Genomic DNA, 144,179 nt, shown 5'->3' on the forward strand with positions numbered 1-144,179 from the left:
TGAGGTCAGCCTGCTGATTGGAGCCTGGGTACCCGGAGCTTGATGTCAGATGTGCCGTCTTTCAGATGAGGCATTAAACCGATGCCCCGTCTGGCCTCTAAGTTGGAAGTAAAAGATCCCACAGCCACGATTCTGAGGAAGGACAGGTGGAGTTCTACCTGGTGTCCTGGGCATGGTGTATCCCTCAACTAACATCACTGAAAGAGGATTATCTTGTTATCATTACATCGCTGTTCGTAGGTTGTTGCATTCCCTACATGACAACTCCTCTCCAATCCCCTCACCCCAACCCCTCCTTCACCCCTACTCTACAACCCCTCATCCTACTCGCAACACCCCTCACCCCAACTCCACTTTCACCCCTGATCTCCAACCCCCTTTTCACCCATCCCCCTCACCCCTACTCTCCAACCCCTCTCATCTTCCATTCACTTCAATTGATTGTACCAGTCATGATTTGAAAGATATTTATTACAGTTTCTATATGTTCTTAGAGTTGGGATCATTCTCTATTCTGTCCACTCGAGGAGTTAGATAACAGATTTTCTCCTGTGAATATAGAGCTGGACTATTGGGCCGTGATGTGTTTATTGGTTCATCTTGTTGATTCTAAACCTTTGCCAATTATTTGATGTGATCTGTTTTCTCATGCATCTTAAAAAAATTACATTTCCTGAGTGGATTCAAATTTAAATTGAAGCCAGGTTTTCAGGCATGATGCTCGATTCACACATCGAAGGTGGGAGAGATGCTGTGGGGCACACACTAAGTCCAGCAGCTGAAAGTGATTAACAGACTGGGTTTTGTGTTTAGTGATCCCGGGCGTGTTACTGACACCTTCCCTCAGGAGAGGAACTCTGGAAGGTAAGAGGAGCTGGAACTTGTCCACGAGAGTAAAGGAAGCTTTGAGAACTGAAATAATAGCGAGTTAGCAAAGAGAAATGGCTCAAATATGGAGCAGTCAGTAACAGGACATCAACTGGTCTCCTCTTATCTTGGCGACATCAAATATCAACACCGTGTTATTTGAAATATCAAAAGATTAAACTTCAGCCCAGTTATAGGAGTTATTAACTTCAGCAGAAAAAAACTCCAACTGTCAGTCATTTTCCAACATTCTATAGACTCTGGATCAGTTCCTATGGATTGGAGGGTGGCTAATGTAACCCCACTTTTTAAAAAAGGAGGGAGAGAGAAAACACGGAATTATAGGCAGGTTAGCCTGACATCAGTAGTGGGGAAAATGTTGGAATCAATTATTAAAGATGAAATAGCAGCGCATTTGGAAAGCAGTGACAGGATCGGTCCAAGTCAGCATGGATTTATGAAAGGGAAATCATGCTTGACAAATCTTCTAGAATTTGTTGAGGACCTAACTAGCAGAGTGGACAAGGTAAAACCCGTGGATGTGGTGTATTTGGACTTTCAAAAGGCTTTTGACACAGTCCCACACAAGAGATTACTGTGCAAAATTAAAGCACATGGTATTGGGGGTAATGTATTGACATGGATAAAGAACTGGTTGGCAGATAGGAAGCAAAGAGTAGGAATAAATGTGTCATAGAAACATAGAAACATTGAAAATAGGTGCAGGAGTAGGCCATCCGGCCCTTCGAGCCTGCACCACCATTCAATAAGATCATGGCTGATCATTCCTTCAGTACCCAGTTCCTGCTTTTTCTCCATACCCCTTGGTCCCTTTAGCCGCAAGGGCCATATCGAACTCCGTCTTGAATATATCCAATGAACCGGCATCAACAACTCTCTGCGGTAGGGAATTCCACAGGTTAACAACTCTCTGAGTGAAGAAGTTCCTTCTCATCTCAGTCCTAAATGGCTTACCCCTTATCCGAAGACTATGTCCCCTGGTTCTGGACTTACCCAACATCGGGAACATTCTTCCTGCATCTAACCTGTCCAGTCCCGTCAGAATTTTAGATGTTTCTATGAGATCCCCTCTCATCCTTCTAAACTCCAGTGAATACAGGCCCAGTCGATCCAGTCTCTCCTCATATGTCAGTCCTGCCATCCCAGGAATCAGTCTGGTGAACCTCCGTTACATTCCCTCAATAGCAAAAACGTCCTTCCTCAGATAGGAGACCAAAACTGAACATAATATTGCAGGTACGGCCTCACCAAGGCCCTGTACAACTGCAGTAAGACTTCCCTGCTCCTATACTCAAATCCCCTTGCTATGAAGGCCAACATACCATTTGCCTTCTTCACCGCCTGCTGTACCTGCAAGCCAACCTTCAATGACTGATGAATCATGACACCCAGGTCTCGCTGCACCTCCCCTTTTCCTAATCTGCCACCATTCAGATAATATTCTGCCTTTGTGTTTTTGCCCCCAAAGTGGATAACCTCACATTTATCCACATTATACTGCATCTGCCATGTATTTGCCCACTCGCCTAACCTGTCCAAATCACCCTGCAGCCTCTTAGTGTCCTCCTCACAACTCACACCACCACACAGTTTAGTGTCATCTGCAAACTTGGAGATATTACACTCAATTAATCCAAATCATTAATATATATTGTAAAGAGCTGGGCTCCCAGCACTGAGCCCTGCGGCATTCCACGAGTCATTGCCTGCCATTCTGAAAAGGACCCGTTAAGCGCGACTCTCTGCTTCCTGTCTGCCAACCAGTTCTCTATCCATATCAGTACATTACCCCCAATATCATGTGCTTTGATTTTGCACACCAATCTCTTGTGTGGGACCTTGTCAAAAGCCTTTTGAAAGTCCAAATACACCACATCCATTGGTTCTCCCTTGTCTACACTACTAGTTACATCCTCAAAAAATTCCAGAAGATTTGTCAAGCATGATTTCCCCTTCATAAATCCATGCCGAGTTGGACCAATCCTGTCACTGCTTTCCAAATGTGCTGCTATTTCATCCTTAATGATTGATTCCAACATTCTCCCCACTACTGATGTCAGGCTAACTGGTCTATAATTACCCGTTTTCTCTCTCCCTCCTTTTTTTAAAAAGTGGTGTTACATTAGCAACCCTCCAGTCCATAGGAACTGATCCAGAGTCGATAAGACTGTTGGAAAATTATCACCAATGCATCCACTATTTCTAGGGCCACTTCCTTAAGTACTCTGTGATGTGGACGATCAGGCCCTGGGGATTTATCAGCCTTCAATCCCATCAATTTCCCTAACACAATTTCCAGCCTAATAAGGATATCCTTCAGTTCCTCCTTCTCACGAGACCTTCAGGCCCCTAGTACATCGGGAAGGTTATTTGTGTCTTCCTTTGTGAAGACAGAACCAAAGTACTTGTTCAATTGGTCTGCCATTTCTTTGTTCCCCATTATAAATTCACCCGAATCCGACTGCAAGAGACCAACATTTGTCTTCACTAATCTTTTTCTCCACATGGAAGCTTTTGCAGTCATTTTTTATGTTTCTGGCAACTTCCTTTCGTACTCCATTTTCCTATTCTTAATTAAACCCTTTGCTGTATTCTAAATTTCTCCCAGTCCTCCAGCTTGCTACTTTTTCTGGCTAATTTGTATGCCTCTTCCTTGGATTTAACACTATCCTTAATTTTGCTCGTTAGCCACGGTTGAGCTACCTTCCCCGTTTTATTTTTACTCCAGACAGGGATGTATAATTGCTGAAGTTCATCCATGTGATCTTTAAAGGTTTGCCATTGCCTATCATTTTCCAGTCTAATCTACACAATTCACGCCTCATACCATCAAAGTTACCTTTCCTGAAGTTCAGGACCCTAGTTTCTGAATTAACTTTGTCACTCTCCATCTTAATAAAGAATTCTACCATATTATGGTCACTCTTCCCCAAGGGGTCTCACACCACAAGATTGCTAATTAGTCCCTTCTCATTACACATCACCCAGTCTAGGATGGCCAGCTCTCTGGTTGGTTCCTCGACATATTGCTCGAGAAAACCATCTCTAATACACTCCAGGAAATCCTCCTCCACCGCATTGCTACCAGTTAAGTTAGCCCAATCAATATGTAGATTAAAGTCGCCCATGTACCTTTATTGCACATCTCCCTTATTTCTTGTTTGATGCTGTCCCCAACCATGGCTGGCTCTGTTGCACAGGAGGGCAGGAAAAAGAGTGGGAGAGCGATAGTGATAGGGGATTCAATTGTAAGGGGAATAGATAGGCGTTTCTGCAGCAGCAACCGAGACTCCAGGATGGTATGTTGCTTCCCTGGTGCAAGGGTCAAGGATGTCTCGGAGCGGATGCAGGACATTCTAAAAAGGGAGGGAGAACAGCCAGTTGTCGTGGTGCACATTGGTACCAACGACATAGGTTAAAAAAAGGACGAGGTCCTACGAGAAGAATTTAAGGAGCTAGGAGCTAAATTAAAATGTAGGACCTCAAAAGTAGTAATCTTGGGATTGCTACCAGTGCCACGTGCTAGTCAGAGTAGGAATCACAGGATAGCACAGATGAATACGTGGCTTGAGCAGTGGTGCAGCAGGGAGAGATTCAAATTCCTGGGGCATTGGAACAGGTTCTGGTGGAGGTGGGACCAGTACAAACCGGACGGTCTGCACCTGGGCAGGACCGGAACCAATGTCCTAGGGGGAGTGTTTGCAAGTGCTGTTGGGGAGGAGTTAAACTAATATGGCAGGGGGATGGGAACCAATGCAGGGAGACAGAGGGAAACAAAAAGGAGACAAAAGCAAAAGACAGAAAGGAGATGAGTAAAAGTGGAGGGCAGAGAAACACAAGGCAAAAAACAAAAAGGGCCACGGAATATAAAGGGGCTGCAGGAGGGGTCAAAACTAAAAATCATGGTTTAAAAACTAGGATTAAAACACTCTACCTAAATGCACGCAGCATTCGAAATAAAGTAAATGAGTTGACGGCACAAATCATTACAAATGGGTATGATTTGGTGGCCATTACAGAAACGTGGTTGCAGGGTGGCCAAGACTGGGAATTAAACATACAGGGGTATCTGACGAATCGGAAAGATAGACAAGAAGGGAAAGGAGGTGGGGTAGCTCTGTTAATAAAGGATGATATCAGGGCAGTTGTGAGAGACGATATTGGCTCTAATGAACAAAATGTTGAATCATTGTGGGTGGAGATTAGAGATAGTAAGGGGAAAAAAGTCACTGGTGGGCGTAGTTTATAGGCCCCCAAATAATAACTTCACGGTGGGGCGGGCAATAATCAAGGGAATAATGGAGGCATGTGAAAAAGGAATGGCAGTAATCATGGGGGATATTAACCTACATATCGATTGGTCAACTCAAATCGCACGAGGTAGCCTGGAGGAGGAATTCATAGAATGCATACGGGATTGTTTCTTAGAACAGTATGTAACAGAACCTACAAGGGAGCAAGCTATCTTAGATCTGGTCCTGTGTAATGAGTCAGGAAAAATAAACGATCTCCGAGTAAAAGATCCTCTCGGAATGAGTGATCACCGTATGGTTGAATTTGTAATACAGATTGAGGGTGAGGAAGTAGTGTCTCAAACGAGCGTACTATGGTTAAACAAAGGGGACTACAGTGGGATGAGGGCAGAGTTGGCTAAAGTAGACTGGAAGCACAGACCAAACGGTGGCACAATTGAGGAACAGTGGAGGACTTTTAAGGAGCTCTTTCATAATGCGCAACAAAAATATATTCCAGTGAAAAAGAAGGGCGGTAAGAGAAAGGATAACCAGCCGTGGATAACCAAGGAAATAAAGGAGGGTATCAAATCAAAGACCAATGCGTATAAGGTGGCCAAGGTTAGTGGGAAACTAGAGGATTGGGAACATTTTAAACAACAGCAAATAATGACTAAAAAAGCAATAAAGAAAGGAAAGATCGATTTCGAAGGTAAACTTGCACAAAACATAAAAACAGATAGTAAAAGCTTTTACGGATATATAAAACGGAAAAGAGTGACTAAAATAAATGTTGGTCCCTTAGAAGATGAGAAGGGGGATTTAATAATGGGAAATGTGGAAATGGCTGAGACCTTAAACAATTATTTTGCTTCGGTCTTCACAGTGGAAGACACAAAAACCATGCCAAAAATTGCTGGTCATGGGAATGTGGGAAGGGAGGACCTTGAGACAATCACTATCATTAGGGGGGTAGTGCTGGACAGGCTAATGGGACTCAAGGTAGATAAGTCCCCTGGTCCTGATGAAATGCATCCCAGGGTATTAAAAGAGATGGCGGAAGTTATAGCAGATGCATTCGTTATAATCTACCAAAATTCTCTGGACTCTGGGGAGGTACCATCGGATTGGAAAGCAGCTAATGTAATGCCTCTGTTTAAAAAAGGGGGCAGACAAAAGGCAGGTAACTATAGGCCGGTTAGTTTAACATCTGTAGTGGGGAAAGTGCTTGAAACTATAATTAAGGAAGAAATAGCGGGACATCTAGATAGGAATAGTGCAATCAAGCAGACACAGCATGGATTCATGAAGGGGAAATCATGTTTAACTAATTTACTAGAATTCTTTGAGGATATAACGAGCATGGTGGATAGAGGTGTACCGATGGATGTGGTGTATTTAGATTTCCAAAAGGCATTCGATAAGGTGCCACACAAAAGGTGACTGCAGAAGATAAAGGTACGCGGAGTCAGAGGAAATGTATTAACATGTATAGAGAATTGGCTGGCGAACAGAAAGCAGAGAGTCAGGATAAATGGGTCCTTTTCGGGTTGGAAATCGGTGGTTAGTGGTGTGCCACAGGGATCGATGCTGGGACCACAACTGTTTACAATATGCAAAGAGGCTGCAAAGAGATTTGGATAGGTTAAGTCAATGGGCTAAGGTTTGGCAGATGGAATACAATGTCAGAAAGTGTGAGGTCATCCACCTTGGGAAAAAAAAAAAACAGTAAAAGGGATTATTATTTGAATGGGGAGAAATTACATCATGCTGCGGTGCAGAGGGACCTGGGGGTCCTTGTGCATGAATCCCAAAAAGTGAGTTTGCAGGTGCAGCAGGTAATCAGGAAGGCGAATGGAATGTTGGCCTTCATTGCGAGAGGGATGGAGTACAAAAGCAGGGAGGTCCTGCTGCAACTGTATAGGATATTGGTAAGGCCGCACCTGGAGTACTACGTGCAGTTTTGGTCACCTTACTTAAGGAAGGATATACTGGCTTTGGAGGGGGTACAGAGACGATTCACTTGGCTGATTCCGGAGATGAGGGGGTTACCTTATGATGATAGGTTGAGTAGACTGGGTCTTTACTCGTTGGAGTTCAGAAGGACTCGAAACATTTAAAATCATGAAAGGGATAGACAAGATAGAGGCAGAGAGGTTGTTTCCACTGGTAGGGGAGACTGGAACTAGGGGGCACATCCTCAAAATACAGGGGAGCCAATTTAAAACCGAGTTGAGAAGGAATTTCTTCTCCCAGAGGGTTGTGAATCTGTGGAATTCTCTGCCCAAGGAAGCAGTTGAGGCTAGCTCATTGAATATATTCAAGTCACAGATAGATAGATTTTTAACCAATAAGGGAATTAAGGGTTACGCGGAGAAGGCGGGTAAGTGGAGCTGAGTCCACGGCCAGATCAGCCATGATCTTATTGAATGGCGGAGCAGGCTCGAGGGGCTAGATGGCCTACTCCTGTTCCTAATTCTTATGTTCTATTGTTCTTATGTTCACTTCTACTATTTGGTGGCCTGTACACAACTCCCACTAACGTTTTCTGCCCCCTTTGGTATTCCGTAGCTCCACCCATCCCGATTCCACATCATCCAAGCTAATGTCCTTGCTTACAATTGCATCAATTTCCTCTTTAACCAGTAACGCCACCCCACCTCCTTTTCCTTTCTGTCTATCCTTCCTAAATACCCCTAGATGTTGAGTTCTCAGCCTTGGTCACCCTGGAGCCATGTCTCCGTGATGCCAATCACATCATACCCGTTAACTGCTATCTGCGCAGTTAGTTTATCCACCTTATTCCGAATACTCCTCGCATTGAGGCACAGAGCCTTCAGGCTTGTCTTTTTAACACACTTTGACCCTTTAGAATTCTGCTGTAACGTGGCCCTTTTTGTTTTTTGCCTTGGGTTTCTCTGCCCTCCACTTTTACTATTCTCCTTTCTATCTTTTGTTTCTGTTTCCATTTTATTCCCCTCTGTCTCCCTGCATAGGTTTCCATCCCCCTGCTACATTAGTTTAACTCCTCCCCAACAGCACTAGCAAACACTCCCCCTTGGACATTGGTTCCGGTCCTGCCCATGTGCAGACCGTCCGATTTGTACTGGTCCCACCTCCCCCAAAACCTGTTCCAATGTCCCAGGAATTTTATTCCCTCCCTACTGCACCACTGCTCAAGCCACGTATTCATCTGAGCTCTCCTGTGATTTCTATTCTGACTAGCACGTGGCACTGGTAGCAAACCTGAGATTACTACTTTTGAGGTCGTACCTTTTAATATAACTCCTAGCTCCCGCAATACGTCTTGTAGGCCCTCATCCCATTTTTTACCTATATCGTTGGTACATATATGCACCATGACAACTGGCTGTTCACCCTCCCTTTTCAGAATGTCCTGCACCCGCTCCGAGACATCCTTGATCCTTTTCAGAATGGCAGGCAGTGACTAGTGGGGTATCGCAAGGTTCAGTGCTCGACCCCAGCTATTTACAATATACATTAATGATTTCGACGAAGGAATTAAATGTAATATCTCCAGGTTTGCAGATGACACTAAGCTGGGTGGCAGTGTGAGCTGTGAGGAGGATGCCGAGAGGCTGCAGGGTGACGTGGACAGATTAAGTGAGTGAGCAAATGCATGGCAGATGCAGTTTCATGTAGATAAATGTGAGGTTATCCACTTTGGTGGCAAAAACAGGAAGGCAGAATATTATCTGAATGGTGACAGATTAGGAAAAGTGGAGGTGCAACGAAACCTGGATGTATGGTACATCAGTCATTGAAAGTTGGCATGCAGGTACAGCAGGCGGTGAAGACGGCAAATAGCATGTTGGCCTTCAAAGCGAGAGGAATTGAGTATAGGAGCAGAGAGGTCTTCCTGCAGTTGTACAGGGCCTTGATGAGGCCACACCTTGAATATTGTGTACATTTTTGTTCTCCTAATCTGAGGAAGGACATTCTTGCTATTGAGGGAGTGCAGCGAAGGTTCACCAGACTGATTCCCGGGATGACAGGACTGACATATGAAGAAAGACTGGATGGACTGGGCTTATATTCACTGGAATTTAAAAGATTGATATGGGATCTCATAGAAACATATAAAATTCTGACGGGATTGAAACATAGAAACAAGGAGTAGGCCATTTGGCCCTTCGAGCCTGCACCGCTATTCAATAAGATCGAGGCTGATTGGACAGGTTAGATTCAAGACGAATGTTCCCGATGTTGGGGAAGTCCAGAACCAGGGGTCACAGTCTAAGGATAAGGGGTAAGCCATTTAGAACCAAGATGAGGAAAAACTTCTTCACTCAGAGAGCTGTGACCCTGTGGAATTCTCTACCACAGAAAGTTGTTGAGTCCAGTTCGTTAAATATATTCAAAAGGGAGTTAGATGTAGCCCTTACGGCTAAAAGGATGAAGGGGTTTGGAGAGAAAGCAGGAATGGGGTACTGAAGTTGCATGATCAGCCATGATCATATTGAATGGTGGTGCAGGCTCGAAGGGCCGAATGGCCTACTCCTGCATCTATTTTCTATGTTCCTATGTTTCTATGTCAGAATGAACACGATTCAATCCGGGATGTAATTAACAGCAGCAATAACAGCAGAATCCAAACCTTGCCATCAATTGTGAACTCGCTGGTGTCTCAGCAGGTTGGATGACCAAGTGATTCCTTTCCCACACTCAGAGCAGGTCGACAGCCTCTCCTCGGTGTGAACACGATGGTGAGTTCGAAGGTCAAATGACTAAGTGAATCCCTTCCACCACTCAGTGCAGGTGAACGACCTCTCTCCAATATGGACACGGTGGTGGTGTATCAGCAGGGTGAATGACTCTGTGAATCCCTTCCCACACATGGAGCAGGTGAAAGGCCTCTCCCCGGTGTGAATGCGCTTGTGTCTCTCTAGGTTGGACGATCGACTGAAGCCTTGTTCACACACACAACATGTGTACCGTTTATCTCCGCTGTGAACGGTGCTTTCTGCTTCCATATTCAAAGGACGATCACATTCCTGTCCCGATGAATCGAGTGACTCCGTCTGATCTTGACGTGATGTTTGGTTTTAGATTCCCGTCTGCAAATCCTCCCCTTGTATCTCGCTGTAAAATGAATTTAAAACAGGAAAAAGGGAGGGTGAGAGAGAACCCACAAAAACACAAAGACAGGTTGAGAAATTGAGCTGAATGAATCTGGTCATTTGTGGGGCCGCCACTAGAAAAAAGTGACCATAAAAGCTGTCAGATTGTCCTAAAAAACAGCTGACTCATTAATGTCCTTCAGGGAAGGGAACCCACCTCCCTTGACAGTCCCACATGGGAAATTGTTGGTTTGACTGGGCTCAAATACTGGGGGTTAAACCCAGCAGCTTCTCCTCATCTCCACTCCGGCTCAAACTGCTGCAACAAACAGACCCACACAGGAGGCGAGGGAGCGACTTCCGCATCCAGCGCCCACCCCAATACAGAGCGGCCCGGAATTGCTGGGCCTGCTGTATAAATGCAAGCAGTTGTTTTCCTTGTGTGGGGGAGGAGCTGCCCCCTGGGATTCCTGGTGCCGGGGCCCTGGCTGCGCATCCGCCGGGCTGGGCGGCTCTGACTCAGGGCCTGAGACCCGCACTTCGTATTGCTGAGGCCGCGCTAGCTCCGCTCAATTTTCGGGAGCCACACCGTGCATGCTCCGCACAGGGAGGCGCTCTCTGGGGACCACTCCTTCCCGCGCCTGCGCATTGCCCCACCTGCTGATGGAGATGGGGCGTATTCCCCCGCGCGGAGCACTCTGGGTAAGGACGTCTGCCACAATCAAAGAATGGGACAGCACAGAAGCCATCGTGAGTGCATTTCAGATTGCAACACCTTGCTGTGTAAAAAAATGTACCCTCATGTAGCCTCTGGTTCTTTTGCCAATCACCTTAAATCTGTGTCCTCTGGTTACCAATCATTCTGCCAATGCAAACAGTTGCTCCTTATTTACTCTCTCAAAACTAAAAGAACTGAATTTGGAGCGGAGAACCAGAGACAGGCTGTGCAACCGGTTCGCAACAAGAAGAGAGGCTCAGAGACCGGAGGACCAAGGGAGCAGCGTGTTCGACAGCCAATCGCGGGGCTTGAGGGGTGGAACCTGAGTCAGCCAGTCCGGTAAGTCAGTGTGAACTGCTGTTAAACAATTTATCTTTTAAAAGTTAACTCAGCATTTCTTTTGTCAACCAGTTTAACATTTGTCATTATTTTGTTTCCCTGGAGTTCCTATTACGAGTTCCAGACACTTCGGTGCCAAGTGGACCAGGTGTTTAAAGGTCATTCATTTCCCTCTTTCCATGTCGCTGTTAGTTAAAGGTACAGAGATTAATTTCTCCTCAGTATGCATCATCATCATCATAGGCAGTCCCCCAAAATCGACGAAGACTTGCTTCCACTCTAAAACTAAGTTCTCAAGTGACTGAACAGTCCAATACGGGAATTACAGTCTCTGTCACAGGTGAGACAGACAGTCGTTGAAGGAAAGGGTGGGTGGGGAGTCTGGTTTACCGCACGCTCCTTCTGCTGCCTGCGCTTGTTTTCTGCATGCTCTCAGCGACGAGACTCGAGGTGCTCTTCCTCCACTTAGGGTGATCTTTGGCCAGGGATTCCCAGGTGTCAGTGGGGATGGTGTAGTTTATCAAGGAGGCTTTGAGGGTGTTCTTGAAACATTTCCTCTGCCCACCTGAGGATCGCCTGCCAAGTAGGAGGTCCGAGTCGAGCACTTGCTATGGGAGTCTTGTGTCAGGCATGCGGACAATGTGGCCCGCCCAATGGAGCTCGTCGAGTGTGGTCATTGCTTCGATGCTGGGGATGTTGGCCTGATTGAGAACACTGACATTGGTGCATCTATCCTCCTAGGGGATTTGCAGGATCTTGCGGAGACATCGTTGGTGGTATTTCTCCAGCGATTTGAGGAGTTTACTGTATATGGTCCACATAAGAACAAAAGAAATAGGAACAGGAATAAGCCATACAGCCCCTCGAGCCTGCTCCGCCATTTAATACGATGGCTGATTCGATCATGAACTCAGGTCCACTTCCCTGCCTGCTCCCCATAACCCTTTATTCCCTAATTGCTCAAAAATCTATCTCCGTCTTAATTATATTCAATGACTCAGCTTCCACAGCTCTCTGTGGCAGAGAATTCCACAGATCCACAACCCTCAGAGAAGAAATTTCTCCTCATCTCAGTTTTAAATGGGCGGCCCCTTATTCTAAGATCTATTTCTAGTCTCCCCTATCAGTGGAAACATCCCCTCTGCATCCACCTTGTCACGCCCCCTAATAATCTTATATGTTTCGATAAGGTCACCTCTCATTCTTCTGAATTCCAATGAGTAGAGGCTCAACCCCCTCAACCTTTCCTCATAACTCAATCCCCTCATCTCCGGAATCAACCGAGTGAACCTTCTCTGAACTGCCTCCAAAGCAAGTATATCCTTTCGTAAATATGGAAACCAAACTGTACGCAGTATTCTAGGTGTGGCCTCACCAATACCCCTAAAACTGTAGCAAGACTTCCCTGCTTTTATACTCCATTCCCTTTGCAATAAAGGCCAAGATTCCATTGGCCTTCCTGATCACTCGCTGTATCTGCATACTAACCTTGTGTTTCATGCACAAGTACCCCCAGGTCCCGCTGTACTGCAGCACTTTGCAATTTTTCTCCATTTAAATAATAACTTGCACTTTGATTTTTTTTTTGCCAAAGTGCATGACCTCACACTTTCCAACATTATACTCCAACTGCCAAATTTTTGGCCACTCACTTACCCTGTCTATATCCTTTTGCAGATTTTTTGTGTCCTCCTCACGCATTGCTTTTCCTCCCATCGTTGTATCGTCAGCAAACTTGGCTATGTTACACTCAGTCCTTTCTTCCAAGTCATTAATATAGATTGTAAATAGTTGGGGTCCCATCACTGATCCCTGCAGCACCCCACTATTTACTGATTGCCAACCCGAGAATGAACCATTTATCCCGACTCTGTTTTCTGTTAGTTAGCCAATCCTCTATCCATGCTAATATATTACTCCCAACCCCGTGTACCTTTATCTTGTGCAGTAACCTTTTATGTGACACCTTGTCAAATGCCTTCTGGAAGTCCAAATACACCACATCCATTGGTTCCCCTTTATCCACCCTGTTCGTCGACAAACATGACTTCCCCTTAATAAATCCATGCTGACTCTGCCTGACCGAATTTTGCTTTTCCAAATGTCCTGCTACTGCTTCTTTAATAATGGACTCGAACATTTTCCCAACCACAGATGTTAGGCTAACTGGTCTATAGTTTCCTGCTTTTTGTCTGCCCCCTTTTTTCAAATAGGGGCATTACATTTGCAGTTTTCCAATCTGCTGGGACCACCCCAGAATCCAGGGAATTTTGGTAAATTACAACCAATGCATCCACTATCCCTGCCGTTACTTTTCTTAAGACCCTAGGATGCAAGCCATCAGGTCCAGGGGATTTATTTGCCTTTAGTCCCATTATCTTACTGAGTACCCCTCCTTAGTGATTGTGATTGTGTTAAGTTCCTTCCCCTCTATAGCCTCTTGACTATCCACTGTTGTGATAGTGTTTGTGTCCTCTACCATAAAGACTGATACAAAATATTTGTTCAGAGTTTCTGCCATCTCCATGTACCTCATTACTAATTCCCTGGTCTCGTCCTCTAAGGGGCCAACATTTACTTTAGCCACTCTTTTCCTTTTTATATACCTATAGAAACTCTTGCTATCTGTTTTTATATTTCATGCAAGCTTACTTTCATAGTCTATCTTCCCTTTCTTAATAATTTTTTTTAGTCATTCTTTGCTGACTTTTAAAAGCTTCCCAGTCTTCTGTCCTCCCACTAGTTTTGGTCACTTTATATGCCCTTCTTTTTAATTGGATACCGTCCTTTATTTCTTTAGTTAGCCACGGATGGCTATCTTTTTTTTTACACCCGTTTCTCCTCACTGGAATATATTTTTCTTGAGAGTTGTGAAATATCTCCTTAAATGTACACCATTGTTCATCAACCGTCCCACACTTTAATCTATTTTCCCAGTCCACTTTAGCCAACTCTGCCCTCATACCTTCATAGTCTCCTTTATTTAAGCTTCGTACGCTGGTTTGAGATCCAACTTTCTCACCCTCCATCTGAATTTGAAATTCAACCATGAACTCATTCCAAGAGGATCCTTTACTAGGAGATTGTAATCAGATATGATTAATAAACACAAGATAGCCTGCCCCCGTTGGTTCCATTACATACTGCTCAAGGAATACATCCCTTATGCATTCTATGAACTCTTCCTCAAGGTTACCCTGACCAATTTGATTTGTCCAATCAATATGCAAGTTAAAATCACCCATGATTACTGCTGTTCCCTTTTTACAAGCTCCCACTATTTTCTGGTTTATACTCCAACCGAGTTGCTACTGTTATGGGGCCTATAGACTACACCCACCAGTGACTTTTTCCCCTTATTATTCCTTATCCCCACCCAAACTGTTTCAACATCCTGATCATTTGAGCCAATATCATTTCTCACTATTGCAGTGATTCCATCCTTTATCAATAGAGCTACCCCACCTCCTTTTCCTTTCTGTCTGTCCTTCCGGATTGTCAAATACGCCTGAATATTTAATTCCCAGTCACCTTGCAACCACGTCTCTATGATGGCTAACAGATCATACCCATTTGTATCTATTTGTGCCATTAACTCATCAAATTTGTTACAAATGCTACGTGCATTTAGACAAAGTGCCTTTAAATTTGTTTTTTTACCCTTTTTTCCTGCTTGTTTCCACTCTCCTTCAAACTCACTTTCTTTATTTTTGCTTTCTAATTCCAGCTTTATTCCCCTCCCTACTGAATGTATTTTCAGGTTCACATCCCCCTGCCAAGCTAGTTTAAACCCTCCCCAACAGCACTAGCAACCCCCCCCTGTGAGGATATTGGTCCACATCTCTGAGCCATACAGGAGGGCAGGTATCACTACAGCCCTGTGCCATACAGGTATCACTACAGCCCTGTGCCATACAGGTATCACTACAGCCCTGTGCCATACAGGTATCATCACTACAGCCCTGTGCCAGATGTGAGGTCCTGGTCTTCACTCTTACAACACCACACCATGGATTTTGATGACATGCCTTTGACACGAGTGTTCTCGACTCCATCCCGCAGCATGCTACCCGCCACCATCTCAGCAAAACCCCAGCCCTGCACGAGGTGGAAAAGGCCATCCGTCAGCTCAAGAGCAGATGGAATCCCCACTAAGGCACTAAAGTATGGTGGAGAGGCACTATTGGTATGAATGCATGACTTCATCTCTCTCATCTGGAAGGAGGGGGTGCATGCCTGGAGAACTCGAGATACCGTAATCGTGCCCATCTTTTAAAAAGAGGATAATTCCGACTGCGGCAACTACAGAGGAATCTCCCTGTTGTCGGCCACTGGGAAAGTCATTTCTAGAATCCTCCTCAACCATCTTGTCCCTCTGGCTTAAGAGCTCCTCTCAGAGTGACAATGCGGATTCCGTTCACTATAGGGTACAACAGACATGATCTTCACATAGAAACATAGAAAAGAGGTGCAGGAGTAGTCCATTCGGCCCTTCAAGCCTGCACCGCCATTCAATGAGTTCATGGCTGAACATGCAAATTCAGTACTCCATTCCTGCTTTCTCACCATACCCCTTGATCCCCCTAGTAGTAAGGACTACATCGAACTCCTTTTTGAATATATTTAGTGAATTAGCCTCAACAACTTTCTGTGGTAGAGAATTCCACAGGTTCACCACTCTCTGGGTGAAGAAGTTTCTCCTCATCTCGGTCCTAAATGGCTTACCCCTTATCCTTAGACTGCGACCCCTGGTTCTGGACTTCCCCAACATTAATAAGAACATAAGAACATAAGAACATAAGAATTAGGAACAGGAGTAGGCCATCTAGCCCCTCGAGCCTGCTCCGCCACCCAACAAGATCACGGCTGATCTGGCCGTGGACTCAGCTCCACTTACCCGCCCGCTCCCCGTAACCCTTAATTCCCTCATTGGTTAAAAATCTGTCTATCTGTGATTTGAATACATTCAATGAGCTAGCCTCAGCTGCTTCCTTGGGAAGAGAATTCCACAGATTCACAACACTCTGGGAGAAGAAATTCCTTCTCAACTCGATTTTAAATTGTCTCCCCCGTGTTTTGAGGCTGTGCCCCCTAGTTCTAGTCTCCCCGACCAGTGGAAACAACCTCTCTGCCTCTATCCTGTCTATCCCATTCATTATTTTAAATGTTTCTATAAGATCACCCCTCATCCTTCTGAACTCCAATGAGTAAAGACCCAGTCTACTCAATCTATCATCATAAGGTAACCCCCTCATCTCCGGAATCAGCCGAGTGAATCATCTCTGTACCCCTTCCAAAACTAGTATATCCTTCCTTAAGGTGACCAAAATTGCACGCAGTACTCCAGGTGTGGCCCCACCAATACCCTGTACAGTTGCAGCAGGACCTCCCTGCTTTTGTACTCCATCCCCCTCGCAATGAAGGCCAACATTCCACTCGCCCTCCCGATTACCCGCTGCACCTGAAAACTAACCCCCTGGGATTCATGCACAAGGACCCTCAGGTCCTTCCGCACTGCAGCATGTTGTAATCTCTCCCCATTCAAACAATATTCCCTTTCACTGTTTTTTTTTCCCCAAGGTGGATGACCTCACATTTTCCGACATTGTATTCCATCTGCCAAACCTCAGCCCACTCGCTTAACCTATCTAAATCTCTTTGCAGCCTCTCTGTGTCCTCTACACAACGCGCTTTCCCACCAATCTTTGCGTCATCTGCAAATTTTGTTACACTACACTCTGTCCCCTCTTCCAGGTCATCTATGTATATTGTAAAGAGTTGTGGTTCCAGCACCGATCCCTGTGGCACACCACTAACCACCAATTTCCAACCCGAAAAAGGATCCATTTATCCCGACTCTCTGCTTTCTGTTAGCCAGCCAATTCTCTATCCATGTTAATACATTTCCTCTGACTCCACGTACCTTTATCTTCTGCAGTAATCTTTAGTGTGGCACCTTATCGAATGCCTTTTGGAAATCTAAATACACCACATCCATCGGTACACCTCTATCCACCATGCTCGTTATATCCCAAAAAAATTCCAGTAAATCAGTTAAACATGATTTCCCCTTCATGAATCCATGTTGCGTCTGCTTGATTGCACTATTCCCATCTAGATGTCCCGCTATTTCTTCCTTAATGATAGCTTCAAGCATTTTCCCCTCTACAGATGTTAAACTAACCGGCCTATAGTTACCTGCCTTTTGTCTGCCCCCTTTTTTAAACAGAGGCGTTACATTAGCTGCTTTCCAATCCGATGGCACTTCCCCAGAGTCCAGAGAATTTTGGTAGATTATAACGAATGCATCTGCTATAACTTCCGCCATCTCTTAATACCTTGGGATGCATTTCATCAGGACCAGGGGACTTGTCTACCTTGAGTCCCATTAGCCTGTCCAGTACTATCCCCTTAGTGATAGTGATTGTCTCAATTGTCTCTTCACGGCACGACAACTGCAAGAGAAATGCAGGGAACAGCATCAACCCTTGTACATGGCCTTCTTTGACCTCACAAAGGCCTTTGACACTGTTAAGCGAGAGGGACTATGGAGCGTCTTCCTCCGTTTCGGCTGCCCCATCATTATGCATCTGTTTGAGGGCACACAGTGACGGAGGCCGAACCCCAACATCACGTAGCAACTTCAGGAGTGAAATGGAGAAAAATCAGAGCACGCGATGAATCTGGATTTCAAACAGCGAGGAGGTGACGAGGAGAGAGTGCGTTGGACGGGGGATTTACAGTTAGGGGCAAGAGACGAAAGAATGCTTCAGAGAAACTAGGACAGTGTTCAGAATTTCTATCCTGTACTTATAGTGATGACTTTTGTAAATTAGGAGGGCAGGTTGCAGAGACTAGGCTTGCATTCCGTTAAATATTAATGCGTGATCTAATTAAAATGTTTAAAATGATTAAATGAGATGATAGGGTAGATAAAGATACTATTTCCTATGGTGAGGGAATCCAAAACAAGGTCATAATCATAAAATTCAGGCTAGGCCATTCAGTGATGATGACAGGAAGCACTTCGATACACAAGCTGGAACATATCCATGAGAAAGGGAAGATAAGACTATGAAAGTAAACTAGCACAAAATATAAAAACAGATAGCAAGAGTTTCCATAGGTATATAAAAAGGAAAAGAGTGGCTAAAGTAAATGTTAGTCCCTTAGAGGTCGAGACCGGGGAATTAGTAATGGGGAACGTGGAGATTGCAGAAACTCTGAACAAATATTTTGTATCAGTCTTTATGGTAGAGGACACTAACAATATCCCAACAGTGGATAGTCAAGGGGCTATGGGGGGGGGGAAAAGAGGAACCTAACACAATCACAATCACTAAGGAGGGGTACTCCGTAAGATAATGGGACTAAAGGCAGATAAATCTCCTGGACCTAATGGCTTGCATCCTAGGGTCTTAAGAGAAGTAGTGGCAGGGATAGTGGATGCATTGGTTGTAATTTACCAAAATTCCCTGGAGTCTGGGGAAGTCCCAGCAGATTGGAAAACTGCAAATGTAACGCCCCTATTTAAAAAAGGAAACAGACAAAAAGCAGGAAACAATAGACCAGGTAGTCTAACATCTGTGGTTGGGAAAATGTTGGAGTCCATTATTAAAGGAGCAGTAGCAGGACATTTGAAAAAGCAAAACTCGGTCAGGCAGAGTCAGCATGGATTTATGAAGAGGAAGTCATGTTTGACAAATTTGCTGGAATTCTTTGAGGATGTAACGAACAGGGTGGATAAAGGGGAACCAGTGAATGTGGTGTATTTGCACTTCCAGAAGGCATTTGACAAGGTGCCACATAAAAGGTTACTGCACAAGATAAAGGTTCACGGGGTTGGGGGTAATATATTAGCATGGCTGGAGGATTGGCTAACTAACAGAAAACAGAGTCGGAATAAATGGCTCATTCTCTGGTTGGCAACCAGTAACTAGTGGGGTGCCGCAGGGATCAGTGCTGGGACCTCAACTATTTACAATCTATATTAACGACTTGGAAGAAGGGACTGAGTGTAACGTAGCCAAGTTTGCTGAAGATCCAAAGTTGGGAGGAAAAGCAATGTGAGGAGGACAGAAATAATCTACAAAAGGACATAAGACAGGCTAAGTGAGTGGCCAAAAATTTGGCAGATGGAGTATAATGTTGGAAAGTGTGAGGTTATCCACTTTGGCAGAAAAAAAAAATCAAAGAGCAAGTTATTATTTAAATGGAGAAAAATTGCAAAGTGCTGCAGTATAGCATTCCTGGGGGTACTTGTGCATGAAAAAAAAAAAAGGATAGTATGCAGGTACAGCAAGTGATCAGGAAGGCCAATGGAATCTTGGCCTTTATTGCAAAAGGGAGTATAAAAGCAGTTCCAGCTGTACAGGGTATTGGTGAGGCCAGACCTGGAATACTGCATGCAGTTTTGGTTTCCAAATTTAAAAAAGGATATACTTGCTTTGGAGTTCAGAGAAGGTTCACTAGGTTGATTCCGGAGATGAGGGGGTTGACTTATGAGGAAAGGTTGGGCCTATACACATTGGAATTCAGAAGAATGAGAGGTGATCTTATCGAAACGTATAAGATTATGAGGGGGCTTGACAAGGTGGATGCAGAGAGGATGTTTCCACTGATGGGGGAGATTAGAACTAGAGGGCATGATCTTAGAATAAGGGGCCGCCCATTTAAAACAGAGATGAGGAGAAATTTCTTCTCTCAGAGAGTTGTAAATCTGTGGAATACACTGCCTCAGAGGGACGTGGAAGCTGGCACATTGAATAAATTTAAGACAGAAATAGACAGTTTCTTAAACAATAAGGGGTTATGGGGAGCGGGCGGGGAAGTGGAGCTGAGTCCATGATCAGATCAGCCATGATCTTATTGAATGGCGGAGCAGGCTCGAGGGGCCGTATGGCCTACTCCTGGTCCTATTTCTTATGTTCTTATGTTGTTGTTATTAACTGAAGGTATGTGAACTGAAATAATGCAGTTAGAAAGGAGAAAAGGCCTAAATATGGAAGAGGACATCAGGTAGTTTCCTCTCATCTTGGAGACACCAAATACTTGACACACTGTGTGCTTGAAAGAAAGCTAATTTATTCAACAGATATCAAAATATTAAACTTCTGCCCAGTTATAGTGGTTATTAACATCAGCAGAGACAAACCTCAACTGTCAGAGTGAACATGCTTCAGTCCTGGATGTGATTCACAGCAGAACCTAACCCCCGCTGTCATATGTGAATTTGCTGGTGTCTCAGAAGACTAGATGAACAGGTGAATCCCTTCCCACACACGGAACAAGTGAACGGTCTCTCCCCAGTGTGAGTGCGTTGATGTATCAGCAGACTGAATGACCGAGTGAATCCCTTCCCACACTCAGAGCAGGTGAACGGCCCATCCCCCGTGTGAACTCGCTGGTGTGTCAGCATGTCACCTGACTGAGCGAATCCCTTCCCACACTTGGAGCAAATGAATGGCCTCTCTCCGCTGTGAACTCGTTGATGTGTCAGCAGGTTGGATGACTGAGCGAATCCCTTCCCACACTCGGAGCAGATGAACGGCCTCTCCCCGGTGTGAACTCGCTGGTGTCTCAGCAGGTTGGATGACAGAGTGAATCCCTTCCCACACTCGGAGCAGATAAACAGTCTCTCCCCAGTGTGAATCCGCTGGTGTGTCAGCAGACCCATTGTGCTTTTAAAGCTCTTCTGACAGTCAGAACATTTAAAAGATCTATCATCAGTGTGAATAAGTTGGTGTGAAGTGAGGTTGGTTAACTGGGTGAATCCCTTCCCACACTCCGAGCAGGTGAATGGCCTCTCCCCAGTGTGAACTCGCTGATGTGTCAGCAGGTGGGATGACCGAGTGAATCCCTTCCCACACACGGAGCAGGTGAACGGTCTCTCCCCAGTGTGACTGCGTCGATGATTTCCCAGCTGGGTTGGGGCATTGAATCCCTTCCCACAGTCCCCACGTTTCCACGGTTTCTCCGTGGTGCGGGTGTCCTTGTGTCTCTCCAGATTGGACGATCGGTTGAAATGGCATCCACACACAGAACACGTGTACGGTTTCTCCCCGCTGTGAATGGTGCAATGTTTTTCAGGCTGTGTAACTGGTTAAAGCTCTTTCCACAGTCAGTGCACTGGAACACTCTCACTCACGCGTGTTTATAGGGTCTTGGTGCTTTCCCACAGACATAACAGACAAACAGTTCTCCTTCCAGATTCAAAGGCTGACGATATTCAGATCCTGGTGAAATGAGTGACAGAGATCTTGATATGATGTTAGGTTTGAGTTTTCCGTCTGTAAATCCTTACTTTCTAATACTCTGTAAAAGGAATTTATCACTGAGTACAGGATAGAAGTTCAGAACAGACAATTCTAGTTTTCATACAATGATAGAAATTTACAGCACAGGAGGCCGCCATTCGGCCCATTGTGTCCATGCCGGTCGACAAAGAGCTATCCAGCCCAATGACACATTGAAGCTGTTGGTCCGTAGCCTTGTAGGTTACGGCACTTCCAAGTGCACATCTAAGTACTTCTTAAATGCTACCTCCCTTTCAGGCAGTGAGTTCCAGACCCCCACCATCCTCTGGGTGGAAAAGATTCTCCTCAAATCCCCTCTAAACAATTACTTTAAAGCAATGCCCCCTGGATATTGACCCCTCTGCTAAGGGAAATAGGTTTCTCCTATCCAGTCCCCTCATAGTTTTATGCACCACAGCCTCCTCTCTTCCAAAGAAAACAACTCCAGCCTAGCCAATCTTTCATCATAGCTAAAATTCTCCAGTCCAGGCAACAACCATGGAAATCTCTTCTGTACCCTCTTTCCTGTAATGCGGTGACCAGAACTGCATGCAGTACTCTAGCTGTGACCTAACTAGTGTTTAACACCGTTCAAGCATAACCCCCCTGCTCTTGTATTCTATGCCTTGGCTAATAAAGGCAAGTATTCTGTATGCTTTCTTAACCACCTTATCTACCTGGCCTGCTACCTTCGGGGATTCATGGCCATGCACTCTAAGGTCCCACTGTTCCTCTACGCTTCTCAGTGTCCTACCATTTATTGTTTATTCCTTTGCCTTGTTAGCCCTCCCCAAATGCATTACCTCACACTTCTGCAGATTGAATTCCATTTGCCACTGTTCTGCCCACCTGACCAGTCCATTGATATCTTCCTGCAGTCTACACCTTTCTTCATGAACAACCCCATGGCCAATTTTTGTATCATCTGCAAACCTCTTAATCATATCCCCTACATTCAAGTCTAAATCATTGATATGTACCACAAAAAGCAAGGGATCTAGTACTGAGCCCTGCGTAACCCCACTGGAACACCCATCAACCATTCCCTTTTGCTTCCTGCCTCTGAGCCAATTCTGAATCCAACTTGCCACTTTGCCTTGGATCCTATAAGCTTTTACTTTCGTGACCAATCTGCCAAATGGGACCTTATCAAAAGCCTTACTAAAATCCATATACACATCAAACGCACCACCCTCATCGACTCTCCTTGTTACATCCTCAAAATTCAATCAAGTTAGTCAGACACCACCTTCTATTAACAAATCCATGCTGACTGTCCTTGATTAATCCGTGACTTTCGAAATGAAGATTTATCCTGTCCATCAGAATGTTTTCCAATAATTGAAAGTCCAATTTGCTGAACTGAATTTTATTTTGATGTAGAATTATACATCACAGAAGGAGGCCATCCGGCCCATCGTACCTATGCCGGCTCTATGAAAGAGCGATCCAATTAGTTCCACTCACCCGCTCTTTCTCCATAGCCTTACAATTTAAGTGACTGTTATGAGCAGGACATTCAAGGCCATTCCTGACATCTTGCCACATCTACGAGTATCCTCTGCAGCTAGTCATGAGACTTCTGTACCCTCTCTTTCCTGTAATGTGGTGACCAGAATTGCATGCAGCACTCTAGCTGTGGCCTAACTAGTGTTTTATACAGTAGAGCTCACAGGGTTGGGGGTAATAGATTAACAAACATAACAAACATAATAGGAGCAGGAGTAGGCCATACGGCTCCTCGAGCCTGCTCCGTCATTTAATACGATCATAGCTGATCCGATCATGGACTGAGGTCCACTTCCCTGCCCGTTTCCCATAACCCCTTATTCCCTTATCGGTTAAGAAACTGTCTATATTTGTCTTAAATTTATTCAATGTCCCAGCTTCCACAGCCCTCTGAGGCAGTGAATTTCACAGATTTACAACCCTTAGAGAAGAAATTCCTCCTCATCTCAGTTTTAAATGGGCGGCCCCTTATTCTAAGATTATGCCCCCTAGTTCTAGTCTCCCCTATCAGTGGAAACATTCTCTCTACATCCACCTTGTCAAGCCCCCTCATAATCTTATATGTTTCGATAAGATCACCTTTCATTCTTCTGAATTCCAATGAGTAGAAGCCCAACCTACTCAACCTTTCCTCATGTCAACCCCCTCATCTCCAGAATCAATCTAGTGAACCTTCTCTGAACTGCCTCCAAAGCAAGTATATCCTTTCCTAAATATGGAAACCAAAACTGCATGCAGTATTCCAGGTGTAACCTCACCAATACCCTGTATAACTGTAGCAAGACATCCTTCCTTTTATATTCCTTCCCCTTTGCAATAAAGGCCAAGATTCCATTGGCCTTCCTGATCATTTACTGTATCTGCATACTATCCTTTTGTGTTTCATACACCAGGACCCCCAGGTCCTGCTGTACTGCAGCACTTTGTAATTTTTCTCCATTTAAATAATAACTTGCTCTTTGATTTTTTTTCTGCCAAAGTGCATAACTTCACACTTTCCAACATTATATTCCATCTGCCAAATTTTTGCCCATTCACTTAGCCTGTCTATGTCCTTTTGCAGATTTGCTTTTCCTCCCATCTTTCTATCATCAGCAAACTTGGCTACATTACGCTCAGTCCCTTCTTCCAAGTCACTGATATAGATTGTAAATAGTTGAGGTCACAGCACTGATTCCTGCGGTACCCCACTAGTTACTGATTGCCAACCAGAGAATGAACTATTTATCCCGACTCTGCCTAACTAACAGAAAACAATCCACTATCCATGCTCATATATTTCCCCCAACCCCGTGAACTTTTATCTTGTGCAGTAACCTTTTATGTGGCACCTTGTCAAATGCCTTCTGGAAGTCCAAATACACCACATCCACTGGCTCCCCGTTATCCACCCTGTTCGTTGCATCCTCAAACAATTCCAGCAAATTTGTCAAACATGACTTCCCCTTCATAAATCCATGCTGACTCTGCTTGACTGAACTATGTTTTTCCAAATATCCTGCTACTGCTTTTTTAATAATGGACACCAACATTTTCTCAACCACAGATGTTAGGCTAACTGGTCTATAGTTTCCTGCTTTTTGTCTACCTCCTTTTTTAAATAGGGGCATTACATTTTCAGTTTTCCAATCTGCTGGGATCTCTTCAGAATTCAGGAAATTTTGGTAAATTACAATGAATTGTAATAGCAGCACTGTCCTGCTGCTACTTCTCTTAAGACCCTAAGATGCAAACCATCAGGTCCAGGGGATTTATCCACCTTTAGTCTCATTATCTTACGATTACCACCTCCTTAGTGATTGTGATTGTGGTACGTTCCTCCCCCCATAGCCCCTTGACTATCCACTGTCGTGATATTGTTTGTGTCCTCTACCATAAAGACTGATACAAAATATTTGTTCAGAGTTTCTGCCATCTCCATGTTCACCATTACTAATTCCCCGGTCTCATCCTCTAAGAGACCAACATTTACTTTAGCCACTCTTTTCCATTTTATAAACCTATAGAAACTCTTGCTATTTTTTTTATTTCATGCTAGTTTACTTTCATAGGCTGTCGTCCCTTAATTATTTTTTTAGTCATTCTTTGCTGGCTTTTAAAAGCTTCCCAATCTTCTGTCCTCCCACTAGTTTTGGCCACTTTGTATGCCCTTCTTTTTAATTGGATACCATCCTTTATTTCTTTAGTTAGCCATGGATGGCTATCTTTTCTTTTACACCCTTTCCTCCTCACTGGAATATATTTTCTTGAGAGTTGTGAACTATCTCCTTAAATGTACACCACTGTTCATCAACCCTCCTACATTTTAATCTATTTTCCCAGCTCACTTTACCCAACTCTGACCTTATTGAGATGTATAAAGTTATTAAGGGCCAATATAAAGTGGATAGGAAGGACCTATTTCCCTTAGTAAAGGGGCCAACAACCAGGGGGCATAGATTTAAAGTAATTGGTAGGAGGTTTAGAGGAGATTTGAGGAGACATTTCTTGATGGTTGGTATGGAACTCACTGCCTGAAAGGGTGGTAGAGGCAGAAATCCTCACCAAATTTAAAAAGTACTTGGATGTGAACTTGAAGTGCCGTGACCTACAGGACTACAGATCAAGAGTTGGAAAGTGGGATTAGGCTGGATAGCTCTATCGGTCAGTGCGGACACAATGGGCCGAATGGCCTCCTTCCATGCTGTAAATTTCTATGATTCTATGAACAAGTCCCAATGCCTGGGAGACTAAATTATTGCATCAGTTATTTGATTCTCACTCACCACACGTCGTATTTCACACCATCTCTCCTAAAGGCGCTGGTCAGTATTGAGCTTATGGTTTACATCCCACACATTGCAACAGAAAAGCCCCAGAGCTGGGCTCCCTTTGTACACTCCCAGGGCTGGAATCCCCAGGGGCGAGAGTGCTGCCCATTCAAGCACACTGGCACTTAAAATCTGAGCCAGTGGATTGTGAGACAAAGAGCCTTATCCCAATAAGGGGAACAAAGGGCCACAGCCTCCCCTGAGCCCAGACCCTGAACAAGGGACTGCAGAAAGTCGCTGCCCTGCGGATCACACAATCACCAGCGCAAGTCCCGCCCCCTCGGGCTCCCTGATTGGCTGGAGGACCCGCCGCCGGCTCGCTCCTCCAGCTCGGCCCTACTCCCTTCCTATTGGTCAGCAGCTCCCGTCAATCAGGCGGTGGGCCTGGGTCACGTATCCCTCGAGCGCGCGCGCCGCCAAACTGATGAAACTCCGCGCGGGGCACGGATGGGCGGACTCTCAGATTTGGATTTCCCGTCATTCTCTACCTATGCATCCTCCCCCCGCGCGTTTCTCTACCCAATCAGAGCGGAGAAAACTCACTTTGCGTCACCGATCGCGACTCTGCAACGGACAAAAACGCCTTTCCCTGGAACGCCCCGCGCCGACTCCGCAACACAGGATCCGGGAGCGCACGCGCAGCTCCGCCTGTGGCAGGGGGAGGGAGCGGTTGGTGACCACTGCCCATGCGGGGTTATTACCAATGGCGACCGCGAGGTGTCGCTGTGCTGGACGTGGTGTCGCGTGCGCATGCGCAGACTCACAGCTGTCAATCAACTATCTGGCAGACAAGGCTGCAGGTGAGACCTGGAAAATCATAGAAATTTGCCCATCGTGTGCCTGCCGGCCGACAAACAGCTATCCAGCCTAATCTCGCTTTGCAGCTCTTGGTCCGTAGCCCTCCCTGTAGGATACAGCACTTCAAGTCCACATCCAAGAACTTTTTTAATGTGAGGGTTTCTGCCTCTTATCACCCTTTCAGACAGTGAGTTCCCCACCACCCTCTGGGTGAAAATATTTCTCCTCAAATCCCCTCTAAACCTGCTGCCAAGTACTTTAAATCTATGCCCCTTGTATATTGACACCTCTGCTGAGGGGAACAGATCCTTCTATCCATTCTATCTAGTCCCCTCATAATTGTATACACCTCAAAAAGGTCTTCCTTCAGCCTCCTCTGTTCCAAAGAAAACAACTACAACCTATCCAATCTTTCCTGATAGCTAAAATTCTCCAGTCCAGGCAACATCCTTGCAAATCTCCTCTACCCACTCTAGTGTAATCACATTTTTCTTGTAACGTGGTGACCAGAATTGCACGCAGTACTCTAGCTGTGGCCTAACTCGTGTTTTATACAGTTCAAGCCTTACTTCCCTGCTCTTATATTTTAAGTCTATAAAGGCAAGTATCCTGAATGCCTTCTTAGTCACCTTATCTGCCTGTCTGACTACCTTCAGGGATCTTTGTACATGCATTCCAAGGTCTCTCTGTTCCTCTACAGTTCTCCGTGTCCTGCCATTTATTGTTTATTCCCGTGTCTTGTTAGCCCTCCCCAAATGCATTGCCTCACACTTCTCTGGATTGAATTCCATTTGTCGCTGTTCCGTCCATCTGACCAGTCCATTGATATCTTCCTGCAGTCTACAGCTTTCTTCTTCATTATCAACCACATAGCCAATTTTTGTATCATCAGCAAACTTCTTCGTCATACCCCATATGTTCAAGCCCAAATCATTGATATATACCACACAAAGCAAAGGACCTAGTACTGAACCCTGCGGAACCCCGCTGGAAATAACCTTCTAGTCACAAAAACACCCGTTGAACCATCACCCTTTGCTTCCTGCGTCTGAGCCAATTTTGGATCCAACTTGCCACTTTTCCCTGGATCCCATGGACTTTTACTTTCATGATCAGTCTGCCATGTGGGACCTTATCAAAAGCCTTGCTAAAATCCATGTAGAATGCATCAAATGCACTACTCTCTTCGACCCTCCTTGTTACCGCCTCAGACACGACCTTCTCTTAACAAATCCATGCTGACAGTTCATGATTAATCCGTGTCTTTCTAAATGATGATCAATACTGTCCCTCAAAAATGTTTCTGTTAATTTGCCCACCCCCTACATTCGACTGAATGTCCTGTAATTACTAGGTCTATCCCTTTCTCCCTTTTTAAACGATGGTACAACATTAGCAGTCCTCTAGTACCACACCTGTAGCCAGAGAAGATTGAAAAATGATGGTGCGAGCCTCCGCTATTTCCTCCTTTGCTTTTCTTCATGGTCTGGGTAGCATTTCGTCCCGGGGCGTGGCAATTTAAATATAGGTTGAGTGTCCAAAATCTGGAGATCTGGACTCAAGAGCGATTGGTGGCAGGTCATCCAGAATCCGTAAAATATTCCAGAATTCGGACCCTGCCAAACTCGGAGCCCTGGGGCTGCCTGACCTTGGGCCTCACCTTGCCGTCGCTGACCTTACCCCAGCGCAGCTCGCCTCGCTCACCGCCGTTGCCCTTACCTCAAGGCCTCCTCACCGGCCCGCCCCAACACCTCCTCTGCGACAGGGCCTGCCTGAACAGCTCCACCTTGGCGGGGCCTGCCCGAACACCTTCTCCTTGGCGGGGCCCGCATGAACAACTCCTCGGCGGCTGGGCCCCTCCCGGCGACCTCCTGGATAGGGCCGGCGACCTGAACAGCACCTCGGAGAGCAACCCTCCCCCGCTTTCTGACCTTCCGAAATCCGGAAATACCCGAACCTGGGCTCGGGCATTTCCAGATTTCAGACATCAGAAACATGATCCAAAGTCCGGAAAACACGAAAACCGGCTCGGCCTCGGTCCCGAGGTTGCCGGATTCAGGACGCTCAACTTGTATAGTGGTGAGTTGTCGAGGAAGCGCGGCGGGAGTCGGAGGAGGCGGCCTAGAAAAGGATCATCAGCCAGGGAGCGGCGGCAGCGTCAAGGAGGAGGCTAGCTGGTGCAGGGAGAGAAGGCAAAAAAGAAGTAGAAAGAAATCAAAGGGTGACGTCACAGCCAGGGAGGTAAGTGATTGGTGAGTAGTTTTTCTTTTTTCCTTTATCAGTAGGTAACGTTTATCATTGTTGTTGCCAAATTAAGTTAATCTAGGGGTTATGTCATGGCAGGAGAGCCCAGACATGGGTCATGCTCCTCCTGTGCTATGTGGGAACTCGGACGCTTCCAGTGTCCCTGATGACTACATGTGTGGGAAGTGCATCCTGCTACAGCTCCTGACAGACCGCATTGCGGCACTGAAGCTACAGGTAGATTCACTCTGGAGCATCCGCGATGCTGAGGATGCCGTGAATAGCACGTTTAGTGAGTTGGTCATACCGCAAGTAAAGGTTACACAGACAGATAGGGGATGGGTGACCAGCAGGAACAGCAGTGGAAGGAAGGTAGTGCAGGGGTCCTCTGCGGTCATCCCCCTCCAAAACAGATACACCGTTTTGGGTACTGTTGGGGGGGATGACTCATCAGAGGAGGGCAGCAGCAGCCAAGTTCATGGCACCGTGGGTGGCTCTGCTGCACAGGAGGGCAGGAAAAAGAGTGGGAGAGCTATAGTGGTAGAGGATTCTATTGTAAGGGGGATATATAGACGTTTCTGCGGCCGCAATCGGGACTCCAGGATGGTATATTGCCTCCCTGGTGCAAGGGTCAAGGATGTCTCGGAGTGGCTACAGGACATTTTGGAGGGGGAGGGTGAACAGCCAGTTGTCGTGGTGCATACAGATATCAATGATATAGGTGAAAAATGGGATGAGGTCCGACAAACTGAATTTAGGGAGCTAGGAGTTAAATTAAAAAGTAGGACCTCAAAGGTAGTAATCTCAGGATTGCTACCAGTGCCATGTGTTAGTCAGAGTAGGAATTGCAGATAGCTCAGATGAATACGTGGCTTGAGGAGTGGTGCAGAAGGGAGGGATTCAGATTCCTGGGACATTGGAACTGGTTCTGGGGGAGGTGGGACCAGTACAAACCGGACGGTCTGCACCTGGGCAGAACTGGAACCAATGTCCTAGGGGGAGTGTTTGCTAGTGCTGTTGGGGAGGGGTTAAACTAATATGGCAAGAGGATGGGAACCTATGCAGGGAGATGGAGGGAAGTAGATTGGGGGCAGAAGCAAAAATAGAAAGGAGAAAAGTAAAACTGGAGGGCAGAGAAACCCAAGGCAAAAATCAAAAAGAGCCACATTACAGCAAAATCCTAAAGGGGCAAAGTGTGTTAAAAAGACAAGCCTGAAGGCTCTGTGCCTCAATGCGAGGAGTATTCGTAATAAGATGGACGAATTAACAGCGCAGGCAGCATTTAACGAATATGATATAATTGGCATCACGGAGACATAGCTCCAGGGTGACCAAGGCTGGGAACTCAACATCCAGGGGTACTCGACATTCAGGAAGGATAGATAGAAAGGAAAAGGAGGTGGGGTAGCGTTGCTGGATAAAGAAGAAATTAACGCAATAGTAAGGAGAAGGACATTAGCTTGAATGATCTGGAATCTGTATGGGTGGAGCTGCGGAATACCAAAGGGCAGAAAACACTAGTGGGAGTTGTGTACAGACCATCAAACAGTAATAGTGAGATTGGGGACATCATCAAACAAGAAATTAGGGATGCGTGCAATAAAGGTATAGCAGTTATCATAGGCAACTTTAATCTACATATAGATTGGGCTAACCAAACTGGTAGTAATACGGTGGAGGAGGATTTCCTGGAGTGTATTAGGGATGGTTTTCTAGACCAATATGTCAAGGAATCAACTGGAGAGCTGGCCATCCTAGACTGGGTGATGTGTAATGAGAAAGGACTAATTAGCAATCTTGTTGTGCGAGGCCCCTTGGGAAAGAGTGACCATAATATGGTAGAATTCTTTATTAAGATAGAGAGTGACACAGTTAATTCAGAGACTAGGGTCCTGAACTAAAAGGTAACTTCGATGGTATGAGACGTGATTTGGCTAGAATAGACTGGCAAATGATACTTAAAGGGTTGACAGTGGAGTGGCAAATGGCAAACATTTAAAGATCACATGGATGAACTTCAACAATTGTACATCCCAGTCTGGAGTAAAAATAAAACGGGGAAGGTGGATCAACCGTGGCTAACAAGGGAAATTAAGGATAGTGTTAAATCCAAGGAAGAGGCATATAAATTGGCCAGAAAAAGCAGCAAACCTGAGGACTGGGAGAAATTTAGAATTCAGCAGAGGAGGACAAAGGTTTTAATTAGGAGGGGTAAAATAGAGTATGAGAGGAAGCTTGCTGGGAACATAAAAACTGACTGCAAAAGCTTCTATAGAAATGTGAAGAGAAAAAGATTAGTGAAGACAAACCTTGCAGTCAGATTCAGGTGAATTTATAATGGGGAACAAAGAAATGGCAGACCAGTTGAATAAATACTTTGGTTCTGTCTTCACGAAGGAAGACATAAATAACCTTCCGGAAATACTAGGGGACCGAGGGTCTAGCGAGAAGAAGGAACTGAAAGAAATCCTTATTAGGTGGGAAATTGTGTTAGGGAAATTGATAGGATTGAAGGCCGATAAATCCCTGGGGCCTGATAGTCTGCATCCCAGAGTACTTAAGGAAGTGGCCCTAGAAATAGTGGATGCATTGGTGATTATTTTCCAACGGTCTATCGACTCTGGATCAGTTTCTATGACTGGAGGGTAGCTAATGTAACACCACTTTTTAAAAAAGGAGGGAGAAAGAAAATGGGTTGGGCCGTGATGTGTTTATTGGTTCATCTTGTTGATTCTAAACCTTTGCCAATTATTTGATGTGATCTGTTTTCTTGTGCATCTTTAAAAAAATTACATTTCCTGAGTGGATTCAAATTTAAATTGAAGCCAGGTTTTCAGGCATGATGCTCGATTCACACATCGAAGGTGGGAGAGATGCTGTGGGGCACACGCTAAGTCCAGCAGCTGAAAGTGATTAACAGACTGGGTTTTGTGTTTAGTGATTCCGGGCGTGTTACTGACACCTTCCCTCAGGAGAGGAACTCTGGAAGGTAAGAGGAGCTGGAACTTGTCCACGAGAGTAAAGGAAGCTTTGAGAACTGAAATAATAGCGAGTTAGCAAGGAGAAATGGCTCAAATATGGAGCAGTCGGTAACAGGACATCAACTGGTCTCCTCTTATCTTGGAGACATCAAATATCAACACTGTGTTATTTGAAATATCAAAATATTAAACTTCAGCCCAGTTATAGGGGTTATTAACTTCAGCAGAAACAAACTCCAACTGTCAGTCATTTTCCAACATTCTATAGACTCTGGATCAGTTCCTATGGATTGGAGGGTAACTAATGTAACCCCACTTTTTAAAAAAGGAGGGAGAGAGAAAACAGGGAATTATAGGCAGGTTAGCCTGACATCAGTAGTGGGGAAAATGTTGGAATCAATTAGTAAAGATGAAATAGCAGTGCATTGAAAAGCAGTGACAGGATCGGTTTATGAAAGAGAAATCATGCTTGACAAATCTTCTAGAATTCTTTGATGATTTAATTAGCAGAGCGGATAAGGGAGAAAGAACCAGTGGATGTGGTGTATTTGGACTTTCAAAAGGCATTTGACAAGGTCCCACTCAAGAGATTGGTGTGCAAAATTAAAGCACATGGTATTGGGAGTAATGTACTGACATGGATAGAGAACTGGTTGGCAGACAGGAAGCAGAGAGTCATGATAAACGGGTCCTTTTCAGAATGGCAGGCAGTGATTAGTGGGGTGCCGCAGGGCTCTATGCTGGGACCCCAGCTATTTACAATATACGTTAATGATTTAGATGAAGGAATTGAGTGTAATATCTCCAAGTTTACAGATGACACTAAGCTGGGTGGCAGTGTGAGCTGTGAAGAGGACACTAAGAGGCTGCACAATGACGGACAGATTAGGTGAGTGGGCAAATGCATGGCAGATGCAGTATAATATGGATAAATGTGAGGTTATCCACTTTGGTGGCAAAAACAGGAAGGCAGAATATTAACTGAATGGCGGCAGATTAGGAAAAGGGGAGGTGCAACGAGACCTGCGTGTCATGATACATCAGTCATTGAAAGTTGGCATGCAGGTACTGCAGGCAGTGAAGAAGGCAAATGGTATGTTGGCCTTCATAGCTAGGGGATTTGAGTATAGGAGCAGGGAGGTCTTACTGCAGTTGTACAGGGCCTTGGTGAGGCCTCACTTGGAATATTGTGTTCAGTTTTCGTCTCCTAATCTGAGGAAGGACATTCTTGCTACTGAGGGAGTGCAGCGAAGGTTCACCAGACTGATTCCTGGGATGGCAGGACTGACATATGAGGAGAGACTGGATCGACTGGGCATGAATTCACTGGAGTTTAGAAAGATGAGAGGGGATTTCATAGAAACATATAAAATTCTGACGGGACTGGACAGGTTAGATGCAGGAAGAATGTTCCCAATGTTGGGGAAGTCCAGAACTAGGGGACACAGTCTAAGGATAAGGGGTAAGCCATTTAGGACTGAGATGAGGAGAAATTTCTTCACTCAGAAAGTTGTTAACCTGTGGAATTCTCTACCGCAGAGAGTTGTTGATGCCAGTTCATTGGATATATTCAGGAGGGAGTTAGATATGCCTCTAACGGCTAAAGGGATCAAGAGGTATGGAGAGAAAACAGGAAAGGGGTACTGAGGTGAATGGTCAGCCATGATCTTATTGAATGGTGGTGCAGGCTCGAAGGGCCCAATGTCCTACTTTTGCACCTATTTTCTATGTTTCTATGTACTTTCAAAGTTGCTAAACCCCTTAATATTTCCTCTCTCACTATGTTTATCTCTTCTAATATTTCACACTTCTCTTTAACTATAATGTCTGCATCGACCATCTCTTTTGTGACGAGAGATGTGCAAAGTATTAATTAAGAACCATTCCCACGTCTTCCGCCTCACACACAGGTTACCTTTTTGGTCTCTAATAGGCCCTACTCTTTCTTTACCATATCCTCTTGCTGTTTATGTATTTATAAAACATCTTGCCAATATTTTTTCATGCCCTCGCTTTGCTTTCCTAATTTCCCTTTTAATTTAACCGCTGCACTTTCTGTATTCCTCTACACTTTCTGCAGTATTGAGCTCTCGGTATCTAACGAAAGCTTCACATTTTTTCCTTATCCTACTCTGTATGCTCTTTAACATCCAGGGGGCTCTGGATTTGGGAGTTCCATCCTCTTATGTGGGAACATATTTGTTCTGAACCTTCATTATCTCTTCCTTGAATGCCTCCCACTGTTCTGACACAGATTTACCTTCAAGTAGCTGTTTCCAGTCCACGTTTGCTGAATCACCTCTCAGCTCATTAAAACTGACCTTTCTCCAATCGAGAAATTTTACTCCTTGTCTGTTTGTCATTTTCCTTAACTGCCCTAAATCTAACTGAACTATGATCACGACCACCAAAATGCTCTCCCACTGGTACCCTTTCCACCTGCCCAGCATTATTACCCCCTCTTTTGTTGGGCTTGCTACATACAGGATACTGGGTAAAAAAAGTTCTCCTGAATCCATTTTAAGAATTCTGCGCCCTCTATACCTTTTACACTGATTCCATTCCAGTTAATGTTCAGGTAGTTGAAATCCCTTACTATTACTGCACTTCTCAGAAATGTACCTAAATATTTGCTCTTCTATTTCCCAGAAGAGCAAGGGTCCCAGCACTGTCACTACCCCTTTATATGATGTTTGGTTTGTGTTCCTGTCTGTAAATGCTTCACTTCTAAAACCCTGTAAAACGAGTTGAGAAAGGGGTAAGAGGGAGAATGTTGTCTCGTGTTCCCCTTTCCCAGCCCAGGGGCAGTGAAGCTGATTTTCAGGCCCCAGCTACTGCACAGCTTGGTTAAAAGCATCAAAAGTAATGGCAGCTGCAGTACCCACAAGTCCTCGCGCTCCAACCGTCATATTAAGTTGACGCTGACATCATGCATGCGCCACGATCGATGGAACTTTCTCAGCTCCGCGCATGTTCACATTCACATTGTCCATCTCCGACTCTTCCCTTCCTCGGCTTCTCTGACTCCATTTCTGGAGATAGACTATCGAGAAACATCCACTATAAGCCCACTTCGTCCCACCGCGCTTTCTGTAAGGACTCTATTTCAGTCTCCCAGTTTCTCTGTCTCCGTCGCATCTGTTCTGACGACGCCACCTTCCAGACTAGTGCTTCCGATATGTCTTCCTTTTTCCTCAACAAAGGATTTCCTTCGTGGTTGACATGGCCCTCGACCGTGTTTGTACCAATTCCCGCATTTCTGCTCTCACCTCTTCCCCTCCCTCCCAGACCCACGATAGGGTTCCCCTTGTCCGCACCTTTCACCCCACCAGCCCCCACATGCAACGGATCATCCACCGCCATTTCCACCTCCAGTGTGATTCAAACACATCCTCCCCCTCTCCCCTTTCAGCACTCCGAAGGGACTGCTCCCTCCACGACACCCTGGTCCACTCCTCAATCATCCCCAACACTCCTTCCCTTTCCCGCGCAAGCACAGGAGATGCAACACCTGCCCTTTTACCTCCTCCCTTCCCACTGTCCAAACAGCCTTCCAGGTGAAACAGCGATTTACTTGGACTTGCAATATAGTATACTGTATTCGCTGCTCACGATGCAGCCTCCTCTACATTGTGGAGACCAAATGCAGATTGGGTGACCGCTTTGCGGAATACCTCCATTCAGTCCGTAAGGGTGACCCCGAGCTTCTGGTTGCCTGTCACTTTAATTCTCTGCTGCACTCCCACTCTGATCTTGGCCTCTTAGACGGTCCCTCGTATCGAGGATGACTTGCTTCCACACCAAAAGGTTCAGAGGTATTTCAATGAAGGACATGATGCACCAGGTCGCGAAGGGTGAAAAATGCCTGTGTATGGATTTTTTTAACGTGTGGTGGCCGTTGCACACCAGCCACCACACGGGATTGACAGAGCTAAGTCTTGGTCCAGTGGCAAGGATTAACCAAGATAACTGGAGACCTAGTGCGCACACATATTGCAGTGTGAGCTGGCCCTGCTGCCCCTGGGCCCCGAACTCACACCTCTCCTGGGCCCCGATCACGTCGCTCTACAATCTCTCGCCGCTCCTTTGCTCCTGCTGTATCTGCCCACGCTCCAATCAGCGCCCTGGATTTAGGTGATGTCCAATTCAGTCGCCCATCTCCAAGTCCAAATCGTCACCCACCTGAACCAGCTCGTGCTGTACCTTGCAGCAGCCGCCACGCTGCCGCTCCTTTTACGGCCCCGACCTGCCGCTGATGTTCCCACACAGGTCGGGGCCGCCACGCTTCCATGGCCGCTGTTCTTACACCGTTCCAATGAAGCTCAATATAAGCTCGAGGAAAAGTACCTCAGCTTTCGATGAAGTGAGCCTTCTGGACTTCACATCGAGCCTGCTCCGCCATTTAATATCATGGCTGATCTGATCATGGACTCAGCTCCACTTCCCTGCCCACTCCCCATAATCCTTTATTCCCTTATCACTCAAAAATCTGTCTATCTCCTCCTTTAAATATATTCAATGAACCAGCCTCCACAGCTCTCTGGGGCAGAGAATTCCATAGATTTACAACCCTTTGAGAGAAGAAATTCCTCCTCATCTCAGTTTTAAATGGGCAGCCTCTTATTCTGAGACTATGTCCCCAAATTTTAGTTTCCCTGATGAGTGGAAATATCCTCTCTGCATCCACCTTGTCGAGCCCCCTCATTATCTTACATGTTTCGATAAGATCATCTCTCATTCTTCTGAACTCCAATGAGTATAGGCCCAATCTACTCAACCTATCTTCATAAGTCAACCCCTCATCTCCAGAATCAACCGAGTGAACCTTCTCTGAACAGCCTCCAATGCGAATATATCCTTCCTTAAATACAGAGACCAAAACTCCACGCAGTATTCTCGTTGTGGCCTCACCACTACTCTGTACAGTTGTAGCAGGACTTCTCTGCTTTTATACTCTATCCCCCTTGCAATAAAGGCCAACATTCCATTTGCCTTCCTGATTACTTGCAGTACCTGCATACTAACTTTTTGTGTTTCATGCACAAGGACCCCCAGATCACTCTGTACTGCAGCACTTTGCAATTTTTCTCCATTTAAATTATAATTAGCTTTTCTATTTTTTTCTGCCAAAGTGGATACCTCACATTTTGCCATATTATACTCATCTGCCAAATTTTTGCCCCCTCCCTTAGTCTGTCTATATACATTTGCAGATTTTTTGTGTCCTCCTCACAATTTGCTTTGTATCATCAGCAAACTTGGCTACATTACACTCAGTCCCTTCATCCAAGTCATTAATATAGTTTGTAAATAGTTGAGGACCCACCACCAATCCCTGCGGCACCCCACTAGTTACTGTTTGCCAGCTGGAAAATGACCCATTTATCCTAACTCTCTGTTTGCTGTTAGTTAGCTAATCCTCTATCCATGCTAATATTTGAACAAATTGAACAAATAATTTGGTTCTGTCTTCACTAAGGAAGACACGAATAACCTCCCAAAAATACTAGGGGACCGAGGGTCTAGCGAGAAGGAGAAACTGAGGGAAATCATTATTAGTCAGGAAATGGTGTTAGGGAAATTGATGGGATTGAAGGCCGATAAATCCCCAGGGCCTGATAGCCTGCATCTCAGAGTACTTAAGGAAGTGGCCCTAGAAATAGTAGATGCATTGGTAGTCATTTTCCAACATTCCATGGACTCTGGATCAGTTCCTATGGATTGGAGGGTAGCTAATGTAACCCCATTTTTTAAAAAAGGAGGGAGAGAGAAAACAGGGAATTATAGACCGGTTAGCCTGACATCAGTAATGGGGAAAATGCTGGAATCAATTATTAAGGATGTAATAGCAGCGCATTGAAAAGCAGTGACAGGATCGGTCCAAGTCAGCATGGATTTATGAAAGGGAAATCATGCTTGAGAAATCTTCTAGAATTTTTTGAGGATGTAATTAGTCGAGTGGATAAGGGAGAACCAGTGGATGTGGTAAATTTGGACTTTCAAAAGGCTTTTGACAAGGTCCCACACAAGAGATTAGTGCGCAAAATCAAGGCACATGGTATTGGGGGTAATGTATTGACGTGGATAGAGAACTGGTTGGCAGACAGGAAGCAAAGAATGGGAATAAACGGGTCTTTTTCAGAATGGCAGGCAGTGACTAGTGGGGTACTGCAAGGTTCAGTGCTGGGACCCCAGCTATTTACAATATATATTAATGATTTAGACGAAGGAATTGAATGTAATATCTCCACGTTTGCAGATGACACTAAGCTGGGTGGCAGTGTGAGCTGCGAGGAGGACACTAAGTGGCTGCAGGGTGACTTGGACAGGTTAGGCGAGTGGGCAAACGCATGGCAGATGCAGTATAATGTGGATAAATGTGAGGTTATGCACTTTGGTGGCAAAAACAGGAAGGCAGATTATTATCTGAATGGTGACAGATTTGTAAAAGGGGAGGTGGGACAAGACCTGGGTGTCATGGTACATCAGTCATTGAAAGAAGGCATGCAGGTACAGCAGGCAGTAAAGAAAGCAAATGGCATGTTGGCCTTCATAGCGAGAGGATTTGAGTATCAGAGCAGGGAGGTCTTACTGCAGTTGTACAGGACCTTGGTGAGACCACACCTGGAATATTGTGTGCAGTTTTTGTTTCCTAATCTGAGGAAGGACATTCTTGCTATTGAGGGAGTGCAGCGAAGGTTCACCAGATTGATTCCGGAATGGCATGGCTGGCATATTAAGAAAGACTGGATCAACTAGGCTTATATTCACTGGAATTTAGAAGAATGAGCGGGAATCTCATAGAAGCATATAAAATTGTGACGGGATTGGACAGGATAGATGCAGGAAGCATGTTCCAGATGTTGGGGAAGTCCAGAACCAGGGGTCACAGTCTAAGGATAAGGGGTAAGCCATCTAGGATCGAGATGAGGAAAAACTTTTTCACCCAGAGAATTGTGAACCTGTGGAATTCTCTACCACAGAAAGTTGTTGAGTCCAGTTCGTTGGATATATTCAAAAGGGAGTTAGATGTGGCCCTTACGGCTAAAGGGATCAGGCAGGAGTGGGGTACTGAAGTTGCATGATCAGCCATGATCATATTGAATGGTGGTGCAGGCTCGAAGGGCCGAGTGGCCTGCTCCTGCACCTATTTTCTATGTTTCTAGTATATTACCCCCAATCCTGTGAACTTTTATCTGATGCAGTAACGTTTTATGTGGCACCTTATCGAATGCCTTCTGAAAATCCAAATAGACCACATCCACTGATTCCCCCTTGTCCACCCTGCTCATTACATCCTCAAAGATCTCCAGCAAATTTGTCAAACATGATTTCCCTTTCATAAAACCAGGCTGACTCTGCTTGATGGAATTATGCTTTTCCAAATGTCTGGCTACTGCTTTTTATCTGCCTCCTTTTTTAAAATAGGGTCGTTACATTTGCAGTTTTCCAATCTGCTGAGACCGCCCCAGATTTCAGGGAATTTTGGTAGATTACAACCAATGTATCCACTATCTCTGCCGCCACTTCTTTTAAGACCCGAGGATTTAAGCCATCAGGTCCAGGGGATTTGTCTGCCTTTGGTCCCATTATTTTACCGAGTACGACTTCATTAGTGATAGTGATTGTATAAACGTTTCTCCCTCCCTATAGCCCCTTGATTATCCACTATTGGGATGTTTTTAGTATCTTCTACCGTGAAGACCGATATAAAATATTTGTTCAACGTCTCTCCCATTTCCCTGTTCTTCATTATTAATATCCCAGATTCAAATTCCAGGGGACCAACATTTACTTTAGCCGCTTTTTTTCTTTTTATGTACCTGTAGAAACGCTTACTATCTTTTTATATTTCGTGCTAGTTTATATCTTTATCATTTTTTTAGTCGTTCTTTGCTGGCTTTTAAAAGTTTCCCAATCCTCTGGTGTCCCACTAGTCCTGGCCACATTGAATGCCCTTGTTTTCAATTTGAACAGGTTGGATACAGAGTAATGCTGTCTCCACATTGTCCCAAACACACCCAGGGCAGGTACAGCATGTGTTAGATACAGAGTAAAGCTTCCTCTACACTGTCCCATCAAACACTCTCAGGGCAGGTATAGCACAGGTTAGATACAGAATAATTGATTAGGCAAAGCAAATTGACCAGGGCAGCCTTGAGGAAAAGTTCATAGGGTGTATCCGGGATAGTTTCCTTAAACATTACGTTGCACAACCAACCTGGGAGCAGGCTATCTTAGATCTGATACTGTGTAATGAGACAGGATTAATAAACGATCTCCTCATAAAGGATCCTCTAGGAATAAGTGACCATAACATGGTTGAATTTCAAATTCAGTTGGAGGATGACAAAGTTGGATCTCTAACCAGTGTCCTAAGCTTAAGTAACGGAGACTAAAAAGGTATGAAGGCAGAGTTGGCTAAAGTGGACTGGGAAAGTAGATTACAGAATGGGATGGTTGATGAGCAATGGCAGATGTTTAAGGAGATATTTCATAACTCTCAACAAAAATATAGCCCAATGAGACGGAAAGGCTGTAAGAGAAGGGATAACCATCCGTGGCTAACTAAGGAAATAAGAAATGGTATCAAATTGAAAACAATGGCATAGAATGTGGGCAAGATTAGTGGGAGGCCAGAAGATTGGGAAACTTTTAAAAGCCAGCAAAGAATGACAAAAAAAAAATAAAGAGAGGGAAGATGGATTATGAAAGTAAACTAGCACAAAATATAAAAACAGATAGTAAGGGTTTTTACACGTACATAAAAAGGAAAAGCATGGCTAAAGTAAATGTTGGTTCCCTAGAGGAAGAGAATGGGGAATTAATAATGGGGAACAGGGAAATGGTAGAGACTTTGAACAAATATTTTGTATCGGTCTTCACAGTAGAGGACACTAAAAACATCCAAATAGGGGATAATTAATGGGCTATAAGGAGAGAGGAACTTAATACAATCACTATCACTAAAGAAGTAGTACTCGGTAAAATAATGGGATTAAAAGCGGACAAGTTCCCTGGACCTGATGGCTTGCATCCTAGGGTCCTTAAAGAAGTGGCTGCAGAGACAGTGGATGCATTGGTTGTAATCTACCAAAATTCTGGGGAGGTCCCAGCGGATTGGAAAACCGCAAATGTAACGCCCCTGGTTAAAAAAAGAGGCAGACAAAAAGCAGGAAACTATAGACCAGTTAGCTTAATATATGTCATTGGGAAAATGCTGGAGTCCATTATTAAGGAAGCACTAGCAGGTAATTTGGAAAAGTCTAATTCAATCAAGCACAGTTAGCATGGTTTTATGAAAGGGATATCATGTTTGACAAATTTGCTGGTGTTCTTCGAGGATGTAACGGACAGGGTTGGATATGGGGGAAGCAGTGGATGTGTGTATTTCATTTTCCAGAAGGCATTCTATAAGGTGCCACATAAAAAGTTACTGTACAAGATAAAATTCACGGGGTTGGGGGTAATATATTAGCATGGATTGAGGATTGGCTAACTAACAGAAAAACAGACAGTCAGGATAAACGGGTAATTTTCCAGTTGACAAACACTAACTAGTGGGGTGCCACAGGGATCGGTGCTGGGGCCTCAACTATTTACAATCTATATTAATGGGTTTGGATGAAGGGACCAAGTGTAACGTAACGAATTTTGCTGATGATACAAAGATGGCTGGGAAAGCAAATTGTGAGGAGGACACAAAAAATCTGCAAAAGAATATAGACAGGCTAAGTGAGTGGGCAAAAATTTGGCAGATGGAATATAATATTGGAAAATGTAAGGTTATCCATTTTAGCAGAAAAAATAGTAAAGCAGATTATAATTTAAATGGAGAAAAATTGCAAAGTGTGTCAGTACAGGGGCCCATGTGCATGAAACACAAAAAGTTAGTATGCAGGTAAAGCAAGCAATGAGGAAGATTCACACATGGAGATTGAGAACATGGGTCACATATTGTACAGAAACTGATGAGTGTGGCACTGAACCCAGCCAGAGTCAGCACCTTCAGGGAAGGAGAGCGAAGGGGACCGGTGAATATAAAACTGAACCCAGCCAGAATCAGTACCTTCAGGGGAGGAGAGAGAGAGCAGGCCTTGGGAGTGTTTTATGGGACAGTTCAGAGGGGACTTTACTCTATATCTAACCTGTGCTGTACCTGACTGGAGAGAGTTTCAGGCAGACACTTGGTGCTCAGAATACCCGATTCCCTGGCACTGACATCCACCACCTCGATGAGAACGTCATTTAATCCAAAGCTAAGAGAAACCCATCAGTTTCTCCTCGGACACAGATCCGGAGGGACAGTGAGTGTCCTAAACATTTTTGCACAGTGTGCTCAATATTTCAACCCTGGGTCTGAGCCTTTTGGTGATGATTTGAATTTGATGCCCTCGAGTTACTGACTCACTGGTGGAAATAAATTTTCCTCATTTACCTGTTCAAATTTTTACCACCTCCCTCAGATCTCCAATTACCTTTTTGTTCTAATGAAAAGAGCCCCAGTTTCTCCAATCTCTCCTGATAACCAAAGGCTTTCTTCCCTGGCATCATCTCAGTGAATCTCTCTGCACCCTCTCCTTGGTCTTGACAGCCTTCCTAGTGTAAGATGCCCCAAAAGTTGACACAATATTCTAACTGCAGCCTAACCAATGATTTGTACAGGTTTACATGACCACTGCCCTTTTGTACTCTACACCCCTATTTATCAAACCTAGGATTCCATGTGCTTTTTAACCACTTTATCAAGTTGTTCTCTCACTTTTAAAGATTTGTGTGTCTGAATGCCTTGGCTAAAACACATTGGGGCAGAAATTCCGGACTCCCGGGTCCGTATTGAATATTGAGTATTGTGTATGGACCTGGGAAGGCATCGCAAAAGCCGATTTTCAGTGCACAATGCGCATGCACTGAAAACCGGCTTCCATATCTCGGCAGCCAGAATATTTGCAAGGGCAAGATTGCGGGATTTACCCATATCTTGCCCAGCAAATGTCCTGAAAACTCTTGCGCCTGATAAAAGCAGGCGCATAGCCTACTTTTAGAGGCATAAGAGTTTTAAAATACACAAAAACATTTTAAAATAAAATTATAAAAACACAGTTTATTGTTAAAAACCCTCCCCACTGTGGTAAGTTTATTTTAAATCATAATTTAAAAAACTTTTAAAAATCGATAAAAATATATTTTTTATAATATATAAATAACTTTAATTTAAATTAATAAAAATATGTGGTTTATTTTTTTCTATTTTCTTTAGTGTTTTGGGTGTTGGGGGGTTCTCATTCATAATAATGGGAACTCCAATTTACGGAGTTCCCATTATAATGAATGAGAACATACTTTACCTAGAGCCATGTGACTGCAGCTCCAGCCCTGCGCATGTCCTGATGTGCACGCGCAGTGACGCGCAGCTAGTGGAGGCTTCAGGACTGAGAACTCGCGTGGGTGCAGCAGCTGCAGGTAAGAGCGCATCTTTTAAAAGTTTTTTAGCCGATCGCCTGGGGGAAGCAGCCGACCGGGATCTCTGAGCTATTGACATCAAATGTCTGATATAATGTGCATTATGGCAAAGTGAATTTTAGTCTTGAGTTAGAAACTTAAACAGGCGCTGCACTGCAGACTGGTCACCATGGCATCACTGATCAGACATTCCATTCACTGAGTCCCTGTGTTGGAATCTAATCAGATCAGGGGAAAGAACAAGGTTTTCTGTTATCGACTGCAATATAAGCTTAAACCACTGAGTAATAGAGTAGATTACATTATAATGTATGATGTTTATACCTATAATTCTGAAACTATAAATAATAACAACTAACAGTACACAGGATAGTTTAGGGATAATGAGAATTATTACTGAGGAAAAGTAACTGCTAGGAACCAGGGAAAGTGTCCTTGTAAATCACAGATTAGAGAAGTCCCAGCTGTCTTTTAGGCAGTCCTTCGGAATCGAGGAAGACTTGCTTCCACTCCTGAAGTGAGTCCTTAGGTGGCTGAACAGTCCAATACGAGAGCCACAGCCTCTGTCACAGGTGGGACAGATAGTCGTTGAGGGAAGGGGTGGGTGGGACTGGTTTGCCGCACACTCTTTCCGCTGTCTGCGTTTGATTTCTGCATGCTCTCGGCGTTGAGACTCGAGGTGCTTAGCGCCCTCCCGGATGCACTTCCTCTACTTAGGGCGGTCTTGGGCCAGGGACTCCCAGGTGTCAGTGGGGATGTTGCACTTTATCAGGGAGGCTTTGAGGGTGTCCTTGTAGTGTTTCCGCTGCCCACCTTTGGCTCGTTTGCCATGAAGGAGCTCAGAGTAGAGCACATGCTTTGGGAGTCTCGTGTCTGGCATGCGGACTATGTGGCCTGCCTAGCAGAGCTGATCGAGTGTGGTCAGTGCTTCAATGCTGGGGATGTTAGCTTGAATGAGGACGCTGATGTTGGTGCGCTTGTCCTCCCAGGGGATTTGTAGGATCTTGCGGAGACATCATTGGTGATATTTCTCCAGCAAATTGAGATGTCTACTGTACATGGTCCATGTCTCTGAGCCATACAGGAGGGCAGGTATTACTACAGCCCTGTAGACCATGAGCTTGGTGGCAGTTTTGAGGGCCTGGTCTTCAAACACTCTTTTCCTCAGGCGACCGAAGGCTGCACTGGCACACTCGAGGCGGTGTTGGATCTCGTCGTCGATGCCTGCTCTTGTTGATAGGAAGCACCCGGGATATGGGAAATGGTCCACAATGTCCACAGCCGCGCCGTGGATCTTGATGACTGGGGGCAGTGCTGTTTGTTGAGGACAGGCTGGTGTCTTACGGATGTTTAGTGTAAGGCCCAGGCTTTCGTACACCTTAGTAAAACCCAGCAGAGAAGACAAAGAAGAGTCCAGTGCCAGAGATGGATCACTACAGGGTATAAAAGTGAGGGGATACTGATGTAAGGAGGCAGTCTGGACTGGAGACACCGGAGATCAAGCTCAGGGCGCCCGAGGTTCCATCCAGCGGGCTAACCTTCTGTCAGTTACTGTGGACACATGGGACTTGCACGTTTACTCTGATTGATGGATAAGGTATGGTACATGACAGAGAATCTACTTGTCTTATATTTCTGAATAAGGTATTGAAGTTGCTGACACTAGACTCTCGATCCTAAATAAGACAAGATATTAGCTAGAATCTTACAACCCTAAATCTCTCTGCTACTCTACTCCATTTAAACTTTAACATTTAATGTACATTTCCTCCCTTTTTTCCTCCCCAAATCTATCATATCACGTTTCTCTGGGTTAAATTTCGTCTGACATCTACCTGCCACATTTACTAACCTGTGAAGTCACTTACAGTTCCCCACACTCCCTATTCTGGCCTCATCTAGAGATTTTGCTCTTGTGCCCCACATACCAGAGCAATGGTCCCAACACTGACACTGGGGGACACAACTGTTTACATCCCTCCAGTCTGAGGAACATCCAATAACCACTACTCTCTGTTTTCTGCCCTTTACCCAATTTCCTATCCACGCTGTTCCACTCCCTTTAATACATTGAGCCTTAATTTGATCAACAAGCCTCCTATCCAGCACCTTATCAAACATAAGGACAACATAACAAATAGGAATGGCATAGCCCCTCGAGTCTGCTCCACCATTCAATAAGATCATGGCTGATCTGATCATGGACTCAGCTCCTCTTCCCCGCCCGCTCCCCATAACCCCCTTATCCCCTTATCGTTTAAGGAACTGTCTATTTCGGTTTTAAATTTATTCAATGTCCCAGCTTCCACAGTCTCTGAGGCAGCGAATTCCACAGATTTACAACCCTCTGAGCGAAGAAATTTCTCCTCATCTCGGTTTTAAATGGGCGGCCCCTTATTCTAAGATCATGCCCTCTAGTTCTAGTCTCCCCCATCAGTGGAAACATCCTCTCTGCATCCACCTTGTCAAGCCTGCTCATAATCTTATACATTTCGATAAAATCACCTCTCATTCTTCTGAATTTCAATGAGTAGAGGCCCAACCTACTCAACCTTTCCTCATAAGTCAATCCCCTCATCCCCGGAATCAACCTAGTGAACCTTCTCTGAACTGCCTCCAAAGCAAGTATATCCTTTCGTAAATATGGAAACCAAAATTGCATGTAGTATTCCAGGTGTGGTCTCACCAATACCTTATATAGCTGTGGCAAGACTTTCCTGCTTTTATACTCCATCCCCTTTGCAATAAAGGCCAAGATACCATTGGCCTTCCTGATCATTTGCTGTACCTGCATACGATCCTTTTCTGTTTCATGCACAAGTACCCCCAGGTCCCGCTGTACTGCAGCACTTTGCAATCTTTCTCCATTTAAATAATAACTTGCTCTTTGATTTTTTTTTCTGCCAAAGTGCATGCCCTCACACTTTCCGACATTATACTCCACCTGCCAAATTTTTGCCCACTCACTTAGCCTGTCTATGTCCTTTTGCAGATTTTTTGTGTCCTCCTCACACATTGCTTTTCCGCCCATCTTTGTATCATCAGCAAACTTGGTTACGTTACACTCAGTCCCTTCTTCCAAGTTGTTAATATAGATTGTAAATAGTTGGGGTCCCAGCACTGATCCCTGTGGCACCCCAATAGTTACTGGTTGCCAATCAGAGAATGAACCATTTATCCCGACTCTTTGTTCCCTGTTAGTTAGCCAATCCTCTATCCATGCTAATATATTACCCCCAACCCCGTGAGCTTTTATCTTGTGCAGTAACCTTTTATGTGGCACCTTGTCAAATGCCTTCTGGAAGTGCAAATACACCACATCCACTGGTTCCCCTATATCCACCCTGTTCGTAACATCTTCAAGAAACTCCAGCAAATTTGTCAAACATGACTTCCCCTTCATAAATCCATGCTGACTTTGCCTGACTGAATTATGCTTTTCCAAATGTCCTGCTACTGCTTCTTTAATGGACTCCAACATTTTCCCAACCACAGATGTTAGGTCTATAGTTTCCTGCTTTTTGTCTGCCTCCTTTTTTAAATAGGGGCATTACATGTGCAGTTTTCCAATCTGCTGGGATCTCCCCAAAATCCAGGGAATTTTGGTAAATTACAACCAATGAAACATAGAAAACATAGAAAATAGGTGCAGGAGTAGGCCATTCGGCCCTTCTAGCCTGCACCGCAATGCATCCACTATCCCTGCCGCTACTTCTCATAAGACACTAGGATGCAAGCCATCAGGTCCAGGGGATTTATCTGCCTTTAGTCCCATTATCTTACTGAATTCCACCTCCTTATTGATTGTGATTCTGTTAAGTTCCTCCCCCCGCCCATAGCCCCTTGACTATCCACTGTCAGAATATTGTTAGTGTCCTCTACCATAAAGACTGATACAAAATATTTGTTCAGAGTTTCTGCCATCTCCATGTTCCCCATTACTAATTCCCCAGTCTCGTCTTCTAAGGGACCAACATTTACTTTAGCCACTCTTTTTCTTTTTATATACCTATAGAAACTCTTGCTATCTGCTTTTATATTTTGTGCTCATTTACTTTCATAGTCCATCTTTCCTTTTTTAATCATTTTTTTAGTCATTCATTGTTGGCTTTTAAAAGCTTCCCAGTCTTCTGTCCTCCCACTAGTTTTGGCTACTTTGTATGCCCTTGTTTTTTTATTGGATACTGTCCTTTATTTCTTTAGTTAGCCATGGTTGGCTATCTTTTCTCTTTTGATAAGGTCCCACATAGTAGACTGGTCACGAAAGTAAAAACCCATGGGATCCAGGGCAAAGTGGCAAGTTGGATCCAAAATTGGCTGAGAGGCAGGAAGGAAAGGGTAATGGTTGCTGGGTGTTTTTGTGACTGGCAGGATGTTTCAAGTGGGATTCCGCAGGGCTCAGTGCTAGGTCCCTTGCTTTTTGTGGTATACATCAGTGATCTAGACTTGAATATAAGGGGGATGATTATGAAGTTTGCAGATGATACAAAAATCGGCTGTGTGGTTGATAATGAAGAAAGCTGTGGACTGCAGGAAGCTATCAATGAACTGGTCAGGTGGGCAGAACAGTGGCAAATGGAATTTAATCCAGAGAAGTGCGAGATAATGCATTTGGGGAGGGCTAACAATGAAAGAGAATACAGATTAAATGGTAGGACATTGAGAAGTGTAGAGAAACAAAGGGACCTGGGAGTGCATGTCCCCAGATCCCTGAAGGTAGCAGGCCAGGTGATTAAGAAGACATACGGAATGCTTGCCTTTATTGGCCGAGGCATAGAATATAAGAGCAGGTGGGTTATGCTTGAACTGTATAAAACACTGGTTAGGCCACAGCTGGAGTACTGCGTGCAGTTCTGGTCACCACAATACAAGAAGGACGTGATTACACTGGAAAGGGTACAGAGGAGATTTACGAGGATGTTGCCAGGAGTGGAGAATCTTAGCTATGAGGACAGATTGGATAGGCTGGGCTTGTTTTTCTTGGAACAGAGGAGGCTAAGGGGAGACCTCATTGAGGTGTATAAAATTATGAGGTGCCTAGACATAGTGGATAGAAAGGGCATATTTCACTTAGCAGAGGGGTCAACAACCAAGGGGCATCAATTTAAAATAATTGGTAGCAGGTTTAGAGGGGATTGGAGGGGAAACTTCATCACGCAGTGGGTGTCTGAAACTCACTGTCTGAAAGAGTGGTAACCCACACCACATTTATAAAGTACTTGGATGTGCACTTGAAGTGCCGTAACCTGCAGGGTTACGGACCTAGAGCTGGAAAGTGGGATTAGGCTGGATAGCCTCTTGTTGCTCGGCACGGACATGATGGGCCGAAATGGCCTCCTTCCGTGCTATAAACTTCTATGATTCTAAATGTATCCCAAGCTGTTAAGCGAATCAAAAGAGACAATAGCAGAGGCTTTGACGATCATTTTCCAATCCTCTCTGGCTTCAGGTGTGGTCCAGAGGACTGCTGATGAGATACCTTTGTTAAGAAGGGAGAAAGGGATAGACCGAGTAATTACAGGCCTGTCAGCCTAACCTCAGTGGTGGGAAAATTATTGGAAAAAATCCAAGACAGGATAAATCTTCACTTAGAAAGACAAAGAATGGTCTGGACTCCGGACTGATCCGCAGGGTCGACCCAAATCCGTGAAGTGTTTCGGAATCTGGACCCGCCGACCTCAGGGCCCCGCCGCTGCCCGACCTCGGGCTTCGCCTCGCTGCCACTCGCCTCGCCTCACTGGTTGCCGCTGTCCTTACCTCGGGGCTTCCTCGCCAGCTCGCCCGAATATCTCGGTGGCGGGGCCCACCCGAACAGCTCCACTGTGGCGGGGCCCTGCCCAAACAACTCCTCGGCGGGGACCCCACCCACCCCACCTTTCTGATGTTCCGAAATCCGGAAATACCCAACCCCGGGCTCGGTTGTTTCCGGATTCGTGACGTCAGAAAGACGATCAAAAGTCTGGAAAAGCCCGGAATCCCGAACGGCCTCGGTCCCAAGGGTTCCAGATTCTCGACGCTGCACCTATACTATGGGAATCAAAGGATTATGGGGATAGTGCAGGCAAGTGGAGTTGAGGTAGAAAATCAGCCATGATCTTATTGAATGGCGGAGCAGGCTCAAGCGACCAAATGTCTACTCCTGCTCTTATTTCTTATGTTCTTAACTGTCTGTTTTGAATTTCTATCTTGTACATAGTGATGACTTTTGTAAACTCCTTTTACAAGGAATTAGGAGAGGATTTACAGACGGGAAATTCAAACCAAACATCACGTCAAGATCTGACAGAGTCACTCTATTCACCAGGACCTGAATATCAATGGATTTTGAATATGGAAGGAAAAAGCACCAATCTCAGCAGGCAGAAACCATACACGTGCTCGGTGTGTGGATGAGGTTTCAACCAATCAATCATCTGGCCTGGCAACACACAAATGCAGTCAATTGGGAGAAACAGTGTAAAATGTTGGGACTGTGGGAAGGGATTCGGTTCCCCGTCCCAGCTGCAAAATGATCGGTGCTGTCACACTGGGGAGAGGCCGTTCAGCTGCTCCGTGCGTGGGAAGGGTTTCACTCAGTCATCCACCCTGCTGAAACACCAACAAGTTCACATGTGACTGCAGGGGTTGGACTCTGCTGTTAATCACATCCAGGACTAAACCATGTTTATTCTGACAGTTGGAGTTTGTTTCTGCTGATGTTACTAACCCCTATAACTGGGCTGGAGTTTAATATTCTGGATAGCTACCAAATAAATCAGCTTTGTTTTCAACACATTGTTGTAGATTTCTCATCTCTCTTCACTGACAGCAAAGTCCCCATGTGGGTTAATCTTGAGGCAAGTAAGAAATGTGTCCAGCCGCTCTCTTCCAAGGTTCAGAGCTCCTAGGCATGGAACAGAAGTTTCCTTTACAACTGTGTTTAGAGTCAGGAAGAACAACAGTGAATGCTGGAAACATGCTGTCAAATCACAGATTGGTGTAAAACTGTGATCTGTTTCTGACTGAAATTGAAACAGCAGGTTTACAATTCCAGTCTAAAAATGACTGGTAATTATTCCACAAAGATTTAAAATCAGATTTTTGTCAAACACACAATGTGTCGAGTATTTGTTTTCTCCAAGATAAGAGACTGATTGGTGTCCTGTTACCGACTGTTCCACTTTTGGGCTTGTTCTCCTTTCTCACTCTAAATTATTGTGGTTCTCAAACTTTCGATTACTCTCATGGACAAGTCCCAGCTCCCCATACCTTCCAGAGTGCCTCTCTTAGCCTTGGTATCCAGGGAAGGTATCCGTAACACGCCCAGAATCACTAAACACAAAACCCAGTCTGTGAATCACATTCTTAGCGTGTGCCCCACAGTATCTCTCTCACCTTCGATGTGTGAATAGAGCATCACGCCTGAAAACTGGTTTTAAATTAAATTTGAATCCAATCAGCAAATGTATTTAGAAAAAGAACAAGGAAACAGATCACATCAAACAATTAGCAAAGGTTTAGAGTCAACAAGGTGAACAAGTAATCACATCACAGCCCAATAATCCAGCTCTATACTTACAGGAGAAAGTCTGTTATCTAACTCCTCGAGTGGACAGAATACAGAAATATCCCAACTCTAAGAACATGATGAAACCGTTGTGAATATCTTTCAAATCCTGACTATTACAATCTGTCAGTTTCCTTTCAATTGAATTCAATGGAAGATGAGAGAGGGCTGGAGAGTATGGGTGAAGAGGAGTTGGGTGTGAGGGGTTTGGAGAGTAGGAGGAAAAGAGGAGTTGGAGAGTAGGGGTGAAAGCAATTGGAGTGAGATGGGTTGAAGAGTAGGGGTGAAAGAAGGGTTGGAGAGTAGAGATGAAAGAGGAGTTGGGGTAAGTGTTGTGGGAAAAAACACCACTCAAAGTCACTTTTAGTCCACGATACGAGAATTATTTAATACAAGCATGCAGAAGAGAGCGTTTGGTATCCCGAATTCAAGTCCCCAAGTCCCAATTTTACAGCAGTCGTGGCAATGTATTTATACATAATCCAGCAGAAGCGAAACTCGATAGTTGACAAACTGAGAGCTTATGCGATCAGCAACCGAGCAACTGTCAATTGTTAATCACGTAAACTCTCAGCAGATGTATTTTGTTATCTCAACTGTCTTCTGTTTTGCCCATTGTCTCTGTAACAAGGTTTCATCATTACCCATTGTCTCTGTAACAAGGTTTCATCATTACCCATTGTCTCTGTAACAAGGCATCATGAAACCTCTTTATACCAACTGTTACGTATTAACTGCTGACACGATGCTTCTGTCTGTTTTGGCAAAGCTTCCCATCATGCCTTGTAACATAGCTACAGTGTTTTGAAACAGCATTCACATTAACCCCATGCTTCCCACATCAGTGAGGGATTGGCGATGTGAGGAGCAACATTCGGGGCGCTCAATTCTCCATCAATTCCCATTTTCCTTCTTTCTGGTGAATAATGGAGGGGCTTTTGTGTGTTAATGTTTAAGTCAGTAAGAATTGTCAGCATGGATTAAACAGCACTTTCCAACTGGAGATGTTAATCAGTGGAACCTTTCAGACAGTGAATTGTAGATTTTGTCCCAAAGATTAATTTAGGATTGAAGTAATAATTCATAATTTTATTGTAAACTAATTTTTGATGAGAGTCTCTGAATTAAGGGGAAAGATCACAGACAATGGTTCACAACGGACACTCCAGCCCGAATACAAAATCAGCTATATATCCAGAATATTAAACATCAGGCCAGTTATGCATGTTAGTAACATCAGCAGAAACAAATCCCAACTGTCAGAATGAACATGGTTCAGTACTCAATTTTATTAATAGCTGCAATAACAGCAGTATCTAACCCCTGCAGTCAATTGTGAATTTGCTGGTGTTTCAGCAGTTTGGATGACTGAGTGAATCATTTCCCACACTCGGAGCAGGTGAAGGACCTCTCCGCAGTGTGAACTTGCTGGTGTCTCAGCAAACCAGATAACTGACTGAATCCCTTCCCACACATGGAGCAGGTGAATGGTCTCGCCGATGAATTTCCAGCTCAGATGGGTAATTGAATCCCTTCGGACAGTCCCCACATTTCCACGGTTTCTCCATGGTATGGGTGTCCTTGTGTCTTTCCAGGTTGGACGATCAGTTGAAACCTCGTTAACACACAGAACACGTGTACGGGTTCTCCCCACTGTGAAAGAAAGACTTGCATTTATATAGCGCCTTTCACAACCAGCGACCATCTCAAAGCGCTTTACAGCCAAAAGTACATTTTGAAGTGTAGTCACTGTTGTGATGTAGGAAACGTGGCAGCCAATTGTGCACAGCAAGCTCTCACAAACAGCAATGTGATAATGAGCAGGTAATCTTTTTTTGTTATGTTGAATAAGGGATAAATATTGGCCAGGACACCAGGGATACCTCCCCTGCTCTTCTTTGAAATAGTGCCATACAATCTTTGACGTCCACCTGAGAGAGCAGACTGGGATTCGGTTTAAAGTCACATCTGAAAGACAACACCTCCGACAGTGCAGCACTCTCTCAGCACTGCACTGGATTGTCAGCCTAGATTTTTGTGCTCAAGTCCCCGGAGTGGGACTTGAACCCACAACCTTCTGACTCAGAGGGCAAGTGTGCTACCAATTGAGCCACGGTGCGATGTTTTTTCAGGCTGAGTAACTGGCTAAATCTGTTTCCACAGTCAGTGCATCATCATAGGCAGTCCCTCAGAATCGAGGAAGACTTGCTTCCACTCTAAAAATGAGTCCTTAGGTGGCTGAACAGTCCAATACGAGAACCACAGTCCCTGTCACAGGTGGGACAGATAGTTGTTGAGGAAAACGTGGGTGGGACAGGTTTGCCGCACGCTCTTTCCGCAGCCTGCGCTTGATTTCTGCATGCTCTTGGCGTTGAGACTCGAGGTGCTCAGCACCCTCCCGGATGCACTTCCTCCACTTAGGGCGGTCTTTGGCCAGCGACTTCCAGGTATCAGTGGGGATGTTGCACTTTATCTGGGAGGCTTTGAGGGTGTCCTTGTAACGTTTCCTCTACTCACCTTTGGCTCGTTTGCCGTGAAAGAGTTCCGCACTGGAACATTTTCACTCGGGTGTATGTGTCCAGTCACACTGATGTTTGTGATGTCCCACAGATAGAACAGACAAACATTTCTCCTTCCACATTGAAAGGCCGATTGATAGTCAGGTCCTGATAAATCGAGTCACTGTGTAAGATTATGACAAGATGTTTGGTTTGAGTTTCTCGTTTGCAGATCCTCCCGTTCTTATTCTCTGTAAAAGGAGTTTACAAAAGTCATCACTAAGTACAGGTTGGAAATTGAGGATAGACAATTCTAGTTTCTCTGGAACATTCTTTCCTCTCTTGTTCCCCCAAAGCTGTAAATCCCCGTCCCACACACTCTCCCTCCTCCCTGTGCTGAAATCCAAACCCATTGCACCATCTCCATCATTTTCTCCCCCGCTACCAGTTATCTTGCTCCCTCTGCTTTGGTTGGGTTCAGTTCTGCACCCTCTGTATGCAGAATGAGAATAAAATCAATGAGCTGCTGATTTTCTCTGCTGGTCACTGGGCCTTTTGTGCTGGCCCAATAGGGTGAGCCTGGGCCGGCCCAGGGTCACCAGATAAGAATCAGCACAACACGGCTCCCTTTCCGAGGCCACTGACCTGGGCACAAACATTTGGCCCAATCAAACTGAGAGACACCTTGAAGCCCCGCCCACCCTTTGTCCCTGCCCAAAGGTCTGCGCATGCGCTGCGAGACCCGCCCTGCCCAAGATGGCGGCCAGTGAGCTCCCTTGGGCATTCACAGACTGGGCTTGGAACTGAGGAGCAAACTAGAGCCTGCGGGCACTGATTCGAAGCCTGGGGCCAACACCGAGTGTGTGTAAAGCGGATAATGTGAAGTGTTTTCTCTCGGGCCTGGGTCCGCATTCGGTGTGTGTGAAGCCCGTGTCCCCCCCCGGGGTTTATTAACACGCTCCCTCTGCCCATCTCTCAACCGCTGCCTCCGACACAGCGCATGCTCTGCTCACACTGCCCGGGTGATTGAGAGCACCTGTGGACCAATACGAAGAGTGGGGGCAGGGCTGCAGGACTGAGCGGGTGGTTGGTCCTCCAACCAATCTGAGAGGGTGAGTAGCGGGGTTTGAGGCCCCCAGTTTGTGGGGCTGAGCCTGGATATTGCCGCCATTGAACAGACTGACAGAAACACAAAAGCAAAATACCGCGGATGCTGGAATCTGAAATAAAAACAGAAAATGCTGGAAATCTCAGCGGGTCAGGCAGCATCTGTGGAGAGAGAAACAGAGTTAACGTTTCAGGTTGATCACCCTTCGTCAGAACTGGTGAGTGTTCAAAAAGAACACATTCTTAAGAAACACTGGAAGGGAGATGGGAAGAAAGAAGAAAAGGTAAGGTCTGTGATAGGGTGGAAGGCAGACGAGATTAGAGAGATAAAAGGGATGATGGGCCAAATTGGAATGGTAATGCCAGGAATTAAAAAACATTAGTCAAGATAGGGTGTGAATGGCAGAATAATAACCAGCTGCCATTGAAGATAAGGAAAAAAACCATAGGCTGGGGGGAGGGGGGGTGGGGAGGAAAAGGAGCCAAAGATAGGTAGCGGTTACCCTCTGAAATTGTTGAACTTGATGTTGAGTCCAGAAGGCTGTAAAGTGCCTAAATGAAAAATGCCTAAACAGACTGACCAATCTGGGCAGGGCCGCAAGATGTTCCCCCAGGACTGCAGCAGCTTCTCACCCCTGAGGCGCGGGCCCTCAATAACCTGCTAACCGGCCCTCTGTTTAAGGCCTGAAAAGTAGAGGCTGCGGGATTTGTGTTCAAGCTGTCAATCAAATCATCCTGCTGAAGAAAAGTTGCAGAACAAACCGCCTCAAATTGAACCGAATGGAGTGGATTCAGCCCACATGGGCCCGGCCTGACTGACGGGAGCACAGACCAATAGGAAGAGCCCGGCAGAGGTGGAAGCAGCGAGCTGGCGGCGGGTCCTCCAACCATTGGCAGTGCAGCAAGGGGGTGGGGCCTGGTGTCCAGCTCAGGTGCGCTGGGGCCAATTGTAACGCGCTGTCCCCAGGTGAGAGCAGCTGAGTGAGCACAGAGCTGGGGCTGGAATCTGGGAGAGGGGCCACAGTGAGCACAGAGCTGGGGCTGGAATCTGGGAGAGGGGCCACAGTGAGCACAGAGCTGGGGCTGGAATCTGGGAGAGGGGCCACAGTGAGCGGCCTTTCAGAGGGACAGCAGCTGTCCTGCAGTTTTAGAGACAGCCTCAGTCACTCTGCAAAAACTGTTCAATAATGGCCCGGAATTTTCAGTCAGCGGGCAAAGCAAATACTTTTGCCCCTGGCCCTGAAGTGAGCTTCGCACAAGGACATGACGATCTCTGTGTCGAGACGGTTGGGGTTTCGAACTTGTAATTCAAATCAATAGTGTATAGTTGGAATCCCCGAACACGAGCTGCTGTGACGTCAACAGCCAATCAAAACGCAGAATTCTCATTGAAGGTGGATAAGGTCTATAATAATTTACTTTTGTAGAAAAATGTTAGAACAAAACAAAGATTGGGGCTCCCACATAGGGAAACAGCGAACCTGAAATAAAGATGAACAAACTTTAAAAAAAGTCCTTAAATTTAATGCTTATTAAAATGGATAAATTTAACACTGCACAATTTTTTTCTTCAACACTGACTGATTTCATGTTATCGCACTCACCAGGTGCCATGTCAAACGATTGAACAAACTCTCAAAGACACTTCAGTTGGGTGTATAAAATAGTTTTTCAGGCCCATCACCCTTGTTTAGCAGTTAATATGCTGTTAAAATCCCAGTTACTCCTAATCCCTTTGGGTCAAGCTTTTAGTGGGGAATTTAACAGTGGTATTTCTACGGAAGTTCTGGAGTTTTTGTCAGTTTCCCTGAATTGAGAGATTTCACTGATTGCCGGCTCTGTGGCAGGAGGGATTTTCAGAATACACAATTTTCAGTCTTATATGTTCTTTATGTTCTGCCCAAAATTGCTCTCCCTCTTCTCTGCACTGAAATCAAGATTGATCACAATGTCACTGTCTCTTTAACAACAATAACTTGTATTTATATAGCACCTTTAACGTAGTAAAACATCCCAAGCCACTTCACAGGAGTATTATAAGACAATAAATTTAACAATGGATTAACCTTCATATTGATTGGACAAAGCAAGTTGGCCAGGGTAGCCTTGAGGAAGAGTTCGTAGAATGTATCCGGTACAGTTTCCTTGAAGAGTACGTTGTGGAATCAACCAGGGAGCAGGCTATCTTAGATCTGGCACTGTGTCATGAGGCAGGATTAATAAATGGTCTCGTAGTACAGGATCCTCCAGGAATGAGTGACCATAACATGGTTGAATTTAAAATTCAGTTGGAGGGTGAGAAAGTTGGCTCTCAAACCAGGGTCCTAAGCTTAAATAAAGGAGGCTACAAAGGTATGAGGGCGGAGTTGGCTAAAGTGGACTGGGAAAATAGATTAAAATAGGGGACAGTTGATGGGCAGTGGCAGACATTTAAGGAGATATTTCATAACTCGCAACAAAAATATATCCCAATGAAAAGGAAAGACTGTAAGAGAAGATAACATAATAGAAACATAGAAACATAGAAAATAGGTGCAGGAGTAGGCCATTCGGCCCTTCGAGCCTGCACCGCCATTCAATGAGTTCATGGCTGAACATGCAACTTCAGTACCCCATTCCTGCTTTCTCACCATACCCCTTGATTCCCCTAGTAGTAAGGACTTCATCTAACTCCTTTTTGAATATATTTAGTGAATTGGCCTCAACAACTTTCTGTGGTAGAGAATTCCACAGGTTCACCACTCTCTGGGTGAAGAAATTCCTCCTCATCTCGGTCCTAAATGGCTTCCCCCTTATCCTTAGACTGTGTCCCCTGGTTCTGGACTTCCCCAACATTGGGAACATTCTTCCTGCATCTAACCTGTCTAACCCCGTCAGAATTTTAAACATTTCTATGAGGTCCCCTCTCATTCTTCTGAACTCCAGTGAATACAAACCCAGTTGATCCAGTCTTTCTTGATAGGTCAGTCCCGCCATCCCGGGAATCAGTCTGGTGAACCTTCGCTGCACTCCCTCAATAGCAAGAATGTCCTTCCTCAGGTTAGGAGACCAAAACTGTACACAATACTCCAGGTGTGGCCTCACCAAGGCCCTGTACAATTGTAGCAACACCTCCCTGCCCTTGTACTCAAATCCCCTCGCTATGAAGGCCAACATGCCATTTGCTTTCTTAACCGCCTGCTGTACCTGCATGCCAACCTTCAATGACTGATGTACCATGACACCCAGGTCTCTTTGCACCTGCCCTTTTCCTAATCTGTCACCATTCAGATAATAGTCTGTCTCTCTGTTTTTACCACCAAAGTGGATAACCTCACATTTATCCACATTATACTTCATCTGCCATGCATTTGCCCACTCACCTAACCTATCCAAGTCACTCTGCAGCCTCATAGAATCCTCCTTGCAGCTCACACTGCCACCCAACTTAGTGTCATCCGCAAATTTGGAGATACTACATTTAATCCCCTCGTCTAAATCATTAATGTACAGTGTAAACAGCTGGGGCCCCAGCACAGAACCTTGCGGTACCCCACTAGTCACTGCCTGCCATTCTGAAAAGTCCCCATTTACTCCTACTCTTTGCTTCCTGTCTGACAACCAGTTCTCAATCCATGTCAGCACACTACCCCCAATCCCATGTGCTTTAACTTTGCACATTAATCTCTTGTGTGGGACCTTGTCGAAAGCCTTCTGAAAGTCCAAATATACCACATCAACTGGTTCTCCCTTGTCCACTCTACTGGAAACATCCTCAAAAAATTCCAGAAGATTTGTCAAGCATGATTTCCCTTTCACAAATCCATGCTGACTTGGACCTATCATATTACCTCTTTCCAAATGCACTGCGATCACATCCTTAATAATTGATTCCATCATTTTACCCACTACCGATGTCAGGCTGACCGGTCTATAATTCCCTGTTTTCTCTCTCCCTCCTTTTTTAAAAAGTGGGGTTACATTGGCTACCCTCCACTCCATAGGAACTGATCCAGAGTCAATGGAATGTTGGAAAATGACTGTCAATGCATCCACTATTTCCAAGGCCACCTCCTTAAGTACTCTGGGATGCAGTCCATCAGACCCTGGGGATTTATCGGCCTTCAATCCCATCAATTTCCCCAACACAATTTCCCGACTAATAAGGATTTCCCTCAGTTCCTCCTCCTTACTAGACCCTCCGACCCCTTTTATATCCGGAAGGTTGTTTGTGTCCTCCTCAGTGAATACCGAACCAAAGTAATTGTTCAATTGGTCCGCCATTTCTTTGTTCCCCGTTATGACTTCCCCTGATTCTGACTGCAGGGGACCTACGTTTGTCTTTACTAACCTTTTTCTCTTTACATATCTATAGAAACTTTTGCAATCCGTCTTAATGTTCCCTGCAAGCTTCTTCTCGTACTCCATTTTCCCTGCCCTTATCAAAAGAATTAGGAACAGGAGCAGGCCATCGAGCCCCTCGAGCCCGCTCCGCCATTCAATAAGATCATGGCTGATCTGGCCCTGGACTCAGCTCCACTTACCCGCCCGCTCCCCGTAACCCTTAATTCCCTTATTGGTTAAAAATCTATCTATCTGTGACTTGAATACATTCAATGAGCTAGCCTCAACTGCTTCCTTGGGCAGAGAATTCCACAGATTCACAACCCTCTGGGAGAAGAAATTCCTTCTCAACTCGGTTTTAAATTGGCTCCCCCGTATTTTGAGGCTGTGCCCCCTAGTTCTAGTCTCCTCTACCAGTGGAAACAACTTCTCTGCCTCAATCTTGTCTATCCCTTTAATGATTTAAAATGTTTCTATAAGATCACCCCTCATCCTTCTGAACTCCAACGAGTAAAGACCCAGTCTACTCAATCTATCATCATAAGGTAACCCCCTCATTTCCGGAATCAGCCTAGTGAATCGTCTCTGTATCCCCTCCAAAGCTACTATATCCTTCCTTAAGTAAGGTGACCAAAACTGCACGCAGTACTCCAGGTGCGGTCTTACCAATACCCTATAGAGTTGCAGCAGGACCTCCCTGCTTTTGTACTGCATCCCTCTCGCAATGAAGGCCAACATTCCATTCGCCTTCCTGATTACCTGCTGCACCTGCAAACTAACCTTTTGGGATTCATGCACAAGGACCCCCAGGTCCATCTGCACCTCAGCATGTTGTAATTTCTCCCCATTCAAATAATATTCCCTTTTATTGTTTTTTTTCCCAAAGTGGATGACCTCACACTTTCCAACATTGTATTCCATCTGCCAAACCTTAGCCCATTCGCTTAACCTATCCAAATCTCCTTGCAGCCTCTCTGAGTCCTCTACACAACCCGCTTTCCCACTAATCTTAGTGTCATCTGCAAATTTTATTGCACTACACTCTGTTCCCTCTTCCAGGTCATCTATGTATATTGTAAACAGTTGTGGTCCCAGCACCGATCCCTGTGGCACACCACTAACCACTGATTTCCAACCCGAAAAGGACCCATTTATCCTGACTCTCTGCTTTCTGTTCGCCAGCCAATTTTCTATCCATGCTAATACATATCCTCTGACGCCGCGTATCTCTATCTTCTGCAGTAACCTTTTGTGTGGCACCTTATCGAATGCCTTTTGGAAATCTAAATACACCACATCCATCGGTACACCTCTATCCACCATGCTCGTTATATCCTCAAAGAATTCCAGTAAATTAGTTAAACATGATTTCCCCTTCATGAATCCATGCTGCGTCTGCTTGATTGCACTATTCCTATCTAGATGTCCCGCTATTTCTTCCTTAATGATAGTTTCAAGCATTTTCCCCACTACAGATGTTAAACTTACCGGCCTATAGTTACCTGCCTTTTGCCTGCCCCCTTTTTTAAACAGAGGCATTACATTAGCTGTTTTCCAATCCGATGGTACCTCCCCAGAGTCCAGAGAATTTTGGTAGATTATAACGAATGCATCTGCTATAACTTCTGCCATCTCTTTTAATACCCTGGGATGCATTTCATCAGGACCAGGGGACTTGTCTACCTTGAGTCCCATTAGCCTGTCAAGCACTACCCCCCTAGTGATAGTGATTGTCTCAAGGTCCTCCCTTCCCACATTCCTGTGGCCTGCAATTTTTGGCATGGTTTTTGTGTCTTCCACTGTGAACACCGAAGCAAAATAATTGTTTAAGGTCTCAGCCATTTCCACATTTCCCATTATTAAATCCCCCTTCTCATCTTCTAAGGGACCAACATTTACTTTAGTCACTCTTTTCCATTTTATATATCTGTAAAAGCTTTTACTATCTGTTTTTATGTTTTGCGCAAGTTTACTTTCGTAATCTATCTTCCCTTTCTTTATTGCTTTTTTAGTCATTCTTTGCTTAAAATTTTCCCAATCCTCTAGTTTCCCACTAACCTTGGCCACCTTATACGCATTGGTCTTTGATTTGATACTCTCTTTTATTTCCTTGGTTATCCACGGCTGGTTATCCCTTCTCTTGCCGCCCTTCTTTTTCACTGGAATATATTTTTGTTGAGCACTATGAAAGAGCTCCTTAAAAGTCCTCCACTGTTCCTCAATTGTGCCACCGTTTAGTCTTTGTTTCCAGTCTACTTTTGCCAACTCTGCCCTCATCCCACTGTAGTCCCCTTTGTTTAAGTATAGTACGCTCGTTTCTGACACAACTTCCTCACCCTCAATCTGTATTACAAATTCAACCATACTGTGATCACTCATTCCGAGAGGATCTTTTACTAGGAGATCCTTTATTTTTCCTGTCTCATTACACAGGACCAGATCTAAGATGGCTTGCTCCCTTGTAGGTTCTGTTACATACTGTTCTAAGAAACAATCCCGTATGCATTCTATGAATTCCTCCTCCAGGCTACCCCGTGCGATTTGATTTGACCAATCGATATGTAGGTTAAAGTCCCCCATGACGACTGCCGTTCCTTTTTCACATGCCTCCATTATTCCCTTGATTATTGCCCGCCCCACCGTGAAGTTATTATTTGGGGGCCTATAAACTACGCCCACCAGTGACTTTTTCCCCTTACTATCTCTAATCTCCACCCACAATGATTCAACATTTTGTTCATTGGAGCCAATATCATCCCTCACAACTGCCCTGATATCATCCTTTATTAACAGAGCTACCCCACCTCCTTTCCCTTCTTGTCTATCTTTCTGAATCGTCAGATACCCCTGTATGTTTAATTCCCAGTCTTGGCCACCCTGCAACCATGTTTCTGTAATGGCCACCAAATCATACCCATTTGTAATGATTTGTGCCATCAACTCATTTACTTTATTTCGAATGCTGCGTGCATTTAGGTAGAGTGTTTTCATCCTAGTTTTTAAACCATGATTTTTAGTTTTGACCCCTCCTGCAGCCCCTTTATATTCAGTGGCCCTTTTTGTTTTTTGCCTTGGGTTTCTCTGCCCTCCACTTTTACTCATCTCCTTTTTGTCTTTTGCTTTTTGTTTCCCTCTGTCTCCCTGCATTGGTCCCCAACCCCCTGCCATATTAGTTTAACTCCTCCCCAACAGCACTAGCAAACACTCCCCCTAGGACATTGGTTCTGGTCCTGCCCAGGTGCAGACCGTCCGGTTTGTACTGGTCCCACCTCCCCCAGAACCTGTTCCAGTACCCCAGGAATTTGAATCCCTCCCTGCTGCACCACTGCTCAAGCCACGTATTCATCTGTGCTATCCTGCGATTCCTACTCTGACTAGCACGTGGCACTGGTAGCAATCCCGAGATTACTACTTTTGAGGTCCTATAATTATAACCATCCATGGCTAACCAAGGAAATAAGGGATCGTATCAAATTGAAAAAAAGGGCATACCAAGTGGACAAGACCAGTGGGAGGCTAGAAAATTGGGAAACTTTTAAAAGCCAGCAAAGAACGACTAAAAAAATGATAACGAGAGGGAAGATAGATTATGAAAGTAAACTAGCATGAAATATAAAAACAAATAGTAAGAGTTTCTACAGGTACATAAAAAGGAAAAGAGTGGTTAAAGTAAATCTTGGTCCCCTAAAGGATGAGATTTGGGAATTAATAATGGAGAACCAGGAAATGGCAGAGACATTGAACAAATATTTTGTATCGGTCTTCACGGTAGAAGACACTAAAAACATCCCAATAGTGGATAATCAAGGGGCTATAGGTCGGGAGGAATTTAATACAATCACTAATGAAGGAGTACTCGGTAAAATAATGGGACTAAAGGTGGACAAGTCCCCTGGACCTGATGGCTTACATCCTAGGGTCTTGAGAGAGGTGGCTGTAGAGATAGTGAATGCATTGGTTGTAATCTACCAAAATTCCCTGGATACTGGGGCGATCCCACCGGATTGGAAAGTCGCAAATGTAATGCCCCGGTTTATAAAAGGAGGCTGACAAAAAGAAGGCACTGTAGACCTAACATCTGTCATTGGGAAAATGCTGGAATCCATTATTAAGGAAGCAGTAGCGGGACATTTGGAAAAGCATAATTCAATCAAGCAGAATCAACATGGTTTTATGAAAGGAAAATCATGTTTGACAAATTTGCTGGAGTTCTTTGTGGATGTAACGAGCAGGGTGGATAAGGGGGAACCAATGGATGTGGTGTATTTCATTTTCCAGAAGGCATTTGATAAGGTGCCACATAAAGGTTACTGCACAAGATAAAAGTTCATGGGGTTGGGGGTAATATATTAGCATGGATAAAGGATTGGCTAACTAACAGAAAAGAGAGTCGGGATAAATGAGTCATTTTCCGGTTGGCAAACAGTGACTAGTGGGGTGCTGCAGGGATTGGTGCTGGGTCCCCAACTATTTACAATCCATATGAATGACTTGGATGAAGGGACCGAGTGTAATGTAGCCAAGTTTACTGATGATACAAAGATGGGTGGGAAAGCAAATTGTGAGGAGGACATATAAAATCTGCAAAGGGATATAGACAGGCTAAGTTAGTGGGCAAAAATTTGGCAGATGGTGTATAATGTGAGGTTATCCACTATGGCAGAAGTAATAGAAAAGCAATTTATAATTTAAAGGGAGAAAAATTGCAAAGTGCTGCAGTACAGATGGACCTTGGATCCTTGTGCATGAAACACAAAAAGTTACTATGCAGGAACAGCAAGTAATCAGGAAGGCAAATGGAATGTTGGCCTTTATTGCAAGGGGGATGGAGTATAAAAGCAGAGAAGTCCTGCTGCAACTGTACAGGTATTGGTAAGGCCACACGTAGCGTACTGCCTACAGTTTTGGTCTCTGTATTTAAGGAAGGATATACTTGCATTGGAGGCTGTTCAAAGAAGGTTCACTAGGTTGACTTAAGAAGATAGGTTGGGCCTATACACATTGGAGTTCAGAAGAATGAGAGGTGATCTTATCGAAACATATAAAATGATGAGGGAACTCGACAAGGTGGATGCAGAGAGGATATTTCCACATAGGGGAAACTAAAACTAAGGGACATAGTCTCAGAATAAGGGGCTGCCCATTTAAAACTGAGATGAGGAGAAATTTCTTCTCTAAGTGGGTTGTAAATCTGTGGAATTATCTGCCCCAGAGAGCTGTGGAGGCTCGGTCATTGAATATATTTAAGGCAAAGATAGACAGATTTTTGAGCAATAAGGGAATAAAGCGTATGGGGAGCGGGTAGGGAAGTGGAGGTGAGTCCATGATCAGATCAGCCATGATCTTATTAAATAGCAGAGCAGGCTCAAGGGGCCTACTCCTGCTCCTATTTCTTATGTTGTTACACTGTTCCATCAAACATTCCCAAGGCAGCTACAGCACAGGTTAGATACAGAGTAAATCTCTATACTGGCCCAAAACTCCCAGGGCAGGTACAGCATGGGTCAGATACAGATTAAAGCTTCCTCTACACTGCCCCTTCAAATACTCCCAGGGCAGGTACAGCACGTGGTAGGTACAGAGTAAAGCTCCCTCTATACTGTTCCTTCAAATGCACCTGGGGCAGATATAGCACCGATTAGATACGGCAAAAACTCCCTCTACGTTATCCTGTTGAACACCACGAGGGCACGTACAGCACTGATTAGATACAGAGTAAAGCTTCCTCTATACAATCCTAGGGCAGTTACACCATGGGTCAGATACAGTAAAGCTTCTTCTACACTGTCCCATCAAACACTGCCAGGGCAGGTACCTGGGCATGTTACCAATAACTTCCCTGATCTGAAGGCTAGGAGTGGTACTGTGGAAGGTAAGGGAAGCTCTGACTTGTCCATGAGAGTGACCGATAGTAAGAGAACTGAAATAATCTAGAGCCATGAGGTGTTAGTCATGGTTCAGTGGTAGCATTCTTGTCTGAGTCAATAGGTTGTGGGTTCAATTCCACCTCCAGAACCTTCAGCATAAAATCTAGGCTGACATTCCAATGCAGTACAGAGGGAGAGCTGCACTGTCAAAGGTGCCGTCTTTCACATGAGACGTTCAACTGAGGTCCCTTCTGACTTCTCAAATGGGTGTAAAAGATCCCATGATATTATTTTGAAGAAAAGGTGAGTTCACCCTGGTGTCCGGTCTAACATTTATCCCTCAACCTACATCACTGAAACAGATTATCTAGTCATTATCATATTGCTGTCTGTGGGAGCCTGCTGTGTGCAAGTTGGTTGCTGCATTTCCTACATTACAACAGCGACTGCACTTAAAAGCTACTTAATTGCTTGTAAAGGGCTTTCGGACATCTTGAGGCCGTGAATGGCAAGTCTTCCTTTAACAAAAGAGAAAAGGCTCAAAAATAGAAGAGTTAGTAACAGGACATCAATTAGTCTCCTTTTGGAGAAATCAAGGAATCGACTCACTGTATGCAGGAAACAAAGCTGATTTATTTGACAGTTGTTTGACAGAGGGTGCAGAAAAGATTTACAAAATGATTCCGGGATGAGGGACTTCAGTGACATGGATAGACTGGAGAAGAGCAGAGAAGGTTGAGAGGAGATTTGATAGATGCGTTCAAAATTGTTGTGTAGGCATGCCTGTTCACTGTGTGATGTCTGTAACACTGTTATGTCACATTGAATGTACCCTTGTAATGTACACACCTTACCGGTACACCAGAGGGTGCTGTTGCTGGAGACCCAGGGGTTGCCTGCACACGGCAGGTAACCCAGTATAAAAGGGAACTCACAGCTTGTTGTTGGCACTCAGAAGCTGCTAATAAAGGACTGCAGGTCTGCACAATTGAAGTACCATACCCTGCCTCGTGGAGTCATTACTAAAGGTGCCTACATATACTACAACTGGCGACGGGAATACGAGATCATGAACTACATGCTCAACATGTCTAACCTGAGCATGTCTAACCTCAGCAACTTTCAGCAATTTACAGAGGGGGAAGATTGGGATGCTTTTGTGGAAAGATTGGAACACTTCTTTATAGCCAACGACCTGGACGGGGACACACCGGCCACACTGGCAGGGGGGCCAAGACTGGGAATTAAACATACAGGGGTATCTGACGATTCGGAAAGATAGGCAAGAAGGGAAAGGAGGTGGGGTATCTCTGTTAATAAAGGATGATATCAGGGCAGTTGTGAGAGACGATATTGGCTCCAATGAACAAAATGTTGAATCATTTTGGGTGGAGATTAGAGATAGTAAGGGGAAAAAGTCACTGATGGTCATAGTTTATAGGCCCCCAAATAATAACTTCACGGTGGGGCGGGCAATAATCAAGGGAATAATGGAGGCATGTGAAAAAGGAACGGCAGTAATCATGGGGGATTTTAACCTGCATATCGATTGGTCAAATCAAATCGCACGGGGTAGCCTGGAGGAGGAATTCATAGAATGCATACGGGATTGTTTCTTAGAACAGTATGTTACAGAACCTACAAGGGATCTGGCCCTGTGTAATGAAACAGGAATAATAAACGATCTCCTAGTAAAAGATCCTCTCGGAATGAGTGATCACAGTATGGTTGAATTTGTAATACAGATTGAGGGTGAGGAAGTAGTGTCTCAAACAAGCGTACTATGCTTAATCAAAGGGGACTACAGTGGGATGAGGGCAGAGTTGGCTAAGTAGATTGGAAACACAGACTAAACGGTGGCACAATTGAGAAACAGTGGAGGACTTTTAAGGAGCTCTTTCAGAGTGCTCAACAAAAATATATTCCAGTGAAAAAGAAGGGCGGTAAGAGAAGGGATAACCAGCCATGGATAACCAAGGAAATAAAGGGGAATATCAAATTAAAAACCAATGCGTATAAGGTGGCCAAGGTTAATGGGAAAATAGAAGATCGGGAAAATTTTAAACGACAGCAAAGAATGACTAAGAAAGCAATAAAGAAAGGAAAGATAGATTACGAAGGTAAACTTGCGCAAAACATAAAAACGGATAGTAAAAGCATTTACAGATATATAAAACGGAGAAGAGTGACTAAAGTAAATGTTGGTCCCTTAGAAGATGAGAAGGGGGATTTAATAATGGGAAATGTGGAAATGGCTGAGACCTTAAAACAATTATTTTGCTTCGGTCTTCACAGTGGAAGACACAGAAACCATGCCAGAAATTGCTGGTCACAGGAATGTGGGAAGGAAGGACCTGGAGACAATCACTATCACTAGTGGGGTAGTGGTGGACAGGCTAATGGGACTCAAGGTAGACAAGTCCCCTGGTCCTGATGAAATGCATTTCAGGGTATTAAAAGAGATGGCGGAAGTTATAGCAGATGCATTCGTTATAATCTACCAAAATTCTCTGGACTCTGGGGAGGTACCAGCGGATTGGAAAGCAGCTAATGTAACGCCTGTTTAAAAAAGGGGGCAGACAAAAGGCAGGTAACTATAGGCCGGTTAGTTTAACATCTGTAGTGGGGAAAATGCTTGAAACTATCATTAAGGAAGAAATAGCGGGACATCTAGATAGGAATAGTGCAATCAAGCAGACGCAGCATGGATTCATGAAGGGAAAATCATGTTTAACTCTTTTCCTGTACCAAAATGACCATCCAGGCGCTGTAATCGGCCCATCACTGGGCAGAATGCCTCCACCAAGATGGCCGCACAGGTGCCCTGATCGCACCCAGTCCAAGATGGCAGCTAATTAACCCGGGCGGCCAAGCCTATCACCGCGGTGCAAACACGGGACCTGCGGGTTCTTATTCAGGGCGACCGGGCTCTTATTCGGTGCCTGAGGCCTTCGCGACCTGTTTATGAAGCTTCCCAGCACATCCAGCTGTCCAATTCCTCCTCTGAGCTCACAATCTCCTGGCACCTCACAGGACCATCTCTTCCACCACAGACCATCTCTACCACTGCCACAGACCATCTCCACCACTGGCATTGGCACTGTCCAGAACACAGACAGGTCCCATGTCTGCGCACTGGGCTCCTGTAGTCATTCATAGGGCACGTTCAGCCGTGCGGGGGTTTCTGGGTACACAACCCCCAAGTAGTGAAGATAACATTTATTTCATGTTATCCATTTGAGATTGGGTTTTTTTTCACTACCTGTAGGGGGTTACATTAAATTGCTCCAGTGTCACCAGATGGCAAGTGCCTTTGTACACCACAAATATGAAATAAACAGAAGTAAGTATGTACACACAAATCATAAAGTGATTATGAAGATCAATCATCATTTCTTTAACCTGCGGTGCCCACTGGGTCACGGAAGGTATCAAGCCTTCCAGATGGACACCACATGCTCCCTCTCCAGTGCCACCCGGGCAAGACCGCAGAAGCGAGGCAGGCAGCCAGTGCGACCCCCCCAATGGGCCCTGCCCATCCTGGACTTGCACATTTCTGTTTTTGCCAGACCCAAGAGAAGGTCCAGGAAAAAATACTCCAACTTACACACCCTGCCACCCCCACCCTCCGCACCGGGTGGTCTAAGATTAGGAGGGCAGGGCTCAAGTGTAACCAAAACTTGAGGAGCAGCTCCTTCAGGTAACTATGCAGGGGCTGAAAACACTCTCTCTGAATATATACATGCCCCAGGGCCACAAAAATCCACATCTGGCCTTGGAGCCTGGAAAGGGGCTAAAGTCGACTGCACACGACTGCTCTGTGTAACAGTCTCTACCCCAGGTCCCGAGTGGTGCAGTGGAGGAGGACTTCCGCATAGAAAGCCCTCCATTGGGGACCCCAGCCTCTGTCAGAAGATGACCCACCAGCCCAATTGAGATTGGGCAATAAACAAATTTAATAAATAAATTACACAGAAACCTGAGTGCCCGGGTCCTCGGCCATGGTGTGAAGTATGCTGGCTGACACATTTCCTTTACTAACTCACATCTCAGGACACACCCAATCTGATTTAATTGCTAAATATATTCTAACTGTTTTTGTAACGTGAGTTCTGGCCTGTCATTCTGAGGGAAACTTACGAGGCCTCATTTTGTTTGTGTGTCCCACCCAAGAGGCTGTTAATGGCTTTAATAAACTGGCAACAAGTTTTATTTTAATGTGGAAAGAGGTGAAGACCACCATTAGCGATGCCTCAAAACACGAGACAGAGAAATCCAGTTCACAGCACCCCTGCCACAGCACTCAATATCCACCCTCTCCACCACTGGTGCACTGTGTCTGCAGCAAGTACGGTCTATAAGATGACCACAGTCAGGCTGTGTGGAGTCAAGGGCCAGGTCGCAGAATGGATGAAAAGATGGCTACAAACCAGAAATCAGAGGGAAAGAGCCAAGCAAAGTTTTTCAGACTGCCGGGACCACTGCTGTTCACCATTATATGGACTCAGAAATTGGAGTCATGTTGTCTAAATTTGCAGATGATACCAAGTTGGCCTTTGTGGAGACCAAGTTCTATCTTGGTCCGAGCGGGAGTTCGAGCAGCAGTAGTCGGGAGCGGGAGTTTGGGGAGTTGGAGAGGCCTCTAAAAGGCCCGAGAGGGAGTTCAAGCAGCGACAGTTGGGAGCCAGCCGATGCAGGGACAGAAGGTAAACAAAGAAGTAGAAAGAAATTGAAAGGTAATGTCACAGCCAAGCGGGTAAGTGATTGGCTGGTGGATTGGTGAGTATTTAATCTTTTTTTCTTCTTTTTATTTCATTATCAGTAGGTAACCTTTATCATTGTTGCCAAATTAGGTTAATCTAAGGGTTAAGACACTGCTTCCAGTGTCCCTGACAACTACATGTGCGGGAAGTGTGTCCTGCTGCAGCTTCTGATAGACCACATTGCGGCGCAGGAGCTGTGGGTGGATTCACTCTGAAGCATCCGCGATACTGAGGATGTCATGAATAGCATATTTTGTGAGTTGGTCACACTGCAGGTAAAGGATACACAGGCAGATAGGGAATAAGTGATCAACAGTAAGAGCAGTGGAAGGAAGGTAGTGCAGAGATCCCCTGCGGCCATCCCCCTCCAAAACAGATACACCGTTTTGGGTTCTGTTGCGGGGGATGACTCATCAGGGGAGGGCAGCAGCAACCTAGTTCGTGGCACCGTTGGTGGCTCTGCTGCACAGGAGGGCAGGAAAAAGAGTGGGAGAGCTATAGTGGTAGGGGATGTTATTGTAAGGGGAATAGATAGGTGTTTCTGCGGCCACAATTGAGACTCCAGGATGGTATGTTGCCTCCCTGGTGCAAGGGTCAAGGATGTCTCGGAGCGGTTGCAGGACATTTTGGAGGGGGAGGGTGAACAGCCAGTTGTCGTGGTGCATATAGGTACCAACGATATAGGTTAAAAGCGGGATGAGGTCCTACAAACTGAATTTAGGGATCTAGGAGTTAAATTAAAAAGTAGGACCTCAAAGGTAGTAATCTCAGGATTGCTGCCAGTGCCACATGCTAGTCAGAGTAGGAATGACAGGATAGCTAAGATGAATACGTGGCTTGAGGAATGGTGCAGAAGGGAGGAATTCAAATTCCTGGGACATTGAAACCGGTTCTGGGAGAGGTGGGACCAGTACAAACCGGACGGTCTGCACCTGGGCAGGACTGGAACCAATGTCCTACGGGGAATGTTTGCTAGTGCTGTTGGGGAGGGGTTAAACTAATATAGCAGGGGGATGGGAACCTATGCAGGGAGACAGAGGGAAGTAGAATGGGGGCAGAAGCAAAAGATAGAAAAAAGAAAAGTAAAAGTGGAGGGCAGAGAAACCCAAGGCAAAAATCAAAAAGGGCCACATTATAGCAAAATTCTAAAGAGGCAAAGTGTGTTACAAAGGCAAGCCTGAAGGCTCTGTGCCTCAATATGAGGTGGACAAATTAACTAAGCAGGCAGCTATTAACGAATATGATATAATTGGCATCACGGAGACATGGCTCCCGGGTGACCAAGGCTGGGAACTCAACATCCAGGGGTATTCAACATTCAGGAAGGATAGACAGAAAGGAAAAGGAGGTGGGGTAGCATTGCTGGTTAAAGAGGAAATTAATACAATCGTAAGAAGGACGTTAGCTTGGATGATGTGGAATCTGTATGGGTGGAGCTGCGGAATACCAAAGGGCAGAAAACGCTAGTGGGAGTTGTGTACAGACCACCAAACAGTATTAGTGAGGTTGGGGACAGCATCAAACAAGAAATTAGGGATGCGTGCAATAAAGATACAGCAGTCATCATGGGTGACTTTAATCTACATATAGATTGGGCTAACCAAACTGGTAGTAATACGGTGGAGGAGATTTTCCTGGAGTGTATTAGGGATAGTTTTCTGGACCAATATGTTGAGAAACCAACTAGAGGGCTGGCCATCTTGGGTGATATGTAATGAGAAAGGACTAATTAGCAATCTTGTTGTGCGAGGTCCCTTTCGGAAGAGCGACCATAATATGGTAGAATTCTTTATTAAGATGGAGAGTGACACAGTTAATTCAGAGACTAGGGTCTTGAACTTAAGGAAAGGTAACTTCGATGGTATGAGACGGGAATTGGCTAGAATAGACTGACAAATGATACTTGAAGGGGTGTTGGTGGATAGGCAATGGCAAACATTTAAAGATCACATGGATGAACTGCAACAATTGTCTGGAGTAAAAATAAAACGTGGAAGGTGGCTCAACCGTGGTTAACAAGGGAAATTAAGGATAGTGTTAAATCCAAAGACGAGGCATTTAAATTGGCCAGAAAAAGCAACAAACCTGAGGACTGGGAGAAATTTGGAATTCAGCAGAGGACAAAGGGTTTAATTAGGAGGGGGAAAATAGAGTACGAGAGGAAGCTTGCTGGGAACATTAAAACTGACTGCAAAAGCTTCAATAGATATGGGAAGAGAAAAAGATTAGTGAAGACAAACATAGGTCCCTTGCAGTCAGATTCAGGTGAATTTATAATGGGGAACAAAGAAACGGCAGACCAGTTGAACAAATACTTTGGTTCTGTCTTCACGAAGGAAGACACAAATAACCTTCCGGAAATACTAGGGGACCGAGGGTCTTGAGAGGAGGAGGAACTGAAGGAAATCCTTATTAGGCGGGAAATTGTGTTAGGGAAATTGATGAAATTGAAGGGCGATAAATCCCTCGAGCCTGATAGTCTGCATCCCAGAGTATTTAAGGAAGTGGCCCTAGAAATAGAGGATGCATTGGTGATTATTTTCCAACAGTCTATCGACTCTGGATCAGTTCCTATGGACTGGAGGGTAGCTAATGTAACACCACCTTTTAAAAAAGGAGGGAAAGAGAAAAGGGGTAATTATAGACCAGTTAGCCTGGCATCAGTAGTGGGGAAAATGTTGGAATCAATTATGAAAGATGAAATAGCAGCACATTTGGAAAGCAATGACAGGATCGTCCCAAGTCAGCATGGATTATGAAAGAGAAATTTTTGAGGATGTAACTGGTAGAGTGGACAAGGGAGAACCAGTGGATGTGGTGTATTTGGACTGTCAAAATGCTTTTGACAAGGTCCCACACAGAGATTGGTGTGCAAAATTAAAGCACATGGTATTGGGGGTAATGTACTGACGTGGATAGAGAACTGGTTGGCAGACAGGAAGCAGAGAGTCAGGATAAACGGGTCCTTTTCAGAATGGCAGGCAGTGACTAGTGGGGTGCCGCAGGGCTCAGTGCTGGGACCCCAGCTATTTACAATATACATCAATGAATTAGATGAAGGAATTGAGTGTAATATCTTCAAGTTTGCAGATGACACTCAGCTGGGTGGCGGTGTGAGCTGTGAGGAGGATGCTAAGAGGCTGCAGGGTGACTTGGACAGGTTAGGTGAGTGGGCAAATGCATGGCAGATGCAGTATAATGTGGATAAATGTAGGTTATCCACTTTGGTGGCAAAAACACGAAGGCAGAATATTATCTGAATGGTGACAGATTAGGAAAAGGGGAGGTGCAACGAGACCTGGTGTCATGGTACATCAGTCATTAAAAGTTGGCATGCAGGTACAGCAGGCAGTGAAGAAGGCAAATGGTATGTTGGCCTTCAGAGCTAGGGGATTTGAATATAGGGGCAGGTAGGTCTTACTGCAGGAAGGCCTCACCTGGAATACTGTGTTCAGTTTTGGTCTCCTAATCTGAGGAAGGATGTTCTTGCTATTGAGGGAGTGCAGCGAAGATTCACCAGACTGATTCCCGGGATGGCAGGACTGACATATGAGGAGGAGAAACTCAATCAACTGGGCCTGTATTCACTGGAGTTTAGAAAGATGAGAGGGGATTTCATAGAAACATATAAAATTCTGACGGGACTGGACAGGTTAGATGCAGGAAGAATATTCCCGATGTTGGGGAAGTCCAGAACCAGTGGACACAGTCGAAGGATAAGGGGTAAGCCATTTAGGACTGAGATGAGGAGAAACTTCTTCACTCAGAGAGTTGCTAACCTGTGGAATTCTCTACCGCAGAAAGTTGTTGATGCCAGTTCATTGGATATATTCAAGAGGGAGTTAGATATGGCCCTTGCGGCTAAAGGGATCAAGGGGTATGGGGAGAAAGCAGGAAAGGGGTACTGAGGTGAATGATCAGCCATGATCTTATTGAATGGTGGTGCAGGCTCGAAGGGCCGAATGGCCTACTCCTGCACCTATTTTCTATGTTTCATACGAAGGACAACTTCCATAGTATTGTGTGGCACTACCACTGTGCCATGTGGAATAGGCTAATAATAGACCCAGCCGCTTAAAACTGGGAAGCCATAAGGTGCTGTGGGCCATCTGCAGCTGCAAAATTGTATTCCAACATAATCTGCACGCTCGTGGCCCGTCATATTCTCACTCCTCCATTACCATCAAGCAAGCTGACCAACCTCACTTCAATGAGGAGTGTCGAAGAACATGCTGGGAGCAGCACCAGGTGTACCTAAAAATGAAGTGCCAATCTGGTGAAGCTACAACACAGGATTACCTGACTGTTAAACAGCATAAGCAGCATGCTATAGACAGAACTGAGTGATCCCACAACCAATGCATCAGATCAAAGCTTTGCAGTCCTGCCACATCCAGTCGTGCATGGTGGTGAACAATTAAGCAAATAACGGAAGGAGGAGGCTCCATGAACATCCCCATCCTCAATGATGGCAGAGCCCAGCACCTACGTGCAAAAGGAAGGCTGAAGCATTCACAATTATCTTCTGCCAGAAATGTTGAATGCATGATCCTTCTCTCCCTCTTCTGAAGTCAACAACCACAACAACTAGTTCCTTTAACATTGTAAAATGTTTCCAGGCTCTTCACAAGAGTCTCATCAAACAAGATTTGACACCAAGCCACATAAAGAGATGTTTGGTCAGGTGGCCTAGAGCATGCTCAAAGAGGTAGATTTTAAGGAGTGTCTTAAAGGAGGAGAGGTGGAGAGTCGGAGACATTTAGAGAGGGTGAAAGTTGAGAGGCCAGCCAGGAGAGCGCTGGTATAGTCAAGTCTGGAGGCAACAAAGCAGATGAGCTGAGGCAGGAGCGGAGCTGGGTGATATTATGGAGGTGAAGGGAGATCTCAGCTGATGTACTGCTGAAACCCACAACCATGTCCTTGTTACCTCTAGACTTCAGTATTCCAATGTTCTGCTGCCAACTTCAAAGATTTGTGTACGTACACACCAGGTCTCTCTGTTCCGATACCCCCTTCAAAATTGTACCATTTTGTTCATATTGCCTCTCCTTATTTTTCCTACCAAAATATATCACTTCACAATTCTCTACATTAAATTCCATCTGTCACGTGTCTGACCATTTCACCAGTCTGTCTATTTCCACCTGAAGTCTGCTCATTGTTTACTACATTTCTGAGTTCTGTGTCTTCTGCAAATGATGAAATAATGCCGTGTATACCCAAGTCCAGCCCATTAATAATATATCAAAAAGAGCAATAGTCCTAACGACTCCTGGGAAACACCACTGGATACTTCCCTCCAGTCTGAAAAACAATACTACTCTCTGCTTTCTGTCCTTTACCCAATTATGTATACATGCTGCCACTGTCCCTTTAATCCTATAGGCTTTAATTTTGCTAACAATTCTATTATGTGGTGCTTTGTCAAGCGCTTTTTGTAAGTCATATGCACAGCATCAGTTGCACTACCCTCATTAACCCTTTCCATTACTTCATCAAAAACCTCAATCATGTTACTCAAACATGCCTTTAACAAATCCGTGTTGACTTTGTTATTAGCCCATAGTTTTCCAAATGCCAATGAATTTTGTCCCAGATTATTGTCTCTAAAAGTTTCCCTACCACCCACGTTAAGCTCACTGGCCTGTAGTTTCTGGGTTTATCCCTCTCCCCTTTTTTAAACAGGGGTATGACAGTTACAGTCCTGCAGTCCTCTGGCACCACCCCGATATCCAAGGAGGATTGGAAGATTATGGCTAGAGCCTCTGCAATTTCCAACCTTACTTCCCTCAGTAATGCAGGGTGCATCCCATCCAGATCGAATAACTTTTCTACTTTGAGGACTGCCAACCTTTTAAGTACTTCCTCTTCATCTATTTTTATCCTATCTAATATCACTACTGCTTCCTTCTTTACTGCTACATTAGTAGCATCCTCTTCTCTAGTGAAGACAGATGCAAAGTACTCATTTAATACCTCAGCTATGCCTTCTGCCTGCACAAGAATATCTCCTTTTTGGTCCCTAATTGACCCAACCCTTCCTTTGACTACCCTTTTACTATTTATGTGTATATAAAAGACTTTTGTGTTCCCTTTTATGTTAGCTGCTAATCTATTTTCACACTCTCTCTTTGACCCTCTTATTCCATATTTTAGATCTCCTCTGTACTTTCTATATTCAGCTTGATTCCCCACTGTATTTGAACCTTGCATTTGTCAAAAGCATCCTTTTTTGTCATTTTAGTCATCTAGGGAGCTCTAGCTTTGGATGCCCTTCCTTTCCCCCTAATAGGAATGTGTCCACTCTATCTCGGAACCATCTCCTCTTTGAAGGCCTCCCGTTGTTCACTTGCTGTTTTGCTTCCCAAATTTTGACTCCAATCCACTTGGGCCAGATCCTTTTTCATTCTATCTCACTGCATAATGGGAATGGTAATATAATGGTAATTTCTAGTCACTGGACTAGCAATCCCGAGGCCTGGACTAATAATCCAGAGACACAAGTTCAAATCCCCCCGTGGCAGCTGGGGAATTTAAATTCAGTTAATTAAATACATCTGGAATAAAAAGCTAGCATCAGTAATGGAACTACTGGATTGTCATAAAAACCCATCTAGTTCTCTGATGTCCTTTAGGAGAAGGAAATCTGATGCCCTTATCCGGTCTGGCCGATATGTGACTCTTAACTGCCCTCTGAAATAGCCTAGCAAGTCATTCAATTGTAACATACCGCTATGACAAAGTCAGCACCGTGGGAGTACCTTCATAAGGACTGCAGCAGTTCAAGAAGGTGGCTCAACAACATCATCTTGAGGACAATTAGGGATGGGCAATAAATGCCGGCCTTGCCAGAACTACCCAAATCCCATGAACGAATGTTCCAGTTAATTATTCTAATGCTTGATTTTTACTTGTCCTTTTCTAAACCTGCTGATATTATAGAAACATAGAAACATAGAAAATAGGTGCAGGAGCAGGCCATTCAGCCCTTCTAGCCTGCACCGCCATTCAATGAGTTCATGGCTGAACATGAAACTTCAGTACCCCCTTCCTGCTTTCACGCCATACCCCTTGATCCCCCGAGTAGTAAGGACTTCATCTAACTCCCTTTTGAATATATTTAGTGAATTGGCCTCAACTACTTTCTGTGGTAGAGAATTCCACAGGTTCACCACTCTCTGGGTGAAGAAGTTTCTCCTTATCTCGGTCCTAAATGGCGTACCCCTTATCCTTAGACTGTGACCCCTGGTTCTGGACTTCCCCAACATTGGGAACATTCTTCCTGCATCCAACCTGTCCAAACCCGTCAGAATTTTAAATGTTTCTATGAGGTCCCCTCTCACTCTTCTGAACTCCAGTGAATACAAGCCCAGTTGATCCAGTCTTTCTTGATAGGTCAGTCCCACCATCCCGGGAATCAGTCTGGTGAATCTTCGCTGCACTCCCTCAATAGCAAGAATGTCCTTCCTCAAGTTAGGAGACCAAAACTGTACACAATACTCCAGGTGTGGCCTCACCAAGGCCCTGTACAACTGTAGCAACACCTCCCTGCCCCTGTACTCAAATCCCCTCGCTATGAAGGCCAACATGCCATTTGCTTTCTTAACCGCCTGCTGTACCTGCATGCCAACCTTCAATGACTGATGTACCATGACACCCAGGTCTCGTTGCACCTTCCCTTTTCCTAATCTGTCACCATTCAGATAATAGTCTGTCTTTCTGTTTTTACCACCAAAGTGGATAACCTCACATTTATCCACATTATACTTCATCTGCCACGCATTTGCCCACTCACCTAACCTATCCAATTCACTCTGCAGCCTCATAGCATCCTCCTCGCAGCTCACACTGCCACCCAACTTAGTGTCATCCGCAAATTTGGAGATACTACATTTAATCCCCTCGTCTAAATCATTAATGTACAATGTAAACAGCTGGGGCCCCAGCACAGAACCCTGCGGTACCCCACTAGTCACTGCCTGCCATTCCGAAAAGTACCCATTTACTCCTACTCTTTGCTTCCTGTCTGACAACCAGTTCTCAATCCACGTCAGCACACTACCCCCAATCCCATGTGCTTTAACTTTGCACATTAATCTCCTGTGTGGGACCTTGTCGAAAGCCTTCTGAAAGTCCAAATATACCACATCAACTGGTACTCCTTTGTCCACTTTATTGGAAACATCCTCAAAAAATTCCAGAAGATTTGTCAAGCATAATCTCCCTTTCACAAATCCATGCTGACTTGGACCTATCATGTCACCATTTTCCAAATGAGCTGCTATGACATCCTTAATAATTGATTCCATCATTTTACCCACGACTGAGGTCAGGCTGACCGGTCTATAATTCCCTGCTTTCTCTCTCCCTCCTTTTTTAAAAAGTGGGGTTACATTGGCTACCCTCCACTCGATAGGAACTGATCCAGAGTCAATGGAATGTTGGAAAATGACTGTCAATGCATCGCTATTTCCAAGGCCACCTCCTTAAGTACTCTGGGATGCAGTCCATCAGGCCCTGGGGATTTATCGGCCTTCAATCCCATCAATTTCCCCAACACAATTTCCCGACTAATAAAGATTTCCCTCAGTTCCTCCTCCTTACTAGACCCTCTGACCACTTTTATATCCGGAAGGTTGTTTGCGTCCTCCTTAGTGAATACTGAACCAAAGTAATTGTTCAATTGGTCTGCCATTTCTTTGTTCCCCGTTATGACTTCCCCTGATTCTGACTGCAGGGGACCTACGTTTGTCTTTACTAACCTTTTTCTCTTTACATACCTATAGAAACTTTTGCAATCCGCCTTAATGTTCCCTGCAAGCTTCTTCTCGTACTCCATTTTCCCTGCCCTAATCAAACCCTTTGTCCTCCTCTGCTGAGTTCTAAATTTCTCCCAGTCCCCAGGTTCGCTGCTATTTCTGGCCAATTTGTATGCCATTTCCTTGGCTTTAATACTATCCCTGATTTCCCTAGATAGCCACGGTTGAGCCACCTTCCCTTTTTTATTTTTACGCCAGACAGGAATGTACAATTGTTGTAATTCATCCATGCGGTCTCTAAATGTCTGCCATTGTCCATCCACAGTCAACCCCTTAAGTATCATTAGCCAATCTATCTTAGCCAATTCATGCCTCATACCTTCAAAGTTACCCTTCTTTAAGTTCTGGACCATGGTCTCTGAATTAACTGTTTCATTCTCCATCCTAATACAGAATTCCACCATATTATGGTCACTCTTCCCCAAGGGAAGGCACAATGAGATTGCTAATTAATCCTCTCTCATTACACAACACCCAGTCTAAGATGGCCTCCCCCCTAGTTGGTTCCTCGACATATTGGTCTAGAAAACCATCCCTTATGCACTCCAGGAAATCCTCCTCCACCGTATTGCTTCCAGTTTGGCTCGCCCAATCTATGTGCATATTAAAGTCACCCATGATAACTGCTGCACCTTTATTGCATGCACCCTTAATTTCCTGTTTGATGCCCTCCCCAACATCACTACTACTGTTTGGAGGTCTGTACACAACTCCCACTAACGATTTTTGCCCTTTAGTGTTCTGCAGCTCTACCCATATAGATTCCACATCATCCAAGCTAATGTCTTTCCTAACTATTGCATTAATCTCCTCTTTAACCAGCAATGCTACCCCACCTCCTTTTCCTTTTATTCTATCCTTCCTGAATGTTGAATACCCCTGGATGTTGAGTTCCCAGCCCTGATCATCCTGGAGCCACGTCTCCGTAATCCCAATCACATCATATTTGTTAACATCTATTTGCGGCAGTTGGTGAGAGGGGAGCAGCCTATAAAAGGCCCAGCGGGAGATCGAGAGCCAGCAGCAGTTGGTGAGAGGGGAGCAGCCTATAAAAGGCCCAGCGGGAGATCGAGAGCCAGCAGCAGTTGGTGAGAGGGGAGCGGCCTATAAAAGGCCCAGCGGGAGATCGAGAGCCAGCAGCAGTTGGTGAGAGGGGAGCGGCCTATAAAAGTGTTCCCCCAAATACTCTCCCACTGAAACATGCTCGACTTATCCCACCTCATTCCCCAGAACTAAATGCAGTGCTGCTTCCTTCCTCGTTGGGCTGGAAACACACTGATCCAGAAAGTTCTCTTGTACGCATTTCATGAATTCCTAGCCATGTTGCCACTGTCACTATCCCAGTCTATATTTGGATAATTGAAGTCCCTGTTATGTATGTAAACCTGTAAATACCATGTCTAACCACCAGAGGGCTTATTCCCTGGAGTCCCAAGGGAGCCCACAATCCCTTGGGAGCACCTGTATATAAGGAGGCCTCACAGGCTGGAGAGGCACTCTGAGATCTGTAATAAAGGACTATGGTCACACCTTACTTTGAGCTTGCAGCATCTAGTCTGGTTCTTTATTCAAGCCATAACTGGCGACGAGATACAAATGACGAACCCCACCGCAACAATGCAGAGAGCTGTGAGCATCCTAGCGAAATTTTCGGAGGGAGATGATTGAGAAACCTTCGTGGAGCGACTCGACCGATACTTCGTGGCCAATGAGCTGGAAGGAGAAGCGAACGCTGCCAAACGAAGGGCGATCCTCCTCACTGTTTGCGGGGCACCAACGTATGGCCTCATGAAAAATCTGCTTGCTCCATTGAAACCCACAGACAAGTCGTACGATGAGTTGTGCACACTGGTCTGGGAGCATCTAAACCCAAAGGAAAGCTTCTGATGGCGAGGTATCGGTTCTACACGTACAAGAGACAGGGCTGGTTGGGTGCAGGGGGGAGTGTTCCCGGTGTTGGGTGGGTCCGGAGCTGGGGGGGGGCACGCTCTTGGGATGAGGGGTGGGCTGTTTGGGGCTGGGATTGGGAGAGACTTCTTCATTTGGGGAGTTGTTGGCCTGTGGGGTTCCCTGACGTGGAGAGTTGTTGATGCCAGTTCATTGGATGTGTTCGGGAGGGAGTTGGATGTGGTCCTTGCGGCTGCGGGAGTCGGGTGTGTGGAGGGGGCGTGGGGGGGAGGTGCTGGAGTGGGTGATCAGCCATGATCTTGTTGAATGGCGGTGCAGGCTCGAAGGGCCGAATGGCCTACTCCTGCATCTATTTTCTATGTTTCTAAAGGCCAGGAAGTGGCGAGCTACGTCACGGAGCTAAGGCGCCTTGCAGGACATTGTGAATTTGAAGGACATTTGGAGCACATGCTCAGGGACTTTTTATTTGGCATTGGCCATGAAGTAATACTTCGCAAACTTTTGACTGCAGAGACCCCAACCTTGAGTAAAGCCATAGTGATAGCCCAGGCGTTCATCGCCACCAGTGACAATACCAAACAGATCTCTCAGCACACTAGTGCTGCTGCAAGTACTGTGAACAAAGTAAAGTTGTTTTCGAATCGAAATGTACAGGGCAGGACTTACACGCCTGCAGCTGCACATCCGCAGATGACTCAGAGTCCACCATCAAGGGTGGTGAATACAAGGCCATTAACACCTTGTTGGCGCTGTGGATGTGATCATTGTTTCCATTCATGCCACTTCAAAGGAGATGTTTGCAAGGGCTGTGGAACAATGGGACACCTCCAACGCATGTGCAGACGAGCTGCAAACCCTGCTAATCCTGCAAACCGCCATGTTGCAGAGGAGGACAGATCCACGGTGGATCACGACGAACCAGAGTCTCAGACCGAGGAGGCAGAGGTATATGGGGTGCACACATTTACCACAAAGTGTCCCCCGATAATGTTCAAGATTTAATTAAATGGATTCCCGGTGTCCATGGAACTGGACACAGGCGCAAGCCAGTCCATAATGAGCAAAAAGACTTTTGATAAATTGTGGCGCAGCAAGGCCTCAAGGCCAGTGCTGACTCCCATTTGTACTAAGAACGTACACAAAGGAACTGATTCCCGTAATCGGCAGTGCTACCGTAAAGGTCTCCTATGATGGAGCGGTGCATGAGTTACCACTCTGGGTGGTAACGGGCGATGGCCCCACGCTGTTCAGCAGGAGCTGGCTGGGAAAGATACGCTGGAACTGGGATGACGTCCGAGCGCTTTCGTCCGTTGATGACACCTCATGTGCCCAGGTCCTAAACAAGTTCCCCTCGCTGTTCGAACCGGGCATCGGGAAGTTCCAAGGAGCAAAAGTGCAGATCCATTTGATTCCGGGGGCATGACCCATCCACCACAAGGCGAGAGCGGTACCGTATATGATGAGAGGGTGGAGATTGAGCTGGACCGGATGCAATGAGAGGGCATCATTTCACTGATCGAATTCAACGAGTGGGCCAGTCCGATTGTTCCAGTCCTCAAGGAAGATGGCACCATCAGAATCTGTGGTGATTACGAAGTAACTATTAATTGTTTCTCCCTGCAAGATCAATACCCACTACCATAGGCAGACCACCTATTTGTGACGCTGCCGGGAGGGAAAACGTTCACGAAGCTGGACTTCACCTCGGCCTACATGACGCAGGAACTGGAGGAATCATCGAAGGGCCTCACCTGCATCAACACACACAAAGGTCTCTTCATTTACAACAGATGCCCGTTTGGGATTCGATCGGCCGCGGCGATATTTCAGAGGAACATGGAAAGCTTGCTGAAGTTGGTCCCGCGCACTGTGGTCTTCCAGGACGACATCTTGGTTACAGGTCAGGACACCGTCGAGCACCTGCAGAACCTGGAGGAGGTTCTTAGTCAGCTTAATCATGTGGGGCTCAGGTTAAAATGCTAGAAGTACATTTTCCTGGTGCCTGAAGTGGAGTTCCTGGGGAGAAGAATCGTGGTGGACGGCATCAGGCCCACCGATTCGAAGACGGAGGCAATCAAGAACGCACCGAGACCACAGAACGTGACGGAGCTGCGGCCGTTTCTAGGACTCCTGAACTATTTTGGTAATTTCTTACCGGGTCTTAGCACATTGTTAGAACCCCTGCACTCTTTACTGCGTAAAGGAGATGAATGGGTATGGGGTAAAAGCCAAGAAAATGCCTTTGAGAAAGCTAAGAAGCTGTTATGTTCAAACAAATTGCTTGTGTTGTATGTTCCATGTAAGCATTTGGTACATGTGACGTGTCATCGTACGGGGTCGGGTGTGTATTGCAACAAGCTAATGAATTTGGGAAATTGCAACCGCTTGCTTATGCATCCAGAAGTCTGTCTAAGGCTGAGAGGGCCTACAGTATGATCGAAAAAGAAGCGTTAGTGTGTGTTTACGGGGTAAAGAAAATGCATCAGTATCTGTTCCGGCTCAAATTTGAATTGGAAACTGACCATAAGCCGCTTATATCCCTCTTTTCTGAAAGCAAGGGGATAAATACGAATGCATCGGCCCGCATCCAGAGATGGGCGCTCACGTTGTCTGCATACACCTACTCCATCTGCCACAGACCAGGCACAGAAAACAGTGCCGATGCTCTCAGTAGGCTACCATTGCCCACCACAGGGGTGGAGATGGCACAGCCCGCAGATTTAGTTATGGTAATGGAAGCATTCGAGAGTGAACAATCACCTGTTACCGCCTGACAGATTAAATCCTGGACAAGCCAGGACCCCTTACTGTCCTTAGTAAAAAACTGTGTGCTCCATGGGAGTTGGTCTAGTGTTCCGTTAGAGATGCTGGAAGAAATAAAGCCGTACCAGCGGCACAGAGATGAAATGTCTATACAGGCAGACTGCCTCCTATGGGGAAATCGGTTAGTGGGGCCAAAAAAGGGCAGGGACACTTTCATTAGTGATCTCCACAGCACCCACCCAAGCATCGTAATGATGAAAGCGATAGCCAGATCCCACGTGTGGTGGCCCGGTATCGATGCGGACTTAGAGTCCTGCGTGCACAAATATAATACATGCTCACAGTTAAGCAATGCACCCAAGGAGAGGCCACTAAGTTTATGGTCCTGGCCCTCCAAACCGTGGTTCAGGGTCCATGTCAACTATGCAGGCCCATTCTTGGGAAAAATGTTCTTCGTGGTTGTAGATGCGTACTCCAAATGGATTGAATGTGTGCTAATGTCGGCAAGCATGTCCGCTGCCACCACTGAAAGCCTACTGGCCATGTTTGCCACGCACGGCCTGCCTAATGTCCTTGTAAGTGACTATGGGCCGTGCCTTACCAGTGCCGAGTTTAAGGAGTTCATGACCCGCAATGGGATCAAACATGTCACATCTGCCCTGTTCAAAACAGCGTCCAACGGTCAGGCAGAACGAGCAGTTCAAACAGTCAAGCAGAGCTTGAAAAGGGTAACTGAAGGCTCACTGCAGACTCGCTTATCCCATGTCCTACTTAGTTACTGCACAAGATCCCACTTGCTCACTGGGGTCCCTCCCGCTGAACTGCTCATGAAAAGGGCACTTAAGACAAGGCTCTCGTTAGTTCACCCTGATCGACACGAACAGGTAGAGAGCAGGCGGCTTCAACGGAACACATATCATGATGCCAACGAGGGGAGTAGGGCGTTTGTGGTCAAACTCTCAAATGGACTCCTGCAGGAAACACTTGGACCAAACCAAACTCAGATTTTTAGACTATCCGGAACAACCCACAATAGACTCTTCCTTTTTCGACCCTCCAACACACACACAAGTGACAACCGGCCTAGCAGTTGACCACAAAGCAGAACCCATCACCCGCAGCAGCCCAGCTGGACTCATCACCCCCAGCAGCCCAGCGAGGGCCCAACAAATGACTCACCAAAACCAGCATTTGCACCGACAATCAACCAGGGAAAGTAAGGTCCCTGATCGACTCACATTGTAAATAGTTACACTATTGACTTTGGGGGAGGAGCAGGATGGGGAGTGTTGTTATGTATGTAAACCTGTAAATACCATGTCTAACCACCAGAGGGCTTATCCACTGGGGTCTCAAGGGAGCCCACAATCCCTTGGGAGCACCTGTTTTCAGGAGGCCTCACAGGCTGGAGAGGCAGTCTGAGATCTGTAATAAAGGACTACGGTCACACCTTACTTTGAGTATCTAGTCTGGCTCTTTATTCAAGACATAACAGCCCCCATTTTCACGACTTTGTAGTTCTTGCATCTTTCTGTAATTTGCCTGCAAATTTGCTCCTCTACCTCCTTCCCACTATTTGGTGGCCTATAGTATACACCCAGTAGCGTAATAGCTCCTCTATTGTTCCTTAATTCAAACCAAATAGACCCTGTCTTTAACCACTCGACTGCACCATCCAGTGCTATAATAGTTTATTTGATCAATACTGGCAGCCACTTCACTTTTTCCTTCCCTCTCTTTCCTGAATACCTTATTGCCAGGAATATTACATTCCCAGTCTTCCCCTTCTTTGTCCCGTGTCTCTGCTATTGCCACTATATCATAGTCCCATGTGGCAACTTGTGCCTGCTGTTCACCAACCTTATTTACGTGCATTTACGCACATGCACTCCAAGCCCATCTTAGTCTACCTCGCTTTTGCCCATCGAATCCTTTCTATTTCTGAACTATTTTTTACTTTGGTGCTATTTCTCTCATATTTATGATCTCTAGTTCTGGTATCCCCCACAAGTGAAGCATTCTCTCTGCATCAACCCTGTCAAACGCTTTCATAAGACCACCCCTCAACTTCTCTTTTCTAGAGTAAAGAGCCCCCAGCCTGTTCAGCTTTTCCTGATAGGTATATCTCTCAGTTCTGGTATCATCCTTGTGAATTTTTTTTGCACGTACTACTGATGTCAGGCTATGGTTCCTTGTTTTCTCTCTCCCTCCTTTCTTGAACGTCAGGGTTATATTTGCCACCTTCCAATCTTCGGGAACAGTTCTCGAGTCCAGGGAATTCTGGAAGTTCAAAACCAAAACTCGGGAAGTTATTGGTAAACTGCTAGAGTCTGTAATATGGGAAAAAGTTCATTACAAACTCACAAAACAAGGAGAATCGCTGTCCCTTTAACTACCACAAATCCATGTGTGGAGAAGAGGGGGTGATACAGTCTGTACCAGGAACTGTCGCACACCAGAATTAGAGACCCTGTCCCTTTTATTGATGAATTCAAAAAGTCTGCATTAAAATCTGAACAAGGGACTGCAGAAAGTCACTGTGCTGCGGGTCACCCAATCAGCCGGCGTAAGTCCCACCCAGTGGGCTGTGAGACAAAGAGCCTTGGTCCCAATAAGGGGAACAAATGCCCACAGCCTCCCCTGGCCCCAGGCCCTGAACAAGGTATCGCAGAAAGTCACTGCCCTGCGGATCACACAATCACCAGCGCAAGTCCCGCCCCTCAGACTCCCCGATTGGTTGGAGGACTTGTCAATCAGGCAGTGGTCCCTCGAGCGCGCTCGCCAAACTGAAGAAGCTCTGCCCGGGACCGGATCGGCGGACTGTCCGGTTTTGATTTCCCTTTTTTCTCTCTCCTTCTCCCCATCTGAGAAACTCACTGATTCCATTCCCAGATTGGGGGCGCAGGGGAGGGATTGGACCCCTGGGTGGGCTGGGAAGCTTCATAATCACCTGGGGACAGGTGCAGGTGAGCAGGGTAAGTGGCCGCCATCTTGGGCAGGGAGGGATGAGGGTACAGGCCATCTTGGTACAGGAGAGAGGAATGAATGTTCGATAGAAACTAGAACTGTCTGACCTCAATTTCTATCCTGCACTTCCAGTGCTGACTTTTGTAAACTCCTTTCACAGGATATTAGAAGGGGAGGATTTGCAGACGGGAAACTCAAACCAAACATAATCTGACAGTCACTCGATTCATCTTAATATCATCGGTCTTTGACTGTAGAAGAAGAAATGTTTATGGGAAATAATTTCAGCCATCAGTGTGACTGGAAAAGCACCGAGACACACACACCCGAATGAGAGTGTTCCAGTGCACTGACTGTGGAAAGAGTTTTAACCAGTTACACAGCCTGAAAAAACATCGTACCATTCACAGCGGGGGCAAACCATACACGTGTTCTGTGAGTGGATGAGGCTTCAACTGATCATCCAACCTGGAGTGACACAAGGACACCCGCACCACGGAGAAACTGTGGAAATGTAAGGACAGTGGGAAGGGATTCAAATATCCATCTATGCTGGAAACTCATCGACGCAGTCACACTGGGGAGAGGCCACTCATCTGCTCCGTGTGTGGGAAGGGATTCACTCGTTCATCCAGCCTGCTGATACACCAGCGAGTTCAAAAGTGACTGCAGGGGTTCGAGTTTAAGAATATAAGAAATAGCCGGAGTAGTGTCGAAATCTTGACCTCTGATAAATGACTCAGACACCTTCAGCTCCGGCAGAAGTTTCTTTAATTTACTTGCTAGCAAGGGAAAGGTCACACTCAGTCAATGGCTAAATGAACCTTCAAAATGGTACAGTTTCACGAGATATTTATACAGTAAAACCCAAGTTATGGCCTCTCCCTGTGTATTGGCTCTGCCTCGCAGTCAGTGAATACAGATAAAGATAATTACTACATCCTTGTCCTGACGTGGTTTCCAGATATTTTCTTTTGTCAGGGTTATTAGTTGGCCAGCCAGCCATTACTCAATGAGAGTGTGGTAATGAGCTATTACCTGCCTTGCATTGTGTCAGGATTGTCCAGTTTCCTGGTCAGTTATCTTTTTTCATCAAATGGATAAGGTCTCTACAAGAGATAATGGCTGGTGGTTTGAGTACTTCGAAAAGGGTGGGGTGGCATGGAACTGGTGTCGTAAAGACAATAGGAGAGCACTATGGGGGGGGGGGGCAATTGTCTCAGCAGGACTTGCTTCCCAGCTGTCTGGTGGCTATCAGCCCTTTCAAGCCAGGTTTAGCTGTTTATGCAAACCGACTGTTTTATGCAGAAATTTCTGGAAGGACCAGGACTCCATTTTGTTATATATTAAAAAGGGCACAACAATACAGTGTGGTATCAGCTTAGATAAAAATACATTTCCACAGTAGGCCATTTGGCCCCTCGAGCCTGCTCTGCCATGTAATAAGATCATGGCTGATCTGATCATGGACTCAGCTCCACTTCCCTGCCCGCTCCCCATAACCCTTCACTCCATTATCATTCAAAAATCTGTATCTCCACCTTAAATATATTCAATAATCCAGCCTCCACAGCTCTTTGGGGCAGAGAATTCCAGATTTACAACCCTCTCTGTTTTAAATGGGCAGCCCCTTATTTTGAGACTCTGTCCCCTGGTTTTAGTTTCCTCATTGAGTGGAAATATCCTCTCTGCATCCACCTTGTCAAGCCCCCTCATTATCTTATATATTTCAAAAAGATCAACTGAACTCCAACTTACTCAACCCATCTTCGTAAGTCAACCCCCTCATCTCCGGAATCAATCTAATTAACCTCTGAACAGCCTCTAATGCAAGTATATCCTTCCTTAAATACGGAGACCAAAACTGTACGCAGTATTCTAGGTGTGGCCTCACCAATACACTGTACAATTGTAGCAGGACAAATCTCCTTTTATACTCCATCCCCCTTGCAATAAAGGCAAACATTCCATTTGCCTTCCTGATTACTTGCTGAACCTGCTTACTATTTGTATTTCAGGCACAAGGACCCCCAGGTCCCTCTGTATTGCAGCACTTTGCAATTTTTCTCCATTTAAGTTATAATTTGCTTTTCTATTTTTTCTGCTAAAGTGGATAACCTCACATTTTCCCACATTATACTCCATCTGCCAATTTTTTGCCCACTGACTTAGCCTGTCTATATCCTTTTGCAGATTTTGTATGTCCTCCTCACAATTTACTTTCCCACCCATCTTTGTATCATCAGCAAACTTGGCTACATTACATTTGGTCCCTTCATCCAAGTCATTAAATAATTCAGGCCTCAGCACCAATCCCTGCAGCATCTCACTAGTTACCGTTTGCCATTTGAACTATTTATCCTGACTCTCTGTTTACTATTAGTCAGCCAATCCTCTATCCATGCTAATATATTACCTCCAACCCTGTGAACTTTTATCTTGTGCAGTAACCTTTTATGTGGCACCTTATCGAATGCCTTCTGGAAATAGAAATACACCACATCCACTGGTTTTCCCTTATCCACCCTGCTCGTTACATCCTCAAAGGACGCCAGCAAATTTGTCAAACATGATTTCCCTTTCATAAAACCATGCTGACTCTGCTTGACTGAATTATGCTTTTCCAAATGTCCTGCTATTGCTTCCTTAATAATGGACTCCAGCATTTTCCCAACGACAGATGTTAGGCTAACCGGTCTATAGTTTCCTGCTTTCTGTCTGCCTCCCTTTTTAAATAGGGGCGTTACATTTGCAGTTTTCCAATCTGCTGGGACCTCCCCTGAATCCAGGGAATTTTGGTAGATTACAACCAATGCATCCACTTTTTCTGCAGCCACTTCTTTTAACACCGTAGGATGCAAGCCATCAAGTCCAGAGGACTTGTTCACCTTTAGTCCCATTATTTTACCAAATACTACTTCTTTAGTGTTCCTCTCTCCCTATAGCCCCTTGATTATCCACTATTGGGATGTTTTTAGTGTTTTCTACTGTGAAGACCGATACAAAATATTTGTTTAAAGTCTCTGCCATTTCCCTGTTCTTCATTATTAAATTCCCAGTCTCATTCTGTACGGGACCAACATTTATTTTAGCTACTCTTTTCCTTTTTATGTACCTGTAGAAACTCTTACTATCTGTTCTTATATTTCATACTAGTTTACTTTCATAATCTATCTCCCTCTCTATTTATTTAGCCATTCTTTCCTGACTTTTAAAAGTTACCAATCCTCTGGCCTCTCACTAGTCTTGGCCACTTTGCATGCCTTGTTTTCAATTTGATACCATCTCTCATTTGCTTAGTTAGCCATGGATGGTTATCCTTTCTCTTACAGTCTTTCCTTCTCATTGGAATATATTTTTGTTGAGAGTTATGAAATATCTCCTTAAATGTCTGCCACTGCTCATCAACCGTCCCACACTTTAATCTATTTTCTCAGTCCACTTTAGCCAACTCTGCCCTCATACCTTTGTTTAAGCTTACGACACTGGTTTGAGATCCAACTTTCTCACCGTCCAACTGAATTTGAAATTTAGCCATGCTATGGTCACTCATTCCTAGATGATTCTTTATTAGATCATTTATTAATCCTGTCTCATTACACAGTAGCAGATCTAAGATAACCTGCTCCCTGCAACGTACTGTTCAAGGAAACTATCCCGAATACACTCTATGAACTCTTCCTCAAAGCGACCCTGGCCAAATTGCTTTGTCCAATCAATATGAAGGTTAAAATCACCCATGATTATTGCCATTCCTATTTACAAGCCTCCATTATTTCTTGATTTATACTCCATCCAACAGTGTAGCTATTGTTATGGGTCCTATAGGCTACGCCCACCAGCAAGTTTTTCCCCTTATTATTCTCAGGTAGTGGCCAGGCTATCAAATTCAGTTTTCTTATTGTTCAGTATAGGCAATAGAAACATAGAAAATAGGTGCAGGAGTAGGCCATTCAGCCCTTTGAGCCTGCACCACCATTCAATATCATGGCTGATCATTCACCTCAGTACCCCTTTCCTGCTTTCTCTCCATACCCCTTGATCCCTTTAGCCATAAGGGCCATATCTAACTCCCTCTTGAATATATCCAATGAACTGGCATCAACAACTCTCTGCGATAGGGAATTCTATGGGTTAACAACTCTGAGTGAAGAAGTTTCTCCTCATCTCAGTCCTAAATGGCTTATCCCTTATTCTTAGACTATGTTCCCTGGTTCTGGACTTCCCCAACACCGGGAACATTCTTCCTGCATCTAACCTGTCCAGTCCCATCAGAATGTTATATGTTTCCATGAGATCCCCTCTCATCCTTCTAAACTCCAGTGAATACAGGCCCAGTCGATCCAGCCTCTCCTCATATGTCAGTCCTGCCATCTGGGGAATCAGTCTAGTGAACCTTCGCTGCACTCCTCAATAGCAAGAACACCCTTCCTCAGATTAGGAGACCAAAACTGAACACAATATTGCAGGTGAGGCCTCACTAAGACCCTGTACAACTGCAGTAAGACCTCCCTGCTCCTATACTCAAATCCCCTATGAAAGCCAGCATACCATTTGCCTTCTTCACCGCCTGCTGTACCTGCATGCCAACCTTCAATGACTGATGTACCATGATACCCAGGTGTCTACACCTCCCCTTTTCCTAATGTGCCGCCATTCAGATAATATTCTGCCTTCGTGTTTTTGCCACCAAAGTGGATAACCTTACATTTATCCACATTATACTGCATCTGCCATGCGTTTGCCCACTCACCTAACCTGTCCAAGTCACCCTGCACCCTCCTCACAGCTCACAACACCATCCAGCTTAGTGTCATCTGCAAACTTGGAGATATTACACTCAATTCTTTCATCTAAATCATTAATGTATATTGTAAATAGCTGGGGTCCCAGCACTGAGCCCTGCGGCACCCCACTAGTCACTGCCTGCCATTCTGAAAAGGACCAGTTTATCTCTGCTTCTGTCTGCCAACCAGTTCTGTATCCACATTACCCCCAATACCATGTGCTTTAATTTTGCACACCAATCTCTTGTGTGGGACCTTGTCAAAAGCCTTTTGAAAGTCCAAATACACCACATCCACTGATTCTCCCTTGTCCACACTACCAGTTACATCCTCAAAAAATTCCAGAAGATTTGTCAAGCATGATTTCCCTTTCATAAATCCATGCTGACTTGGACCGATCCTGTCACTGCTTTCCAAATGCGCTGCTATTTCATCTTTAATAATTGATTCCAACATTTTTCCCACTACTGATGTCAGGCTAACTGGTCTATAATTACCCGTTTTCTCTCTCCGTCCTTTCTTAAAATGTGGTGTTACATTAGCTACCCTCCAGTCCATAGGAACTGATCCAGAGTCGATAGACTGTTGGAAAATGATCACCAATGCATCCACCATATCCAGGGCTACTTCCTTAAATACTCTGGAATGCAGACTATCAGGCCCTGGGGATTTATCAGCCTTCAATCCCATCAATTTCCCTAACGCAATTTCCTGATTAATAAGGATTTCCTTCAGTTCCTTCTTCTCACTAGACCCTCGGTCCCGTAGTATTTCTGGAAGGTTATTTGTGGCTTCCTTCGTGAAGACAAAACCAAAGTATTTGTTTAACTGGTCTGCCATTTCTTTGTTCCCCATTATAAATTCACCTGAATCTGACTGCAAGGGACCAACGTTTGTCTTCACTAATCTTTTTCTCTTCACACAGCTATAGAAGCTTTTACAGTCAGTTTTTATGTTCTCAGCAAGCTTCCTCTCATACTCTATTTTTCCCCTCCTAATTAAACCCTTTGTCCTCCTCTGCTGTATTATAAAATTCTTCCAGTCCTCAGGTTTGCTGCTTTTTCTGGCCAATTTATATGCCTCTTCCTTGGATTTAACACTATCTTTAATTTCCCTTGTTGAGCCACCTTCCCCATTTTATTTTTACTCCAGACAGGGATGTATAATTGTTGAAGTTCATCCATGTGATTTTTAAATGTTTGCCATTGCCTATCCACCTTCAATCCTTTAAGTATCACTCGCCAGTCTATTCCAGCCAATTCACGTCTCATACTATCGAAGTTACCTTTCCTTAAGTTCAGGACCCTAGTCTCTGAATTAACTGTGTCACTCTCCATCTTAATAAAGGATTCTCCCAAGGGGCCTTGCACAACAAGGTTGCTAATTAGTCCTTTCTCATTACACATCACCCAGTCTAGGATGGCCAGCCCTCTAGTTGGTTCCTCGACATATTGGTCCAGAAAACCATCCCTAATACACTCCAGGAAATCCTCCTCCACCGCATTGCTACCAGTTTGGTTAGCCCAATCAACATGTAGATTAAAGTCGTCCATGATAACTGCTGTACCTTTATTGCACGCATCCCTAATTTCTTGTCTGATGCTGTCCCCAACCTCACTATTACTGTTTGGTGGTTTATACACAACTCCCACAAGCGTTTTCTGTCCTTTGATATTCCGTAGCTCCACCCATACAGATTCCACATCATCCAAGCTAATGTCCTTTCTTACTATTGCGTTAATTTCCTCTTTAACCAGCAACGCCACCCCACCTCCTTTTCCTTTCTGTCTATCCTTCCTGAATGTTGAATACACCTGGATGTTGAGTTCCCAGCCTTGGTCACCCTGGAGCCATGTCTCCGTGATGCCAATCACATCATATCCGTTAACTGCTATCTGCACAGTTAATTCGTCCACCTTATTATGAATACTCCTCGCACAGAGCCTTCAGGCTTGTCTATTTAACATACTTTGGCCCTTTAGAATTTTGCTGTAATGTGGCCCTTTTTGCTTTTTGCCTTGGGTTTCTCTGCCCTCCACTTTTACTTTTCTTTTTCTATCTTTTGCTTCTGCCCCCATTCTACTTCCCTCTGTCTCCCTGCATAGGTTCCCATCCCCCTGCCATATTAGTTTAACCCCTCCCCAACAGCACTAGCAAACACTCACCCGAGGACATTGGTTCCAGTCCTGCCCAGGTGCAGACCGGTTTGTACTGGTCCCACCTCCCCCAAAACCGGTTCTAATGTCCCAATGAGACAAACATCTCGAAGAGAAAGCTTATCAATTTACTACACTTCCTGACTTTCACAACAATTTACATTAATACCAGATTGTACCCAGGTGGTTTATGACAATCCGCCCAAGAACAATGATTTAAGAAAAATTCCCATTTGGTGATGTAATTTTCCTGTTTTCCTCTTATCTTCTCACTCACTTCCTCTTATTAAATTTGATAGTGTTCACCGTTTCATTCATGAGCCCCAGAGGAACTTTACTATCTAATACAATATTATCATAATATCTTTAAAATATAGATCAAACATTCCCACTTGGTCCAAGTTTTAACCCATTTTTTTTTTGTTTAATTTTATTTAACCGAACCTCTTCTTGGACATTTTATTCCCCAAAATATGCCAGAGAACAATTCAGTCTGCAAGATAGAAACATAGAAATTTACAGCGCAGAAGAAGGCCATTTTTGCCCATCGTGTCCACGCCGGCTGACAAAGAGCTGCACGGCCCTTGGTCAGCAGCCCTGAAGATTACATATAAACCTATGAACAATGCCGGAAAGGCAAAGAGCACCCAGCCCAACCCGTCCGCCTCACACAATTGCGACACCCCTTATACTGAAACATTCTACACTCCACCCCAACCGGAGCCATGTGATCTCCTGGGAGAGGCCAAAACCAGATAAAAATCCAGGCCAATTTAGGGAGAAAAAAAATCTGGGAAAATTCCTCTCCGACCTATCCAGGCGATCGAAACTAGTCCAGATCATCACCCTGGCTGTATTTGATTCCCTGCAGTACTTACCATTAATACTGCGCCAGACAACAAAAGGTCATCCAGAGTGCGGTGAGGAGCAGCGTCAGTGGCAGTCCAGGGTCAGCGGCCGACAAAGGCCCAGCGGCAGTCGGTGAGTGAGCAGTGCGGTGAGGAGGGACAAGAAATCAAAAAGTGACGTCACAGCCAAGCTGGTAAGTGGTTGGCTGATCGGCTGGTGAGTATAGCTCTTTGATTTTGTGTTCTAATAGATAAGAGGATAAATTACTAAATAGCTGTTTAGTGTGTGTAGTGGAAGTCAGTGTTTTTGCTGGGTAATTTAAGGGTAACTAGTGGGATGCCAGGGGAGCTCGTTCGAACGGAGTGCAACACCTGTGCCATGTGGGAATTCCTGGATGCTTCCCGCAACGGGGATGACCACATGTGCAGGAAGTGTCTGCAGCGCCTCCAACTCGAGCGCCGAGACTCGGAGCTTGAGCGAGGACTGGAGGCACTGAGGAACATCCGAGAGAACGAGAGATACGTGGATAGCTCGTTTCAGGCGTTGGTCACCCCACAGATTAAAAGGGTACAGGAGGATAGGGAATGGGTGACCGGCGCACACAAGAGTATGGCGAGGCAGGTAGTGCAGGAGTCCCCTGAAGCTATCCCGCTCTCCAACCGGTACTCTATTCTGACTACTGGCGAGGGCGGTGATGCCTCTGGGGAGTGCAGCCAGGGCCAAGTCCACAGCACCGTGGGTGGCTCAGCTGCACAGGGAGGGAGGAAGAAAACGGAAAGGGCTATAGTGATAGGAGATTCAATAGTTAGGGGAGCAGATAGGCGCTTCTGTGGCAGCAAAAGTGACATCAGGATGGTGTGTTGCCTCCCTGGTGCAAGGGTCAATGATGTCACTGAGCGACTGCAGGGCATTCTGGGAAGGGAAGGGGAACAGCCAGTGGTTGTGGTCCACATTGGTACCAACGACATAGGTAGAAAGAGGGGTGAGGTCCTGAAAGCTGATTTTAGGGAGCTAGGAGTAAGATTGAAAGCCAAGACCTCAAAGGTGGTAATCTCGGGATTACTGCCAGTGCCACGTACTAGTGAGGGTAGAAGTAGGAAGGCTACTCAGATAAATATGTGGCTGGGGCACTGGTGCAGGAGAGAGGGCTTTAGTTTCCTGAACAATTGGGACCGCTTCTGGGGTAGGTGGGACCTGTACAAGTCGGATAGGTTACGCCTCAACAGAGACGGGACCAATGTTCTCGCGGGTGGTTTTGATAGTGCGGTTGGGAGGGCTTTAAACTAGCTTGGCAGGGGGGGTGGGAACCCAGGAGAGGGCTCTGAGCTAGAGTGGGTGAGAGCTCAGATGAACAGAACCCCAAGAAAGAATGCAAAAGGCAAGAGGCAACAGAGCAGAGTAGCACTGGGGTAAGTGTAAACCACAAGGTGATAGGAAGAGACAATATGTATGAATATAAAGGGGCTGCAGGAGGGGGTCAAAACTAAAAATCATGGTTTAAAAACTAGAATTTAAACACTTTACCGAAACGCACACAGCATTCGAAACAAAGTAAATGAGTTGACGGCACAAATCATTACAAATGGGTATGGTTTGGTGGCCATTACAGAAACGTGGTTGCAGGGTGGCCAAGACTGGGAATTAAACATACAGGGGTATCTGACAATACGGAAAGATAGACAAGGGAAAGGAGGTGGGGTAGCTCTGTTAATAAAGGATGATATCAGGGCAGTTGTGAGAGACGATATTGGCTCTAATGAACAAAATGTTGAATCATTGTGGGTGGAGATTAGAGATAGTAAGGGGAAAAAGTTACTGGTGGGCGTAGTTTATAGGCCCCCAAATAATAACTTCACGGTGGGGTGGGCAATAATCAAGGGAATAATGGAGGCATGTGAAAAAGGAACGGCAGTAATCATGGGGGATTTTAACCTACATATCGATTGGTCAAATCAAATCGCACGGGGTAGCCTTGAGGAGGAATCCATAGAATGCATACGGGATTGTTTCTTAGAACAGTATGTTACAGAACCTACAAGGGAGCAAGCTATTTTAGATCTGGTCCTGTGTAATGAGACAGGAATAATAAATGATCTCCTAGTAAAAGATCCTCTCGGAATGAGTGATCACAGTATGGTTGAATTTGTAATACAGATTGAGGGTGAGGAAGTAGTGTCTCAAACGAGCGTACTTTGCTTAAACAAAGGGGACTACAGTGGGATGAGGGCAGAGTTGGCTAAAGTAGACTGGGAACACAGACTAAACGGTGGCACAATTGAGGAACAGTGGAGGACTTTTAAGAAGCTCTTTCATAGTGCTCAACAAAAATATATTCCAGTGAAAAAGAAGGGCGGTAAGAGAAGGGATAACCAGCTGTGGATAACCAAGGAAATAAAGGAGAGTATCAAATTAAAAACCAATGCGTACAAGGTGGCCAAGGTTGGTGGGAAACTAGAAGATTGGAAAAATTTTAAACGACAGCAAAGAATGACTAAGAAAGCAATAAAGAAAGGAAAGATAGATTACGAAAGTAAACTTGCGCAAAACATAAAAACAGATAGTAAAAGCTTTTACTATATATAAAACGGAAGAGTGTCTAAAGTAAATGTTGGTCCCTTTGAAGATGAGAAGGGGGATTTAATAATGGGAAATGTGGAAATGGCTGAGACCTTAAACAATTATTTTGCTTTGGTCTTCACAGTGGAAGACACAAAAACCATGCCAAAAATTGCTGGTCACGGGAATGTGGGAAGGGAGGACCTTGAGACAATCACTATCACTAGGGAGGTAGTGCTGGATAGGCTAATGGGACTCAAGGTAGATAAGTCCCCTGGTCCTGATGAAATGCATCCCAGGGTATTAAAAGAGATGGCGAAAGTTATAGCAGATGCATTCGTTATAATCTACCAAAATTCTCTGGACTCTGGGGAGGTACCAGCGGATTGGAAAGCAGCTAATGTAACGCCTCTGTTTAAAAAAGGGGGCAGACAAAAAGCAGGTAACTATAGGCCGGTTAGTTTAACATCTGTAGTGGGGAAAATGCTTGAAGCTATCATTAAGGAAGAAATAGCGGGACATCTAGATAGGAATGGTGCAATCAAGCAGACGCAACATGGATTCATGAAGGAGAAATCATGTTTAACTAATTTACTGGAATTCTTTAAGGATATAACGAGCATGGTGGATAGAGGTGTACCGATGGATGTGGTGTATTTAGATTTTCAAAAGGCATTCGATAAGGTGCTACACAAAAGGTTACTGCAGAAGATAAAGGTACGTGGAGTCAGAGGAAATGTATTAGCATGGATCGAGAATTGTCTGGCTAACAGAAAGCAGAGTGTCGGGATAAATGGGTCCTTTTCGGGTTGGAAATCGGTGGTTAGCGGTGTGCCACAGGGATCGGTGCTGGGACCACAACTGTTTACAATTATACATAGATGACCTGGAAGAGGGGACAGAGTGTAGTGTAACAAAATTTGCAGATGACACAAAGATTAGTGGGAAAGCGGGTTGTGTCGAGGACACAGAGAGGCTGCAAAGAGACTTAGATAGGTTAAGCGAATGGGCTAAGGTTTGGCAGATGGAATACAATGTCGGAAAGTGTGAGGTCATCCACGTTGGAAAAAAAACAGTAAAAGGGAATATTATTTCAATGGGGAGAAATTACAACATGCTCCGGTACAGAGGGACCTGGGGGTCCTTGTGCATGAATCCCAAAAAGTTAGTTTGCAGGTGCAGCAGGTAATCAGGAAGGCGAATGGAATGTTGGCCTTCATTGCGAGAGGGATGGAGTACAAAAGCAGGGAGGTCCTGCTGCAACTGTACAGGGTGTTGGTGAGGCCGCACCTGGAGTACTGCGTGCAGTTTTGGTCACCTTACTTAAGGAAGGATATACTAGCTTTGGAGGAGGTACAGAGACGATTCACCAAGCTGATTCCGGAGATGAGGGGGTTACCTTATGATGATAGATTGAGTAGACTGGGTCTTTACTCGTTGGGAGTTCAGAAGGATGAGGGGTGATCTTATAGAAACATTTAAAATAATGCACGGGATAGACAAGATAGAGGCAGAGAGGTTGTTTCCACTGGTTGGGGAGACTAGAACTAGGGGGCACAGCCTCAAAATATGCGGGAGCCAATTTAAAACCGAGTTGAAAAGGAATTTCTTCTCCCAGAGGATTGTGAATCTGTGGAATTCTCTGCCCAAGGAAGCAGTTGAGGCTAGCTCATTGAATGTATTCAAGTCACAGATAGATAGATTTTTAACCAATATGGGAATTAAGGGTTATGGGGAGCGGGCGGGTAAATGTAGCTGAATCCATGGCCAGATCAGCCATGATCTTGTTGAGTGGTGGAGCAGGCTCGAGGGGCTAGATGGCCTACTCCTGTTCCTAATTCTTATGTTCTTGAGTTCTAATCCCAATTACTAGCTCTAGGTCCGTAACCCTGAAGGTTATGGCACTTCAAGTGCCCATCCAACCATCTCTAAAAAGCGGTGAGGGTTTCTGCATCCACCACTCTTCCAGGCACCGAGTTCCAGATCCCCACAACCCTCTGCGTAAAGATGATGATGGATGTTAGTTAACTTTAACACAGCAGTTTCCCCAAAAACTTCTTTCTGAATACATAGTTTGGACAGAACCACATAGACTGGACCTTTTCAAAAAAAAAACTGATTATCCCCTTAATTTTCAGCTAAATTTCCCTTCCCATGTGCTTGAACAGCAGCTCCTTTCAATTTATATAATCAAGTTTAATTTCACAAACAAATTATGCCCAGACTTTGTTATTTTACAAAGACAAAAGTAACAATTGCATTTTGATGCAAGTCATTTATGTTCCCCTTTGAACAATGTGTCTGGGACAATCGGATTACATAGTATATACAGCACAGAAACATACCATTCGGCCCAACCAGTGCATGCCGGCCACTCGAGCCTCTTCCCTTCGTTCCCCGTCTAACTCTATCAGCAAAACGTCTTGTCTAGCCTCCCCTTAAATGCATCTATGCTTCAACCACGCCCTGTGGTAGCGAGTTCCACATTCTCACCACTCTCTGGGTAAAGAGGTTCCTTCTGAATTCCGTATTTGATTTTTTGGTGACTATCTTATGTTTGATGGCCTCTAATTACGCTAGTCCCCAGAAGTCGAAACACTCTATCTACTCTATCAAAACCTTTCATAATTTTTAAAACCTCGATTGCGTCACCACTCAGCCTTCTTTTTTTAAAGAGAAAAAAGACCCAGCGCCTGTCCATCCTTTCCTGATAGATGTACCCTCTCATTTCTGGTATCATCCTTGTAAATCTTCTTTGTACCCTCTCCAGTGCCTCTATATCCTTTTTAAAATATGGTGACCAGAATTGCATGCAGAACTCCGTGTGGTCTAACCAAGGTTAGATACCAGTTTAGCATAACTTCACTACTTTTCCATTCTATAACAATTCAATTCTATAACAATCGATCCCAATAATTTAACTCAATAGTTTAACGTCTTAAGTCCAATTTTGTCAGCATGCTGCGACATTCGATGTTTGCAGATAACTGGAGATAAATTCAAAAAACTGCTGGATCTCTTGCTATGCCATCAACCTCGCATCAAACTGGAACTGGCATTGCCCAACATGGTAGTCTCTGGCTACTGCATAGTCCAGAGACACAAGCCTGCATTTTCTTCAACAGAGATCAACAACGTTAGAAGCACGTAAAAACACTGTGGTCTTTCTGTGGCAAGCACAAACCACTGGTCTCGAGACGTTTCTTATCCGAACATAATATTTCTAATCTAAACATTTTATGATGAAAATTTCCAAGATTGACTCTAAACCTTTGCCAATTGTTTGATGTGATCTGTTTACTTGTTCTTCTTTTGTTAAATACATTCACTGAATGGATTCAAATTTAAAATGAAACCAGGTTTGCAGGCGTGATGCTCTATTCACATATTGAAGGTGGGAGGGATGCTGTGGGGCACACGCTAAGTCCAGCAGCTAAAAGTGATTAACAGACTGAGTTTTGTGTTTAGTGATCCCAGATGTGTTACCAATACCTTCCCTGGATACTAAGGCTAAGAGAGGCACTCTGGAAGGTATGGGGAGCTGGGACTTGACCATGAGAGTAACCGAAGGTTTGAGAACTGAAATAATCTCGAGTTCGAAAGGAGAAAAGGCCCAAAAATGGAATAGTCAGTAACAGGACATCAATTAGTCTCTTATCTTGGAGACATCAAATATCGACACACTGTTATTTGAAACATCAAAATATTAAACTCCAGCCCAGTTATAGGCGTTATTAACATCAGCAGAAACAAACCCCAACTGTCAGAATGAACACGATTCAGTCGGAAAGTGATTAACATAAGCAGCAACAGTAGAATCCAACCCCTGCAGTCACTTGTGATCTCGCTGGTGTCTCAACAGTGTGGATGACTGAGTGAATCCCTTCCCACACTCAGAGCAGGTGAAAGGCCTCTCCCCAGTGTGAACTTGTTGGTGTCTCAGCAGGTGGGATGACTGAATGAATCCCTTTCCACACTCAGAGCAGGTGAAAGGCCTCTCCCCAGTGTGAACTCGCTGGTGTGTCAGTAGGTGGGATGAACAAGTGAAATCCTTTCCACACACAGAGCAGGTGAACGGCCTCTCCCCAGTGTGAACTCGCTGATGTGTCAGCAGATTGAATGACTGAGTAAATCCCTTCCCACACACAGAACAGATGAACGGCCTCTCCCCAGTGTGAACTCGCTGGTGAGTTACAAGGTGGGATGACTGAGTAAATCCCTTCCTACACACAGAGCAGGTGAATGGTCTCTCCCCTGTGTGAACTCGCTGGTGTGTCAGAAGGTCGGATGACTGAGGGAATACCTTCCCACACATGGAGCAGATGAACTGCCTCTCCCCAGTGTGAACTCGCTGGTGAGTTACAAGGTGGGATGACTGAGTAAATCCCTTCCTACACACGGAGCAGGTGAATGGTCTCTCCCCAATGTGAACTTGCTGGTGTGTCAGAAGGTCGGATGATAAAGGGAATCCCTTCCCACACACGGAGCAGGTGAACTGCCTCTCCCCAATGTGAACTCGCTGGTGTTTCAGCAGGTTGGAAGACTGAGAGAATCCCTTTCTGCACACAGAGCAGGTGAACGGCCTCTCCCCGGTATGAACTCTCTGGTGTCTCAGCAGGTCGGGTGACCGAGTGAATCCCTTCCCACACACGGAACAGGTGAACGGTCTCTCCCCAGTGTGAACTCGTTGGTGTGTCAGCAGGTTAGATGACTGAGTGAATCCCTTCCGACATATGGAGCAGGTGAAAGGCCTCTCCCCAGTGTGAACTCGTTGGTGTCTCAGCAGGGTGGATAACTGAGGGAATCCCTTCCCGCATGCGGAGCAGGTGAACGACCTCTCTCCGGTGTGACTGCGCCGATGAATTTCCAGCTCAGACGGGGAACTGAATCCCTTACCACAGTCCTCACATTTCCCCAGTTTCTCCATGGTGCCGGTGTCTTTGTGTCTCTCCAGGTTGGACGATCAGTTGAAGCCTCGTCCACACACAGAACACGTGTACAGTTTCTCCCCGCTGAATGGTGCACTGTTTTTTCAGGCTTTGTAATTTGTTAAACTCTTTCCACAGTCAGTGCACTGGAACACTCTCACTCGGGTGTGTGTGTCTTGGTGCTTTTCCAGTCACACTGATGCTTGAAATCTTTTTCCCACACACAGAACGGACAAACATTTCTCCTTCCACATTCAAAGGCCGATGATACTCCGGTCCTGATGAATGGAGTGACTGTTAGACCTTCACGTGATGTTTGGTTTGAGTTTCCCGTCTGTAAATCCTCCCCTTCTAATTCCCTGTAAAAGATTACAAAACTCATCACTGAAAGTACAGGACAGAAATTCAGAACAGACAATTCTAGTATCTATGGAACATTCATTCCTCTCTTGTTCCCCCAAAGCTGTAAATCCCCATCCCACCCTGTGCTGAAATCCAAACCCATTGCACGTCTCAAGACAATGTGTCCTCCGCTCCCAGTTTTCTTCACCAATTCTGGCTGGGTTCAGTTCTACACTCACTAGTTCCCCTTCCTCTCCTCCCTGAAGGTGCTGACTCTGGCTGGGTTCAGTTCTACACTTGTCCAACAGCAAAATACTGTGGCTGCTGGAAATCTGAAATAAAACATAAAATATAGGAAATACTCAGGCAGCATTTGTGGAGAGAGAAATAGAGTTAATGTTTCAGGTCAATTACATTTCATGAGAACTGGAAAATGCTAGAAATATAACAGGTCTTAAGATGGACTACATGAAGGCGAGGGAAGGGTGGAACTTGGAAGCAAATTTGATGAGGTTTTCCAGTTTGGGGCGAGAGCAGGAAATGGCACCGATAGAGTCATCAATGTACGGGTAAAAGAGGTGAGGGAGGGAACCTGAATAGGACTGGAACAAAGAAAGTTCCATACATCCCGTGAAAATGCGGGCATAGCTAGGACTCGTGCAGGTTCCCATAGCAACACCTTTTATTTGCGGGGAAACAAGTGTAGTCAAAGGAGAAGTTGATCAATGTGAGAACAGGTTCAGCCGGGTGGAGGAGGCTGGTGGTGGATGGGTACTGGTTGGGCCTCCGGTCAAGGAAGAAGTTGAGGGCCCACAGGTCATCCTGATGGGGGATGGAGGTGTAGAGGGATTGGAAGTCCGTGGCGAAAAGGAGATAGTTAGGGCCAGAAAACTGGTAGCAGAGGGCGCTTACATCATGGTCCACTTTTCAATCACCACCAACACAGGAGTTCCTCAGGGCAGTGTCCTAGGCCCAACCATCTTCACCTGCTTCATCAATGACCGTCCCTCCATCATAGGGTCAGAAGTGGGGATGTTCACTGATGATTGCACAGTGTTCAGTGCCATTCGCAACTCCTCAGACAATGAAGCAGTTTACACCCGCATTCAGGCTTGGGCTGATAAATGACAAGTAACATTTGGGCCACATAAGTGTCAGACAATGACCATCTCCGACAAGAGTCTAACCACCACTTCATGACATTCAAAGGCATTACCATCACCGAATCCTCCCCACCAACATCCTGGGGGTCACCATTGATTGGAAACCTAACTGGACCAAGAACATAAGAATTAGGAACAGGAGTAGGCCATCTAGCCCCTCGAGCCTGCTCCGCCCATCAACAAGATCATGGCTGATCTGGCCGTGGACTCAGCTCCACTTACCCGCCCGCTCCCCATAACCCTTAATTCCCTTATTGGTTAAAAAAAACACCAGCCACATAAATATTGTGGTTGCAGGAGCAGGAGTACTCTGCGGCGAGTGTCTCACCTCAACTCCCCAAAGCATTTCCAGCATCTACAAAGCACAAGTCAAAAGTGTGATGGAATACTCTGCACTTGCCTGGATGAGTGCAGCTCCAACAACACTCAAGAGGCTCGATATCGTCCAGGGCAAAGCAGCACTCTTGATTGGCACCCCATCCACCACATTAAACATTCACTCCCTCCGCCACCAGCGCACCATGGCTGCAGTGTGCACCATCTACAAGATGCACTGCAGCAACTTGCCAAAGCTTTTTCAGCAGCACCTCCAAAACCTGCAACCTCTACCACCTAGACAGACAAGGGCAGCAGGCACCACCAGTGCAAGTTCCCCTCCAAGTTACACATCAGCCTGACTTGGAAATATATCGCCTTGCCTTCACAGTTGCTGGGTCAAAATCCTAGGATGGGCAATAAACGATGGCAACACCTACATCCTGTAATAACAACTTAAAAAAAACACCACCACCCCATGCAAGTACAGGAAATGCAACACCTGCCCCATTACCTCCTCCCTTCCCATTGTCCAGTGCCCCAAACACTCCTCCTCAGTGAAACAGCAATTTACTTGTACTTCTTTCAATTTAGTATACTGTATTCTCTTCTTACAATGCTGTCCCCTCTGCAATGGGGAGACCAAATGTAGATTGGGTGACTACTTTGCTGAACACTTCCGTTCAGTCCACAAGCATGACCTTGAGCTTCTGGTCAACTTTCACTTTAATTCTCTGCTCCACTCCCACTCTGACCTCTCTGTCCTTGGCGTCCTACACTGTTTTAATCAAGTTCGAGGAACAGCACCTCATCTTTCGATTAGGCACTTTACAGCCTTCTGGGTTCAACATTGAGTTCAACAATTTCAGATCATAACCTCTGCCTCCATCTTTTCGAACAGCGGCTGTTGACGATTGGGCTATTCCCATTTATACCTCTTCATAACCCATCTTTTGTTTCTTTACTTGCGCCATTACCATCTCCTTTTGCTTTGTACAATCATACCTTTTGTCATTCAATCTCTCCTGCCTTTCACCCTATCACAGACCTTCCCTTTTGTTCTTTCCTCCCCTCCCCCTTTCCCTGCAGCTGTACTTGCTTAAAATTTGTTATAGCTCCAACTGTATCCAGTTTTGACGAATGGTCATTGACCAAAAGCGTCTTGTGTCAGCACTCCCACTTGTGAGTCAGAAGGTTGTGGGTTCAAATCCTACTACAGAGATTTGAGCACAAAAATCTAGGCTGGCACTTCAGTGCAGTACTGAGGGAGTCCTGCATTGTCGGAGGTGCCATCTTTCGGATGAGACATTAAACTGAGACCACGTCTGCTCTCTCAGGTGGACATAAAAGATCCCATGGCACTATTTCAAAGAACAGCAGGAGAGTTAACTCTGGTTTCCTGGCCAATATTTATCCCGCAATCAACATCACAAAAAAACCCCAGATTATATGGTAATTTATCACATTGCTGTTTGTGGGAGCTTGCTGTGCACAAATTGGCTGCCACATTTCCTACGTTACAACAGTGACTACACTCAAAAAAGCACTTAATTGTCTGTAAAGTGCTTTGGGACATCCGGTGGTCGTGAAAGGCGTTATATAAATGTATGTCTTTTTTACTTTCTACATAGGCGCTGCCTGACTTGCTGAGCATTTCTAGCATTTTTTGTTGTTAGTACAGATGTTCAGCATCTGCAATATTTTTCTTTTGTGTTGAAACATAGAAACATAGAAAATAGGTGCAGGAGTAGGCCATTCGGCCCATCGAGCCTGCTCCACCATTCAATAAGATCATGGCTGATCATTCACCTCAGTACCCCTTTCCTGCTTTCTCTCCATACCCCTTGATCCCTTTAGCCGTAAGGATCGTATCTAATTCCCTCTCGAGTATATCCAATGAACTGGCATCAACAACTCTGCGGCCGGGAATTCCACAAGTTAACAACTCTGAGTGAAGAAGTTTCTCCTCATCTCAGTCCTAAATGGCTTACCCCTTATCCTTAGACTGTGTCCCCTGGTTCTGGACTTCCCCAACATCGGGAACATTCTTCCAGCATCTAACCTGTTCAGTCCCGTCAGAATTTTGTATGTTTCTATGAGATCCCCTCTTATCCTTCTAAACTCCAGTGAATATAGGCCCAGTCGATCCAGTCTCTCCTCATATGTCAGTCCTGCCATCCCGGGAATCAGTCTGGCGAACCTTCGCTGCACTCCCTCAACAGCAAGAACGTCCTTCCTCAGATTAGGAGACCAAAACTGAACATAATATTCCAGGTGAGGCCTCACTAAGACCCTGTACAACTGCAGTAAGACCTCCCTGCTCCTATACTCAAATCCCCTAGCTATGAAGGTCAACATACCATTTGGCTTCTTCACCGTCTGCTGTACCTGCATGCCAACTTTCAATGACTGATGTACCATGACACCCAGGTCTCATTGCACCTCCCCTTTTCCTAATCTGCCGCCATTCAGATAATATTCTGCCTTCGTGTTTTTGCCACTTGGGAGTCCCTGGCCAAAGACCGCGCTAAGTGGAGGAAGTGCATCCGGGAGGGCGCCGAGCACCTCGAGTCTCGTCGCCGAGAGCATGCAGAAAGCAAGCGCAGGCAGCGGAAGGAGCGTGTGGCAAACCAGACTCCCACCCACCCTTTCCTTCAATGATTGCCTGTCCCACCTGTGACAGAGACTGTAATTCCTATATTGGACTGTACAGTTACCTGAGAGTGGAAGCAAGTTTTCCTTGATTTCGAGGGACTGCCTATGATGATGATGATGAGTTGTTAAAAGGTCTGACCATCTCCCAACAATTTTGACATGTACTCACAGCAAAAAGGCAGTTTCCATAAACAAACCAAGCCTCCAAAGAACCATGTTGCAGGATCTGAGATAGTATGCCCGAGATCAATATTATCCTCCTATTGCGATATCAGCTACCAGAAATCATGTGGCTGTCCACCATGTTTTCTTGTTTGAAAGGTGGTAAGCACCACACAATCAAACCAATCTGTATATGTTAAAATAAAGTCAGATCTATTTAGAAATAAAATTATACAGAACCAGTGAGACATAATGGCCTAGAAATTGGTCATGGCCCATTTTCAGGCATATAACTAGTGGCATGCAGACAGGAGGCCAAAGGTCGACCCAAAATTGGGCCTCGGATCTCATTTATTTGGATGACTTAATTTACATTGTTGAATATTGACCCACTTGCCTCACCAGCAGCCGCTCTAAGGTTTAGTCCTGGGTGGGGGTGGGGGCAGTTGTGGAGTGGCAATGAGGGGGCGCGGCATTAGTGACTACTGTGGAATAGGGAGTGAGTACTCCTGCTCTTAGCTCTACTACAAGCATTTTAGTTTAAAAAAAATTTGGGCTGGATTTTTGGTTCTGCTCATTTCGGGGCGGTAATTTGAGTGGGTGAGAAACCCCTTGTATGCAGAGTGAGAATAAAATCAATGAGTCAGTGATTTTCTCCTCATGTCCAGAGCATCTAGAAACCAAAAATATAGTAATGAATAGCCAGCATGGATTTCAAAAGGAAAAGTCTTGCTTGACCAACCTCACTGAATTTTTTGAAGAGGTAACAGAGAGAGTAGATAATGGTAATGCAAATGTAATTTATCTAGATTTTCAATAATGTACCCCATAATAGACTGATGAACAAGGTCAGAGGGAACAAGTAGCAGAATAGATTACTCTATTCACTGCTCATGATGTAGTCTCCTCTACATTGGGGAAACCAAACGCAGATTGGGTGACCGTTTTGTGGAACACCTCCGTTCAGTCCGCAAGGGTGACCCCGAGCTTCCGGTTGCCTGTCACTTTAATTCTCCGCTCTACTCCCACTCTGACATCTCAGTCTTCGATCTCCTACACTGTTCCAATGAAGCTCAACGCAAGCTCGAGGAACAGCACCTCATCCTTCGTTTAAGCACTTTACAGCCTTCTGGACTCAACATCGAGTTCAACAATTTCAGAGCGTAACTGCTACCCATATGTTGTTCCCTTTCCTCACGTTTTTTTTTACAAAAATTCCCCTCCTTTTTTATTTTTATTTTGTTTCTTTCCGTTTCCCATGGCAGCTGGTAATCATTCTGCGATTCACACCCTATCTAGACTCATCTTTTGTTTCCTAACTTGTGTTATTACCATCTCAATTCGGCCCTTTGTCTCTCACCCTAATCTGCTGCCATTCAGATAATATTCTGCCTTCCTGTTTTTGCCCCAAAATGGATAATCTCACATTTATCCACATTATACTGCATCTGCCATGCATTTGCCCACTCACCTAACCTGTTCAAGTCACCCTGCAGCCTCTTAGCGTCCCCCTCACAGCTCACACCGCCACCCAGTTTAGTGTCATCTGCAAACTTGGAGATATTACACTCAATTCCTTCATCCAAATTGTTAATATATATTGTAAACAGCTCCGGTCCCAGCACTGAGCCCTGAGGCACTCCACTAGTCACTGCCTGCCATTCTAAAAAGGACCCGTTTATCCCGACTCTCTGCTTCCTGTCTGCCAACCAGTTCTCTATCCACGCCAATACATTACTCCCAATACCATGCGCTTTGACTTTGCACACCAATCTCTTGTGCGGGACCTTGTCAAAAGCCTTTTGAAAGTCCAAATACACCACAACCAAAGAGTGGTGAGAATGTAGAACTTTGTATCACAGGGAGTGGTTAGAATCATAGAATGGTTACAGCACGGAAGGCGGCCATTCAGCCCGACGAGCCCATGGCAGTTTAAGCGGAAGAGGAAGGACCAATGGGCCTCGACCAGCCTGGACCTACAATTTGCTGTTTCAGCCAGGCCCAAGAGCAGGTCCAGAAAAAAATCCTCTTCCTTACCCCCCTCCGCACCTGATGCCCAAAGATTAGGAGTGTGGGGCTAAAATGTAACCAAGAGTTGTGGAGCAGCCCCTTCAGGTAACTATACAGGGGCTGCAGCCTCTCCCACTGAATATATAAGAACATAAGAAATAGGAACAGGCGTAGACCATAGGCCCCTCGAGCCTGCTCCGCCATTTATTAAGCTCATGGCTGATCTGATCAAGGACTCAGCTCCACTTCCCTGCCCGTTCCCTATAACCCCTTATTGTTTAAGCAACTGTCTATTTCTGTCTTAAATTTATTCAATGTCCCAGCTTCCACAGCTCTCTGAGGCAGCAAATTCCACAGATTTACAACCCTCAGAGAAGAAATTTCTCCTCATCTCTGTTTTAAATGGGCAGCCCCTTATTCTAAGATCATGCCCTCTCGTTCTAGTCTCCCCCATCAATGGAAACATCCTCTTTGCATCCACTTTGTCAAGCCCCCTCATAATCTTATACGTTTCGCTAAGATCACCTCTCATTCTTCTGAATTCCAATGTGTAGAGGCCCAACCTACTCAACCTTTCCTCATAAGTCAACCCCCTCATCCCCGGAATCAACCTAGTGAACCTTCTCTGAACTGCCTCTAAAGCAAGTATATCCTTTCGTAAATATGGAACCCAAAACTGCACGCAGTATTCTAGGTGTGGCCTCACCAATTACTTATATAGCTGTAGCAAGACTTCCCTGCTTTTATACTCCATCTACTTTTCAATAAAGGCCAAGATACCATTGACCTTCCTGACCACTTGCTATATCTGTATACTATCTTTTTGTGTTTCATGCACAAGTACTCCCAGGTCCCACTGTACTGCGGCACTTTGCAATCTTTCTGCATTTAAATAATAACTTGCTCTTTGATTTTTTTTCTGCCAAAGTGCATGACCTCACACTTCCAACATTATACTCCATCTGCCAAATTTTTGCCCGCTCACTTAGCCTATGTCCTTTTGCATATTTTTTGTGTCCTCCTCACACATTGCTTTTCCTCCCATCTTTGTATCATCAGCAAACTTGACTACGTTAGACTCAGTCCCTTCTTCCAAGTCCTTAATATAGATTGTAAATAGTTGGGGTCCCAGTACTGATCCCTGCGGCACCCCACTAGTTAACGGTTGCCAACCAGAGAATGAACCATTTATCCATACTCTCTGTTTTCTGTTAGTTAGCCAATCCTCTATCCATGCTAATATATTTCCCCCAACCCCATGAACTTTTATCTTGTGCAGTAAGTAACCTTTCATGTGGCACCTTGTCAAATGCCTTCTGGAAGTCCAAATATACCACATCCACTGTTTCCCCTTTATCCACCCTGTTCCTTACATCCTCAAAGAACTGCAGCAAATTTGTCAAACATGACTTCCCCATCATAAATCCATGCTGACTGTGTCTGACCAAATTTTGCTTTTCCAAATGTCCTGCTACTGCTTCTTTAATACATGGCCCATGGACTCCTCTGGACCACAAACATCACATGTGGCCTGGGAGTGGGTGAAGGTGATTAAAAATCTGTTGCCCAGGATGTTCCATCTCCCGGGTACTGGGACCCGGTTGGGATCATCATCACAGGCAGTCCCTCAGAATCAAGGAAGACTTGCTTCCACTCTAAAAGTGAGTTCTCAGGTGACTGAACAGTCCAATACGGGAATTAAAGTCTCTGTTACAGGTGGGATAGACAGTTGTTGAAGGAAAGGGTGGGTGCAGCTGGTTTGCCGCACGCTCCTTCCGCTGCCTGCACTCTTTTTCTGCATGCTCTTGGCGACGAGACTCGAGGTGCTCAGTGCCCTCCCGGATGCACTTCATCCACTTAGGGCGGTCTTTGGTCAGGGACTCCCAGGTGTCGGTGGAGATGTTGCACTTTATCAGGGAGGCTTTGAGGGTGCCCTTGAAACGTTTCCTCTGCCCATCTGGGAACAAAGACCTTGAAGACCCGCCCACTTTCTGCTCCAGGCCAGGATGGCAGCGCATGCGCCGTGATCCTGCCCTGTCCAAGATGGCGGCCAGTAACCTCGTTCACCCGGGGCCTGTTACCGCAGTGCAAACACGGTGGGCTCTTATTCGGGGCCTGAGGCCTACGCCAGGTATTCATAAAGATTCCCAACCCATCCGCGGGTCCAATTCCTCCCCTGCTCCCACAATCTCCTACCGCCTTAAGGAACTGAATGTTTGACCGAAGTCTGTCTCCTCCGCCCGCGACAGTGAAGGAGAGCTCGGGCTCAGCCCCGCCCACTGGGTGCCGCAAGCCCCGCCCCTCACACACTCCGATTGGTTGGAGGACCAGCCGCCCGTTCGCTCCTCCAGTCCCAACCCCGCTCTTCCGAGTGGTCCGCAGCTGCCGTCAATCACCCGGGCAGTGTGAGCTGGGCATGCGCGGGCGATGTTGGCCTCAGGCCCTGAACAAGAACCTCCGGGTCCGGCGTTTGTCCCGAATGGGGCGGCAGCTGCGGGGCTTTCACCCGGTGACAGGCCCGGGTTAACGGCCGCCATCTTGTGAGGCACCGGGTGCAGCAGGGCGCATGCGCGGCCCCCTTGGGCAGGAACCAGGAGGAGAGAATGTTGTGAATTTCTATCCTGGACTCACAGTGATGGCTTTTGTAAACTTCTGTTACAGGCTGAGAGAGGGGCAGCATTTACAGACCGCAAACTCAAACCAAACATCACATCCAGACCTGACAGTCGCTCCATTCATCAGGAATGAATATCATCGGCCTTTGAATGTGGAAGGAGAAATGTTTGTTCTGTCTGTGGTAAAAGATTTCAAACATCAGTGTGACTGGAAAAAGCACCGAGACACACACACACCCGAGTGAGAGTGTTCCAGTGCACTGACTGTGGAAAGAGCTTTAACCAGTTACACCGCCTGAAAAATCATCACACCATTCACAGCGGGGAGAAACCGTACACGTGTTCTGTGTGTGGACGAGGCTTCAACTGATCATCCAACCTGGAAAGGCACAAGAACACCCGCACCATGGAGAAACCGTGGAAATGTGGGGACTGTGGGAAGGGATTCAATTACCCGTACCAGTTGGAAACTCATCGCCGCAGTCACACCGGGGAGAGGCCGTTCACCTGCTCCGTGTGTGGGAAGGGATTCACTCAGTCATCCCACCTGCTGACACACCAGCGAGTTCACACTGGGGAGAGGCCGTTCACCTGCTCTGTGTGTGGGAAGGGATTCACTCACTCATCCCCCCTCCGAACACACCAGCTTATTCACACTGGGGAGAGACCCTTTAAATGCTCTGACTGTGGGGACAGCTTTAAAAGCTCTGCAGAGCTGGTGAGACACCAGCGCGTTCATACTGGGGAAAGACCGTTCACCTGCTCCGTGTGTGGGAAGGGATTCACTCAATCATCCGATCTATTGACACACCACCGAGTTCACACTGGGGAGAGGCCATTCATCTGCTCCGTATGTGAGAAGGGATTCACTCTGGTAGGCAATCTGCTGAGACATCAACGAGTTCACACTGGGGAGAGACCTTTCATCTGCTCTGTGTGTGGGAAGGGATTCACTCAGCACTCCAGCCTGCTAACACACCAGCGACTTCACACTGGGGAGAGACCTTTCACCTGCTCTGTGTGTGGGAAAGGATTCACTCAGTCATCCAACCTGCTGGCACACCAGCGAGCTCACAATTGCGTGCAGGCATTGAATTCAGCTGTTATTGATTCTGTTAATCACATCCAGGACTGAACTATGATAGTTGGGGATTGTTTCTGCTGATGTCAATAACGCTTACAATTGGGATGGAGTTTAATATTCTGGATATATGACAAATAAATCAGCTTTGTTGTAAACAGATTCCTATAGATTTTCCTCGCTCCCACCTGGCTGGAGCTCTGAAAGGACAATATGGGGGATGGATCGTATGCCGGAAACAGAACTTCAGCCTGGACACAGCCCTGTAGAGCCACTCAGAGGGGCAAATGGCACTTTGGTTTTTCTCGTATTCTTGGGCGAATTTCTCGAGTATGTTCAGGATAGTTTTCTACAACAATACATTCTAGAGTCAACAAGGGGGCAGGTCATATTAAATTTAATAATGAGCCAGATTTAGTCAACAGCCTAATGGTGCGTGAACATTTATCTAATAGCGATCATAACATGATCGAGTTCAACGTGGTTTGGAAGGGAGAAACGTGAAACAGCTACCAAGATTCTAGTGTTAGGCAAGGGCAACTTCAGTGGGATGAGGCAGAGACTGTCCACAGCAAACTGGAAATCTGTTAATGGGTAAATTGACAGAAGATCAGTGGGAGGTGTTCAAAGAATAATTTAACATGATACAGAAACAGTTTATACCCCTAAGGGGCAAGAACTCTACTTGCCAAAAGAAACAGCCATGGATGACTAAAGAGGTAAGGGACAACATAAAGCTAAAAGAAAAAGCATAGAAAAATGTAATAATTAGCACAGATCCTGGCGACTGGGAGAGATACAAAGATCAGCAAAAGTGACAAAAGAGATAGTGAGTGTTACAAGAATGGAGTATGAAAAGAAACTGGTAAGGGATATCAAAATAAACAATTTTTGTTAGTTATATTTGGAAAAAGAGGGTGATCAGGAGCAATGTGGGCATTTTCGAAATGGTTAATGGTGATATTGTGAATGAAAATAAGGAAATGGCGGACATGTCATGAATAATTATTTTGCTACAATATTTACAGTAGAGGAAGAGGATAGAATGCTGGACACCCTAAGGAAACTAATACTGAATCGGGGTGAGGACTCCAAAATAACAGTCATGAAGCAAACTGTGGCACTAAAGGGTGACAAACCCCCAGGACCAGATGGTTTCCATCCCAGGGATTTAAAGGAAGTAGGTGAGAACACTGCAGATACTCTATAATCTTCCAAAGTTATTTCAATTCAGGAAGTGTTCCTTTAGATTGCAAAAAATGCACGTCACTCCAATATTTAAGAAAGGAGAGAGAGGGAAATCAGGGAATTATAGAGCAGTTAGCCTAACATCTGTTGTCTAGTAGAGTTTATAATTAAGGATAGGGTGACTGAACACCTTGAAAATTTTTCAGCTGATCAGAGAACCAGGATTTGTAAAGTGTCGGGTCCGGGACCTGGTCCACCATTCCCAGAGGGCTGGTCTGTTGGTCGCCTTCCTTTCCCTAGATCAGGAGAAGGCGTTTGACAGGGTGGATCACAAGTATCTGTTCAGAACTCTGTGCGCTTTCGGGTTTGGGACACATTTCCGATCTGACTTTTGTACGCCGCCGCGGAGTGTCTGATTAAGGTTAACGGGTCTTTGACGGCGCCCCTTCGCTTTCGGAGAGGGGTGCGCCAGGGATGCCCCATGTCCGGCCAGTTATATGCCATCTACGTGGAGCCTTTCCTGCGCCTCCTGCGGACGAGGTTGACGGGACTGGCTCTGTAAGGGCCGGGCGTGGAGGTCGTCCTCTCGGCTTACGTCGATGATGTGCTCTTCATGGTCGAGGATCCCATTGACCTGCGGAGGATACGTGAGTGCCAGGAGATTTACTCAGCCGCATCCTCTGCCAGGATCAACTGGGAGCAATGTTCCAGACTCCAGGTAGGTCAGTGGCATTGGACTCCCTGCCGGAGGAGCTCAGGCCTTTTGCCTGGGGCACGACCCATCTCCTCTATCTGGGAGTCTACATTAGCCCAGACGAGGAAGCTTGGCCAGCGAACTGGCAAGAGCTGGAGGCCAAGGTCGCTGCTCGCCTAGGGCGCTGGACAGGACTGCTCCGAGTGCTGTCCTACAGCGGTCGAGCGCTCGTCATAAACCAGCTGGTGGCCACTATGCTGTGGTACCGGCTGGTCACTTTGACCCCTCCCCTTGCGTTTGTCGCCAAGATACAGAAGAAGCTGGTGGACTACTTCTGGAACAACAGGAAGCACTGGGTCTCTGCTGCGGTCTTGAGTCTCCCGCTTAGGGAGGGCGGTCAGGCGTTGGTGTGCGTCAGCGCCCAGCTAGCGACTTTCCGTCTTCAGACCCTGCAGAGATACCTTTACGTCGAGCCCCCTCCTAGGTGGCGTGCGCTGGCAACGTATTTCTTCCGCCAGCAGTACAGCCTCAATTACGACATGCAGCTCCTCTTTGTGAGCCTGGGGGGTGTCAGGACCGCCATGTGGGGGCTGCCTGTCTTTTACCAGGAACTCATCAGGGTCTAGAACAAAGTCGCCACCAAGCGCAGCTCTCCACCGTCTGGAGTGGCGGCTGTCCTGCAGGAGCCACTGCTCAGGAATCCGTACCTCCACGACCAAGGTTTTAGGTGGCAGGCGGACGAGAGGGCTGTGGCTGGCGAGGTGACCAGGGTCAGGGACCTGCTCGATGGCGGAGGAGCGGGCTGGATGGTGGCAGACGCGCTGGCACAGTGCCTAAACTGGGCCAACGTCCGCCGCGCGGCCAATGCCATCACGTCACTAAAAACAGTGCTGGGCCCTGACTCTGTTAGGTGTGTTGAGGAGGCTCAAGCACCTGGGGAGATCCCGTCCGAACTGACACTCGTCCGGACGGAACTCCTCATCGGTGCCAAGCCCTGAAACCTCCCTCGGGAGCCACCGCCTCACAACTTGAGCCGCCTCGGGGAAATCCCCTCCGTGCCTTTCAGTTCCGCGCGGAGGGGTTTCCTGTACGGGCTGCTCCTGCACACTCTCAACCTTGCCATCCTCATCTGCTGTCCGGACACACCATGGCGTACCATCTTGCTGTCCAGAGGAGGCGGGGGTCCCCGATGGAGTGCACTCTACACGGGAGTCCTCCCACTAATTATTGGGGACTTGGCCTGGAGGGTGGTGCACGGAGCAGTCCCGTGCAATAAATTTTTAAGCCGGTTCACGGGCTCCCAGGCCGCCTGCAATTTCTGCGGTCTGGAGGAGTCCGTGTTCCATGTTTTTATGGAATGTGCGAGGTTGCAGCCCTTATTCCACTATTTAAAGGGGCTGCTGTTCAAATTCTGGCTGCACGACAGTCCCATGCTCCTGATCTTTGGGCACCCTCTGCGGAGGGGAGCGGGTAGGTCCGAGGGCCTCCTCGTAGGACTGCTCCTGGGCACGGCCAAGGGTGCCATCAGCCGGTCCAGGCAGCGGGCGATCGAGGGGGTCGTTCAGCCCGACTGCCTGCCTCTCTTCCGCGCATACATCCGGTCCAGGGTGTCCTTGGAGATGGAGCACGCGGTGTCCACCGGTACGCTCGCGGCCTTCCGCGAGAGGTGGGCACCGGAGGGACTGGAGTGCATCATCACGCCCGGCAACCAAATTTTAATTTGATATTATATGTTTTACAGTTTAATTTGTTTTATTGCCGGGTTTTAGTGTCCCCCCCAGTCAGGGGCACTTGTGTAATTTGCCTCTCGATGCCCCCAAAAAAACCACACAAAAAACACAAAAAAAAAAGGAGTGTTTGGAGTGTTCCCATCCTTTACTCAGGAGGCACTTGAACTAACTGTTTATTTTTGTTCACAATGAAAAGAGTTGTAAAGTGTAGGGTCCGGGACCTGGTCCACCATTCCCAGAGGGCTGGCCTGTCGGTCGCCTTCCTTTCCCTAGATCAGGAGAAGGCGTTCGACAGGGTGGATCACGAGTATCTGTTCAGAACTCTCTGCGCTTTCGGGTTCGGGACGCGTTTCGTCGCTCGGATCCAACTTTTGTACGCCGCTGCGGAGTGTCTGATTAATATTAACAGGTCTTTGACGGTGCCCCTTCGCTTTCGGAGAGGGGTGCACGAGGGATGCCCATGTCCGGCCAGTTATATGCCATATGCTGGAGCCTTTCCTGTGCCTCTTGCGGAAGAGGTTGACGGGACTGGCTCTGCAAGGGCCGGGCGTGGAGGTCATCCTCTCGGCTTATGCCGATGACGTACTCCTGGTCGAGGATACCATTGGTCTGCGGAGGATGCGAGAGTGCCAGGAGATTTACTCAGCCACAACCTCTGCCAGGGTCAAATGGGAGAAATGTTCCAGACTCCTGGCGGGTCGACTCCCTGCCGGAGGAGTTCAGCCATTTTGCCTGGAAGACGACCTATCTCCTCCATCTGGGAGTCTATCTTAGCCCTGATGAGGAAGCCTGGCTGGCGAACTGACAAGAACTTAGAGGCCAAAGTCGTCGCTCGCCTAGGGCGCTGGACAGGACTGCTCCGAGTGCTGTCCTACAGGGATCGAGCGCTAGTCATAAACCAGCTGGTGGCCGCAATGCTGTGGTACCGGCTGGTCACTTTGACCCCTCCCCCTGCATTTGTCGCTAAGATACAGAAGAAGCTGGTCGACTTCTTCTGGAACAACAGGAAGCACTAGGTCTCTGCTGTGGTTTTGAGTCTCCCGCTTAGGGAGGGCGATCAGGCGTTGGTGTGCATCAACATCCAAGCTGCGACTTTCCGTCTTCAGACCCTGCAGAGATATCTGTACGTCGAACCCCCTCCTAGATGGTGTGCATTGGCGACGTATTTCTTCCGCCAGCAGTACTGCCTCAATTATGACACGCAGCTCCTGTTTGTGAGCCTGTGGGTATCTGTTACCAGGAATTCATCAGGATCTGGAACAGAGTCGCCACCAAGCGCAGTTCTCCCCCATCTGGAGTGGCAGCTGTCCTTCGGGAGCCGCTGCTCAGGAACCTGTACCTCCACGACCGCGGTTTTAGGTGGCAGGCGGATGAGAGGGCTGTGTCTGGCAAGATGACCAGTGACCTGCTCGATGGTGGAGGAGCGGGCTGGATGGCACCAGAGGAACTGGCACGGCGCCTATCCTGGGCCGACATCCGGCGCGCGACCAATGCCATTGAGTTGCTAAAAACAACACTGGGCCCTGACTCCATTAGGTGTGTCGAGGAGGCTCAAGCACATGGGGTGATCCCGTCCGGACGGAATTCCTCATCGGCGTCAAGCTCCGAAACCTCCTTCGGGAGCCGGCGCCTCACAACTTGAGCCTCCTCCGGGAAATCTCCCCCCCCCCCCCCGTGCCTTTCAGTTCTGCGCGGAGGGAATTCCTGTACGGGCTGCTCTTGCACACTCCATGTTGCATCCTCGTCTGCCATCCAGACACACCATGGCGCAGCATCTAGCCACCTGGAGGAGGTGGGGGGGTCCTCAATGGAGTGTTCTCTACGCGGGAGTCCTCCCTCTATTTATTGGGGACTTGGCCTGGAGGGTGTTGCACAGAGCAGTCCATAAGTTTTTAAGTCGGTTCACGGGCTCCCAGACCGCCTGTAATTTCTGCGGTCTAGAGGAGTCCATGTTCCATGTGTATGTTGAGTGAGCGAGGTTGCAGCCCCTCTTCCAATATCTGAAGGGGCTGCTCCTCAAATTCTGGTTGCACTTCAGTCCCACACTCCTGATCTTTGGGCACCCTGTGCGGAGGGGAGCGGGCAGGTTGCAAGGCCTTCTTGTAGGACTTCTCCTGGGCATGGCCAAGGGAACCATCAGACGGTCCAGGCAGCGGGCGGTCAAGGGGGTCGTTTAGCCTGACTGCCTGCCTCTCTTCCGTGGGTACATCCGAGCCAGGGTGTCCCTGGAGATGGAGCACGCGGTGTCCACCAGTACGCTCACGGTCTTTTGCGAGAGGTGGGTGCCGGAGGGACTGGGGTGCATCATCACCCCCGGCAACCAAATTTTAATTTGATCCCTAATGTTTAAAGTTTAATTTGTCTATGTATGTTGGTTTTAGTCCCCCCCCCTGCTTTTAGCCAGGGGGCACTTGTATAATTTGTGTTTTTAGTGCCCTCAAAAAAAAAAACATGGGGGCACTTGGAAAGTTTTTTGGAGTGTGACCCCCCCCCCCCCACCCCTTTAATCAGGGGGCACTTGTTTACTGTTCACAACTAAAATAGTTATAAGGTGTAGGTCATGCCTGATGAACCTGATTGCATTTTTTGAAGAGGTGACTAAAGTAATGGACAGGGGAATGTCTATGGATGCTGTTTATATGGACTTCCAAAGGATATTCATCAAAGTCCCTCAAAGGAGACTCAGCTAAAGCTGGAGCTCAGGGAATTGAAGGTAAATTATTGACCTGATTAGGAAATTTGCTGAGCGGTAGGAGGCGGAGTGTAGGCATAATGGGCAGGTTTTCTAATTGCCAGTGGCGTCTACAGAGATCTGTGTTGGGGCCTCAACTATTCGCTGTATTTATTAATAACTTAGATGATGGGATAGGGAACCACATATGCAAGTTTGCTGATGACACACAGATAGGCAGCTTTGTAAGCATTGTAGATGGAAGTATAACATTACAAAGAGATAGTAATAGACTAAGTGAATAGGCTAGTGTGAGGTCATCCACTTTGGACCTAAAAATGACTGAACAGGGTACTTACTAAATGGTAAAAAGCTATAAACAGTGGAAGGCCAAAGAGACTTAGGGGTTCATGTACATAGATCATTAAAATGTTATGAACAGGTACAGAAAATAATCAAAAAGGTTGATGGAATGCTGGGCTTTATATTAGAGAAATAGAATACAAAGGGATAGAAGTTATGCTACAATTATATAAAGCCCTGGTTAGACTATACCCTGGTTAGATCACACCTGGAGTACTGTGTTCAGTTCTGGGCACTGCATCTTAGGAAGGATATATTGGCCTTAAGTGTTAAATTACAAGGAGAGGTTATACAAACTAGGGTTGTATTCTCTGGATTTTAGAAGATTAAGGGGTGATATGATTGATTTTTCAAGCTATTAAGGGGAACAGATAGGGTAGATAGAGAGACGCTATTCACATGTTGGGGATTCTAGGACTAGGAGCGTAGCGTAAAAATTAGAGCCAGACCTTTCAGGAGTGAAATTAGGAAACACTTCTACACACAAAGGGTGGTAGAAGTTTGGAACTCTCTTCTGCAAACAGCAATTGATGCTAGATCAATTGTTAATTTTAAATCATAGATTGATAGCTTTCTGTCAACCAAAGACATTAATGGATATGTGGGTATATGGAGTTAAGTCACAGATCAGCCATGATCTCATTGAATGGCAGAGCAGGCTCGAGGGGCTGAATGGCCTACTCATGTACCTAAGCTCCTTAAAGCCTACCTCATCACCTGCTCTTATATCTCCTTATGTGGCTCGGTGTCAAATTTTGTTTGGGAACACTACATTAAAGGTGCTATATAAATACAATTTGTTGTTGTTTCTGACACCAAATCCAGTGACTATTTATGCAACGAGAACAAAGCCGGGGAGCAATTACACTGTGACACCAAATCAGGGACCACTTATACGGAGACACCAAAGCCAGGGAGCAATTAAACTGATACCAATCCAAATGTTTTATGGGATATGGGGCAGAGGCGGGTAACATGGAGTTAGAGCACAGATCAGACATGATCTCAATGCATGGCAGAACAGTCTCAAGGGACTAAAAAAGAACATAAGAAATAGGAGCAGGAGTAGGTTATTTGGCCGTTTGAGCTTGCGTTCAACAAGATCATGGCTGATCTTCTACCTCAACTCCACCTTCCTGCACTATCCCCATATCCTTTAATCCCCTTAGTTCCCAAAACTTTATCAACATCTGTCTTGAATATATTCAACGACTGCTCTCGGGTAGGGAATTCCAAAAATTCACAACCCTTTGAGTGAAGACATTTCTCATCTCAGTCCTAAATGGCCGACCCCTTATTCTGAGACTGCCACCCCTGTTCAAGATTTCCAAGTCAGGGGAAACATTTTCTCAGCATTAACCCTGTCAAGCTCCTGAAGAATTGTATATGTTTCAATTAGATCACCTCTCATTCTTTAGTTAGTCTAACATCTGTTATTGGGAAAATGCTGGAGTCCATTATTAAGGAAGTAGTACCAGACCATTTAGAAAATCATAATGTAATCAAGAAGAGTCAGCATGGTTTTACGAAAGGGAAATAATGTTTGACAAACTTGCTGGAGTTCTTTGAGGCTGTAATGAGCAGAGTGGATAAAGGGGAACCAGTAGATATCATGTATTTGGATTTCCAGAAGGCATTCGATAAGGTGCCACATAAAAGGATACTGTACAAGATAAGAGCTCACGCGGTTGAGGTTAATATATTGGCATGGATAGAGGATTGGCTAACTAACAGAAAACAGAGAATTGCGATAAATGTGTAATTTTTGGATTGGCAAGCTATAACTGGTGGGTGCAATAGGGATCAGTGCTGTGGCCTCAACTATTTACAATCTATTAATGACTTGGATGATGAAACCGAGTGTAATACAGTATAGTCAAATTTGCTGCTGATATAAAGATAGGTGGGAAAGCAAGTTATGAGGAGGATGCGAAGAATCTGCAAAGGGATATAGACAGGCTATGTGAGTGGGCAAAAATTTGGCAGATGGAGTATAATGTGGGAAAATGTGAGGTTATGCACTTTGGGAGGAAAAATAAAAAATCTAATTATTATTTAAATGGGGAGAGATTACAAAATGCTGTAGTACAGAGGGATCTGAGGGTCTATGTACATGAAACTCAAAAAGGTAGAAAGAAACCACCCGGAGTCATGGGTAGACTGTGATGTGAGAAACTTTATTACAAGCATGCAGGGGAGAGAACTTTAGCAGTTACATCAGATTTTATACATGATTGTAAATTGTCAAGCTTACGCTTCTGCCCAAAGATAAGAAACATATATGTCTGTGACTGACAGCTGCTCAACCATTGGTCCTGTCAATGTGACAGGTTAATGACTACACCTATGTCTCTTCCATAACTAGAACAAAGTCTAGCACGTAGGCTTTGAAAGATGCTTTCCATTATCTCAAATGTTTCAGTTTCAAGGCCCTTACATCTCACTTTTTGTGGTTCTTCAACCACCTTTTCTGAAGTCACAAGTTTAACTTATTATCCTTTGTTCTAAACTGCTGAAGCCTGCAGTTTTAACATTTTTAGCTTACAAATGGCCAAGCTTCCTGTCATGCCTTGCAATTACAATGACTTGTTACTGACATAGCTACAGCATCCATTAAAAGGTCATTTTGACTTACACGTGATTGAATAATCACAGGTTCTCATCACATCAGCACATTAAACAATGCCACTATCTTATTAGCCCCTTAAGCCAGTTCCAGACACTCCAGGTCGCCACCTCAGGTCTGATCCAGGTAGGACACACCTAGCCCCGAATTCTCTACCCGTGAGATTACCCAGGGATCCTACTGGACTCCCGTGGGTGGTCGAATTCATAAATTTCAAGGTTCCCTTACAGCTTCACTGATGTCCGGGTGATATTGGCTAGGCTTGGAACCATATATAGGCCAAATTTATATGACATACTGATTGATTGGTACCTCCTTCTCTGGGAGTGGTTCTGTGACTACAGACATAGAAACACAGAAATTTACAGCGCAGAAGGAGGCCATCGTGTCCACGCCGGCCAACAAAGAGCCGCACGGTCCTCGATCAGCAGCCCTGAGGGTTACCTATATAAACCTATGAACATTAGGAGAAAGGTAAAGAGCACCCAGCCCAACCAGTCCGCCGCACACAACTGCGACACCCCTTACACTGAAACATTCTACACTCCACCCCAACCGGAGGCATATGATCTCCTGGGAGAGGCAAAAAACAGTTAAAACCCAGGCAAATTGGGGAAGAAAATCTGGGAAAATTCCTCTCCTATCCATCTCTAAGCCAATTTTGGATCCAACTTGCCATTTTGCCCAGGATCCCATGGGCTTTAACCTTCATGACCAGTCTACCATGTGGGTCCTTATCAAAAGCCTTGCTAAAGTCCATATACACTCATTGTACGCAGTACCCTCATTAACCCTCTTGGTTACCTCATCAAAAAATTCAATCAGTTTAGTCAAACACGATTTTCCCTTAACAAATCCGTGCTGACTGTCCCTAATTAATCCTTGCCTTTCCAAATGTAGATTTATCCTGTCTTTCATGATTTTTTCCAAAAATTTCCCACCACTGAGGTTAGGCTGACAGGCCTGTAATTACTCAAGCTATCCCTTCCTCCCTTCGTAAACAAGGGTACCACATTAGCAGTCCTCCAGTCCTCCGGTACCATGCCCAAATCCAAAGAGGACTGGAAAATGATGGTCAAGGCCTCTGCTATTTCCTCTTTTACTATGCTCAACAGCCTGAGATGCATTTCATCCGGGCCTGGGGACTTATCTACTTAAAAAGCTGCTAAACCCCTTAATACTTCCTCTCTCACTATGTTTATTTCATCCAGAATTTCACACTCCTCCTCGATAGCAGTACCTGTATTGCTCCTTTTCTTTGTTATTCCCACCCTTTTTCTTTAAGGGCACATGTTTGGCTTGAGCCTTCTGGATCTCCTCCTTGAATGCCTCCCACTGATTTGACACTGATTTACCCAAAAATAGCTGTTTCCAGTCCACTGTGGCCAAATCACTTCTCAACTTAGCAAAGTTAGCTTTTCCCCAATTTGGGACTTTTATTTCAGGCCTATCCTTGTCCTTATCCATAACTAACTTGAATCTGACTGAATTATGGTCACTGCCACCTAAGTGCTCTCCCACTAATACCCCTTCAACCTGCCCAGCTTCATTCCCCAAAACTAAATCCAAAACCACCCCCTCTCTTGTTGGGCTTGTTACATACTGACTAAAAAAGTTTTCTTGAATGCATTTTAAGAATTCTGCACCCTCTGTACCCTTCACACTATATTTGTCCCAATCAATATTAGGATAGTTAAAATCCCCTTATGTTACTACCCTATGGTTTTTGGACTTCACAGCAATTTGCCTAAATATTTGCTCCTCTATCTCCCTCCCACTGTTTGGAGGTCTATAATACCCGCCCAGCAGTGTGATTGTCCCTTTTTTATTTTTCAATTCGACCCATATGGCCTCATTTGATGATTCCTCTAACATATCATCCCTTGTCACCGCTGTAATAGTGCTGTAACCCCCCCCCCCCCACTTTTTACCCCCTCTCTGTCTTGTGTCCTGTAACCAGGAATATTGATCTGCCAAACCTGTCCCTCTTTCAGCCATGTTTCTGTAATGGCTATAATGTCATACTCCCAAGTATCTACTTGTGCTCTCAGCTCATCTGTCTTATTCGCATTATTCCTTGCATTAAAGTATATACCATTTAACACAGGAAGACCTCCTTGATTACTACTTACTAACCCTTGTTTCCTCTGACTTACAGATTTGCTTTCTAAATTCTTGCTATCCAATTTTTGCTTTATTTCCTTCCCTATTGAATTTGTTCTCAGGTTCCTATCCCCCTGCCAAGCTAGTTTAAACTCTCCCCAACAGCACTAGCAAAACTCCCCGCGAGGATATTGGTCCTGGCGCTGTTGAGGCAACCCGTCCGGTTTGTACACGTCCCATCTCCCTCAGAAGCGGTCCCAATGCCTCAAGAATTTAAAGCCCTCCCTCCTACACCAACTCTCCAGCCACGCGTTCATCCTTTCTATCCTTCTATTCTTGTATTCATTAGCACGTGGCACCAGTAGTAACCTTTGAGGTCCTACCCTTTAATTTTCTTCCTAGCTCCCTGAATTCTACCTGTAGGACTTCATCCCTCTTTCTACGACCTCGAGCTGTTTACCCTCTCCGCCCAGAATGCCCTGCATCTGCTCTGTGACATCCTTGACCCTGGCACCAGGGAGCACCATACCATTATGGAGTCACATCTGCCACCGCAGAAACGCCTCTCTGTTCCCCTAACTATAGAATCCCCTACAACTAGTGTTATATATGTAAACTTGTATTTACTCTGTACAGCCACCAGAGGGCTCATCCCCTAGACTCCCAAGGGATCCCATAATTCCTTGGGAGCACAGGTATTTAAGGAGGCATCACAGGTTGGAGAGGCACTCTGGAGACCTGCAATAAAAGACTAAGATCACACTTTACTTTGAGCTCACAGTGTTCAGTCTGACTCTTTCTTCATACACAACAACTGGCGATGAGATACAGATAGCGAACCCAAAGATGCAGAGAACAGTGGGCATCATGGAGAAATTCTCGGAAGGAGATGATTGGGAAACTTTTGTGGAGCGACTCGACCAATACTTCGTGGCCAACGAGCTAGATGGGGAAGAGAGCGCTGCCAAACGAAGGGCGATCCTCCTCACCGTCTGTGGGGCACCAACATATGGCCTCATGAAGAATCTGCTCACTCCAGCGAAACCCATGGAGAAATCGTACAACGATTTGAGCACACTGGTCCGAGAGCATTTGAACTTGAAGAAAAGCATCCTGATGGTGAGGTACTGGTTCTACACTTACAAAAGGTCTGAAGGCCAGGAAATAGCGAGTTATGTCGCTGAGCTAAGACGCCTTGCAGCACATTGCGAATTTGAAGGACATTTGGGGCACATGCTCAGAGACTTTTTCATACTTGGCATTGGCCACAGAACCATACTTCGCAAACTTTTGACTGTAGAGACCCCAACCTTGAGTAAGGCCATAGCGATAGCCCAGGCGTTCATTGCCACCAGTGACAATACGAAGCAAATCTTTCAGTACACAAGTGCTGCTACAAGTACTGTGAACAAAGTGATGTTGTTTTCAAATCGTAACATACAGGGCAGGTCACACATACCTGCAGCTACATGTTCGCAGGTGTCTCAGAGTCCACCATCAAGGGTGATGAATGCAAGGCCATTAACACATTGTTGGCGCTGCGGGGGTGATCATCATTTCCATTCATACCGATTCAAAGAGTATGTTTGCAAGGGCTGTTGAACAGTGGGACACCTCCAACGAATGTGCAAGCAAGCTGCAAAGCCTGTTAAATCTGCAAACCACCATGTTGCAGAGGAGGACAGATCCACGGAGGATCACGACGAACCAGAGCCTTAGATCAAGGAGGCAGAGGTACATGGGGTGCACACATTCACCATGAATTGTCCCCCGATAATGCTGAATGTTGAACTAAATGGACTCCCGGTGTCAATGGAGCTGGACACGGGAGCAAGCCAGTCCATCATGGGTAAAAAGACTCAAAAGGTTGTGGTGCAACAAGGCCTCAAGGACAGTCTTAACTCCAGTTCGCACGAAACTAAATAACTTACACGAAAGAACTGATACCTGTAATCGGCAGTGCTACCGTAAAGGTCTCCTACGATGGAGCGGAGCACAAGCTACTACTCCGGGCGATGGTCCCACGCTGATCGGCAGGAGCTGGCTGGGAAAGATACGCTGGAACTGGGACGACGTCCGAGCGCTATCGCCTGCTGACGACAATTCGTGTGCCAAGGTCTTAAACAAATTTCCCTCGCTGTTCGAACCAGGCATCGGGAAATTCCAAGGAGCAAAAGTGCAGATCCACCTAATTCCGGGGGCGCGACCCATCCATCACAAGGTGAGAGCAGTACCGTACATGATGAGAGAAAGGGTAGAGATTGAGCTAGACCGGCTGCAAAGAGAGGGCATCATTTCCCCGATCGAGTTCAACAAGTGGGCCAGCCCTATCGTCCCAGTCCTCAGGGGAGATGGCACCGTCAGAATCTGTGGTGATTACAAAGTAACTATCAATCGTTTCTCCCTGCAGAACCAATACCCGCTACCAAAGGCTGACAATCTTTTTGCGACGCTGGCGGGAGGAAAGACGTTCACGAAGCTGCATCTGACTTCAGCCTACGTGACGCAGGAACTGGAGGAATCATCGAAGGCCCTCACCTACATCAACGCACAAAGGTCTTTTTATTTATAATAGATGCCCGTTTGGAATCCGAACAGTGGTGGCGATATTCCAGAGAAACATGGAAAGCTTACTGAAGTCGGTCCCGCACACCGTGGTCTTCCAGAACGACATCTTGATCACATGTCGGAACACAGTCGAGCATCTGCAGAACCTGGAGGAGGTTCTTAGTCGACTCAACCACGTGGGACTCAGGTTAAAATGCTCGAAGTGCGTTTTACTGGTGCCTGAAGTGGAGTTCCTGGGAAGTAGGATTGCGGCGGACAGCATCAGGCCCACCAACGTGAAGATGGAGGCAATCGAGAACGCATTGAGGCCACAGAACATGACGGAGCTGCAGTCATTTCTGGGACTCCTGAACTCTTTGGTAACTTCTTACCGGGTCTCAGCACACTGTTAGAACCACTGCATGTCTTACTACGAAAAGGGGACGAATGGATTTGGAGCAAAAGCCAAGAAAATGCCTTTGTAAAAGCGAGAAAATTGTTATGCTCAAACAAATTGCTTGTGTTGTATGATCCATGTAAGCGTTTGGTACTAGCATGTGATGCATCGTCATATGGCGTTGGGTGTGTATTGCAACAAGCTGATGATTTTGGGAAACTGCAACCGGTTGCTTATGCATCCAGGAGTCTGCCTAAGGCTGAGAGAGCCTACAGCATGATTGAGAAAGAAGCGTTAGCATGTGTCTATGGGGTAAAGAAAATGCATCAATACCTGTTTGGGCTAAAATTCGAATTGGAAACTGACCATAAGCCACTTATATCCCTGTTCTCCGAGAGTAAAGGGATAAATACCAATGCATCAGCCCGCATCCAGAGATGGGTGCTCACGTTGCCCGCATACAACTACACCATCCGCCACAGGCCAGGCACAGTAAACTGACCGATGCTCTCAGTAGGCTGCCATTGCCCACCAAGGGGGTGGAAATGGCGCAGCCCGCAGATCTAGCCATGGTTATGGAAGCATTCGAGAGTGAGCAATCACCCGTCACTGTCCGGCAGATCAAAACCTGGACAAGCCAGGACCCCTTATTATCTCTAGTCAAAAGCTGTGTGCTTCACGGGAACTGGTCCAGTGTCCCAATGGAAATGCAGGAAGAGATAAAGCCGTTCCAGCGGCTCAAAGATGAAATGTCTATACAGGCAGACTGCCTTCTGTGGGGCAATCGAGTAGTGGTTCCCAAGAATGGCAGAGACACCTTCATCAATGACCTCCACAGTACCCACCAAGTAATGATGAAAGCAAGAGTGGAGGCCCGGTATCGATGCGGACTTAGAGTCTTGCGTTCACAGATGTAATTTATGCTCGACTATGCAGGCCCGTTCTTGGGTAAAATGTTCCTTGTGGTTGTAGACGCGTACTCCAAGTGGATTGAATGTGAGATAATGTTGACTAGCACGTCCGCTGCCACTATTGAAAGCCTGCGGGCCATATTTGCCACACACGGCCTACCCGATGTCCTAGTGAGCGACAACGGGCCATGCTGAGTTCAAAGAATTCATGACCCGTAACGGGATCAAACATGTCACATCTGCCCCATTTAAACCAGTGTCCAATGGTCAGGCAGAGAGAGCAATGCAAACCATCAAGCAAGGCTTGAAGAGGGTAACTGAAGGTACCTACGGGAAAGCTGATTCGCCTATCCCGAGTCATGCTTAGCTACCGCACGAGACCCCACTCACTGGGATCCCACCTGCTGAACTGCTCATGAAAAGAGCTCTTAAGACAAGGCTCTCGTTAGTTCACCCTGATCTACATGAACAGGTAGAGAGCAGGCGGCTTCAACAAAGTGCATACCATGATAGCGCAAATGTGTCACGCGAGATTGAAATCAATGATCCTGCATTTGTATTAAATTATGGACAAGGTCCCAAGTGGTTTTCCGGCACTGTCGTGGCCAAAGAGTGGAGCAGGGTGCTTCGGGTCAAACTTTCAAATGGACTCATTCACCAGAAACACTTGGACTACCCTGAGCAACCCATCTTGGATCTTACCTTTTTTGATCCCCCAACATACACAGCAGTGGCAACCGACACCACGGTTGACCACGAAGCAGAACCCATCATCCACAGCAGCCCAGCAGGGCCCAACACACCAGGTAGCCCAGCAAGGCCAGCTGCACAGCAGCCCAGCGAGGGCCCAACAAATGATTCAACAACACCAGCTTTCACACCGAGACGATCAACCAGGGCAAGAAGGGCCCCAGATCGACTCACATTGTAAATAGTTACACTATTGACTTTGGGTGGGAGTTTTGTTAGCTATGTAAACTTGTATTTACTCTGTACAGCCACCAGAGGGCTCATCCCCTGGAGTCCCAAGGGATCCCATAATCCCTTGGGAGCACAGGTATTTAAGGAGGCTTCACAGGTTGGAGAGGCACTCTGGAGACCTGCAATAAAAGACTACAGTCACACTTTACTTTGAGCTACAGTGTTCAGCCTGACTCTTGCTCCATACACAACAACTAGAGCTCTTTTATTCTTCATTCCTCCCCCTGTGCAGCTGAGCTACCCGTGGTACCTTGAGTTTGGCTCTGGCTGCACTCCCCAGAGACACCATCGCCCTCACCGATGCTCAGAAGTGAGTATTGGTTTGAAAGTGAGATGGACTCACGGGGGGACTCCTGCACTACTTGCCTAGCATTCTTATTTTGTCTCGTGGTCACCCACTTCCCTTCTGCCTGCACGCTTTTAAGCTGCGGGGTGACCACCTCCTGAAATGTGCTATCCACATAGCTCGGAAACGCGGAGTGCGAGTAGTTGAAGTTGGAGACACCTCTTGCACACATGGTTGTCTAGGTTGCGCGATGCATCCAGGACTTCCCACATGCCACAGGATGTGCATTCCACAGGACTGAGCTCCCCTGCTATCCCTCTAATTAGACTTATCTAATTAAAATCTAATGAAAAAGGAAAAGAGAAACAGAGAGATGCTTACCAATCAAACAGCCAACCACTTACCTGCCTGGACAAAGGTCTGTGAGATCCTCGTCAGAAGTGAATTCCTCGCCTACCTCCGGCCTTCCTGCTCCTCGGACTCCTGACCTCCCGAACCTCCGGCTCTCAGACTCTCCCAAACTCACTGGGATGTACTCTTTGTTTGACATCTGCACCGCTTGTGATACCATCAGTCTTTGGTAGCAACAGATGCACTGGCTAATAATCAGGACGAGCACTGATGCAATGGCCATTGCCATTCTCCCTCTCTCCCACCAATTATACTGCATTCGGCCTGATCAGTGATGCAATTTCGACCTATCAGTGGCGGAGTCCTCCAGTGCCTTGGTCGTTCCTTTGGCCAACTCTAGCTGAACCTGTGCCCTAGCGATGATCTGCCAACTTTGACAGATGTATCTCATTGTTGTGGTCAGGGCCTTCTCTACCGCTGCCCGAATGATCTTCCCTGGTGTGTCATCCACATCCAGCTCAACATTCCAACATTGGGCTAAAGACCGAGTTGGTGAGGGCACTACCTGCCAGGTGGAAGTCTCCCAAGGTGAAGGAGTCTGAGATTTGGACTCAGAAGGTATAATTATTCGCACATATCAATTCTCCATAAAGGTAGTTCCTTTTGTCAGACAGAAGACACCACTGGGTTAGGGGTGCTTGCCCATTAGACTGTAAATCCATTGCCATTATTACGGCTTTCCCTAGGTCTTCTATACCTCTATGTAACCCTGTTCCCTGCACTTCTATTGCTGGAAACGCATACACCGTACTCAGGGCTGAGAACTGCAGGCCCTTAGCGCTTTCCAGTGCCAGCCAGGAGGCATAGCTAGCCAGGCCCATGATTTGCCATTTATGTTTCGTCCAGGTAATTAATGCTCAGTGATCATCACAATGGGCCTCCAATGCCGGCACTATGCTGCTCCAGGTTATAGGTTGCTTCTAAAATGAATATTGTTACATCATGTAATAGTGCCTTCGGCCCCCAACGCTGATCATGCCATCAGCTGGAGACGGCACTGTGGTGGGGCACTGCGATGGCTTCTGGTACCCTCACGTCGTTAGATTAAAACATCTTACATCAGTGCATCCTAACCATTTAATCACATCGCTACATAATTCCTGACAATATTGCCACTCAAGTCCTGGTTCCCAAACAAATGGGGGTAATTTAGTCCACCCTGCCGTGATGTTCATATCATGGACGATCCTTGTGATTACCAGGCACAATACCATCTGCCCAGGCCTGTTGCATCATCATATAGCTGTAAGTGTTACTTTTTTGATGACAGAATTGGGCTGCCGACATTAAAAGCCCAGCCACCCTGTTCACCAGTGAGATTCCTCCTTTCAAAGGGGGAGGAACTTGTGAGTCGGGCCAGTTGTCCTGGTGCGGATAGTTTGAGTTCAACACCAGAGATAGGGTCCCGGTATCCTTTGCTTAACCGCTGGTCACACTTGGGCCTGATTTTCCATACCTTGGTCATGTGTGTACGTGTGGTGACTTGATCCATAACCCATATATTGGGTTTCTATACCCACTCCCTTTGTCCTCCCTGTGACAGTTGCACATATTGTCCTGGGTGCAAACAAGTACTCTTATCAATGTGCATGGTGGGCGCCTCCCACACTGTTGCGGTTGTCAGGAGGGTGATCACTGCCGTTGTTGTCCACCAGGCTGCCGTTGAGCTATGGATTTATCTGAAATAAAATAATTAAGAGACCTGCTGCTAGCCCTCCTGTTGGTAGAAACAGAATGTGAATTATATGGCTTAACACCTGGGACCATTGTTTCCATTTACTTCCTCCTGGCGTATCCAAGCATACGCACGTATTACCCTGTTTCCAACCTCAGGCAGTCCCGATGGCTCAGGTTTGGATCCTTGCCTATCCTGATCCGCTGCTTCTTGCTGCTGTTTTACTTCCACTCCCTTGAAGTTGTTTGCACAGTTCTGTTACACACCGTGTAATCCTATCCCTCAGCGGCCCTGTTTCACTGTCCCCTTCTATTAACCCTTCCGGTAGTCTCATAGCCCACCCAGTCATCAATTCGTATGGGGCAGCCCTATCGTCCGGCTGGGGGTGGCCCGCAGCCTCATTAATATGGTCGGGAGGACATCTACCCAGTTTTTACCCATGCTTGCAATCGCTTTGGCTATAGCTGTTTTCAAGGTTCCAGTCATACGTTCTACCATTCCGGAACCTTGAGGGTGGTAAGGTATGTGAAACCTCTGTTTTATCCCCAATAACTGACATGTCCTTTTCAGGATTCTACCCGTAAAGTGGGTCCTCTGGTACGAATTTATTTGTAGAGGGATCCCCCCCCCGGCTAAAATTCTTGCAGTACAATTGGCAGTACAATTTCGCATTGGAAAGGCCTCCACCCAACATGTGAAATGGTCCATTATCATTAGACAGTAGGTTTTTCCTCTGCTCTTTGGAAGGAGATCGGTGAAATCAATTTGTAGATTCTCCCACGGTCCCTTCGGCTTTGGCTGATTTCCTTTACGGACCTTTATTCCCTTCCCTGGGTTATACTGCGCACAGATCAAGCACCTCTGGCAGTGCTTTGCCACATCTCTGCCCATTCCTGGCCACCACCAATACCTCCTTAGTAAGTGTAGCATCCCATGCTTTTCCTGATGTATATCCCCGTGATAATTCCCAGTAGATTCTTCCTGATACACTCGGGGGCTAGCATGTGTTCTGTCCCTTCCAATTTCCTCACTCCAGTCACATCTTCCTTTGCCCCATGTCCCTTCTATACCTCTCTCTCTTTGTGCAGCTGCACCATATTTACTTCCTCTGGTCCAATGGCGCAAGCTGCCACCCAGAAGGGGGCATATTTTTGGCGGGCTCTGTAGCCGCCATGCCAGCCCATTCGTTTCCTTTCTGTATCCAATCATCTCCCCTCTGATACGCTTTTACCTTAACTATTGCCATCTCCAGTGGGAGTCCTGCGGCCTCCACCAGTGCTTTCACTAAGGCTTCATGTTTAATGTGGCCCCCCCTGAGGATGTTACAAACCCCCATGAGGCCATATAGTCACGGACTATGCCAAACGCCTACCGACTATTGGTGTAAATATTCACTTGTTTCCTTTGGCAAGCCTGTCGGAGGGTCTAGTAAGAAGGAGGAACGGAGGGAAATCCTTATTAGTCGGGAAATTGTGTTGGGGAAATTGATGGGATTGAAGGCCGATAAATCCCCAGGGCCTGATGGACTGCATCCCAGAGTACTTAAGGAGGTGGCCTTGGAAATAGTGGATGCATTGACAGTCATTTTCCAACATTCCATTGACTCTGGATCAGTTCCTATGGAGTGGAGGGTAGCCAATGTAACCCCACTTTTTAAAAAAGGAGGGAGAGAGAAAACAGGGAATTACAGACCGGTCAGCCTGACATCGGTAGTGGGTAAAATGATGGAATCAATTATTAAGGATGTCATCGCAGTGCATTTGGAAAGAGGTAATATGATAGGTCCAAGTCAGCATGGATTTGTGAAAGGGAAATCATGCTTGACAAATCTTCTGGAATTTTTTGAGGATGTTTCCAGTAGAGTGGACAAGGGAGAACCAGTTGATGTGGTATATTTGGACTTTCAGAAGGCTTTCGACAAGGTCCCACACAAGAGATTAATGTGCAAAGTTAAAGCACATGGGATTGGGGGTAGTGTGCTGACATGGATTGAGAACTGGTTGTCAGACAGGAAGCAAAGAGTAGGAGTAAATGGGGACTTTTCAGAATGGCAGGCAGTGACTAGTGGGGTACCGCAAGGTTCTGTGCTGGGGCCCCAGCTGTTTATACTGTACATTAATGATTTAGACGAGGGGATTAAATGTAGTATCTCCAAATTTGCGGATGACACTAAGTTGGGTGGCAGTGTGAGCTGCAAGGAGGATTCTATGAGGCTGCAGAGCGACTTGGATAGGTTAGGTGAGTGGGCAAATGCATGGCAGATGAAGTATAATGTGGATAAATGTGAGGTTATCCACTTTGGTGGTAAAAACAGAGAGACAGACTATTATCTGAATGGTGACAGATTAGGAAAAGGGCAGGTGCAAAGAGACCTAGGTGTCATGGTACATCAGTCATTGAAGGTTGGCATGCAGGTACAGCAGGCGGTTAAGAAAGCAAATGGCATGTTGGCCTTCATAGCGAGGGGATTTGAGTACAAGGGCAGGGAGGTGTTGCTACAATTGTACAGGGCCTTGGTGAGGCCACACCTGGAGTATTGTGTACAGTTTTGGTCTCCTAACCTGAGGAAGGACATTCTTGCTATTGAGGGAGTGCAGCAAAGGTTCACCAGACTGATTCCCGGGATGGCGGGACTGACCTATCAAGAAAGACTGGATCAACTGGGCTTGTATTCACTGGAGTTCAGAAGAATGAGAGGGGACCTCATAGAAACGTTTAAAATTCTGACGGGGTTAGACAGGTTAGATGCAGGAAGAATGTTCCCAATGTTGGGGAAGTCCAGAACCAGGGGACACAGTCTAAGGATAAGGGGGAAGCCATTTAGGACCGAGATGAGGAGGAATTTCTTCACCCAGAGAGTGGTGAACCTGTGGAATTTTCTACCACAGAAAGTTGTTGAGGCCAATTCACTAAATATATTCAAAAAGGAGTTAGATGAAGTCCTTACTACTAGGGGAATCAAGGGGTATGGTGAGAAAGCAGGAATGGGGTACTGAAGTTGCATGTTCAGCCATGAACTCATTGAATGGCGGTGCAGGCTAGAAGGGCCGAATGGCCTACTCCTGCACCTATTTTCTATGTTTCTATGTTTCTATGTAACGCTTCAATAAAGGCTACCAGTTCTGCTACCTGGGCAGAATCCCCACCTTCCAGGGCCCCTTGTCGGACCATCCAATCATCCTTCCTCACGACTGCCCACCCCGTGTGGGATGTACCACCTATAATTTCCTGAAACCATCGACAAACATTATTTCACATTCCCCTTCGAGTGGGCTCTCTTTTACCCCACAATTTTCCTCATCCTCTACTACTAGCTCACACTGATGTCCCTCACCTTCCGTTAATATGGCGCCTGCAGGGTTTAATCCACCGTCCTTGATAATCTGTACGGACTTAAGCACTGCTTCCCACGCAGCTCTTCGGCACTCCGACACTGCTCTCAACCTTCCGGTATTAAGTATAAATCGTCCACATGGATAACCTAATGTGGGAAAGTGTGAGGTTATCCATTTTGGCAGGAAATTTAAATGGAAACTACAAAATGCTGCAGTACAGAGGGATCTGGGGGTCCTTGTGCATGAAACGCAAAAAGTTAGTATGCAGGTACAGCAAGTTATCAGGAAGGCAAATGGAATGTTGGCCTTTATTGCAAGGGGGATGGAGTATAAAAGCAGAGAAGTCCTGCTACAGCTGTACAGGGTATTGGTGAGGCCACACCTCGAGTACTGCGTACAGTTTTGGTCTCCTTAATTAAGGAAGGATATGCTTGCATTGGAGGTAGATCAGAGAAGGTTCACTAGGTTGATTCAGGAGATGAGGGAGTTGACTTCTGAAGAAAGGTTAAACAGGTTGGGCCAATGCCCATTGGAGTTTAGAAGAAAGAGAGGTGATCTTATTGAAACATATAAGATAGTGAGGGGGCTCGACAAGGTGGATGCAGAGAGGATGTTTCCACTTGTGGAGGAATCCAGACCTAGGGGGGAATAGTTTAAGAAAAGGGGTTGCCCATTTAGAACTGAGATGAGGAGGAATTTCTTCTCTCAGAATCATAAATCGGTGAAATTCTCTGCCCCAGAGAGCTGTGGAGGCTGACTATATTTAAGTTGGAGATAGACAGATTTTTGAGCGATAAGGGAGTGAAGGGTAATGGGGTGCGGTAAGGGAAGTCGAGCTGAGCCCAAGATCAGATCAGCCATGATCTTATTAAATGGCGGAGCAGGCTCAAGGGCTCAAATGGCCTGCCCCTGCTCCAAAGTCTTATGTTCTTTATGTTCTTATGTACAGAAGCACTGTACTTCCGTATGGAGTCAAGTTCACGCCGGCCAAGGCTTGAGTCATTGCTTGGTGGAATATAGCGGGATTATTGTGGAATGCCTGTGGCAGCTGAGTCCAAATATAGAAACATAGAAAATAGGTTCAGGAGTAGGCCATTCGGCCCTTCGAGCCTGCACCGCCATTCAATGAGTTCATGGCTGAAATGCTGGTCTGAAATGCAAACTTGCTTTGTGACTCCGGAGCCAAGGGCAGGCTCCAAAACCCACTGGAGACATCTAATATTGTAAAAATGTTATGTTCTGGGGTTAGACCATTGAGTATTGTGGTCGGGCTCGCTACAATTGGGCGCAGTCTCGGGATGCATTTATTTAGCGCCGTATAATCTATTGCCTCTGGTTTAATAGGATATTGTTTATGTGGTTTGTGGGTTTCTCCCTCGACCACGACGGGTGTCATATTGACCCTCCCACAATCTTGTTTGTGTCAAGCCCATACCTCCGGAAATTGGGAACACACAGGCTAAAGACGCCCTCAACAATCCAGTCCCGGATCATAGGGGTAGCGGAAGCCACCCAGGCGGTATGTTGGGTTACGGCTCTCGATCCGTGACTGTGCTTTCTGGTTCCTCGGCCAGTCGGTCACAAGACCTACCCCCACCCTGGGTCAATTGTAGCTCCCGCTTCTCGTAATATGTCAATCCCTAATATTGTTCCCTCGTTGTTCGGACACACCCAGCCGTGGACCGTTATTAGAATTCCTCCCGATTCCAACAATTGTGACTCACTCCTTCTTGCTTTAACTGATTTGCCTCCTACCCCAGTTATGTACATTGTCTTATTAGTAGTTGGTAAAGATTGGTTATCGATACAGCCGCTCCCATATCCACCAACATCTCACACTGCCGGCCCCCAGTAATGTTGTAGTGTAGATCCGGGGATTCGCCTGAACTGCCCGAGGGGGCCGAGGCAACCTATTTATCGACCTTAGAGGCCAGTTTAATTATCTCCAGGATCTGATCCAGGGTGAGGGTGGTTATTGAGGGTGCAGATGAGCTGTCCCTGTCTGATGCCAGGGAGCCAGTCCTTGGCTCCCCCACCCTTCGTATAACATTGTTGTTTAGTGTGTCCCACTTTCCCACAGTTGTCACGTTCCATCGTGAAACTTCCCTTTCTCTGCTCTGTTTTACCTCTTCCATGCGGACATCCCCGTGCCATGTGGCCCGGCCTCCCGCAGTTAAACCAATTGCCTTGTCCTCCTGCAGTAGCGGCCACTACAGCAGCTACCCTCCTGGAGAGCTTTTTCTCTTTCTCGCTGGCAACCTCAGTATACGTATTCCTGACCGGAATTCCCATTTCTAAAATTTCTTGATGGGCAGGGCTCAATCCCTCCTTTAACATTTTTAAGAATACTGCATCGTCCCTCCCAGGATTTGGCAACCCCGAAAATTCCTCGTGCATCTTAAACTTCCTTTCTGCATATTCTGTAGCGGTCTTATCATTCTGCATAACACCATGATGCTCCCCCAATTACTCTGGCCTGCCTCTAAACATGCCTGTAATGCGCCCTTAAAAACGTTATACTTTTGGTCGTTAGTTTGGTCCTGTGCTTCGTTCCACACCAAACATTCGGGATACAAGTCTCCATTCACTCCAAGGGCACTTCGCCTTCCCTAGGACATGTATGTCCTTTGGATGCATTTGGTGTATGTCTATAATTTCCTCCAATCTCCGCCAAATAGTTAGGAAAGACATTAGCTTGGATGATGTGGAATCTATATGGGTGGAGCTGCAGAACACTAAAGGGCAAAAATCGTTAGTGGGAGTTGTGTACAGACCTCCAAACAGTAGTAGTGATGTTGGGGAGGGCATCAAACAGGAAATTAGGAGTGCATGCAATAAAGGTGCAGCAGTTATAATGGGTGACTTTAATATGCACATAGATTGGGCTAGCCAAACTGGAAGCAATACGGTGGAGGAGGATTTCCTGGAATGCATAAGGGATGGTTTTCTAGACCAATATGTCGAGGAACCAACTAGGGGGGAGGCCATCTTAGACTGGGTGTTGTGTAATGAGAGAGGATTAATTAGCAATCTCATTGTGCGAGGCCCCTTGGGGAAGAGTGACCATAATATGGTGGAATTCTGCATTAGGATGGAGAATGAAACAGTTAATTCAGAGACCATGGTCCAGAACTTAAAGAAGGGTAACTTTGAAGGTATGAGGCATGAATTGGCTAAGATAGATTGGCTAATGATACTTAAGTGGTTGACTGTGGATGGGCAATGGCAGACATTTAGAGAACGCATGGATGAATTACAACAATTGTACATTCCTGTCTGGCGTAAAAATAAAAAAGGGAAGGTGGCTCAACCGTGGCTATCTAGGGAAATCAGGGATAGTATTAAAGCCAAGGAAGTGGCATACAAATTGGCCAGAAATAGCAGCGAACCTGAGGACTGGGAGAAATTTAGAACTCAGCAGAGGAGGACAAAGGGTTTGATTAGGGCAGGGAAAATGGAGTACGAGAAGAAGCTTGCAGGGAACATTAAGGCGGATTGCAAAAGTTTCTATAGGTATGTAAAGAGAAAGAGGTTAGTAAAAACAAACGTAGGTCCCCTGCAGTCAGAATCAGGGGAAGTCATAACGGGGAACAAAGAAATGGCAGACCAATTGAACAAGTACTTTGGTTCAGTATTCACTAAGGAGGACACAAACAACCTTCCGGATATAAAAGTGGTCAGAGGGTCTATTAAAGAGGAGGAACTGAGGGAAATCTTTATTAGTCGGGAAATTGTGTTGGGGAAATTGATGGGATTGAAGGCCGATAAATCCCCAGGGCCTGATGGACTGCATCCCAGAGTACTTAAGGAGGTGGCCTTGGAAATAGCGGATGCATTGACAGTCATTTTCCAACATTCCATTGACTCTGGATCAGTTCCTATCGAGTGGAGGGTAGCCAATGTAACCCCACTTTTTAAAAAAGGAGGGAGAGAGAAAGCAGGGAATTATAGACCGGTCAGCCTGACCTCAGTAGTGGGTAAAATGATGGAATCAATTATTAAGGATGTCATAGCAGCGCATTTGGAAAATGGTGACATGATAGGTCCAAGTCAGCATGGATTTGTAAAAGGGAGATCATGCTTGACAAATCTTCTGGAATTTTTTGAGGATGTTTCCAATAAAGTGGACAAAGGAGTACTAGTTGATGTGGTGTATTTGGACTTTCAGAAGGCTTTCGACAAGGTCCCACACAGGAGATTAATGTGCAAAGTTAAAGTACATGGGATTGGGGGTAGTGTGCTGACGTGGATTGAGAACTGGTTGTCAGACAGGAAGCAAAGAGTAGGAGTAAATGGGTACTTTTCGGAATGGCAGGCAGTGACTAGTGGGGTACCGCAGGGTTCTGTGCTGGGGCCCCAGCTGTTTACATTATACATTAATGATTTAGACGAAGGGATTAAATGTAGTATCTCCAAATTTGCGGATGACACTAAGTTGGGTGGCAGTGTGAGCTGCGAGGAGGATGGTTTGAGGCTACAGAGTGACTTGGATAGGTTAGGTGAGTGGGCAAATGCGTGGCAGATGAAGTATAATGTGGATAAATGTGAGGTTATCCACTTTGGTGGTAAAAACAGAGAGACAGACTATTATCTGAATGGTGACAGATTAGGAAAAGGGAAGGTGCAACGAGACCTGGGTGTCATGGTACATCAGTCATTGAAGGTTGGCATGCAGGTACAGCAGGCGGTTAAGAAAGCAAATGGCATGTTGGCCTTCATAGCGAGGGGATTTGAGTACAGGGAGGTGTTGCTACAGTTGTACAGGGCCTTGGAGATACTACATTTAATCCCTTCGTCTAAATCATTAATGTATAATGTAAACAGCTGGGGCCCCAGCACAGAACCCTGCGGTACCCCACTAGTCACTGCCTGCCATTCCGAAAAGTACCCATTTACTCCTACTCTTTGCTTCCTGTCTGACAACCAGTATTGTGTACAGTTTTGGTCTCCTAACTTGAGGAAGGACATACTTGCTGTTGAGGGAGTGCAGCGAAGATTCACCAGACTGATTCCCGGGATGGTGGGACTGACCTATCAAGAAAGACTGAATCAACTGGGCTTGTATTCACTGGAGTTCAGAAGAGTGAGAGGGGACCTCATAGAAACGTTTAAAATTCTGACGGGTTTGGACAGGTTGGATGCAGGAAGAATGTTCCCAATGTTGGGGAAGTCCAGAACCAGGGGTCACAGTCTAAGGATAAGGGGTAAGCCATTTAGGACCGAGATAAGGAGAAACTTCTTCACCCAGAGAGTGGTGAACCTGTGGAATTCTCTACCACAGGAAGTAGTTGAGGCCAATTCACTAAATATATTCAAAAGGGAGTTAGATGAAGTCCTTAGTACTCGGGGGATCAAGGGGTATGGCGTGAAAGCAGGAAGTGGGTACTGAAGTTTCATGTTCAGCCATGAACTCGTTGAATGGCGGTGCAGGCTAGAAGGGCTGAATGGCCTGCTCCTGCACCTATTTTCTATGTTTCTATGTTTCTATAAAACTCAGGGTTGCCATGCGTCACCCTAAGAACCGGGAGATCTGCTAAAATTAATTGCTTTCCCCCTGGTGTAAAGGGTTTATGAATGGTTGTTATAACATCCGTGGGTTTTGCTCGTTTGGGTCTTGGACCTGACTCCACTGGGTTTCAATTGGGACAGCCTAAACCCTTTCTGTTGTGACCAATTCATCTAATGATGGATATAGACCCTCACTTTTTGCCTCATAAACCGGCGGTTCGTCATCATGGTGTTCCCATGTTGCTGCCTGCCGCTCTAAATCATTCCAATCAACCTCATTTTCTGCATTCTTTCCACTTTGCACTGACCTTGTCTTCATTACAGCGGCACACTTGGTGCCTACCTTCTTTGCCCTTTTAACTGTTCCACTAACTCCTGTTTATCCTTCTCCCGTGTGGTTCCGATCTTACACATTTTCAGGTGGACATGACAAAGAACCACGATAGCTTTCTCCTCCTTATTTTTACTTTCCTTACTCCACCGTTCTTTCTGCCGGTCGGGAGCCCATTCAGGATCCCAGCCTTCGTTTTCCATTCTCGTTATCACTTTGTCATGTTTATTTAATAGATAGTCCGTTACGAATCCCTGAGGACCCGACTTCCCTCAGCCAACAGCACTAAAACAGACCTGGCCATTGTCATATTGCTATCTGGATATTTCTGGGGTTTCTAAACCTGGTTTAAACCTGCACTTCAAGTTAAGAGCCCGGAAAAGGTTTCAAATATCTCAATTGTACCTTGAAGGCTGATGTTTATCTTTTGTAGAACAAATGGTCCTTTGTGCATTTCATAGTTCCATAACTCATAATGAAAATAAATCCACACCTGCATTTCTAACTTAAAATGTAATTCAATTCTAGGTACACATAAAACTCAATTTATCCACACTTTCGTAAAACTTCCTACATCTATGACAAAAGGGTTAAAAATCGGAATGCTCTCTGTCCGAAAAGGTGGGCGGAGCTAAAACAAACACACAGTTTTTCTTTAAAAGACAGGCTTTAAAGACCAATGAAAAATTCTTTAACTCCTCAAGCATACAGTCAGGAAAATTTCCACCCAAAAACACACACTTTTATACAAACTGAAAACTTTCAAATTTTTAAATCGCGAGGGTCTCCTATCCCCAGAGACACCCTTTGAGCTCCCTCCCCCGGTCCCGCCCGACCGTCGGCGACCCAAAACTCGCAACGTTGTCCCTTCTTTCTCACATGACAGTCACCCCGACTCCATTTAGTTCGAGATCCCCGATAGTCCAAGGAACCACTCCGTGCCCACAGACCTAACTACTGGGTGGTATAAATTAATGTACTCACCTCACCCTATTTGTCTGTGGTCCCGGAACAGTGCCCTGTTTCGGTACTAGCCAACTATGCCAAGTTGTTGTAGAAAGAAACCACCTGGAGTCATGGGTAGACTATGATGTGAGAAACTTTATTACAAGCATGCAGGGGAGAGAACTTCAGCGAAGCAAAGACTCTCTCCAATCGAACAATTACATCAGACTTTATACATGATAGGGTGGAAGCGTAAGCTCGACAATTTACATAGATAAGACACGTCCATATATGTCTGTGACTGACGGCTGCTCAACCGTTAGCCCTGTCAATGCGACAGGGCCAACGGTTAATGACTATGCCTATGTCTCTTCCATAACTAGAACGAGAACTAGAACTAGCACGTAGGCTTTGAAAGATTCTTTCCGTTATCTCAAATGTTTCAGTTTCAAGGCCCTTACATCTCACTTTCTGTGGTTCTTCAACCACCATATCTGAAGTCACAAGTTCAACTTATTGTCCTTTGTTTAGCTTACAAATGGCCAAGCTTCCCGTCATGCCTTGCGATTACAATGGCTTGTTACTGATATAGCTACAGCATCCATTAAAAGGTCATTCTGACTTGCACGTGATGGAATAACCACAGGTTCTCGTCACATCAGCACATTAAACAATGCTACTATCTTATTAGCCCCTTCAGCCAGCACCAGACCCTCCAGGTCACCACATCAGTAATATAGCCAAATTTGCTGATGATATAAACATAGGTGAGAAAACAAGTTATGAGGAGGACGCAAAGGGTCTGCAAAGGCTAAGTGAATGGGCAAAAATTTGGCAGATGTAGTATAATGTGGGAAAATGTGAGGTTATGCACTTTGGTAGGAAACATAAAAAAACAAATTATTTAAATGGGGAGAGATTACAAAATGCTGCGGTACAGAGGGATCTGAGTGTCCATGTACATGAAACTCAAAAAGGTAACATGCAGGCAAAGCAAGTAATCAGGAAGGCAAATGGAATGTTGGCCTTTATTGCAAAGGGGATGGAGTATAAAAGCAGAGAAGTTCTGCTACAATTATACAGGGTTTTGGTGAGATCACACCTGGAGTACTGCTTGGTCTCTTTATTTAAGGAGGGATATACTTGCATTGGAGGCAGTTCAGAGAAGGTTGATGAGGTTGATTCTTGAGATGAAGGGGTTGTCAGATCAGCCATGATCTTATTGAATGGCGGAGCAGGCTTGAGGGGCCAAATGGCCTACTCCTGCTCCTATGTCTTTTGTGCTTATGTCATATGAAGAAAGGTTGAGCAGGTTGGGCCTATACTCATTGGAGTTTAGAAGACTGAGAGGTTATGTTATTGAAACGTATAAGATTCTGAGGAGGTTTGACAGGGTAACTGCAGAGAGGAAGTTTCCCCTCATGGGGATCTAGAACTAGCGGACATAGTCTCAGAATAAGAGGTTGCACATTGAAAATGGAAATGAGGAGGAATTTCTTCTCTCAGAGGGTTGTGAATCTTTGGAATTCTCTACTCCAGTGAGCAGTGGACGCTGAGTTATTGAATATATTTAAGTTGGAGATTGACAGATTTTTTAAAGATAAGGAAGTCAAGGTTTATGCGGAGCGGGCCGGGAAGTGGAGTTGAGGCCAGGATCGGATCAGCCATGATCTTATTGAATGGTGGAGCAGGCTCGATTGGCCAGATGGCTTACTTCTGCTCTTATTTCTTATGTTCCAGGGAATATAGGTCTAGTCTGCTCAATCTCTCCTCATAGGGCAATCCCCTCATCCCAGTAACCAGATGAGTGAACCTCTGTTGCACTTCCTCCATGTCTTTCCTTAGGTAAGGAGACCAGAACTGTCCTATTCCTGTTCCTATAAAAGAGCCCCAGCCTGTTCCATCTTTCCTGATAAGGATAAGAACATAAGAATTAGGAACAGGAGTGGGCCATCTAGCACCTCGAGCCTGCTCCGCCATTCAATAAGATCATGGCTGATCTGGTCGTGGACTCAGCTCCACTTACCCGCCCTCTCCCTGTAACCCTTAATTCCCTTATTGGTTAAAAATCTATCTATCTGTGACTTGAATACATTCAATGAGCTAGCCTCAACTGCTTCCTTAGGCAGAGAATTCCACAAATTCACAACCCTCTGGGAGAAGAAATTCCTTCTCAACTCGGTTTTAAATTGGCTCCCCCGTATTTTGAGGCTGTGCCCCCTAGTTCTAGCCTCCCCTACCAGTGGAAACAACCTCTCTGCCTCTATCTTGTCTATCCCTTTCATTATTTTAAATGTTTCTAATAAGATCAACCCTCATCCTTCTGAACTCCAATGAGTAAAGACCCAGTCTACTCAATCTATCATCATAAGGTAACCCCCTCATCTCCGGAATCAGCCTAGTGAATCGTCTCTGTACCCCCTCGAAAGCCAGTATATCCTTCCTTAAGTAAGGTGACCAAAACTGCACGCAGTACTCCAGGTGCGGCTTTACCAATACCCTATACAGTTGCAGCAGGACCTCCCTGCTTTTGTCCTCCATCCCTCTCGCAATGAAGGCCAACATTCCATTCGCCTTCCTGATTACCTGCTGCAGCTGCAAACTAACTTTTTGGGATTCATGCACAAGGACCCCAAGGTCCCTCTGCATCTCAGCATGTTGTAATTTCTCCCCATTCAAATAATATTCCCTTTTACTGTTTTTTTTCCCAAGGTGGATGACCTCACACATTCCGACATTGTATTCCATCTGCCAAACCTTCGCCCATTCGCTTAACCTATCCAAATCTCTTTGCAGCCTCTCTGTGTCCTCTGCACAACCCGCTTTCCCACTAATCTTAGTGTCATCTGCAAATTTTGTTACACTACACTCTGTCCCCTCTTCCAGGTCATCTATGTATATTGTAAACAGTTGTGGTCCCAGCACCGATCCCTGTGGCACGCCACTAACCACCGATTTCCAACCCGAAAAGGACCCATTTATCCCGACTCTCTGCTTTCTGTTCGCCAGCCAATTCTCTATCCATGCTAATACATTTCCTCTTACTCCGCGTACCTCTATCTTCTGCAGTAACCTTTTGTGTGGCACCTTATTGAATGCCTTTTGGAAATCTAAATACAACACATCCATCGGTACACCTCTATCCACCATGCTAGTTATATCCTCAAAGAATTCTAGTAAATTAGTTAAACATGATTTCCCCTTCATGAATCCATGCTGCGTCTGCTTGATTGCATTATTCCTATCTAGATGTCCCGCTATTTCTTCCTTAATAATAGTTTCAAGCATTTTCCCTACTACAGATGTTAAACTAACCGGCCTATAGTTACCTGCCTTTTGTCTGCCCCCTTTTTTAAACAGAGGCGTTACATTAGCTGCTTTGTAATCCGCTGGTACCTCCCCAGAGTCCAGAGAATTTTGGTAGATTATAACGAATGCATCTGCTATAACTTCCGCCATCTCTTTTAATACCCTGGGATGCATTTCATCAGGACTAGGGGACTTGTCTACCTTGAGTCCCATTAGCCTGTCCAGCACTACCCCCCTAGTGATAGTGATTGTCTCAAGGTCCTCCCTTCCCACATTCCCGTGACCAGCAATTTTTGGCATGGTTTTTGTGTCTTCCACTGTGAAGACGGAAGCAAAATAATTGTTTAAGGTCTCAGCCATTTCCACATTTCCCATTATTAAATCCCCTTTCTCATCTTCTAAGGGACCAACATTTACTTTAGTCACTCTTTTCCGTTTTATATATCTGTAAAAGCTTTTACTATCTGTTTTTATGTTTTGCATTCTCTCAGTTCTGGTATCATCCTTGTAAATCTTTTATGCACCTTCCCTACTGCCTTTTTACAATATGGACACCAGAATTGTTCATAGTACTCCCAGTGTGGTCTAACCAAGGTTCGATACAAGTTTAACATGAACTTCTCTGCTTTT

General features: G+C 45.8%; 1 protein-coding gene and 1 pseudogene across 1 annotated transcript; one reads left to right on the plus strand and one right to left on the minus strand.

The window, feature by feature from the left end:
* Nucleotides 1-20,355: 20,355 nt before the first annotated feature.
* Nucleotides 20,356-110,121, minus strand: LOC139228623 (zinc finger protein 585A-like; annotated as a pseudogene).
* Nucleotides 110,122-110,775: 654 nt separating this feature from the next.
* Nucleotides 110,776-111,859, plus strand: LOC139238071 (zinc finger protein 239-like). The gene has a single exon (XM_070867432.1). The coding sequence runs from the start codon at nt 110,864-110,866 to the stop codon at nt 111,590-111,592; it is 729 nt and encodes a 242-aa protein (XP_070723533.1). The 5' UTR covers nt 110,776-110,863; the 3' UTR covers nt 111,593-111,859.
* Nucleotides 111,860-144,179: the final 32,320 nt, after the last annotated feature.

The sequence above is a fragment of the Pristiophorus japonicus genome, chromosome 2 (assembly GCF_044704955.1).
Source record: "Pristiophorus japonicus isolate sPriJap1 chromosome 2, sPriJap1.hap1, whole genome shotgun sequence".
Taxonomy (NCBI): domain Eukaryota; kingdom Metazoa; phylum Chordata; class Chondrichthyes; family Pristiophoridae; genus Pristiophorus; species Pristiophorus japonicus.

Coding starts and splice junctions, on each gene's coding strand:
- LOC139238071 (XM_070867432.1), top strand. CDS start 110,864: ATGGAGAAACCGTGGAAATGTGGGGACTGTGGGAAGGGATTCAATTAC.